Below are 144179 nucleotides of genomic sequence, written 5' to 3' on the forward strand. Positions count from 1 at the left end.
CCCTTAATACGGGTTGTCAGGGTGTACCACCCCTGGATGCACCTCCAAGTATAGAAGGTCATCAGACGGTCCACATAGGGCTCAATACCCAGAATCCGGCACACCCACTCGAAGTGCCGGATCTTGGCAATCGCCATCGGATGCAACTCGGTTAGGTGTACACCGTGCCTCTCCAGGACACGGTACACAAACTTTGTCAATGGGAACCTAAGGTTCCCATAAACAAAGAATGCAGCATATACCCCGATCTTGCCACTGGGGGCATCGTACACAGTCTGGTGGGGTTCAGGAAACTCAGGCTCAAGAGACTCAAGCATGAATTTCCTGACGACATACTGGTACTGATCGACAGGTAGAGCACACTGGCACTCGCCAGCAGTACTCCTATAGTCGGCTACAGCTTCAGCATCATGGGAAGACATATTGCAGAGGAAGAAGAAAACGATTTCGGGAAAATGCTTGCCTGAAAAGGGGAGTATTTGCCGGAAATCGCTAAGAAGAAGAAGAGAAGGGTGAAAGTGTGGATTGCAAAGAACCCTCCCCCCCTTTATATAGTAATCGCAATTAATGCGGTGAATTTAATGCGGAGGAGAGAGAAATCAAAGGTGCAATGAAACTATGACACGTGGCAAAAGCAAGCTGGAAACAGCTGTTGAAAGGACGTGTGCCAGTAATTTCGCGGCCACGCGCCCGAAAATCGCGCCCACGCGCCTGAAAAGCGTCTGGAATGACCATGTACTGTCACGTCACCATAACTTCCTGCACGTCCTGACACAGTCAGAAGAAACCGTCGCACGACGTTTCAGAGATTTGGACTGTTCCTATCTTTCCACCAACCTTTCGAATTTCAAAATTCAAATTTTGAAAATGTTAAAAAGTAAGCGGGAAAATACCCCTTACCTTGGCAAACAAGTAACCGTAAGACGGATGCGGGTACAGTGTAAAGGCAAAACCCTTCACATACCTAGCACCCGCAGGGAATTGAAGCCAAGTAAAACCTTGGCAAACAAGTAACCGTAAGACGGATGCGGGTACAGTGCAAAGGCAAAACCCTTCACATACCTAGAACCCGCAGGGAATTGAAGCCAAGTAAATTTTGGCGAACAAGTAACCGTAACACGGATGCGGGTACAGTGTAAAGGCAAAACCCTTCACATACCTAGCACCCGCAGGGAATTGAAGCCAAATATTCCTCGGCAACCAAGTAACTATAAGACGGGTGCGGGTACAGTGTAAAGGCAAAACCCTTCACATACCTAGCACCCGCAGGGAATTGACGCCAGGAATACCTTGGAAGTAAAGTAACCGTAAGACGAGCGCTGGTACAGTGTTAAGGCAAAACCCTTCACATACCTAGCGCTCCGCTGGGAATTGAAACTAAGAAGGATCTTCTGGGCAATGCTTGCGGAAACGGAAATAACATCCCCGTATAGCGGGAACGTCGAGAACTACGTTGTTTGAAGCTCCAGGATGGAATTGGTGGTTTTAACATAATTGATCACTATGTTCAAAACTACCAAAACCTCATGGAGAGTCCACACAAGTGGGACTCAACGCTCCTGACTTGCGAGGAGGTTACAGACCTACCCGCATCATACCCAAAGACCAAGCAGGAAACTCGGGAATTTCTGCAAGTGACAAGGACTTCCGCGGGAAGAATCCCCATGGAAAACCTTAAAAAACCCTTTCCAAAACCCTTTGCTTAAGTCCAAAAGTTCACCTCACTTTATTAAACACGCATGAGAAGAACATTGGACTGGGGGGACTTGAAGAGGTAGGTCCCAGCAGAGCCCAGTTGGACCCGCAAGACTCACCTCAAACAGGGACGTCTGCGCAGAAACCAACTGGATCCGCAGGACCAACCATGCTCAGAGACGTGACGTCCTTACGCGCAGTACGCAAGCTGGTCCCGCAGGAAATGCCTCCCAATGGCGAAGGACTCCGCCTGTCCCCGCAGCCTCGGATACAAGCCATTAGGGAAAGCCACCCGCGCAGCAAGGCTACACGCACAAGGCACTTAGCTCTCAATCGTTCAGTGTCACCTGAAGGAATGAGCGAAGCCGGGAACAATCCCGCACAAGGGCGGGCGGGGGAATACTCCCGCCCAAATAAGCCAGTCCGTACGATACGGGAAGATCTTCTGTACTGTACCTGACGAGGTATGGGAAAAAGATCTGACTAAAGATACGACAGCTTATAGACAACAGTATGGCGAGCAGCATGCTCCTACACTGTATGTCACTATTAGCCGCTGCCTACTCACCAACTCTTGTCATACCACGTGCGTAGCTGACAGTTGGTGGAAAAGGAATAGTATACAGCAGGCCTGGTCGCTATCAGCCGCTACCTACCCACCAACTACCAGCAGGGCACGTGCGTAGGCTACTGTTGGTGGAACAGGAACACTGTTGCAGCCGGCCATACCTCCTTGGAAACCTACCTTCGGCTATAAATACCACAAATGGTATGACCATCTCATCTTATCATATCTTATCACATTATTATCATATTATACCTGATATCTGCTCTAGCAATCTCTTGATATACTTTTATATTTAAAGAGCAATCTAGTCTGATTCTCACGCCGGAGGGTGGTCACAAGGAGGAACCCCCCCCCCCTTCTCAGTGACGAGCTCACGGTGTCTGTTTTGCAGGTTATCAGAAGAACCATCTTCAAAGGGTCTAACCCCTCGTGGGAAACATCTATCTAACCCCCAGGTTACCAGTAATCTGTCCGGGGTCCGGTTAGTGTTTCTTCACTGGGGTACCTAACTACCTAAGCATCAAAGCCAAATGATGGCTTGCTTCACATGTACGGGTGAAAACCATTGATGTAATTCCAAATTTTTTAATGAAAACATAGATAACAATTTTGTATATACATTAATTAATAATATTCAATTAGCTTTTTATGTAATGATCCACAATACAAGCTTATCAGATATTAGGGGTGTTCACGATCCGGTTTTCACGGCTTTATGTTAAACCGTGAACCAAATCATTAGTAACGTTTTTTGGTTTTTGCAAACTGAACAGTAGAATTCTTAAACCGAACCAAACAAAATCGTTAGTAACAATTTGGTTTCGCGGTTTAACTCGTCAGGACTTCGTGCAAGATGTCCAATATAAGATATGTATATATAATATTGTCAAAAAATTGCAAAATTTAACACAAAGTCCAAAACAAACCAAAAAAGTAACAATGCTTTGCATTATTTATCATAACACAAACGGCCCAAATCTGCAGAAAAGTAGCTCGAGTGTTAGGATTAAAAGTATATTTAGTTTTTAATTGGATAATAATGGTCTGATTAAAATTCCCATTTCTTTCTTCATGTAGGAATATATTCTAGTTACAGGTTATACAATTGTAAATTAATTTGCAGAAAAATATTTTTAAAAATCAAATATAATAAGTTTTGCGGTTTAGTCCGGTCTTATACGGTTGGTTTTCAGTAAAATCGAAAACCAAACCGTTTGCTACGGTTTAAAACTTTTGAAACCAACCGACCAAATGATAAGAGAAAAAACCAACCGTGAAACCAAACCAATGACCGGTTTTCACGGTTTTGAACCGAACCATGAACACCCCTATTAGGTATCATTCTAAGCAAGATGCACGATATAACTACCTAGATGCACAACACTGTTAGAGAGAGAGGGTAAAATAACCAGAAAATAACATAAATTCATAGTTCTCACCTGAGACTACCCCTTTACAACTTTCCTACTTCCAATCTCATGATGCCGGAGCCTATTATCATCTCAACGTTTTAGCAGTGGCAATAGTAATAGAGAAGCCTTTAAATGCATGCCATGCGTGTCTTTATTCTTATAATATTGAACCCATGAGTCTAACATCGCTTGAAGTTACCTTAAACATGACTTAATACGGCCTTAATATTTCATAAAGGTTAATGTTCATGCGTACGTACCGGAACAAGTTTATTATGCAAAACATCATGACAAGCAAATGTTTGTACTTGTGAACAAAAGCCCTCATATTCAGTTTCTTCAAGGTCGTCTTCCTATCGATTGCTAATGTTGAGTTTTTTTTAATAAAACTAACAAAATATGTATCTGTTGCAGATCTTAGATGCCACATTCATTTGATGCCTTGTAGTTCCACAGAAGCCTTCAAGAAAAATTGACAGATTTTTTGTAAGCAATTGAATATTTTAATTCTACACTTTTTATAATGAAAAACAAGTTAGTTTACATGAAAAAAAAATCATCAGTTATAGATAAACTTATGACATAATTATAGGAATTGCCCTTTATGTTTACCCCAAATTTCACTGGTGGTCCTTTATCTTTCAAATTGATGTTTATTATCCTTTACGTTTTAAAAAGTAACACCTTTTGTCCTTTAGGCCTAACCCAATTAAAAAATCTCGTTAAGTCAGGTCATGTGACTTGCACGTGAGGGTACATTGGTAATTTCACCAACTTATTTAAAAGAAATTTTTATAATTAAAAACAATCTAATTTATATATATTTATAATATATATTAATTTATGTTAAAACATGTAGTTCTACGTCTTCCTCAACTACTAAAATACCACCACTGTCACAAACCTCCATCTCCAGCGAGCCCACCACCATCGTCTTCTTCGACGACGGAAACCACCACCGCTACCTACCGGAAAACCACCAACACCACAGTTGGTTCACCCCATCTACAAACTCGTCGTTCAACAGTCCCATGTGCGAATCATCCACCTGCGAATCCTCCTGCGAATCCACTAAAACTTAGGTTTCCATGTCGACGTCGTTTCGGGATACAAAGAAGCTCGCTTTACTTACCTTGGTGTGTTACATTTCCACAAGATTTACACTAAGATAGTTTTGACAATCGATATTGGTGGCTAATCGACCGGATTCGTCGTCGGATTTCAAGGTGACTTCAAATTGGGGGTTTCGTTAAAACTAGGGCACGTAACTAAAATTGAGGGTTTCATTAAATTATGATTTGAGAACACAGTCTGCGTTTAATGTTACTGCCGTGATTTTACTTGAGGAAATATTTGGGTTGCTTGGTGCCGAAGAGGAAGGATTTCCAGCAAGAGGTTTAGGGTTTTCAGGGATTTGAAGATGGGGTTGTTCGACATTTTTGTAGATGGGAGTAAGTTAATTGTTGTGGCGAGCTAGATGTGGTGGTGACTTTCGGTTGCAGTGGTGGTGGCTCACCGGAGAAGAAGGTGGTGGCGGCTGCCGGAGATGAACGTGCGGTGGCAGTGGAGGCACAAGAACAACGGGTGTGGGGAGGTGGGGTTTAGATAAATAATATTTATATATAATTTAATTAAATTGTTTTTATTGGGGAAATCATAACCGGACTTGAAATGACGGAAATACCCCCACGTGAGAAGCACATGACCTGACTTAACGAAATTTTTTAACTGGGTTAGGCCTAAAGGACAAAAGGTGTTACTTTTTAAAACGTAAAGGATAATAAACATCAATTTGAAAGATAAAGGACCACCAGTGAATTTGGGGAAAGGACAATTTCTGTAATTCTGTCTAAACTCATTAAAGCGTAACTGATTAAAAAAGTACCTGAGTCATAGTCATCATTGGTACATAAATATCTTTGATCAATAACAACTTAAATCTGGAAACTCTAAACCTATAATCAGCCCCATAAAATTACACACCTGGGTAATGTGAATGGCGAATTCGAATGAGGTTCCTGACGGTGGGGCTGCGGTGGTTTTAATCTGATTAGGGTTTGAGAAACGCAGACAGGGGGTAATTGATGATTGAAAGTAAGTGTTTGTTTATAATCAGAATCTTGTAGCCAAAGGATCACTAATGAATGAATGTTAATGTGGGAGTGCGTTGTGAAGGGAGAGGGACGTTTGCAATGCTAGTTGCCGGAAAGTTCAACGGCGGAGACAGTAAATGAAGAAACACGGATCCGATCTCCTGGTATGGGTCATGGATCCAATGAGTCCACAGGGTAAAATACGGTAACTACTAACACAGTATGAGCACAACTTCCCAACTGCGCTGCTTTTCTCTTTTTCGAATTTCCCACGTGACGTGGCGATTTGTGATTAGGTAATGTGTTTCTCTCTCCACTGTTCATATCCCATTGCATTAATTGCGATGGGTATAAAAGGAGGAGAAAGCTTCTAGTCGAAGTTTTATCGCCTTTATTTTCTAATTACCTTCTCTGCTTTCTTTCCGATAGAACATTGAACTTTCTCATATATCCAAATTCTTCTGCGATGTCGAACGTTCAAACTAAAGTTGATGAGATAGAAATCTCATGGGACTATTCAGAATACGAGAGATTGATAGAGACATATGGCATTCCACCGGAGTGGGAGCCGGAGTTTCCCTCTCCGGGCTCTATAGCCAGTTTATCTCCTCCTGGTAAAATGGCTGTTTATGATGATTATTTCACCCGTGGGAATTTTCGTCTTCCTTTGACAAAATTCTTTATGAAGGTATTAACTGCCTACGGGATCCATTTATCCCAGCTACACCCATGTACTGTAATGCGAATTCATCATTACGAATTCGTATGTATAGCACGTGATCTAGTGCCACACTTTGACCAATTTCCTGTCTTTTACCGACTTACCAACCGTGATGGTTGGTATACATGTCAAGGTTTCTCCGACCAAAGTATTGGGTACGAGGTTGAGAAGGTGTCCGCCGACTGGCGTTGTAAATTCTTTTAGATTTCTGAGGAAGTGGTACCTGTTGCTATGGTCCGTCGTCCGGTTAATTCTCGTCTTCCGGACGTTGTTACGGCTGCCCATGAAGGACGTGATTGGTTCCGCACTCTAATGGCGGAACCAATGCCGATGCGGGCACTACCTGAGGAAGCCCTGGTGTGGGCAGCATGAGCCGTTTATGGGCCTCAGAGTTTATGGAGCCCATCTTTGTTGACTTGTATGAACGTAAGTTACCCCTATTGTTCTTTCTTCTTCTTTGAAGTTTTTTATGATTAAATTCTTATCTTTTCAGGTCGAGGTTCTATGCTCAATGCCCTTTTTGAGGATAGAGGTTGCGTCCGACATAGCATTCGGGATGCCGGGGACCAACCTATTCTTGAGAAAACCAAGTCTCGTTTCCTTTTTCCAAAGAAGGTGCGAGCTGAGCCTATTGTCTCGGACGCCACCTTTGAGACAGGTGCGTATGTTCTAAACCCTCATCCGCTTATTGCTATTACTTCTGATGGGACGATCACCACTTTATTATCGAGCGATGATGATGGCGATGGTTCTGATTTTTCCACCTCTCAAGAGGAGAGGGGGTCTGATGACGATACACCTGAATCTTCTTCTGTCTCCATTTATTGGCAGAATTAGAGAAAAAGATGGCTTTTTTGGCTTTCCAAGCAGGTCAAGCGGGCACCAAGACTGCGGATGCTGAGGCGGGACCTTCAAAGAAGAAACGAAAAACCCATCGTCCTAAGAAGCCATTGTACAGTCTTGCTGATCGCATTGACACGGTAGAAGGTATGTATTACCTTTGGGGTTTTTTATTGTTTCGGGTTGTTAGCTAAGTGTAGCTTTTGTGCAGATCCACTGATCTTACCAAAAGACGTGTCTGAGAGGTTATCTACTCCAACTCCTCAAATGGAAAGGCAACCTTCTCCTCTTCCGAAAAGGGAAGTAGAAGATCAACCTTCTACTCTGCCAGGTAATATTAATGTGGAAGATCAACCGACCTCTTCTCCAACTGAGACTATTATAGAAGAGAGGGTGCCGACTCCTCCAGTTGATACTTCAGCGGAAGACCCCAACAACCAGTCTGGGAATGATAATTGTTTTGACTATCTTTTCCAAGCTAGGGGTGGTACATGTTTTCAGAGGGATGACCCGCCTGTGGTTGCGGGAGGTTTTAGGAGTAATGAGACTCCTCCTCGTCCTCCTCGTCCTCCTCCACAACAATCATCGTCTTTCCCAGTTCACCTAGAACCTTCAGGTTCCCGCTATTATGGGGACGCGAACTTGGGTGATAGGCATGATTTGTTATCATCTGGTTAATGCCTCTCCTGCCACGACCTTCATACGAATGTAGCTTATCATCTGGTTAATGCCTTAGCCGGTAGCCATGAGGTTATATGTGAGTGGCGTACTCTAGGCGGGAAGGTGGGAGAAGCTCGTCGAGCCGCTGAGGCTGCAAAGAAGGAGGCTGAGGAGCACCGCGTTGCGGCCCATACTGCTAAATGGAAGCAGGTCGACGCGGAGAACGCCCTCAAGAGTGAGCAGGATCGCAATGCTGCAGCTGCTCGCCGATGAAAGGAAGCTTGTGAAAAGCAAAATTCCCTTCTTGAGGCTGCTTGGGCCAAGGCTCAACAGGAAAGGGATGATTTGGTCCGGGCACAAGGAGCAAACTCGGCCTTGGAAAATCAAGTGTCCCATCAAGACACTCGAATCCAAGAGCTTGAGGCGGAGCTGAAGCTGCAGAGGGAGCAAACTGAGCTTAAAGACAAAAGTGCCATTGAGGTTCAAGCTGCTTATGACTCCCTCCTGCAAGCTCATGAAGAAACGGCCACGGGATCCCGGGCGCTTCAAGTGCAAGACGAACGCGCGGAACAGGACCGCCAGTGGTTCCTCACCCGAGGGGTTGATGCTGTAAGCTTTTTCCTCTTTGAGTGTTCATTGCTTACTTCTTATTTTTGATACTGAAAATTTATATTTTTACTTTGACAGGTTGTCCGCCATGTCAAGGGAAGTAAGGAGCTTACTGACAGCTTTGCCAATGTAATGACTGCCTCCTCTTCGCTTGGTCGTGTGATAGGCTTTCATGAAGGAATGAATTAGGCTCAAAGTAACCGTTCATTCAAAGATCATCCTCTTCACGGTCTTGACGTTAAACAGGAGCGGAGGATATGGGTTGAGGAGCACGATGGTCTACGCTTCCCGCTTCAAGACATGCTTCCGGAGTTTGCATCCGCCGAAGATGGCATGCAGCAACTGAGGAGTTACTTAGGCGATGACTCTGAAGATGATTCTTCTGAAGATACATTGCCGAAGGCTCCGGAAGGCGAAACGACCTCAAACCCTTAGGATAGGTTTAGGTGTTTCCTGACTTGTAATTTTTCTTTCCATGTTTGTAATATTTCCTTTTGAATATTTAATGAGAAAGAGCTTTTTGTCTTTTGTAAATATCCAACTGTTTTAAAGAAAATATCTTTAGGAGATATTTTTGAATTTTGAAAGTCGGATAACTTGTATGGCGTGGCGGAGAGAGAAATTTCTGGGGACAACTGACAAGACGTGTATGGCGCCTTTGACAACCTGTCTACAGTTTCTTGGGTCTCCCGCCTGACGTGTCAATCATCTGGCGGTCCGCGGTTTCTCTCTCCTCTGGCACGCCATCAATCGCATTAATTGCGATGAGTATATATATACCACCTGAAACTCCATACAACTCTTATTGCTTTCAAACTCTTCTTCTTTCAAACACTCAAAGCATAAGAGCTTTTCTGATATTTCCTTCTTCTTCTTATTATTAAATGGCTGGAGAAAAGAAAGGTACTCCTACTATTCACGAGGTCGTTGTAAATATTAAAGACAAAGATTTTAACGATGTCGTTAACGTGTACGGTCTGGCTCCAGAATGGGAGCCAGAGCGTCCGGCAGAGGATTCCGTTGCCACCACTCCACCACCGAAGAAGATAGCTTTGTACATAGATCATTTTATGACTGGAAACTTTTGAATTCCGGTGACGAACTTCGTCCAGTCGATTTTGACAACCTATGGGATTCATATCTCCCAGGTCCATCCTTTTGGGATGTTACGAATTCGACACTTCGAATTTTGTTGCCAAGTTCGGAATTTCGAACCATCTTTCGGCATGTTCGTCGTATTCTACAAAATGACCTTCCGCGATGGATGGTACAGTTTTGCTTCTACCGGGAAGAACGTTGTAGGCACGGAATGAATCCGCAGCCTTCATGGCTGGAAGCCTAAGTTTTTCTGGATTCGGGAAGAAGTTATTCCGTTCCCGATGAACCGTCGGAAGGCGGAAGAGGCCATGCCAGTGGTTCCGGCTTCTGCCCATGAGGGGCTTGCCTGGTTTACAGCCCTAACTACCACTCCAACTCCCATGCGCCCGATCCATGAGGGGGTCATGGTGAGTGCGAAGATGAGCCGTCTATGGCCATTTCCTTCATTGGAACCTTACTACGAGCAGACTGACAAGAGTAAGTTTGGGAATTCTTTTTCTCTTATTTTAATATACCTCAGATTTCTAACTATTATCATTACTTGTGTAGGTGAGGGTTCCGCCTTCAGCACTTTGTTAGACCATGAGGGAGGGATTATGGTACGCCGCCCCATCGATGAAAGGGATGTGCCTTTTCTTGAGCGCACCCGTCTAACTTTGTGTTTCCCACCGCGTTTCGTCCGGATACCATAGTTTCTGAGGCGATGTACGCCAATGGTGAGGCAGACGTTAAAGATTGCATCCAGAAAGGTGAGGGCATTCTAAAACCCCGACATGTGACTGCTATTACTTCCAGCGGAGTGGTTGTACTCTTTTCCTCCAGCGAAGAGTCATCACTCTGTGAAGGAAGTTTTCCGGTGATGCTAACAAAGTTGTGGACTCAACTACAGGTTTTACCAGCCAAAGAACCACTACTAGCCAAGCAGCGGGTCAGGATGATGTTGACACTGCTGCGGGAGGAGACCATCCCCAACCCGAAGATGTCACTACTGAAGGTGAACGTCCGGTTGCTGATGCAGACGTTTCGAAGGTGGCTGGCAAGCGCAAGGTTAATCCTGCCAAAGCCGCCCCAAGAAGAGTGTAAGAAGGCTAAGCCCTCTGCTTTGGAAACGCGTTTGGACCAACTCGACGCGGACGATCCTTCGTTAGGTAAGCAAAATCTTTTTATTTGCTAACTACTGTGAATTAGAATATTTCTAACTCATTGTTAATATTTTTCAGTGAACCTGGATAACCTTTCTGAAGGTGTTACAGGTTTGAAGGGTTCAACTTTTCTTCCGCCACCACCACTTAATAGTGCTAAGGAGCCCATTGAGGTGGCGGATGATTCTCCTTTGAAAGACAAGGAGGTTTACCATACTTATCATGTCAGTATGTCACCTTTTTATAATGTCCATCATTTTAGAGATCAAGGAGGTGTGAGCATGTTCCCTCATGCTCCTCAAACCTCTCCAGCTCCTCAGGAGGAAGATCCTACCCCACACCAACCGCGTTGGTCCTTACGTCGGGATTCAACATTCCGTGACGTGGACCTATGTTTTGAATACTTGCGGGTGAGTCTTACTCCTGGTGAGAGGGAGTGACGTCGCCGTAGTATTCGTCAAGAATTATTGAACACCAATTCTTATTATATGGCGAATACTATTTCTACTACCCAGGAAATAACCAGGGACTGGTTGGCGATGAATGAGCAATGGGACGAGCTGGCGGCCTCTGCAACCGAGGCCAAGGAGGAAGGTCTTAAAGCTATAAACGAGGCCCGAGAGGCCCGCCAGGCTCTGGAGGAGGAGAAGGTTGCTCGATCTGCTGCCGAGGATGCCAGGATTGCTCTCCAGAAACAGTTGGATGAGCAAGCCAAATCAATGGATGAGCAGGCCAAACTGGTGGAGGCTCTGCGAGCTGAATCAGCGGCCAAGGACAGGCGTTTGGCTGACCTCAATGCCAAGAACCAAGAACAGGCCTTAGAGTGTGCCAGCCACAAGATGGATTTCGTCCGGGCCAAGGCGGACCAAAAATGTCTACTATCGAAAGCTATCCCCAATGTATGTACCTTGTTTTTATTATAAATAATCTAAGTGTTTAGAGTTATTTATACATGATTGTTCCAACAGGTCATTGCCGATGTTCGGGCAAGTGATGAGCTTGGGAACTGTGTTGCTGTTCTCCTAAAGGCATCCAAGCTGGCCGTAAACTGGGTTTCGAGGAGGGTAACCCGTTTGGTTCAACTTTCAGACTTCCCGAGGAGTATATTTTGTCTGGCCAGGATACTACTGCCGTCCTTAAACAGAAGTCAAAGGATTTTGATTCTTTGAAATTTTCTTTGACGGAGCAGATATCCGAGCTTGCGGATAAGGAGGACAGCATCCAGTAGCTAAAATCTCTTCTTGAACTTGACGAAGAAGATGAAGAAGATGCTGAAGATGCGGGAGGCGAGGGTGCGGGACATAATGATGTCGCACCATAGATATATTTTTTTTTCTTTGTAATTAACCTTTCTATATCTTTGTAATCCCTTTTTTATGAATAAAGAAGGTTTATTTTTATGTCCGGTACACTTTGTTTATTTTTCATAATATAAGTGTTTGAAGGATCTTCTTTGTAGGCCAATAAAGGATTACATAACAATACAAGTCTTAAACGACTGAAATGAAAATTCCTATAAATGAGGCATAAGCCGAATTACAAGAGGTGAAATTACATAAGTTGTGAATGTCTAATTGGGCACGTAGGACAAAAGAAAAAACAAACTATATATAATATTTCTTTAGTTGGGCCCCATTCCAAGTTCTAGGGATCTCCGTCCCATCCAATTTTTCTAACTTGTATGCACCTTTAGATAAAACTTTCTGAATTTTATAGGGTCCTTCCCAAGTCAGGGCCAACTTGCCCGGAGGCTTCATTATTGCGTAAGATAAAGTCTCCCGCATCAAACTCGCATCTTTTGACCTGCGAGTTATAATACTTTTGCAACTGGCGTTTGTAATTGTGCTCGCGGATCGATGCTAGTTCTCTCCTCTCTTCGAGGAGGTCAAGGTTCATCCAGAGTTCATGATCGTTGTCCTCAACCAGTAAAACTCAGGCGGATGGAATTCCAATCTCGGCTGGAATCATGGCCTATGTGCCATAGGTTAGACAAAAGGGGGTTTCAGAATTACTGGAATTCTTTTGGGTGCGAAAGGCCCATAGTACATGGGGCAATTCATCGACCCAGCCCGTTCATTTAGTCCCTAATCTTGCTTTGATTCCTTCTTTGATCGTCCGGTTGGTTCTCTCAACCTGACCATTCGCTTGCGGGTGAGCTACAGAGGTGAAGATTTGAGAAATGTGTAACTCTTTTAACCATTCTTGTAGCCCACTGTCCACGAACTGAGTTCCGTTATCGCTAACGAGTTCCAGAGGAAGACCAAACCAGCATATTATGAATTCCCACAGGAATTTCTTAATACTTGCTGCTGTTATAGAAGCAACAGGTTTAGCTTCCACCCCCTTTGTGAAGTAGTCAATGGCTACTATCAAGAATTTGACACGTCCAGGGGCTTCGGGGAAAGGTCCCATTATGTCAATAGCCCATTTCTGGAACGGCCAAGCTGAAGTGACTGGAACTAACTCATTCTTTGGTCGTAGCGTGTTCAGAGCATGACGCTGGCATGAATCACACTTTCTGATTTCGTGCACAACATCCACATGCATTCCTGGCCAATAATATCCAGCATTCATTAACTTTGCTACGACCATACGCGGGCCAGCGTGAAGACCACATATGCCTTCATGAACTTCTCTAATTAGATAGTTCGCGTCCTCAGTGTCCACACATCGGAGTAGAGGTCCTAGGAAAGAACGTCAGTATAGAATACCGTCATGTAACTGATAGTTCAAGGCTTTGTGTTTTATCTTCCGAGCCGTTGCTTTTCCCTCTGGGAGGGCTCCGAATGACAAGTATGCTATAATGGGTGTCATCCAGGATTCCACTCCCGTTTGGATCACTAATACTTGGTGTTGCGGAACAGATGGGCGGTCCAATATTTCGATGCGGATGTCTTTGGCAAAATGTTCGAAATTCGTTGAAGCCAATTTACTAAGAGGATCTGCTGACTTGTTCTCGCTTCTCTTTATGTGAATTACCTTGCACGAGGAGAACTGAAGCATTAAGTCTTTCGCCTGTGATACACATGAAGCCATGATGTCATTCTTTGCTTCATATGTTCCGTTGATCTGTCCCGCAACTAACATTGAATCCACGCGGGCTTCCAAATATCTAACCCCAAGCTTTTTGGCTATCAGTAAGCCTGACAAGAAAGCTTCATACTCCGCCTCGTTGTTAGTACTCTTGAAATCTAACTTTATAGCGTATGTAAACTCATGGCCTTCGGGATTGACTAGCCTGAGGCCTGCACCAGATCCCTCACTGCTTGAAGCCCCGTCCGTGAACAGAGACCAAACTTGTCCTTGTTCCAGAGGTGCTTGGGGTTGCTGCTCAATCGAACATTCTTTTTCTTTATGATGCGGGACTTCCGTGACGAAGTCCGCCAATACCTGCCCTTTGATTGTTGGTCTAGGTTTATACTCTATGGTGTGTTCACCTAGTACGATGGCCCATTTGGCTAATCTCCCAGACAATTCTTGTTTGCTGAGGACGTTTTTAAGCTTATATCCGCTTAAAACGTTGATGGGATGCCCTTGAAAGTATCTGCGGAGGCGTCGTGCTGCATAGACCAATGCTAGGACAAGTTTTTCCAGCATGGAATATCTCGTCTCCGGGTCTGACAGTGTTCTACTGACATAATAGATCGGTGTTTGAACGGTTTTTCTATCAGTCAGAAGGACAGCCCCGATAGCAATGTCTGATGTTGACAAGTACATCGTTAGAGGTTCTCCCGCATAAGGTGGTGTCAACGTAGGCAATTCCATCAAACATTTTTTAACCTCCAAGAAATCTTGTTCCGCTTCTGCGGTCCATCTGATTTGTGCTTTCTTGAGGCAATTTCTTAGTGTTGTTATAAAAGGATAACACTTGGCTGCATGATTCTCCAAGAAACGATTCAAAGCAACCAATCAACCATTGAGTGTCTAAACTTCCTTGAGGGAGGAAGGAGAAGGCATGCGGGATACAGCTTGGACTTTATCCGGATTAGCTTTGAAGCCCGCACCGTGAAAATTACTCTGAGGAATTTTCCTTCCTCCATCCCGAACGAACATTTAGCTGGATTCAGCTTCATGTTGATGCTCCTCAAGGTTTCGAATGTTTCTTCGATATCCCTCAACATCTGATCTTTCTCAACACTTTTGATCACCAGGTCATCCGTATAAACTTTTAAATTTTGACCAATTTGTCCTTTAAACACTATGTCCATCAACCGTTGATATGTGGCACCCGCATTTTTTAATCCGAAAGGCATCATTTTGTAGCAAAAAGTGCCTTGATCGGTGCGAAATGCTATTTTGTCTTCATCGCCCGTAGCCATGCGGATCTGATGATAGCCTTTGTAGGCGTCTAGGAAGCATTTGAATTTGAATGGTGCCACAGCATCAACTTTGAGGTCTATTTCGGGCAAAGGATAGCAATCCTTGGGACACGCCTTGTTAAGATCCTTGAAATCTATGCACATCTGCCACGTCCTGTTGCTTTTGGGAACGATAACCGGATTGGCGACCCAGGTTTGATACTGAATTAGACGGATGATTCCAGCCTGTAAGAGGTCCTGAACTTGCTAATTCATTGCTTTTGTTTGTTCTAGACCCATCTTACACTGTTTTTGGACAATTGGTGTAAACATAGGGTTTACCCTCAATTTGTGTTCCGCAATGCTCCGCGGGACACCAGACATGTCCGCGGGTTGCCATGCGAAGACATCTATATTTTTTGATAACAACTGTTTCAGAAAAGTCCTTACTATCTCGGAGATAGCGGGTCCAATCGTTACAGTTTGATCAGGAAACTTCTTGTTCAAAACCCACTTTTCAGGCTCAGTTCTTTGAGCTTGTTTTGGAATTTTGCTGGGCTTTGAACTTTCAGTTGCAAAGCAATGTCGATTGACATGGATTATTGCTACACCGGTGGAAGTTGGAACTCCTACCGCACCGTGAGCAGTTGATGGATGAGCGTTGAAGTCACCAATGGCTTCTCGTCCGAGGATGATGTCATGTTTCGACATTGTAGGTAGAACTAGGAATTCGACTTCCTCAGTCCTTGAATGAGTTCCATCGCTTAGGGTGACTGGGAAAGAGATCACCCCCCGCGGATGCATTATTTCTCCTCCAAACCCCGAAACGGAAGCATGGATGGGTTTTAATCTTTCTTTGTCCTCATCATCAAGTTGTTCGAAGCACTGTTCGTACATGATATCCGATGTACTCCCAGTGTCAAAGAACACATATTGAGAACGGTAATGACCAAAGAGGGCGGTGATGATCAGGGGGTTCTTGTTATTGGGTCCGCCCTTCACTCGTGGAAAAATTACTGATTCATTTTTCCACTCCTCTTCATCACATTCTCTTCTCTTCCCTCCCATCTTTCGTCCGCCTTGGATCATATGGACGTTCAAGTCCTTGACTTGTTTTTTACATGGGCCCTGGTTATCCCGCGCGGGAGCTTTACCAGTCCCAAACTTTCCATCTTTCACCAAGTGGCTTAACTTACCGGACTTCACAGCCGCTTCAATTTCGCTTCTTAAAGCGTTGCACTCGTTCGTACTATGGCCAATGTCATTATGGAACGAACAATGCTTTTTGTTGTCAAGGAACGATCTCCTTGTGAGCGGTTGTGGCTTTCGAAAATTTACATTCTCAGTGGTGAGGATCTCAGCGGGAGTTTTTGAAAGAGAAGTCCATTCGTTAGGACCTCGACTTGCTGGTCCTGCCTTATTCTTGTTGCCGATGAGAGATCTTGCATCAAATGGCTTTGATGCCTCTGTATTTGGCTGAAGTCTTGACCGTTTATTGGGTCGTGGAGTTTGAAACTCAACTTTGAATTTTTGTCTTGAACTGTTGTTCCCCAATGTTTTTTCAGTATTGGCAAATAACTTCACTGCAGTCATAAGATCATCCCATTCCTTCGGCATTCCATCTCGGCCAGTGAGTGTGCGTATCAATTCATCACACTTGATGTTTTTGCAAAAAGCACTGCGTAGCATGTTACTTATCCCGCCAATGTTCAAGCTTTCGTCATTGAACCTAGTGATGAAATCTTCTATGGACTCATTATCCCGGCGAGTAACGTCCAGAATTTCTGATTGGTCACGCGTGTGCTTCTTCTGTTGGTTGAATTGTTGTGAAAATTTCTTCACCAAATCATCCCAACTAGAAATTTGACCGTTAAGAAGTTTTTCGAACCATTCCTCGCTGCCCCTGTTAGTGTTAATGCGAACATATGACACCAATAGGGGAGCGTCCATCCGCTCACACCGCCTACCGCCACGAAGTTCTGCAGATGATCGCTAGGATCAGTCATGCCATTGTATCTACCCACCGTTGTAGGTATCTTAGCATTGACAGGAAAGGGTGCTGTCGCAATGCTAGCTATAAATTTCGATTTTTCGGCAAAGGCTGCCGGATGGTATAGCTTAGTGAAATCTTCCTCATCATCGCTGTGATATTTGGGAATGCGGACGACATCATGCGGACGACTGATTCTTTTCCTCGAACTCATCCTGCTATTACCCGTATAAAAGCTTTCATTCGGGCGATAGGTTGAGTCATAACTGTCATATTCGTCCAAATAGGAAGGCATCCGCATGTCTATACGAGGACGAGGGCGTAGCCTTCGTGGCTCAATGAATTCTTGGTCAGTTTGTTGGCTATAATGAATTTGACTTCCTCTCACCGTTGGAGGAGGAGAAAGAGATCTCTGAGGAGACTCTTCGTAAGTCAAAGTACGGGCATGATAACGTTCGTTACGTACCCTGCGTTCGTATTCAGCCGCCAAACTTTCTTGTTGCACGCGAAACCATTTATCCGGAGATAACATTCCTCTAGATCTGGATTCATGACGATGAGGTCTCGCTAGTTCAGAGTCTCCGGAATCACCTTCCAGATCCATAATTGATCTAGTATGGCGAGTCTCTCTCGTAATTCGTCCTTGACTTGCCAAATTAGAACTCTCTGGAGCTGTAACACGTCCCAAATCGGTGACAGTTGGTCCGGCTGGTGCAACAATACGCTCAAGGGTACGACCTTCTGGCGTTACACCGGTGGCACGTGAACCCGAAGCCAAGCCACGTGAAAAATACTGGAAGAAAAACCCTCAGGTGCTTCAGTATTATCGACACGTGGTGTTTGTACAGGAGTTCTCGTCGGCCCTTCAGGAAGTTTACTCATACTTTAAACGAACAGAAAAAACCAACGAAGAAAAAATTATGCCGTTCTAACACCAAAACGGATGGCCCCAATGAAGAAACACGGATCCGATCCCCTGGTATGGGTCCTGGATCCAATGAGTCCACAGGGTAAAATACGGTAACTACTAACACAGTATGAGCACAACTTCCCAAAGTCCAATGACCAGAACCTGCAAAACAGACACCGTGAGTCTCGTTACAGGAAGGACAAGGTGGGGGGTCTTCCTGTAACCACCCTCCGGCGTGAGAATCAGTAACGTTCGTAGTGAAGAAAGTACTGAAGTAAAGTAGACTAAGTGTAGTCAGAATACCAAGGAGTGAATGTGAATGAATACCTCATGAAGGTTGACAATGTATTTATAGCCGAAGGAGGTAGGAAGGTGATTGGGCCAGCTGTCCTCTTCTAGAAGATCTTGATAACTGCCTGGACGTGTTTCTTCTTATGATAGGTTGAGTTATACGTCCCATGTGCATGGGTATAACAACCTGGACACGCGTCACCTAATGATAGGACGAATTGCACCCTGTCCATGTGCATGGTTATAACAAATTGGCCAGGTGTCCTTCTTTCATTAGTGAGCAAGTCACGTACTCTTCAAGTAACAATCGTGGACGTTCTTCTGGAGTATAGTTAGTTATTGACAGCTGTCCCGTTGGCATTGCCTTCTGATCATTCTGGCGGACAGATGCCCTGTCCTGCGGGTGACTTCTGAGGGTGCCAGGATGCTTCCGCATGTGGTACGAGGATGTTCTTCCTCACCCATGATATGTGGGTGATCCGAATGTCCCGCGGGTGATATATGAGAGGTTCCTCAATGACCTGCGGGTAGTACTTAAGGGTATTTGGGTCTTTTTGGTACCCTACCTCTATAACAACATTAAATTTAACGGCGTCTCTCTGTGATTCGATTGATGCTTCTTTTGGTTTACCATGGGATGTAAAGAAGGTGAAATTGCCTGAGTTCTCTGGTTTTGATCCTCGAGACTGGATCCAGAAGGCTAACCTGTTTTTCGATCTCAATCACACTTCTGATGCTTCTCGGTTGCATCTTGCTCAACTAAGTATGATCGTTGTTACCCAACACTGGTTTACAATCATCCTTCAGGTTCGCTTGACTTGGATCAAATTTCAATCTGAAATGTTACAACGCTTCAATCATCTCGCAATTTATAATACTATGAATCGTTAGTTACTATTTAGCAATAGGATTCCATCTTTGATTATATATATGATTTCTAGTATTTGTTGTCCTTAGTCCCTCGTTTACTGTAGTCCCAAGCTCTCGGTTATTTTATCGTTAGATTAAAGGATGATGTCAAACCGAGGGTTCGCTTACATCGTCCAACATCTTGCATTGATGTGATGTATTTGGCCAAGGATGTCGAGTTGATGCTTCATCCATTGGATTCTAGTGCGTTGTTGTCTCGTTTTCGTTACTCTCCACATGCAGGCATCATTCGTTAGGAAATACGGTGTCCAAACATGTTGGGAATTACGGACCTGTCGGTGGGTAAGCATACTATTGTGATCGAGTTGTTCGTTCCTTATCTCGCACTGAGTGGGAGGAACGCATGAAGTAAGGACTCTGGTACAAGTGTGGACAACTCTATAGTCTAGTTCATAAGTGTCCGGAGGGTAAACTTCGTGTGTTGTTGCTCGGGGATGATGAATCAGTTGGACTATGGGGTCTTCTATCAAGCCTTGAGGACAAGTCTTGTGTTATGGAGGGCGTACTAACAGATATCTAATTCTAGTTTGTTACTTAATAGTCTTTTGTAATTGTGGGAGAGTGTAAGTGTAATTTCAATTTCTATAAATAAGGATCAATAGTCATTTTGGTATGGGGGATATTGAATAGTTTGCTAGGCTCATTGTATTAGCATCAAAATGTCATAACTCTAGGACCACTTCAGTTGTTAGTTATTCATTGTAGATACTTGAGATTATCTTCTTCAATTCATATAGTTTGCATATTTGATTTTATCATTTCTGTATTACCTAATTCAGTATCTCATGGTCTCACGAATATTTTTCCATTATCCTATTTTTTTCTTCAATTTCTCTCATGCGAAAAACTAGTTATAGCTCTATACTAATGTGAATTATAAACAATCCGATCTTATCTAACTTATTGGCCATGGATTTAATTGGTCTTAGGATTATGCAAACATGCAAGAAAACGAGTCTGTCTTTGATTTAGTTGATGAATGGAGTTGTTTGTAAGATCTGATGCTGAACGAAGATTGTAGTCAAATTTTTTTTATCTATTAGCATTAAATCTGATTTTAGGATACAATTATATTAATTTCTTTTTTAATTAAATTTTGATATATGTTAATTTAGTGTCAAATGGCATAATTAGTTGAAAACACGATTAGCACTTCCTCATATAACTCAAACAAGTTTCATGTGAGATGTTATATAAGGTGATATCTTGACGAAATATCTTTTAATAATTATTTTTTTATAAAATAGAAGAATTCTTTTTCAATGACAAGTAATACAAAATTTATTAATCAACAATATACACTAATACGATTAGAAAAGTTACAAATAAAATATAATCTAATCATGCATATTAACCAATTACAAATAACATCGCAATAAGTTTTCACCAATATATTTGAAGTTAGATTCTTGTTTTCTATCATCACGAAAGTTTAAAGTGTTTTATGTTTGTTACGACAAGTCATATCACCAAGAAAGTTTCAAGGAACTATAACTTAGTTCTTCGTATGATCGAGCTTGCCATTTAAAAGAGGATAACGACACAACTTTAAATGAATATATTAAAAATTATAAATGAGCAAAACTTCAAATTTTGATTAAAATAATTTACAATTTTGTTGTGGTTGGATAAAAGATAATAATATATACTATATATAATGTATGAATGATGGACAATTTAAGACGCTTTAGTTTTAAGTAATTTACAACATAATAAACACATGGTACAACTACAAAGCATAATAAAGAAGAGTATAATGGACATTAAGCATAAATTGCACACGTGAATTTCAATTCATTTAATATATTTATAATTTTTTACCCTCAACTTTTATTAAACGAAAGAATTCTTACAACTTCCCTTCATCATCTTTAATCATTTAATACTAATTATTTTAATTTTAAACTAACTTTTCCCCACGATTTTTAAATCGACATAACTTTTTCGTACGTTAATATTTTTTAGAACAAGTTGCACCATAAAAACGAGCATTTTATTCTCTTTAATTTGAGTATCATATTGTTTGAGTTTTTTTCAATTGAAAAAATCAACATGTTACGTATGAGCGTTTAAGGCCGGTTTTGATGGTTTAAGTTAAACATGCGAGCCAAACTATTAGTAACGATTATTTCTCATCGAAAATAGTAACTAAACTGTAGAAAATTGAAACCGAAAGTTAAAATAAACAATCGTTAACCTAACCGATGACCGATTTAAACGGTTGTAAGGTTTCAAACCGAACTATGAACTCCCATAATTGTTGCGTGATTACCAAAGTCTATGATCAAATACCCGCTGCATCCCGCGGGCACCCTTCTAGTAAAAACAATACGAGGTGGCAAAGTGGAGGCTAAAAGGAGTTCCGTGCATAATCCAACATTCACTTGTACTGGATCTTTTCCTCAAATCCATCAATCATAACACACACACACATTTGGGGTTTACATCATTCGTACTTCTCTCACTACCCACTTCCAACATTACCAAACTGGTCAGTACTCATCTTCTTTCTTAACTTTTTTTTTTAATTATTATTCAATTTTCAATCGCATAATTCTACTATTGATTTTCTTTAATTCTATCCCCTTTTTTGTTTCCATGATTTTGAATTTGATATATGGGTATACAAATATAAAGATTATTGATGGCTGCTTCAGCAAGTAGTATGGTTGTGAGTAATAAGTTGAGTGTGAATTCAAGTAATACTGCTGATTCTTATTATAAGGTCTGGGAAGATCCATCTTTTATTAAATGGAGAAAGAGGGACTCTCATGTTTCTCTCCATTGTCATGATTCTCTTGAAGGTAGGGTTTTTTATACTTATTTTAATTTTTATATGACAGGAAGACGTTGACTTTTATGTTTGGTTTTTTTATAACTTTTCTGATACTTTAAGGTGGTTTGTGATTATTTCATGACATTAGATCTGGTTACTACTTAGCTTTGTACCTTTGTCTGGTTAGTCAAAGGTCAGCTTACAAAAGAATATTGTTACATTTACTTTCTTGAATTTAGGGTGTGTTTGGCTAAGGGCTTTTAGGGGCTTTAAGCTACAAGCTTTTAGAAAAAGCTCCTATCTAATAAAAAATATTGATTGGTAAGAGGAGCTTAATGCTTTTAGAGGATGAGAAAAAGCTCTAAATTGAAACGCTACCTATAGTAGCGTTTGAGAAAAAGCTCTACAAGCTTTTACATTTGAATTTACAAGTTTGGTACTTGAACTTATATCAATTTTTGTTAATTTATACATTCAACCTTTATTCAAAACTAACTACCCCCATGACTTTTTTAGGAGCCATAACTTTTTCACACGTTAATAACTTTTTAAACAAATTACATCATAAAAACGAGCATTTTATTCTCTTTAATTTGAGTATGATATTGCTATACTTCTTTAACTTTAAAAAATTAACATACTACGTGATTATCGGTTAGGATCGGTAAAAAGTCGAGTCAGATGAGCTCGAGTCATGTGTAAGACCAAATTAGGAGTCGAGTCAGATGAACTTGAGTCACGTGTAAGACCAAATTAGGGTCAGAACGAGTCGATACAAAAATGGTTAAATTAGTTCGATTCGTGTCGGTACGCTTTTGAGTCGAAAGGGGTCAGGTCAGAACATATTTCAGATTAAAACAGTGCATGTTCAGAAAGGGATTCATATCAAAATATGTTGGTTTAAAAAAATTATCTATTTGAAAATTATTATATATTTCAGCTTTGTTTCTTGATTTTCGACATCATTTACAAGCTTACTGCTTTTCCATGAATTACACGTCTACATTTAGGTTATGTATGCACTGTCATCAGGTGAATCATGTACCGACACTGATTATGCGGTTGATGTTAGGTTGTGCGCCCATTCCGCCGCACCACGCAGGCACCCAGCTAGTTTTATTAAAAGCTTCTGCTACTCTGCCAAACACCTAAATATTTAAAAGCTACCAGCTTCTAGCTTTCAGCTTCCAGCTTACAGCTAACAGCTACCAGCTAGTTTTGCCAAACATACCCTTAACCGTTGTTTATCAACCGCTTAAGTGGCTCTAAGTCGCCTGGATCTTTAGAGGATTGGCATTGATGTAACATAACAAAATTCATAAATTTTGTGTTTTATCTATTTCATTTTTGTTTATGCTGAGTAAAACGGCATCTTGATATGATGGTTGACTTTAAATCCTTGTGATCTTAATTTAAAGAACTCCTATGGTTGTCCCCAAAAGTTAAAACATGATCAATCTTCTTCTTTTTACCACTTTGGATGGGCTAATGACTTTGAAAATGATAACTTATTAATATTTGGTACTTGGTAGTAGTGACAAATGTTCATATCAGTTATATATTATAAAACTACCCATTTGAGCTAGCTCAAAAGGGTTGAGACTTGTTCAAGATGATATAAAGGTTCTAACTTTTAAATCAAGTTTCACTTGTGCATGCTAACAAGTGCATTATGCGATTCTCATTGTGCTCTACTTAAAAATGGTTTTGTAATGAACGTGTCACTGTATATGTAATGCCGCCTCTTAATTTTTTATATGCTTGATTATGCGGTTGGAGATTACAACTTTTACAATTTTCCCTTCTCTCCAAGACGGGGTCCACAAAATGTATGCATACAAGATGTGACAATGCACTCTAGTATTATATATTTATATGTTTATTGTTTATATTATTTTACACAACATATTGTTTATATAGATCTTTACATCTTGGAAAGTCTTATAGTCAAATGTGTATAATATGTTTATTTCTTGATTGGACATGTTTTAAACCTGTTCCATTTGTAGTTTCTCTAAAATATTGGCATGAGCGAAACAAAGTTGACGTTCTTGTTGCAAAATCAGCGGTCTGGGATGATGATGCTGTTTCTGCTTCACTTGAATGTGCCAAAAATTGGGTGAAAGATTTGCCTTTTGTAAAATCATTATCTGGTAACTGGAAATTCTTCTTTGCTCAAAGTCCTACCGCTGCTCCTTCAGATTTCCAAGATGCAGCATTTCAAGACTCTACATGGGAAACAATACCAGGTAGCTTCTAGTTTACTATTCCATTATTAAAGAATCCATATTAAAATTTATAATGTCAATCGACTTTCTTGTAAATAAAAAGAATTCTACAAAACTTCAGTTGTATGACAAATATTGATAGCATTAAGCAGATTATTTGATAAAAAAAAATATTGGTAGTATGTAATTTGAGATATGTATGACTTCTTTTTTTCTTTCTGTTTCTTATGATTACTCTACTACAACTTTTAAATGTCCCTCATTTATTTATTTTCATTTTTGGACAGTACCATCGAATTGGCAGATGCACGGGTTTGATCGACCCATATATACGAATGTCATATATCCGTTTCCACTTGATCCACCACATGTTCCCGATGATAATCCTACCGGCTGCTACAGGACATATTTTCAACTTCCTAAAGATTGGGAGGGTAAGTTCCTGATTTAATACTCATCACCTTTTTTTTTGTTTTCTACATATATTATTTAATAAATTTAAAATTCATTCCCCGTCCTAAGAAATTTTCAATAGTTTGCATTTTGGAATGTCTCGTGAAAATTGCAAAATTTTCCTTTTATTTTTTCAAGTTTCTTGAGTTACCTATTTTCTTGATGTTAGTTTCTTTTCACGAGATTCCACTCTATTTTCATGACTGAATGGCATTTTTAATATTTTATTAATAGTCAACAGATGTGCGTACATTTGACAGTATTGAACATGCCATAAGCTCTTGATTGATATTTATCAGGTCGACGGATGTTACTACACTTTGAAGCTGTTGATTCTGCGTTCCATGTCTGGATCAACGGGTCTCTTGTTGGATACAGGTTTTGGTTTTATCATGCATGCTTTTTAGGTAACCTTTAATGAATTATTCTGCTATAAACATGTCATTCTCCACCAATTTACTTATGAAAGGGTCTATAAAATGGCCCAAATATGTTAAAACGGGTTGAAAGTTGTCAGTCTATATTTAAGTTTTTAACACGTATAACTTGCTATATCATCTAATTTTAGTATTCTAATCGATACTAACACATTCGTTATTTGTAAGTTCTAACAAAAATGATTTATATTGCAACACATTTATCTTGACATGCTTAATTGTTTTTGATGTTTTGTCAGTCAAGACAGTAGACTACCAGCTGAATTTGAAATCACTGATTTCTGTCACGAGTGTGGATCCGACAAGAAGAATGTTATAGCTGTGCAAGTATATAGATGGAGTGACGGTTCTTATCTTGAAGATCAAGATCATTGGTGGTTGTCGGGTATTCATCGAGACGTGCTTCTTTTATCCAAACCAAAGGTTTCTAATTTTCCAATATGAACTTAAATTAAGCCAATCATTGTTTAAAAATGAAATTTTTTAATACATTATGCACGCGTTCAGGTGTTCACTGCAGACTATTTTTTCACTTCAAATCTAGCGGAAAATTATGCTTATGCAGATCTAGAGGTAAAATAATCGGGTCTAGTTTCTGGCATTTAACTTTAATATGATGGTTGAGTTGCTATACATTATGCTTTAGGTTGAAGTGATACTTGACAAGTCAAAAGAGGTCAATGTTAACACAGAAGTCAAAATTGAAGTCACACTGTTTGATATTAGTGGCCATGAGTGTACTGATCTGCTGTCAGCTGATGTGGCACATTTAGAGCTTCATCCCCCTCCTAAATATCCTTTAGGGTTTCGCGGGTATCGACTAACCGGGAAACTGCAAAATCCCAAGCTTTGGTCTGCAGAGAAAGTGAGTTTTCCAGTTCACCTAATATTTTTTTTCTAAAACTTAAATATGGAAAAATGGACGGGTTGAGTAACTGGTCAAAATGAATCAACCCGTTCACAAGTAAGTTAGACCATACTTTAATTATTCATTCTAACAACACTGGATTTTGTGACAGCCGAATCTCTATACTTTAGTAGTCGCCCTTAAAGACGCATCAGGTAATATCATCGATTGTGAATCATGCCAAGTGGGCATCCGAAAGATTTCAAAAGCCCCAAAACAGTTACTTGTTAACGGGCATCCCGTTGTTATCAGAGGTGTAAACAGGCATGAACACCATCCTCGTATAGGAAAGACAAACATTGAATCTTGCATGGTTAAGGTAACACTTTTGGTTTTTTTTTTCTTGTTTATTCATTTTCTTGCAACACATTTGATACATAATTGTTATCGTTTTTGTGATATAGGATTTGGTTTTAATGAAAGAATATAATATCAATGCTGTTAGAAACAGTCATTATCCTCAACATCCAAGATGGTACGAGTTATGCGATTTGTTTGGAATGTACATGATCGACGAGGCCAATATCGAGACACACGGTTTTGATCTTTCTCACAATGTCAAGCATCCAACTCAAGAACCGGTTTGGGCCGCATCTATGTTGGACCGTGTTATTGGCATGGTGGAAAGGGACAAAAACCACGCATGCATTATTTCTTGGTCTTTAGGAAATGAAGCAAGCTATGGACCAAATCATGCTGCTCTTGCTGGTATTGACTATATTTCAAATTTTAATGGGTGGGCCCGAAACACGTGTGAATATTTTTTCTGTAACTGATTTGTCAAACATGTCTGGTTCTTTTGAATATAATGATTTAGAAGGTTTTATGTGTTAACAGTTGCTTTATGCGACTTTCGACTCGTTTGATGGTTTTCACTTTTCAGGGTGGATACGTGGAAAGGACCCGTCACGAGTTGTACACTACGAAGGTGGCGGATCACGGACCTCATCAACAGACATTATATGTCCTATGTACATGCGTATTTGGGACTGTGTTAAGATAGCGAAAGATTTAACTGAAACGAGACCACTAATATTGTGCGAGTAAGTACACCTTCTAATCATTTTAAGATAGTGAAGCAATATATTCTTCACTTTAATATTTTTATCGGTTTCCATTGTGACTTTATATAACTTTTATTTTTTGAAGATATTCGCATGCGATGGGTAATAGTAACGGGAACATACATGAATATTGGGAAGCAATTGATAGCACATTTGGTCTCCAAGGAGGATTTATTTGGGATTGGGTTGACCAGGGTCTACTCAAAGAAGGTAGTGATGGTAGCAAGTTTTGGGCTTATGGAGGTGACTTTGGAGATACCCCAAATGATTTAAATTTCTGCATGAATGGTCTCGTATGGCCCGATCGGACCCCTCATCCTGCACTACATGGTGATTACTATATTTTTTGCTTAGTATTTTGTATGAGTGGTGAAATGGGCTGGTGAGATGGGTTGGGTAAAGTTTATTTCGGGTTGATATTGATGAGGTTGAGCTGAGATGACCCACACCCACTTAACACCTTTTAATTAAGCAATATAGGAAACCCTTTTCGTGAAAGTAGGGGTGTAAACGAGGGCTCGGCTCGTCAAGCTTAACAAATGCTTGAACTTAGCTTGGCTAGTTTCGAGATCTATATCCAAAGCTCAAGCTCGGCTCGCTTATTATATCTTAGTTATTCAATTATCTTAACTATCTACATGTATAATTACTTTTGTATTATAATTTACATATATAACATTGTATATACTATTTAGTTATTTTTATCCTGATTATATATATAATTATATTTTATTTATGTAATATATATATGTGGTACATAGGTTTTATTATATCCATAAAAATAATAGGCTCTAACTAAGCTCAATGTGTGAAGCTCGGGCTTGTTTATTAGACTGGCTTAATTATAGGCTTAGCTCGGATTCGAGATTGTTTAAACTTGACATGGTTCGAGTTTTTAATGAGCCAATCTAGAGTAACTAATAAGCGCCTCGACTCGTATACACCCCTGCACAGCAGTCAAATATCATGTCACTCCATAATGAATATTTTTGCACCTGTTGGTCCAAATAAAATGCTCTTTTGATTATTTGTTTTCAGAGGTCAAATATTGCTATCAATCAATTAAAGTGTCCTTCACCGATGGCTTATTTAAGGTACCATTTCTGTTCTTAATTCTATTTGTGATTCTAATCATTTTATGAAGCACATGTTACTAACTGGATCACACATTTTTTTATTAATAGATCACAAACACCAATTTCTTTCAAACAACAGAAGGGATAGAGTTTAGTTGGGTGATTGAAGGTGATGGACGTAAACTTGAATCGGGAAGTCTCAATGTACAAACACTAGATCCACAAAGTAGTTATGATATCAAATGGGAATCCAGCCCGTGGTATTCGTCATGGGCCTCATCCGCTGCTACTGAAACCTTTGTGACCATTACTGCAACTCTTACAAAGCCCACACGATGGCTTCCGTCTGGTCATGTCGTGTCATCTCAACAACTCGAGTTACCTTTGAACAAAGACTTCATCTCCCCTGTAAGTAGTTTTTATAGAACTTACAAAACAGGCCCGTCCAAACGGGTAAATTATTGTACGGCTCGGTTCGCCACTTTTTAACCAAAAATGAAACTTTTAGTTGACATTTTATGGAATAAAAGTACAATTTGGACACCTTTTGGCCTGTTAGTGATTAAGCATGACCCGTGTCGGTCCTTTCGTAAGTAAACGGGTCGAAATCACCACCACTATATTTTCCATCGAGCTTCTTAAATTTTACTTTAATAGTAATATTAATGGCATGCTTGCTCTTGTAATCTTATTAATTCTCTGATTGGACTTGCAGGCCCCGAAGGTTAAAAAAGTCGCATTAAATTATGAAATCACAGACCATAAACTTACCATCCACCAGAACACTTCAGAGATAACCTTCAACAACGAGTCGGGTGCAATTGAGAGTTGGACGGTAATTACTTCCTTTATGTTGCATTACATGTCACTTTAATCACTTTAGTAACTAATATCCAAAAACTCCATAAAACTCGTTTTATATTTTGTTTTGTAAAAGAGACCAGGAAATAATATATCTGAAAACTGTGATTATAATGGAAGAGAAGACAATAATAAATAGCAGTTAATTATAATTAACATCTTTGATGGTGATAAACGTTAGGTTGAAGGAGTTCCCGTGATGGTTAAAGGCATAACACCATGCTTCTGGCGTGCACCAACTGACAATGACAAAGGAGGAGAAGACAATAGTTATCTTTCAAAATGGAAAGCCGCGAATCTCGATAATGTTTTCTTTGTTAAAGAAAGCTCAAATGTTAAAAAGGTCACGGACCAGCTTCTAGAAGTAACCGTCGTGTATAACGGTTTTTCAAAGGCCAATGAAACCGAAAGCCTTTTCAAAGTTGACATGAAATACTCGTTCTGCGGTTCGGGAGACGTGATTTTGGTTACCCATGTAAAACCAAGATCCGATCTCCCCCCTTTGCCACGTGTCGGGATCGAATTCCATTTAGAGAAATCGGTTAATAATGTTAAGTGGTATGGGCGAGGCCCGTTTGAATGTTACCCGGATCGAAAAGCGTCGGCTCATGTGGGACTGTATGAGAAAAAGGTGGATGAGTTGCATGTGCCTTACATTGTTCCGGGAGAGTGTGCGGGCCGGGCTGATGTTAGATGGGTCACATTCCAAAATGATAAATGTTCGGGCATCTATGCATCCGTTTATAACGACTCTCCACCGATGCAAATGAATGCAAGTTATTATAGCACAAGTGAGCTTGATCGCGCGACACGTAAGGAAGAACTTGTGAAAGGAGATGACATTGAGGTAGCTTTTTTTTTCCATTTTCTATTATTGTACTCTTATTGACCCGCATTGGTTGACTCGCAGGTGCATCTTGACCACAAGCATATGGGTATAGGCGGTGATGATAGTTGGTCCCCTGCGGTTCATGACAAATACTTGATTCCTCCTTCACCATGCACTTTCTCCATTAGATTCTTTCCAATAACTGCTGCTACATCTCCCCATGATGTTTATAGTGGTCGGTCTTGAGACCGTTGTTAATAACGGCTGGCATGGTCAACAAGTTGATGATGTTAGCCCTCGTGATCGGCGAGTCAATAATAATGGTTGGAATAAACAATAAGTTAATAATCTGGTATCTGTGTTAGTTTGGCTTGCTGGTTGAACAAGATATGACAGTTTAGTATTTGGTTTGTTTTTTGATGTTGCAAAACTTGATTTGATGTGTAGAATGATTTATTTTTTAACATTAAGTTTAAATAATGATTAAAATCATCTTTTATTAGGGATTACAATCGAAAATAGAATGAAGGTGTATTGAAAATAATGTTGCAATGCCAAGAAGCTGAAATTTCCAAATGGGCCTGAAAGATGAACCAACCTCTTATTTCCCCAAAAGCATATTAAAAACGAGTCAAGCTGCTCGTGAGCTACTTGAGTTTGGCTTGTTAAAAGCTCAATCGAGTCAAACTTAAACGAGCTCAAGTGTACAAATAAGCTCGGTAAATTAATGAGCACGAGGTTTAAACAGAGAATTTGAAACTAGCCGAGCTTGAGCTCAAACTCTCGTGTGTTAAGCGAGCCGAGCTCAAGCTTGGGCTAGACTCAACTCATTTACATTCCTAGCATATTCATGTTATTCAAGTAATATGAAAATGGACAGCCTTCAGTCCATTCATCTGGTGTGGAGCACTTTGATTATCCAAACCTAATCATAAGTTCAGCTAAAACCGACTCCAAATATGAAATACTCAACTACACTTCTAACAATTCGATAACTTTAATAACCAATAAATATTAACTTCTGTAGGAACTACAAACTATCAAATCATCAAGGCAGCTTTGAATCAACATCCAAAACACCTAATATAAAATACCTACTCTGATCATCAATTTCATGAGCAATAAAACAAATATTTTTAAGTTACCATCTTAAAGATATACCAAATGCCGCAAACTACCATCACATCCTTTACTATATCAATCAAAATCGGATACTTGGTAGCATTATTTCCCGCCATTGTAACACACATAAGTCATTTCTTCTCAGGGGTGAGTCCCGCCTCTTTTGCATGTTTTCTCTTAATATGGCGCCACAAATGATTAGTTCCAACAGCAGATCCAGAAACATATCTTTTATGACAAAAGTTACATTTCGCAACACTTTCGTTTTGTTTCTTGAGGTTTTTGTAATAATTCCAAACCTTGGATCTTTGCTTTCTCGAGGAACCGGATTTGACTTTCTCAGAAGCGGGCTTGACTTTCTCGTATTCTGTCACTGACTTGTCATCCGCAGTTGACTCATCCGTAGTTGACTCGATATCATTGTAACTGCATCCTTCGGGATAAACGAGTTCTGCATGTTCTCCTCTAAGATGGTGCCTCAAATTACTAGTTCTAGCATCTCCCGCAACAAAATTTGAACTACAATAAATACAAACTGCAACAACGCTTTTGTTTGGTTTCTTGATTTTTTTGAAATGATTCCAAACCATAGAGGTGGATTTAGGTTTCTTTGGTTCTGAAGTTGAAAAACTCTCCTTGTAACTACAGTCTGCATAATTGAGATCAAAAGACAATAAGTAAAATCAAGTGATTCTAAAAATAAAAATTAGTTTAACTACAATAACTGGATTTTAAAATATATCTGTAGAAAATAATATTCTATCTTGGTTTAAAAAAGCGTGAGGCGCTCAGAGGCGTTTAGGTCCCAAAAGGCGAGGCGCACACATCCCGTACGCGAGGCCAAATAAGCTGACTTACAACCAGAAGTTGCTTCTATAATCTGTTTTATATATCAACCTATTTATCAAGCGAATCTTCATAATTTCTTCGTCCCTTTGATTGTTTTTACACGTCAGTCTCCTACAAACCCTAATTTTGACCAATCTGACCCAGAAGTTCAAACGAGTGAATTCTGAGAAGAAAAAATAGTTAACTCTTATTTCTTAATGATCAAAACGTATAATTAAATAGACCTTGAAAGCAAATTTCAAAACCTATCTCATTCTTTGTCTAAGTTTTCTAAAACTAATAGTTTAATCATAAACTGTTAAGTAAATTATCTAAGAACTTCAAATACTTTGAAAGTACAAGATGAATATAACTTTTAAATCAAAAAGATTTACCTGATACTATTGCTTTCTGTGTATCCTTCAAATCCTGCAGTTCCAACAGCTTCTTTGATCGCTTTCGTTTTCTTTTTTTCAAGTCGGGCCCACCTGTGTACTCAATCTCCACCACTGCATCGCATATTCATAAACACAAAACAATATTAATCTCAAACCCATAAAATCCAACGTAATCATTTCTTTTCTACACGTTAAAATCTTGATGTACATCATGAGCATATATTGTTACCTTCAGTTTCACTCGAGTCATTTGAAAGCGAGGATCCAGAACTATTGCTTCTAGAAGCTTCTCAGGAACATCGGGGAAAGGGTAGGCTGGCAAGTAGCATAATTCTTCCTGAGAGATATCCGAGTCACTAAAAGTCGAGTTCTTCTCAACTGTAACAATATCAACTTCATCGTCTTCATCTACACATGATCCTTTCCCCTATAATAATAAATAGATTACAAAAAAACTAGATTATAATTGACATAATATACTATTTGGCAATCCACTTTACCTTCTCAAGATCAGGAATCAAATCAAACTCATCTTCTTGTTCCACATACTCTTCATTTTCATCAAGTTCCTTAAAATCGGGAGCAAACGCACTCCAATTCTCGGTATAATCCTTAACCCAAATATAAACCAACCCCATTAACGACACAGAAACAACAATCGGTTGAGTCGGGTGCCAGGCCAAATCCACCAATGCTTCCTTTGGACCTTCTAGAAGCTTCACAAGAAGCCCGTCCCGACCCCATATATATATCTTATGCTCTCCTTTACTAGCAGAACCCCCAACAACCCACTCACTATCACCACTAAAGCACGGTGCTTTCCAATGCACTTTCGTTATTAAATCTTGAAACTCACGAACAACAAGTGATTCGAATCTATGGTCAGGATTTGTCTTCTACAACAGCAAATAAGAGCTCTAAGCTTTTGTTTACATCCTCCAAAACCGAAAAACAAGCCCGCTACTATCAACCAGTAAGTCAAAATAATCAGATGATAAGTTTCAAAATGCAATAATGTAATATAATTATGACTTTTTGGCTGCAGGAGGAGTGTGAACTGGTGAAAATTGATGTTCATCACCGTGTTCAAGGAGACGTGGTTCTTGAATGTGTACATTTGGACCATGTTAGGGAGGAAATGGTATTTAGAGTAATGTTTCACACAACATTTGTGCGAAGCAAGGTACTTTTTTTGGATCGCGATGAAGTTGATGTTATTTGGGATGCAAGAGACCAGTTGCCAGATAACTTTAGAGCAGAGGTAGCCTTTATTATTCACACTGAGTATGCCGTTATTTTGGAAACACTAGAGGTTAAATGCATACTTATACTGTATCAGGTATGGTTTTCGGATGCTAAGGCTCTAGCATCTTTAATCACTACTGAAGAAGAATGTGACAATGATATATATGTGGTACATAGGTTTTATTATATCCATAAAAATAATAGGCTCTAACTAAGCTCAATGTGTGAAGCTCGGGCTTGTTTATTAGACTGGCTTAATTATAGGCTTAGCTCGGATTCGAGATTGTTTAAACTTGACATGGTTCGAGTTTTTAATGAGCCAATCTAGAGTAACTAATAAGCGCCTCGACTCGTATACACCCCTGCACAGCAGTCAAATATCATGTCACTCCATAATGAATATTTTTGCACCTGTTGGTCCAAATAAAATGCTCTTTTGATTATTTGTTTTCAGAGGTCAAATATTGCTATCAATCAATTAAAGTGTCCTTCACCGATGGCTTATTTAAGGTACCATTTCTGTTCTTAATTCTATTTGTGATTCTAATCATTTTATGAAGCACATGTTACTAACTGGATCACACATTTTTTTATTAATAGATCACAAACACCAATTTCTTTCAAACAACAGAAGGGATAGAGTTTAGTTGGGTGATTGAAGGTGATGGACGTAAACTTGAATCGGGAAGTCTCAATGTACCAACACTAGATCCACAAAGTAGTTATGATATCAAATGGGAATCCAGCCCGTGGTATTCGTCATGGGCCTCATTCGCTGCTACTGAAACCTTTGTGACCATTACTGCAACTCTTACAAAGCCCACACGATGGCTTCCGTCTGGTCATGTCGTGTCATCTCAACAACTCGAGTTACCTTTGAACAAAGACTTCATCTCCCCTGTAAGTAGTTTTTATAGAACTTACAAAACAGGCCCGTCCAAACGGGTAAATTATTGTACGGCTCGGTTCGCCACTTTTTAACCAAAAATGAAACTTTTAGTTGACATTTTATGGAATAAAAGTACAATTTGGACACCTTTTGGCCTGTTAGTGATTAAGCATGACCCGTGTCGGTCCTTTCGTAAGTAAACGGGTCGAAATCACCACCACTATATTTTCCATCGAGCTTCTTAAATTTTACTTTAATAGTAATATTAATGGCATGCTTGCTCTTGTAATCTTATTAATTCTCTGATTGGACTTGCAGGCCCCGAAGGTTAAAAAAGTCGCATTAAATTATGAAATCACAGACCATAAACTTACCATCCACCAGAACACTTCAGAGATAACCTTCAACAACGAGTCGGGTGCAATTGAGAGTTGGACGGTAATTACTTCCTTTATGTTGCATTACATGTCACTTTAATCACTTTAGTAACTAATATCCAAAAACTCCATAAAACTCGTTTTATATTTTGTTTTGTAAAAGAGACCAGGAAATAATATATCTGAAAACTGTGATTATAATGGAAGAGAAGACAATAATAAATAGCAGTTAATTATAATTAACATCTTTGATGGTGATAAACGTTAGGTTGAAGGAGTTCCCGTGATGGTTAAAGGCATAACACCATGCTTCTGGCGTGCACCAACTGACAATGACAAAGGAGGAGAAGACAATAGTTATCTTTCAAAATGGAAAGCCGCGAATCTCGATAATGTTTTCTTTGTTAAAGAAAGCTCAAATGTTAAAAAGGTCACGGACCAGCTTCTAGAAGTAACCGTCGTGTATAACGGTTTTTCAAAGGCCAATGAAACCGAAAGCCTTTTCAAAGTTGACATGAAATACTCGTTCTGCGGTTCGGGAGACGTGATTTTGGTTACCCATGTAAAACCAAGATCCGATCTCCCCCCTTTGCCACGTGTCGGGATCGAATTCCATTTAGAGAAATCGGTTAATAATGTTAAGTGGTATGGGCGAGGCCCGTTTGAATGTTACCCGGATCGAAAAGCGTCGGCTCATGTGGGACTGTATGAGAAAAAGGTGGATGAGTTGCATGTGCCTTACATTGTTCCGGGAGAGTGTGCGGGCCGGGCTGATGTTAGATGGGTCACATTCCAAAATGATAAATGTTCGGGCATCTATGCATCCGTTTATAACGACTCTCCACCGATGCAAATGAATGCAAGTTATTATAGCACAAGTGAGCTTGATCGCGCGACACGTAAGGAAGAACTTGTGAAAGGAGATGACATTGAGGTAGCTTTTTTTTTCCATTTTCTATTATTGTACTCTTATTGGTCGTTGGTTGACCCGCATTGGTTGACTCGCAGGTGCATCTTGACCACAAGCATATGGGTATAGGCGGTGATGATAGTTGGTCCCCTGCGGTTCATGACAAATACTTGATTCCTCCTTCACCATGCACTTTCTCCATTAGATTCTTTCCAATAACTGCTGCTACATCTCCCCATGATGTTTATAGTGGTCGGTCTTGAGACCGTTGTTAATAACGGCTGGCATGGTCAACAAGTTGATGATGTTAGCCCTCGTGATCGGCGAGTCAATAATAATGGTTGGAATAAACAATAAGTTAATAATCTGGTATCTGTGTTAGTTTGGCTTGCTGGTTGAACAAGATATGACAGTTTAGTATTTGGTTTGTTTTTTGATGTTGCAAAACTTGATTTGATGTGTAGAATGATTTATTTTTTAACATTAAGTTTAAATAATGATTAAAATCATCTTTTATTAGGGATTACAATCGAAAATAGAATGAAGGTGTATTGAAAATAATGTTGCAATGCCAAGAAGCTGAAATTTCCAAATGGGCCTGAAAGATGAACCAACCTCTTATTTCCCCAAAAGCATATTAAAAACGAGTCAAGCTGCTCGTGAGCTACTTGAGTTTGGCTTGTTAAAAGCTCAATCGAGTCAAACTTAAACGAGCTCAAGTGTACAAATAAGCTCGGTAAATTAATGAGCACGAGGTTTAAACAGAGAATTTGAAACTAGCCGAGCTTGAGCTCAAACTCTCGTGTGTTAAGCGAGCCGAGCTCAAGCTTGGGCTAGACTCAACTCATTTACATTCCTAGCATATTCATGTTATTCAAGTAATATGAAAATGGACAGCCTTCAGTCCATTCATCTGGTGTGGAGCACTTTGATTATCCAAACCTAATCATAAGTTCAGCTAAAACCGACTCCAAATATGAAATACTCAACTACACTTCTAACAATTCGATAACTTTAATAACCAATAAATATTAACTTCTGTAGGAACTACAAACTATCAAATCATCAAGGCAGCTTTGAATCAACATCCAAAAACACCTAATATAAAATACCTACTCTGATCATCAATTTCATGAGCAATAAAACAAATATTTTTAAGTTACCATCTTAAAGATATACCAAATGCCGCAAACTACCATCACATCCTTTACTATATCAATCAAAATCGGATACTTGGTAGCATTATTTCCCGCCATTGTAACACACATAAGTCATTTCTTCTCAGGGGTGAGTCCCGCCTCTTTTGCATGTTTTCTCTTAATATGGCGCCACAAATGATTAGTTCCAACAGCAGATCCAGAAACATATCTTTTATGACAAAAGTTACATTTCGCAACACTTTCGTTTTGTTTCTTGAGGTTTTTGTAATAATTCCAAACCTTGGATCTTTGCTTTCTCGAGGAACCGGATTTGACTTTCTCAGAAGCGGGCTTGACTTTCTCGTATTCTGTCACTGACTTGTCATCCGCAGTTGACTCATCCGTAGTTGACTCGATATCATTGTAACTGCATCCTTCGGGATAAACGAGTTCTGCATGTTCTCCTCTAAGATGGTGCCTCAAATTACTAGTTCTAGCATCTCCCGCAACAAAATTTGAACTACAATAAATACAAACTGCAACAACGCTTTTGTTTGGTTTCTTGATTTTTTTGAAATGATTCCAAACCATAGAGGTGGATTTAGGTTTCTTTGGTTCTGAAGTTGAAAAACTCTCCTTGTAACTACAGTCTGCATAATTGAGATCAAAAGACAATAAGTAAAATCAAGTGATTCTAAAAATAAAAATTAGTTTAACTACAATAACTGGATTTTAAAATATATCTGTAGAAAATAATATTCTATCTTGGTTTAAAAAAGCGTGAGGCGCTCAGAGGCGTTTAGGTCCCAAAAGGCGAGGCGCACACATCCCGTACGCGAGGCCAAATAAGCTGACTTACAACCAGAAGTTGCTTCTATAATCTGTTTTATATATCAACCTATTTATCAAGCGAATCTTCATAATTTCTTCGTCCCTTTGATTGTTTTTACACGTCAGTCTCCTACAAACCCTAATTTTGACCAATCTGACCCAGAAGTTCAAACGAGTGAATTCTGAGAAGAAAAAATAGTTAACTCTTATTTCTTAATGATCAAAACGTATAATTAAATAGACCTTGAAAGCAAATTTCAAAACCTATCTCATTCTTTGTCTAAGTTTTCTAAAACTAATAGTTTAATCATAAACTGTTAAGTAAATTATCTAAGAACTTCAAATACTTTGAAAGTACAAGATGAATATAACTTTTAAATCAAAAAGATTTACCTGATACTATTGCTTTCTGTGTATCCTTCAAATCCTGCAGTTCCAACAGCTTCTTTGATCGCTTTCGTTTTCTTTTTTTCAAGTCGGGCCCACCTGTGTACTCAATCTCCACCACTGCATCGCATATTCATAAACACAAAACAATATTAATCTCAAACCCATAAAATCCAACGTAATCATTTCTTTTCTACACGTTAAAATCTTGATGTACATCATGAGCATATATTGTTACCTTCAGTTTCACTCGAGTCATTTGAAAGCGAGGATCCAGAACTATTGCTTCTAGAAGCTTCTCAGGAACATCGGGGAAAGGGTAGGCTGGCAAGTAGCATAATTCTTCCTGAGAGATATCCGAGTCACTAAAAGTCGAGTTCTTCTCAACTGTAACAATATCAACTTCATCGTCTTCATCTACACATGATCCTTTCCCCTATAATAATAAATAGATTACAAAAAAACTAGATTATAATTGACATAATATACTATTTGGCAATCCACTTTACCTTCTCAAGATCAGGAATCAAATCAAACTCATCTTCTTGTTCCACATACTCTTCATTTTCATCAAGTTCCTTAAAATCGGGAGCAAACGCACTCCAATTCTCGGTATAATCCTTAACCCAAATATAAACCAACCCCATTAACGACACAGAAACAACAATCGGTTGAGTCGGGTGCCAGGCCAAATCCACCAATGCTTCCTTTGGACCTTCTAGAAGCTTCACAAGAAGCCCGTCCCGACCCCATATATATATCTTATGCTCTCCTTTACTAGCAGAACCCCCAACAACCCACTCACTATCACCACTAAAGCACGGTGCTTTCCAATGCACTTTCGTTATTAAATCTTGAAACTCACGAACAAGCGATAACACTTTAATCCAGCCGATTTTAAGTTCTCCGTTTCATTTACTTCAAAGAATTTAAGTGAATCTTTCAAGGGCATAAGATTTTCATAAACCCTAATTATACGGTCACTGGAATTTGTAAGGAGACGCTGCCCGTTCCTACGGAATACTATATCCTTTACCCCTGCACCGCCCTGAATTTGAATAACACCACAAATTTTATTACTTTTATAATCGATTATCAGAATTTCACCAATAGAATTTCCTAAGTAAACCAGATCCCCGGACTTGTTAAAGCAAGCTTCAATAGGGGTGTAATGGTCAAACCCGTTTGAAAAATCTTGTATGCCATTATTATCTGGTGATGATATTGGAAGCACGGTTGTGATTTGGGTATGAAAATCAAGTATAATAGGAGCGGAAGATGAAGAAGTAACTAGGCAAAGAGATGGCGGTGAGGAACCGGAGCCGCCAGGATGCAGGCGGGCTTGTAGATTGGCTAGTTGGAGTGTTGTTTGAAAGACCTTTTCGCCCTTTGAGACGTTCCAAAGTGTTAAAGAATTGTCAGCAGCTGAAACGAGTATGTGATGACCGTTTTTTGACCAGCAAATGCTAGTTATGGCAGCAACACAATCTTTATTATTAAGTTCTTTAGCGATTCCTTTCGTTTGGAAATCCCATATGACACACCTGCCATCAGAGCACCCAGCTGAAAAAGAAAATAAGGAGCATAAACACAAATATGATAGTGTACCAATGGAACCGAAAAACTAAAATCGTAAAGCTAACCTAAACCATTACAACTAATCCCTAAAGCTAAAGACTAAATGCTAACCCTAACAGTTAAGATGGAAGAGTTCGACGAGCCAGTTCCACTCGGTAGGAATGAATTCAATCAGAGTTCGTTCAAGCCAGTTAACGATAAAATAAAAACCTTTTAAAGCTACCTAGGCAAAATAGACTTTGGACTTGATCCTCACCCGCGGGACTTATATATAATATACGCATAGTCGGTGTTAGATCAAATAAATATTTTTATGGGTTGTAAACATGATTTAGGGAAAGTTTTTATAGAAGCATAAACAAGAGAATGAAAGTAGAATAGTTAAATAAACAATGTGCAATATCTTATGTTATTAACAAGTGTTAATTTGCATGTACAAGAATTGATAATTACCGGCGAGAAGAGTGCCACGGCGATTGAAGGCAATGCATTGCATAATAACATTACCATTACCATTACCATTACCATTACCATATTTCAAATACGTTTCTATCACTTCTGGGAAATCACCCTGCAACGGATCTTTTTACAAAGCCAATAAAACATTAAGCAGCAGAGTAAATGAATTGTAGGAAAATGAGTAATCGGAAGAATGCAATATATATGAATACCTATAGTCGGCACATCCATGGTAATTAGCTACAAGTTGACTGAGTCTGCATTTGTATGTAGGTTTCCGACTAATAGGGATATTATGTTATTGCCGCCGATAAGGTGTCCCCGGAGAACAACAGGGGTTTGTAGAGTTAAAAGAGGTTTTAGGCCAAAATTGGCAACACGAGGGAGGAGGAGGAGGAGCCACGTGAGTCAGCCGCCATAACTTAAGTAAATCATACTCCACTATACTATTAATTGAGGAGGTTTCGGGATTGTTTCGGTTCGGTTACTCGGTATTTATCGAACTTTTTGTCTACAATATTGGTCCAGAGGTGAGTATTTCCTGTATCGGTGCCATTACAATGCTTTTAACAGGGATGTAAAAGGGCCGGGCTATTTGAGATCGGCTCGTGAAAAAAACCCGGGTTTAAAAGTGAGCTCGTTTAACAAATGAGTCCGAGACCGAGCTTTACTTATCAAGCTCAAGCGGCTCCGAGCCTAAACGAGTCTGTCATTAACATAACTTTTATAATATATATATATATATATATGATATTTTGAGAACTTGACGAGTTGTAAGAGCTTTAAGAACTCAATTTTAGACCACACATTTAATTAAACGAGTTAGAATATGTGGCTGAGATTAAATTTGATTAAAAAATGAATCAGGAGAGAGAATAAAGATTTTTGTTAATTACACAAGTTTAAACTTTAGTTACACATGTGTAAAAAGTCGATTCGATGTGTAAAAAATTACGGTAATTTTTTGTATGTTACTTACACTTACCTATTACACATGTGTAAAAAAAAATTCAAAAAAAAAAAGTTGTTACGTTGAGTTCTTTCGAGTTCTTAAAACTCAAACCGGTTCTCAAAAGAAATCAATACTATATATATATATATATATATATATATGATGAGTATCATTACAGAACTCATAAATTATTTAAGAACTTGAAGGAACCCTTGAAAACAAATGTTTTTTATAAATTTTTTTGTATGTTAGTGTTATTTGAGTGTAGTTTTATCATTTATTTATATTTATATTTACTATTACAATTTTGAAAAATAGTTTTTAAAGATATCTATGTTTTTTTACACATATGTAAATTTGTTAGTATATAAATTTTACACATATGTAAACTTGTGATTAATATATGTAATAAATTCTTTTTATATAAAATATGATAAAACGATTCTTAAACACTGTTAATATATAAAAAAATTTTAAAAAATGTTTGGTTGTTAAGGGTTCCTAAGAGTTTTTAACTTTTTTAGAGTTCTTAAATGATACCAACCCTAATATATATATATATATATATATAGGGTTGGTATCATTTAAGAACTCTAAAAAAGTTAAGAACTATATACATATATATTAGTTATTAATTAATCTATTTAATATTAAAGAGTAAAGTGTCATTTTCGTCATTGTGGTTTGGCAAATAATGCGAATTTAGTCCAAAAATTTTATTTTTTGCATATGGACCCTCCACGTTTCCCAGTTCTTGCCAATTACATCCAAATCACTAACCCCGTTAAATTTAATCGTTAAGTCAGTGGTAGACATGTCTTTTAACTATTTCTTTATTATAATACTTATTTTAGTGAACTACGGTTTTCGTCCCTCTAGTTTGTCCAAATATGCAATTTTAGTCCAGTAGTTTCAAATTTGCAATTTTCTTCCCTATAGTTTCATTTCACCTGCAATTAAACCCGAATTCCTTAATATCGTTAAGTCTGGTTGTTAAACCCATCAGTGTGCCCTTCACGTGAGAGGCAGTTTTGTTTCTTGTTTTTTTTCCTTTTTCCCTAAATACACCCCAACCCCTCACGTGAGGGGGCTTGCGAGTTAGGACTAAAGTTTATTTAGGGAGAGAAACGACAAAACTGGTCGTCACGTGAGGGGCACACAAATGGATTAACGACCAAAATTAACGAGGTTAATAAATTCGGGTTTGATTGCAAGTGAAATGAAACAAGTACGAAAATTGCAAACTTGAAACTATTGGACTAAACCACGGATTTGGACAAACCACAAGGACGAAAACCGCAGACCGCAGTTCACTAAAATAAGTATTATAATAAAGAAATAGTGAAAAGACATGTCTACCCCTGAATTAACGATTAAATTTAACAGAGTTAGTGATTTGGATGTAATTGGCAAGAACTGGGAAACGTGGAGGGTCCATATGTAAAAAATAAACTTTTTAGACTAAATTCGCATTATTTGTCAAACCACAAGGACGAAAATGACACTTTACTCAATATTAAAAAAATAACTAAATTAAATATAATATATTATATTATATAAAAAATATTTCATATAAAAATAAATTAAGAAATAGTAAATGAGTCGTGCCTAAGCTGAGCTCGAGCTTGAAAAACTACTCACGAATCGAGCTCGAGCTTTAGAAATAGAGATTCAAATGAGCTTAGCGTAGCTCATTTGCACCACTAGTTTTTAAGAAAATGGGAGTCCAAAAATTGAATACCAAAATCGGGTTTGGAAAATTTAATACCAAATTTAAGCACTTATAAGGTGTATATTGAGACCCAAGTTAAAAAGCCAAGTTATTCAACACAAATAAATAATTATGATATTTAACACATTTGGCACGCCATATTCTCCTGTCATCAACATATGCACATCCTCATGTTCCATGGCAACGTCTAAACTACTAGCATTGCTTTCTCTTTCGGCTAAAGAATGCTCATTGTAATGTTAATCCCAACATATAATGACCATCCAATACCTTGACGTTTTCGTAGACTTTCGGATTAGCCACAACATATTTGTGGCTTTGACACACCATTCAATTTTCTCCAGCAACAACGTCGACTTGGTCATCAAACACAGTCATTATCACTCCATAGGTTTGGTTCATTACTTTTTCCCACAATCTTTCGCTCTAGTATACTGCAACAAGTTTTCACCCACTATCATTTTCGTGGACCACTCACACATTCACAAAAGCAAGCGGTACAACACACACGAATGTAATTGTTTAGTTAGTTTTGTTCTTTGTGGCTTCATGTCACCTTAATACTCTCGAGAATAATATCGGTTATGCTTTCTATCTTCCTGTCGTCTTTGAACACGATCATCTTGCATTATGACTAAGTTGAACAGTAGTGTGTAAGAAGAAAGAGAAATGTACACTAGAAATCTTGTTTAACAAAATCAGTAAATGTGGATCACCCAGAACCAAACAATAACAAAGAATTTTTATTTTTTTCTAAAGTTTTGTTCTAATTTATGTTGATGGTTGTTATTGATTGTTTTAGTTAAGTCTACAACATCAATTATTCTATCGAATTTAATACTTTGGTCGCATATGCAATTTTGTTGAAGGTTATACTTAACGTGTCGACTTTTGCTATATATATATTGTTAAAAACATATATAGCCTTTTCTTTTCCGATTTTGTGTGTTACTTGCAATTTGCACATCATTAAGTACCAGAAACTGGATCAAAAGATCAAATAGAAGCAATGTTTAGTTCATAACCTAACATAATATTCATAAAAGTTGAATAAGATTTAAGTCGAAATTTTAAGTCCAACTACATTCTCGTAGCTAGGTGGGGGAAGGTCTTTATAGCAAACATAGAAACACTCGCATACAATAATATCCTGATCACTACATTTTCCCCATCCGTCTCTGTGCAACTGTGCGCACATCTGATCGCACGGGACTGGCAAACATGAGGATGGCGCCTTATGTTCATCCTTACATATCAAGACCAACTTGCAATTCCCACCTGTTTGATCATATAAAATGTATGTAAAACCCATTATGAGTTGAATTTAAAGGTCAAAGTCATAAGTTTAAGTCACAAGAATTCACACAATCCTTTGGGTTTTTTTTATAATTTTCTTGAAATATACATCCAATTATTCCAAACGTATGATAAGTTATACAATATATAAAAAGCTATAATTTTGAATAAAATAATATACGTCACAATTAATTATGTAATTATGTGTTTTGACTTAAAAGGAGTCAACCTGTAGTAGCTATGAATATGATGCATACAAAATTACACACCCTTTAGCACAAAGTTGACTTTGAAGGTCAAACATAGAAAATATGGTCACCAAATCACTAGTTTGCAAACTTTTTTTTAAACATATATAAATATATATATCAAAACATAGTAAATAATCCAACATACAGAAGGTTTCATAAAAGCAGTATCAAAATCCAATTAAATGTATATAGATCAAAACGAAAGGCGGTCGAAAGCATACCGTTAAATGGGACAAATAGCAAGAAGATTGCCAAAGTTACTAGAGAGAACTGCATAGATGATGGCTTTAGATGTGGCGGTTTGTAATTCTAAAGAGAAGATGATTGGGTTCATGGCTTTGTTATTGAGAAGAAACTTGAAACGTTATTATTTAATGAACCATTAAATTCTTAATTATCTCATGGTTTTGGATGCACCTCAATACTGATGATGTAGTTTTGTTTTAGACTAAATTACACTTATGGTCCATATGGTTGAGGCTAATTATTTATTTAATTTTTAATTTTTTATTTTACGAGTTTGTTCTATGTGAAAACGGGTTCTTTCAAAACAATCCATGTATCGGGTGATAATATTATTTTACATTTTTAAAGCTTACACCCTTTTTAACAGTGTTTGGAACTATCCCAATACCCGAGTGAGCACTCATGAACCGTGCATACTTATTTTGACGATACATGCTTAACTCACCCAAAAACTTACACTTTATTCCCTTCCCTATTTTCTTCTTTAAAAAAATAATTTAACTTAGATGTTTATATAATAATAATTATTATTATTATGCTATGTTATGTATTATACCACTTTATGGTATGTTATTCTATGTCATGTCATCTCATTTCGTGTTATTCTATGCTATGTTTTGTTACGATATAATGTTATACTATTGTTATAATGTTATACTACTATTGTTGTTATTACATTACTATTATTATTAATGCATAGGTAGTCCACATAACATTAAATTATAATTAATTATTGCATTTTCATATTACTTGTGTATATGTAGCCACAATACCCTTATAAAATAGGGGTTCCGACGCGACTAACAATTGGACTTACACAAAAACAAAGTCTTATTAAAGAACACAAGACGTCTAAGGTTTAAAGGCAGTAAATTACATAGGCCATGTCTAATGTCTTTAAATTATATAAGTATCTAATAATCAATATTGATCTTAATTGGTGATCACAATATATGTTCGGTTCATGTTAACCTATATATATCTAGCCTTTTACGCTTCATATTTGCATGATATTTGCAATTTGCAATTCGGTGATGAGTCACTAGGCTCTAGAAATGGGAACAAAAGATCATACACAACCAATGTTTAGTTCATACCATAACTAATGTTCATGAAAGTTGAATACAATTTAAGTCGATTTTTTAAGCCCCAAAACATTCTCATGGCTATGGTCCGGAATTTGAATGTCTTTGTAGCAAACAAAGAAACACTCGCAAACAAACATATTGTGATCATGGCATTTTCCCCATCCGCCTTTGTGCAAATTTGCACACATCTCGTCGCATAGTTTTGGCAAACACGAAGATGGGTCCTTATGCACATCCTTACATATCACGGTCATCTTGCAACTCCCACCTGTTTGAACATAATAGGTATTTAAACACCATTATGAGTTGACTTTAATTTTCAAAGTTACAAATTTTAAGAGCCAAATTCTCACAATCCTTTGAATGTTTTATAACTTCTTGAAAGATACATCCGAACATATGATAAATTCTTCAGCAGATAAAAAGCTGTGATTTTTTGTCAAAGTTGAATTTGAAATTATGTGTTTGACATTAAAAAGTCTGCTGGGATAATAGTGACAGCCCATAAAGACACTTGATTGTATATTAAACAGTTTCAAATCTGATCAGTTTGTAAAGTGAGACAGTTGACTTTAAAAAGTCAATCTGTAGTGGCTATGATGTATACAAAATAATAAACCATTTAGCCCATAAGTTGACTTTGAAGGTCAACATAGATATTATGGTTACCAAATAACTAATTTGCAAACTTTTAATACGAATATCAAACCACATACTAAAAGTTCTACGTACCCAAGAATCCAAATTCAAATTTAAAAAGAACTTGTTTGACCTCAGATAGAACAACTATATATTGGATAAAACAGCTATATATTGGATAAAACAGCTATATATTGATCTAACAAAATTAGGAGGTTCAAACGTACCTTCAATTGTGGCAAACAGCAAGAGAATTGCCAAAGTTACTACAAAGAACCTCATAGATTATGGCTTTAGATGCTGAGGTTTGTAAAGCCAAATAGATGGTAATTTGGTTCAAGTGTTTTGGTTCATGGCTTTATTATGGATGAGAAGCTGAAACTGAAACTGAATTATTTAATGAACTATTAAATTCTCGGATATATCACGGTTTTGTTTACACATCAATGCTAATTGATGATGCTGTTTTGTTTAATGGTTTCAATGTGTGTCCAATAAAGAACCAATTATAAGTAATGAATTAATGAGAACCACATAAACATTTGCAACATTTACACATAGTATTAACTGGATACAAGGTGAGAGAAAGTAAGATAGTTGTGTTGTCACATAAACGCCTTATGTACCATAGTTAAGTCATATGTATAACTGTTTGTGTGGTAAGTAGAGTTCTTTTTTTGAATCTAAACAGTAAAGATTCAGTTAAGATGATCACCTAGGTATTAGAGATATTTTTTATTTTATCACCCTCAATCAAACATAGCTAATTATTTTTTTTTAATAAAATATATAACTTTGACATAAAAACACAAACCGAGCTACATCTGAATAATGGGTAAATGAGACATATTAATTGTATATTTTGAATATGTATCATCTCGGTTCAAAAGTCTTTGTCACATGTTATTAGCATTAACTATAGGCATGTTATGTTTCTTCTCTATCGTATATATATTGTATCAGTTATGTATACAAATTAAATGTGGTTGATCTTTTCCTATAAAAAGGACAGAGGAAAGCTTGCAACACACGTAATATATAAGTATACAAATTTTAAACCCCTTTCAAAATTTTCTATTTCGGCAAATTTTATAGTTTCGCTAGGTCGATTCAAGTTTTTAGAATACTAGAAGTTTGTTTGCATGTTCATTATATTACACTTCAAACTTCTTTCTCCTAAAGCTTTACAACCTATTACACGTTTTTCTAATAAACTACTAATTTGTTTACAAGAATACATTATTTACAACCTCCAAACATGTTTCTTATTGAAAATTTTAAAGTGTGAAATGAAGAAATCGCTCGATGTTTGACCAAAAATGCTTGATTTGATTTTGGCACAGTTCGAATTTCATCCGTTCGGTTTGGTTCAAATGTAAACAAGCCAAACAATAAGCAAACCTTCGTTCAACTCGTTATTCAAAACCCACAAAATAGACCATTCAAGTCTAGTATAGTAGTAAAAGGGCCAAAATCGTCAATCACGTAAAGTGAAGAACGGGACACTCACACAGCCACGTATATTATTATTTATATTTACACCGTGACAACAACAAAAACACACATACCAACATTCACATAAAAATTATAACAATGATCGAACACGGCGGAGTTGACCGCCACAAATTCCTCCCAAAGCGAATAATAATAATCCGCCACGGCGAAAGCGAAGGCAACCGCGACGGCACCACCTACTCCACCGTCCCAGACCACCAGATCGCACTCACCCACCAAGGCATCCAACAGGCCCGCCTCGCCGGAACCCAGATCCGAAAAGTAATATCCGGATCCGACAGCGCACCCGACGACTGGAAAGTGTACTTCTACGTGTCGCCGTACACTCGCACACGGTCGAGCCTCCGGGAGATCGCGAAGTCGTTCCCGAGGAAGTGTGTGATTGGGGTTCGAGAGGAATGTAGGATTAGAGAACAGGATTTTGGTAATTTTCAGGTGAGTGAAGAGATGAAGGTGATTAAGGATGTTAGACAGAGGTTTGGAAGGTTCTTTTATCGGTTTCCCGAAGGTGAATCTGCTGCTGATGTTTATGATCGTGTTTCCAGTAAGTAATTGATATGTGGATTATGATGGTAGTGATGATAGTTACAGGTTAAAATGTTTCTTGATAATCATTGTATTCCGATAAACGACCTGACTAGGCTCAAGCTTGGCTCATTTTACTTACAAACAGCTCGAGCTTGAGTTTGGCTTGTTTCGAGTTTTTTTTTTCTAAAGCTCGGCTCGTAATAGTTATTTAAGCTCAAGTTTGGCTCAGACTCGACTTGTTTATTATTTGTTATTTAGCTTGTATATGCTTTTAATTATTTTTAGAGTAAAGTGTCAAAATAGTCAATGGGGTTTGGTCAATAACGCGACTTTTGTTCAAACCTAGGGACGATTTTGGTGTTTTACTTTTATTTTTATGCATATTTTTTTATTATAGTATTATATATAATATAATATGTATTATTTAGTTCGTTTCATCATTATAGTATGCATAATTATAATTATTAAATAAACATGCATTAAACATATTAAATAAAAATATACAAATAAAAGGCTCGTTTAGGTTCACAAGCCTGATCAGGCTCGATAAGTGAAGCTCAGGCTTGGGCTCATTTGTTAAATAATTAGGCTCGAGCTCGTTTAAGGTCGGCTCGATTTGAGCTTTTTGAGAGCCGATATCAAGTAACTCACGAGCGGCCTGGCTCGTTTACACCCCTGATTACGAGTATGGATTATTATGATCAGTTATCAAAATCCAATTTGGTTATTCGAATTCCTAATTTGAAAAGTATTTTGTTTGACCTCAAAAGTCAACCTTGTTTAGGGAAGTTTATGCCTTTATGGTGTATCTGCATTCCAATTTGTCACATTTATAATATTTTTACAAATGTGTAGGTTTTCTTGAATCTTTATGGAGAGACATAGACATGAACCGGCTTAATCATGACACATCATTGGACCTAAACCTTATCATAGTCTCACATGGGCTAGCTTCGCGGGTGTTCTTGATGAAATGGTTCAAGTGGACCGTTGAGCAATTCGAGTACTTGCACAATTTTGAAAACTGTGAGTTTCGGGTCATGCAATTAGGTTTGGGTGGTGAGTATAGTCTAGCGGTTCACCACTCGGATGAAGAGATGCAACAATGGGGACTATCGCCTGAAATGATAGCGGGCCAGAAATGGCGGGCCCATGCTCCACGCGATGCAAATATGGAAAAGTTGCCATGGTACCTTGACGGTTTCTTAGATCATGTAAGTGATGACGATGTTGATAAAAAAGTTGAAAATAATGTTTCTTCATGTTAAAGATGAAGTTCTTGCAGAAAGAAATTTATTCGTTGGTAGTATGCACATTACCTCTAGTATTGATCATAGGTGTTATGTCTGTTTTTTATATATATTTTCTTTTTCTTTTGATTTATGAAAATTGTAGCAAGTGGTACAATAGTTGTAATAAAAATGTTATTTTTTGTTAGTTAAATACTAAAAATGTTTTTTAATCGTGACAAATATGACCAAAGGATATGGGCTTGACTTTAAGCATGATAGTTTGTGTTTTTTGTTCTTTTATATGATTGTTTAATTTGTAAGTATATGTCACACAAAATTATCAATGCTAAATGAATACATAGAGATTTTATATCTTAAAATATACTCAAAACATTTATTAAAATTATGACAACACTTAAAGAAGAGTTTCACCAGTGGCAACAAAACTGAACTATGATTTGTTCTTGAATTGACCATGAACCCAGTTCTTGCAAAGCACAACTTACGGTTAAGGAACGCGACTGGGTCATGTTGAGGATTGCCGACTATGAACCTTGTGACCAGACGGTACGTTTTGGAAGTTGATATTCCAAGATTCTGTTTTCCATTCAGTTAGTCCAAGTTTAACACTATTAAAAACTTATAATAATTAATTTAAACAAATCAAGTTACTCTAAAAGGTGGAAATCTGCTCAAAACCCAAAATTCACACCATCATAGTTTTTCATGTCTTCCACATTGTCTTACACTTGTGAGGTTCAAATCTTTAATAATCAAACTAGTGAGAATCAAGGTGCTCAATTAACATCTTGTGAGGATTATAGTCTGCAAGGTACTCTTAAGTGAGTATCATACTTGCTAGAAGGATCGAGTTACCTGTGATTCCATTGTAATCATTTTGGAGTTTTTAAAAGACTATATAATTTATAAAGTTTGATACTTTGATTCACAAGATACATGTACACGTTACTTGGCCCAATCTGTGCATACACTTCTGGTTCTGCCAGTTTGAAGTGGCACACGCTTCCCATTGAAAACTAAAAAGTAAAAGCTTATGAATTAAAATGGTCCTCGTGTATTCTTTGGTTCAGTTACTAGAGCGTTCAGAAAAGATATGCCAGTTACATAATAAACTCAACTCTTGGTAGATAAGCTCGTGTAACACCGGTATCTGTTGATTACTATTTTGTTATTAGATGACAAGCAAATAACTTACTTAAAACAATATTTGCTCTCAAGATACATGTCACAGTCGAACATATCTTGAACACCTATGTCTCAAAATCCCCATGCGTGTGCTTCGTAGAGTACAAATGCAAAAAAAAATAAAAAAAAATGGCCCTACGATTAATTTCATCGCTTAGACCACCACCTCACAGATGACTGAGTTGCAAGCAGTAGTGTATCATACTATCATGCAAGACAAACATGTACACAATCCTAGATACCTTCTAGTATTCATGAATAAGACCCAAACAGAAATTTTCTTCCCTGTATGTATTCAAAACTTATCCTTCAAATTACAAATAATCATTTAGTTATATAGCGCACCTATGGCAAACACTTTCAGTTGGAAGCTAAAAAGAAAAGAAAAACGAGTTAAATGGTTTCACGTATACTTTTGTTAGGTTAATAAAGCAGCGAGAAAAGATTTGTCAGTCGTACATTAGTTACATAAAAATTCTCAGCTCTTGATAGATAAGCTCCTGGAACACCATATTTGTTGATTGCCATTTGATTTACAGATGTAATGTAAATGGCAAAGCTGTCATTTAACTCCAATATAAACAAAACAAATATTTAGTAACTTTGGCAGATCGATCTTCAGGAAAAAAAGCTACAAACGAGTATATAAATTATAATTGCAAAGATGTTATATAACTCCAATATTTAGTTGCATTAAAATTTATTTTAATATTTTACCTTAAAATGCCATTCATAATATAAGTGAAAATAGTAAAAGTGATTTACCAAGCAACAGTTTACCGGTTAGATGGTCAAAATCTAGCGTAAATCCACACTTTATAGTTGTAAAACGGTTTTAATCATTTTTTTATTTTTCAGCCAGCTCCCACATCGCCCACTGGAGAATATCTCTACCTCTTTATAAAAACAGTTTGCAAAAGTATTTATTAGGTTTGATATAGGTTGTATTTGGAATTTGTTTGGATAATATATAAACCAAATACATCATATACTTAAACTTTTTAGTTTAGTGTACTCTAAATATATTTTTTCTTTCCAGAGCTTGTGATACTTTATCATAAATATAAAGAGAAACCTTGGTTTATTCCAAGCAACTTACTTCTTTTTAATTTAAATATAAATCCAAATTTGAGTGAAAATCAAAATATAAAGGGAAGGCAAGAGGAGGGTGAGGATTTTTTAAATTTTAGCCCATCCAATTCAAAAAAATATTTTGAATTAAAGAATCAAAACAATATTGAAGAATCTTTTTTAGAATCAATTGAAAAACTAAACATATTATTTAAAGGAGATTTTCCTTTGCAATTAAGATGGACTGGACGTTTGAATCAATTGAATCAAAAAATGATGAATAATATAAAGGGAAGGCAAGAGGAGGGTGAGGATTTTTTAAATTTTAGCCCATCCAATTCAAAACAATATTTTGAATTAAAGAATCAAAACAATATTGAAGAATCTTTTTTAGAATCAATTGAAAAACTAAACATATTATTTAAAGGAGATTTTCCTTTGCAATTAAGATGGACTGGACGTTTGAATCAATTGAATCAAAAAATGATGAATAATATCCAGATATACGGTCTACTGGTTAGCCTCATAAATATAAGAAATATTATTATATCCTATATTCAAAGGAAAGAAATGAATCTGGATATAATAAGGAGACGTTTAAATCTTACACAATTAACTAAAAAGGGAATTTTGATTATGGAACCTGCCCGTCTATCTGTAAAAAATAATGGACAGTTTTTTATGTATCAAATCATAGGTATTTCATTGGTTCATAAAAGTAAGCACTAAAGTAATCAAAGATACCGAAACCCCGAAAATGTTGCTAAGAGCCTTAGTTTACTCTAAATATATAATTTTAATTTAATCAACTTGCAAAACGCATATCCAAACACAAATATTAATTTGTAGGATTCAGCTTTTGATTGTTGGTAATGTAATGTAATCCTTAACTCATCAACACACATAATGTTACAAGTATCCGGAAGACACTGGCTGAAATCGATGCACAAGGAAAGATTCTTCAGATGGAACTCTTCAAGTGTACGTTTTATTATTATTATTATTATTATTATTATTATTATTATTATTATTATTATTATTATTATTATTGTAATAAAATTTCCAACTTAATGACAGCTGAATGTTGAAATATTTCAGGGATGACGAAACCGTTGCAGTGATATATTTTAGAGCTGGATACGCACCCATCGATTATCCTCTCAGTAGAAATCTTGAAAGTTTTCTTAAAAGATTTTTTTAGTATGCTTTGATGAAATTTACAAGAGAAACAAATGTTCATGTGTGTTGTAGGAGTGGAAAGCTAGGATATTGATGGAGGAGTCATCAGCTATTAAATGCCCTTCAATATCTTATCATCTAACTGGCACCAAGAAGGTTCAACAAGAGCTTGCAAAACCGAATGTGCTTGAGAGGTACAATGCTGAATCTCGGGGAGTCTAGCGGTTTACCACTCTGATGAAGAGTCACAGCGATGGGAATATTAACCGAGATAATGGGCCCATGCTCCACGGGAGGGTGCAAATATGGAGAAGTTGCCATGGTACCTTGACGGTTTCCTTGACCATGCAAGTGATGATGATAAAAATAAGTGATGTTTCTTCTTGTTAAAGATGATGTAAATCCATTGAGATGTTCTTGCAGAAAGAAATCCAGTTAATGGTAGTATGCACATTGCCTTAGTAGTGAAGTGATTATATACTGTCCCACAATAGTTGTGATGTTGATCTTTTATAAATTTTCTTTGGTTTCACTAAAATTGTAACTACTGATACTATTAGTTGTAATAAAAGTGTTCTGCTGTTAGTTTAATACTTACAATGCTTTTTAACAGGACAAAATACGACCAAATGGTCTTTTTGAACGTATGTGTACACACGAGTTAACCAACCAAGCATAGTTGCATAAGATTAAAGAATCGGGCAATTTAATCACATTTAACTTTAAAATAGATATTATTGGAGTATACCCATTCAAGAAAGCTCTATGCACTCACTTAAAACAATATTTGCTCTCAAGATACATGTCATTGTCGAATATATCTTGAACACCTATGTCCATACTCAAAATCCCCATACGTGTGCTTCGTAGAGTACAAATGCAAAAAAAAAAAGAAATGGCTTTACGATTAATTTCATCACTTACTGCCACCTCACAGATGACTGAGTTGCAAGCAGTAGCGTATCATACTATCATGCAAATCAAACATGTACACAATCCTAGATACCTTCTAGTAATCATGTATAAGACAAAAACAGAAATTTTATTTCCTATATGTATTCAAAACTTATCGTTCAAATTACATATAACCATTTAGTTATAAAATATAGCGCACCTATGGCTAACACTTTCAGTACTTTGGAAGGTAAAAAGAAAAAGAAAACGAGTTAACTGGTTTCACGTATACCTTTGTTAGGTTAATAAAGCAGCGAGAAAAGATTTGTCAGTCGTACATAAAAATTCTCAGCTCTTGATAGATAGATAAGCTCCTGTAACACCATTATTTGTTGATTGCCATTTGGTTTACAGATGTAAAGTAAATGGCAAAGCTGTCATTTAACTCCAATATAAACAAAACAAATATTTAATAACTTTGGCAGGTCGATCTTCAAGAAACAAAGCTACAAATGAGTATATAAATTATAATTGCAAAGATGTATAACTCCAATATTTAGTTTCATTACAATTTAATTTGTTATTTTACCTTAAAATCCCATTCATAATATAACTGAAAATAACAAAAGTGATTTACCAGGTAGTTTATCAGTTAAATGGTCAAATCTAGCGTAAAATGGTTTTAATCATTTTATTTATTTCTCAGCCAACTCCCACATCGCCCACGGGAGAATATCTCTACCTCTTTATAAAAACAGGTTGCCAAAATGCTAATTGGGTTTGGTATAGGCAGTATTTGGAATTTGTTTGGATAATGTATGAACCAAATATGTCATATATTTAACTTAGAGTTTGTGGTTTTTTACTATAAAATTTTTCTAAAACCTTTTGGTTTCAGATTTTGGTTATTGGGTTTGGTATAGGCAGTATTTGGAATTTGTTTGGATAATGTATGAACCAAATATGTCATATATTTAACTTCTTAGAGAGTTTGTGGTTTTTTACTATAAAATTTTTCTAAAACCTTTTGGTTTCAGATTTTGGTTATTGGGTTCGTTTGGTTTTGTATTCAGTTTTTCGGGTTTTGCTAATCGAGCTAAAACTTTTTGAAAAAAAAAACTTCACCCAAGATATTGAAATTGGGCATGCTATTTTTTTTCCTTTAAACTAATGATTAATAGTATATTGAATATTTAGACTTCAAATATAAAAACTACATTTAAAATCAAAATTCAAAATAAAAACCCATTATTATTAGTTATTAACCATATGTAGAAGCCAAATATATTTGTTATTAACTAGCGTAGGAGCCCGCGCTTTGCGGCGGGATCGTATTAAATCGTACCATAAATTTCTACATAGTAAAACTAAATATTATTACCCATGCATTGCGATGAATCACGTCAAATGCATTACATGATCGTGACTTTTTATCGTGTTAAATTAAAAAGAAAACGTGTCAAATCATGTTGAGAGGCATCTATGAACCATATGAAAAATAACCATATGAGGGACTAATACATGTTTTTAAAATATATGTTCTAACCCGAACACGTTTTCATTTGGGTGGTGTTTTAACCCTGATAATACAATAGTATAATTGTATTTAAAAGATGTAAACTCGAAAAGAATAGATGTTCAAAATATGTGACCAAATAAAATAAACTGGCCAATAATACATAATAAACTGGCCAATAATACATAAAAGAGAAAGAAAATGATAGTTAAGCCATTCAAAAAGCACAAGATAAGAAATTTGCTAATATTTTTTGTTACTCCATAAAAGTACATTACATCTGGATTCTGGAAAATGAATATTATTATTATTATTATTATTATTATTGTTATTAATACCATCATCATGAAGTTAAAAGAAAAGATGAATAATAAGATAAACATTACATTTTTATTGGCTTAAGTATAAATATAGTGAACAAATATTACTCTCCATCGAGCTTTGTTGTATGAAAAGTTGATTGCGCCCAGCCACATCCAGCACAAACATGTACCTCACATAATTTTTCTCCATCCTTTCAAAATGCTTTGTTCACATAATCCATCTTCACCACTTCTATCATTGTCTTCAAACCATTCTCCACCCAAAAGTCAAGTATCTCCTGTGTCTCTGGTATGCTTCCGATGAAACTTCCACTTATCGACATGCTGTAAATTATTTCAACAAACTTCAAACCAAATTCATTTTGTTTATCCAATAATTCAAAAGAACTAAAAAATTATATTGGTAAATATTTTTTTTTCAAACATGTTGAATAATGAAAAGAAAATCTCTTGCATAAAGAAAATACCAAGCAACCAACTAACGACAATTACAAAACATCACTGACTATCATGTATTAAAACTACAGATTCATTAAAGACAAACAAACATACTTAATGATAAACAATAATCAAATAATAATAGAAGAAATCACCAAAAAGACATTTTGACTCTTTTTTCAAATCAAAATAGTCATTAACTTTTAGCCTTTAAAAATTAGGCATATTCAAGCCAACTATTTATGCAACGCCAAATAACATAGCTGGCTAAACGGCTAGTTTTCAACCAACAAAAATGTTGAAAGGTACTACGTTTCCGCAAAAATAACAAATTGTCACGTGTAAAAGCCGGCTAAATTTTAGTTGGCGGCTAAATATCAAATTATTTTTACCTTTTCACGTGTATTGATTTGATTGGCTTTTTACGTAGGCCTTTAGTAAATTTGAAAGTATTTTGTACCCGCGACGGAGCTTATTTGGCTTCTTTTGACTGACTGGTTATGTTTGTCTATTTTTGAAAAGTAAAATCCAAGTGCTAATCTTTGAGTCAAAAACTCAAAATGTCTACTTTCGTTATTTTCCCGTAACAATAACTATGATGCATAATAAACTCCGTTAACAATTACCAACAACTGAATGAGCTACTTGTATGTGAAATGAGGGCGCATACCTAAAATCAAACCCGACGCACCGAACTACAGTGGCTCACGAATGGCACCAATGAGAAATATCTCCCCTTCAACATCAAGAAGAGAAAGGTAATCTTGTAACTTATGGTTAACTGGCACAATGTCTGGTATATAATCAAGACTATTTCTTTATCTATTCATTTCAGCTGAATCCGAGCTCACTAAATAACAATTTGCACCCAAATGAGTGAGTGCATCTTCTTTCTGTTTATTAGAGGAAGTTACCACTATCACGTGAAGACCAATTGCTTTTGCTATTAAAACACCCAGATGACCAACTCCACCCAACCCCAAGATTCGTGCTTTTATGGGCTTTTTAGATCCGATGAACTGTTTTAACGGTCTACAGCCGTTACTCCTGCGCAGAGTGACGGTGTTGCTTGCTTCAGGGCTTGGTTTTCTGGTTTGTTAACTACATAGCTGCATATTTTAATTTTGTATAATTAGATAGTTGCGTTGACCCAAAATATTGACTAAATAGTCTTAACATCATTTGTAAAATAAAAATAATTAATACAAAAATGTTATTTGTAAAATGAAATAAAAAATAATATAGAAAGCACTATGTGCAATAAGATAGTTAAGATATACATTTTTTTTGGAGCAATAGATTTGATATGAGAATGGTGGCTGGCATATGGCATGTTATAAATAGTCAAGCTATTTTCATAAAGGAAAAAGTCAAAACAGCTAATTGTAAAAAGTCAAATTCAATTAGTCAATTTATTTAGTCAGAAACTTTCCCATAAATGAAATAAATGTAGGTTTAGAGATATTGTTATTGCTTACTTCTGACGGACTACCATGGCAGAAGAGAAGTCTCCTTGTGTAAAACTTCCATCTTTAAAGATGCCATTGTAAGACAATGTAAGTGAACATGTTGCTACAATATAGTTCTCTGTTGCTTTTACAAACTACAATGCGCACATTCGCCACAAGATCCCACTATTATGTCACATGTGACCGAATATTTTTCACCTCTGGGCTCACCTCAATAACCTTTCCCACCACTTCATGCCTGCAAGGCACACAATTATTAACACAAGAATGTTAACGCTAAGGGATGGTACAGTGATAAAAATATTAGTTGTAAAATTAGGAACCATAGCTAGGAACCAAAGGGTGGGTAGTTGAGTGGATTTCATTTCTTTTAGTATGAAGATCAATGTGGTCTACACCACAATACAAAACTTTGAACACGGCAATACGGCATCTTCTGGACCTGTTTTCCTGCACAATTTTGGACCCAACATGTCATTAAAATTCCCATATGATCCTTATGATGATGAAGAAATATGGATGGTGACGTTCCGTTTTCAATATAGATAACAAAGAGATTGTAGGGAAAGGAGGGCACGCCAAATCAATTTAATTTTGTGTAGATATACTATATCTTAAACTTAAATAAACAAACATTAATGAAGAGCATGAATGCAAAATTGTCTAGGGAAATTATTCAGTAAATTAACCCTAGCTAGAAGATACAGCACCATAATACAAAGGCAGAATCAAACTCAATGGCAAAATTTGAGATGTTAACAGGAACTGCATAAATTACTTCATAGTAACAAGATAAATCAATGACACAGACAGAGTTATTTGTGGATTCGAGATTAAATCGATAAAAACATTACATACCACTGCCACCGAATAACATGAGCTTTGATGAGGTAATTGGTCTAGCTGGTGGAGCAGCCATATCCATCGATTATATTTAATCATACTGGATCAGAAGAAACCCTAGGGGAGCTTGCAGCTGGTAATCTTGTTCCCCTGAGTATCAAAATTGGAGGAAAATTAAACACAAATTTGTTGCCAAGGGGCATCGATATTTGATATAACATTCCACTATTTGCTTTGCATCCGAACAAACGTTCAATTTGAAACTTGATATCACATTAATAAAAATAGAAATTAGGTCAAGTCGATCAAACCAAAATATTGCAATTGCGGGGACTGAACCAATTGGAATCAACTGTTGGTCATGCTTATACCACTGAAGATGACCTACGATCATTGATTACAAGGGTTTCAATGGTTGATTGCAATTCTTTGTTACAAGGTTTGATTGGGGAGTAATCACAGCGGTTTCAATGGTTAATCACTAGTTTTGTCACTTTTACCCAAAACCCGACCCAAGAAACCCAAATCTAAGAAAAGGCGAACCCGAACCGAAGTAATTCGGGCCGGTTATTGGGTTTGAATTCTATGATTCAGGTCAACCCGAATAAACTTTTAGTTTTAAAACCATATATATTTTTAGGTGTTATAGGCTGACTTAGCCGTTGACGTTATTATAATTTAGTCTAAATCAACTGTTATCATTCTGTCTATTATGAATCGATTGTTTATTAATGTTTCAACTTATGACTAAAAACAACTATAATTCAACACCCTAATCATGGCATACTGAAGATGATTACGTCGGTCTTGTTTATTATGGTTGAACTTTGTTAAAATTTACTCTTTTTAAAATGTTTTATCTGTTTATTTTTGTATTGTTGTTGGTTTATTTACATTACGAGTAAAAAAAATATGTTACATTTAAATTTAACAATGTAGTTTTTTTTTTCTGTGATACCTGAAACCCGATTGAACCAACCCAAAAAAATCCCGAACTTGAAGAAACTGTGAGAGGTTTTTTTTTATCTTTAATTTTCTGAATGACGAGTAATTTACGAAATAACTTACGCGAATTTCGACAATAATTATCGACAGAATTGGTATGAAAGTCATGTACAATGATTCCATCTTTAATGACGGCCAGCTCACCACCAATCACCAATGCTTTTGACTCAAAAGTCAAAATGGGTGCTTCATCTTCTTCACTCTCTCTTTCCTTTACTTTACCCAATCACCATTCATCCACTCTCAATCTCAATCACCCCAAACCCGCATCAAATCTCATCACCAATCACAAATCTTTACCCCCCAAATCCAGTATTCACGCAATCAAACACAACCCCATGTCAAATCCTCACGCAATCGACTCAGAACTGCTTCAAAAACTGGTTCTTGATGCTCTTGTCTGGACCTCTCTTCATGGGCTTGTTGTAGGAGACAGAAATCTTGAGGTGGGTTTTCTGTTTCTTGGTTTTTTGTGGCTTAAAGTTTTGATTTTTATTGGTTTTGTAGAGGTCTGGATTGGTTCCTGGAGTGGGAATGGTTCATGCTCCTATTGCTTTGTTGCCTAATTCGTTTCCAGAGGGTCAGTGGAATCAAGCTTGTGAATTGGCACCCATTTTTAACGAGTTGGTTGATCGGGTTAGCTTGGATGGCAAGTTTCTACAGGACACTCTTTCGAGGTAGTCCAGTCGATGCTTGATTATTTCAGTATAGTTGTTTGAATATGTTATTGGAACAAGTATGAAAGGGCGTTTTTTTTATATAATCTGTCTGAGTTTGTTGAATTTTTATAAAGAACATATTTTTCAAGCTCTCTTTTTTAATCTCGAATTACAGAACGAAGAAAGTGGACGCCTTTACCTCGAGACTGTTAGATATACATTCCCGGATGCTACAGATAGGCAAGAAAGAGGTATCTTGATAATACTGTCATAATCACATTAATCTGTTATTTTTTTCATCTTTTATTAATAAGTGTTCTTGTTAATAAAAAATATGTCTTTTTCTACATGTACATGGACTATTAGACATTAAAGTAGGTATATTATGTTTTTATGTATTAGTTAATTCAAACATTTGTAATATAATATGGCATCTTATTGAGTTTACTAAACTTTTTAAAATTTTTCTTAGGATATCCGCTTGGGATTACATCGCTCGGATTATATGCTTGATGAGAATACAAATTTACTTCTCCAAATAGAACTGAACACCATTTCATGTTCATTTTCTGGATTAAGTTGTCTTGTCAGTGACCTTCACAGGTGACATACATACATATTCCATATTTTATTTATATTGTATGTTGTTGTTCTGGGATTGCTTCAAGTTATTCATTTTTCAAATTACTTTCTGTATTTCATCCTGTAGGAGCTTACTTTCTCATTACAAAAAACCCCTCGGGCTTGATTCACAAAGGGTGCCAATAAACACGTCCGCAAGTAAGTTTGCTGAGGTGTTGGCGAAGGCATGGACCGAGTATAACAATACAAGGTTTGAATTTTTTTTTCATGCCGATGATATTATTTATTTTTAAATATAATGTGCTGTTAAAACAACTTAATGGTTATGTAATGCAGTGCAGTAGTTTTGGTTGTGGTTCAACCGGGAGAAAGAAACATGTATGACCAGCATTGGCTTACTGCAACCCTCAAGGAAAGATATCCTTTTTTGCACAACTGATATACTAGATAACAAGAGTAGTTTGGTCTTTTCATAAAACTTAACAGAAAATATTGATGGAGTTACTGGGCTGGAGTTAATTGCGCCGAAACTGAAACCACGATGACTAAAAATGTCAAATTAGAACCATTTGACTAAAATGGTTATTTTGACCAAACCACAGGGACTAGGACCTTTGTTCACTCTTATCTATACTTTTAATTTAATCAACTTGCAAAACGCGTATCCAAACACAAATATAAATATATAGGATTAAGCATTTGATTTTTGGAAATGTAGTCCTTAGCTTATCAACACACATAACGTTACAAGTATCCGGAAGACACTGGCTGAAATCGATGCACAAGGAAAGATTTTTTCAGATGGATCTCTACAAGTGTACGTTTTATTATTATTTAATTTATTTTAATAAAAATTCTAACTGAATAAAAGCTAAATGTTGAAATATTTCAGGGATGGTGAAACCATTGCAGTCATATATTTTAGAGCTGGATACGCACCCATAGATTATCCTTCTGAATCAGTCAGTAGAAATCTTGAAAATTTTCTTTAAATGATTTTTTTAGCATGCTTTAATATTTTTAATTTACGATTCATGTGTGTTGTAGGAGTGGAAAGCTAGGATATTGATGGAGGAGTCATCAGCTATTAAATGCCCTTCAATATCTTATCATCTAACTGGCACCAAGAAGGTTCAACAAGAGCTTGCAAAACCGAATGTGCTTGAGAGGTAATGATAAAAGATTTATCACTCGAACAAGTATAAGAATATCTAAACGAAGCCAAAAAAGGGTGTGCATGGGTCGGTTTTTGGCTCAAATCGAACATTCGGTTTTTGAGTTTTTGAAAACCGTTGGTTTTGGTTTACCATTTGTGCTTAAAAATTTAGTGCCGAAAACAAGTTGGCCCAAAATAATGAATTTGTGCCTGAATCTTTCTTTAGTTAATGATTAATTGATTATTATACATTTGAGCTAAACTATTTGGGTTATACTATTTATTAAATTCTTATAAATTAATTACTTGTGATTTGAAAGAAAATAAATGAAAATCCATAAATTCGGTTTCTTTTTTTCTTTTTGGTTTAATTACATGCAAAATCATAACCAAATTGAAAGTTCAGTTTTTACGAAAACCTAAAATCAAATCGTTAGTTTTTGTTTCGGTTGGGTTATTTTGGTTTTTTCAGTTGGGATCGGTTATTTCGGGTTTTATGCACACTAGCAGAGGTCTCGGATTCAATTCTAGTAATCACTGTTGCCCGCCTTAAGTCACTAGAAGGCTAAGTTGCGTTTTACCTGTTGTCACTGGTCAGTTAGGTATTGTTGGGTCCCGTGAGTTCTCTCGGTTACCAGAAAAAGTGAATGGGTATTTTGGAAATTGGTTATTTATCAGTTCTTATTGTGGGATCAGGTTTCTTGAAAACAAAGAACACATTGCCAAACTTAGGAAATGCTTTGCTGGATTATGGAGTTTGGATGATAAAGATGCTGTCAAGAATGCTATTCAGCAGCCAGAGGCATACGTCATGAAGCCACAACGAGAAGGCGGAGGTCAAAATAATAATAATTATTATTTTCAAACCTGAAACAACGTTCGTGTATGCTTATATATATTATATTGTTTCACCTCAGGTAACAATATTTATGGAGACGATGTTAAGGAAACACTTTTAAGATTGCAGAAAGAAGGGTCTGAAGAAGAAGCGGCTTATATTCTAATGCAAAGAATATTCCCGTCTGTTTTCCCGACAGTTCTTGTTCGTGATGGTATTTGTTATAAAGAACACGCAGTATCTGAACTCGGGATATTCAGTGCTTATTTAAGGTATATTATACTTTCTGCAACATTATTTTGATTATTTATTTTTTTGGTGTGATATATCTGAGCATATAATTGATGTGCAGAAACAAGGAGACAGTAATTAGTAATGAGCAATGTGGTTATTTGATGCGCACCAAAGTTTCTTCATCAAATGAAGGAGGGGTTGCTGCTGGTTTTGCAGTTTTAGATAGTTTATATTTAACTTAAATTGTGATCAATGATCATTTTCCCAATAAGTTTCTGGCTCGATTGAGAGCTAATTGGTTTCTGTCAGATACCAAAAGTTGCAGCATGTGTAATGAACTTGTATTTTATTATTACGGAAACATTTGTAATAATAAAGTAATAATTTATGGATATAAGGGCTTCTATTTGAATTCTTGAATATTGAAACAAGCTTTAATACCTGTCTTTTAATAAAATACAAGTAAAGAGTAGATATATGAATCTAATGACTCAGTTTCTCAGCAATTTCCACTTGTTCTTTCAAAGTGGGATAAAGGGTCTCAACAAGATTTAGTAGGAACCCATCAGAACCATATTTTGCCATCAAAGAAACCGACACGGGTAGACCTTCATATTTCCCTAGTGGAATCGACACCTGTGGATCAAAACCAAGGTTAAATGCCCAAAAATTGTAGTTATTTTAGGAATATTTAGTTGAAAGTTTTATACTGGAAGACTTTCAACCAATTTGTCACAACTAGAAGGATGTTGAGGAGGTTCTGACCTGGCAAAATCCAGATACTCCAGCTATTGATAACAAGCTGAATGCTCGTGCACGAAATGTTTCCAATGAAGCCGTCTCCGTTTGCAGCTTAGGTGGAGGCCCAGGAACAGTTGGGATCACAATTACACCATTTTCCTAAACACAACAGGAAATTTTCATGGTTTAATGCAGGTGCATATATTTTAATGTGTGTGTTCGGTACTATGTTCTAACTTCGGACCAACTTTAGCTAATTGAAAAGTTATATGTTGGAAAACCAAATAAAAAAGTAACATGAGTTAGTTACCCCTAAAAGAGCAGTGAGGGCTTCCCGTAGTTGGTTCTTCACAGACTCGCACGCATCAACGTGTTCTCCAGATGTGTTGATTGCATCAAGTATCCTTTCTGCTAAACTGGGACCAAAGTTAGGTTTCACCGTGCTCACCCACTCACCATGGTTCTTCTTGAATTCAAACCTGTACGGTTTGGCAAATCGGCATTATAGTTAACTAGAAACTAAAATAGAAAAGAAATAAATTCAAAAAGCACACCTTTGAAGCAACCGCATGGCAGCAGAGAGAGCCGTCAAAGATTTTATACTAAATTCTTCACTTTTAGTATCATTCTCCATGAATTGCTTCAAACTAGGAACTTTGCTTTCAACATAGTCTCCAAGATTAACAGGCTGTAAAATTTGACCTGCATTAAATGTTACTTTGATATTTACATGCTAGCTTTCCACATAAATGGTCCTAAAATGTAAAAGAAAATATACAACTTGAAAAATATTACTTCCAAATAACTTCTCTATTGATGCAGAAATGATGTTGGTCACTCGAGTGGTTGGGATACTAGAAAGCTTAAAACAATCTTCCGCGATTAAAACTTGACTAGGTTGCACTAGTTTTTGACCTGGCAACTGTAATAATATCTTCCCAACACGATTAAGAGTCACGGGATCCCTTGAAAACCACCCTGCATATATATTATGCATGATTTTAACTTTTAGGGTTATTAGCATGCTTCTAATTGTAACAATCATAACTTACCAACAGTATCAAAACTTTGTGCCATGGGAATAACTCCTTCGGTTGATACAACTCCGTGTGACGGACGGAACCCGAAAATTCCACAATATGATGCAGGAACTCTTACACTTCCTCCGGTGTCGGTTCCTGTGCATAAAGAACTATTAAAACTGCTGAATGACTCAGTTTCTGGAAACATCTAGACGGCTTAAAAATTAAAATCACAATTCAACGGTGCATCAAATGTAACTCACCTAAAGAGAAGTCAACAAGTTCAGCACCAACTGCAACAGCAGAGCCACTTGATGATCCTCCAGGGACCCGATCCGCTGCACAGGGGTTAACCGGTGTCCCGTAGTGTATATTTTCTCCATTTATGCTGTGCATAAAGTATTATATCAGTGTAAAACCATTGTTTTAGTTTTTTCATATTATGTAAATGGAATCTGTATACAAACCCCCAAAAGTGTACATCAGCTTTTCTGTCACATCATAGGGGTGGTATGACCTTTTTCGCCGGATCATACGAGCCGTATGATGTCGTACACACCATGTGATAGGGTGTATAAAAGGTCATATAGCGTGTATGGTTTTGTTAGTGGTTACATCACAAATCGTACAAGTTGTATGACCTTTTTTTACCCTATCATACGACATGTTTGACCACTTTCGCCCTACCATATGACCTGCATTTAGGCTTGTAAACGGACCGAATAAACATGGGCAGAGCATGTTTATGTTTGTTTATTTAGCTTTAATCGAACAAACAATCGAGCACGAGCAGTTATACGAATAGTGTTTTCTTGTTCATGTCCGTTTGTTAAGGAAATATGTCTGTTCGTTAATAGTATTAATAAACGGTTCACGAACAAATATAATTAAACATAGATGAATTCACATGACTTGGCTAAAACCAATTAAAAGCAAATGTTAACAGCAATCTGTTGGGCCTAATTACTGGACCAAAAGGTTTTAATGAATATATTAGCGAACATAAATTAATGAACTTAAATAGACGTAAACTAACGGACATAAATGAACGGACATCAACATAAATGTACCAACAAGACATCTGTTGATGTCCGTTCATTTAACTAAACAAACAAAAAAAAACTTTTGTCCATGTTTGTTTGTTTACTTACTAAATAAACGACCTTTCTACCAAACTGTTCACTGAAGGCTCGCTTTGTTTACAGGCCTGCCCATATGAGTATATATATTCAGGCCATATGACACGGTGTCTAGATAGGGAAGCTGACCTGTAAGCCATTTCATCCATGACAGTTCTGCCGAGACACGTGGCGCCCGCCTTCAAGACGGCCGAAACAGCTGGAGCTGTGGAAGTAGCAGCGGAATGAGTCCGTAACCAATCTGGATTCCCGAATCCAGAGACATAACCTTCCATGTCAAATCTGCAACACATCATATATATGTTTAAAAAACAATCATAATTAATTAAAACAAATGTAGTTGAACGAAACTCACATGTCTTTGACGGCAAAAGTGAGATGATTCAAGGGAAGATCTGCAGCAGCAGGTGGTGGGAGGATGAATTTGTCCATGAAAGCTCCATAATCAGTGTTCCCTGCCATCGTCCTGGAGAATTTGAATTTGAAGTTGAAGTTGAAGTTGAAGAAGATAATACAGTAGTGCTGGAATTTGGGGTTCCAGTGAACTCTAAGGATAATATTAATTGATGAAATATTGTATTTGTATGTATGTATGTATGTAGGTCCAAAATACTATTAATTAATTAACATTTTACAGTTATTATTATTCTACTGATCAGATGTTGACAAATTTACGTCATCAATCTATCTCCAATAATATCACACCCTGTTCGAGTCAAAAGTCAGACTAAGGTCAACGTGCTTGTTTGAACAGGTAGGTTTTTGAGGCAAATCAATCGATTTTTTTGTGCAAGCTGCTTCAGCATTTGGTTGTTGGCTTGCTACACCAGTCAATGGTAACGGTAACTCTTTCGGAAACATGTTCCCTAAGACGGTTATCTCGCCCTTTACTTGTAGTAATGTGGTTTCAAAGACTTCGCCACAAGGTGTACAAAATAATCCAATATAAACCAACTAGTCATACTTAATTGTGGAGTGTCACATCATGTTGTAAGTATTAAACTTTTAGAAAGGTGAAATCAAGAACACAAACATGAGATTTGATCAACACATGATCGACTCTTTTATTAAGAAAACGACAAACGAAAAAACTTAATAATTAACTAACACATTGAACCTAGGGTATATATAAACCCACGGTTCCAATCCTGCACTAACTCAAATACAGAATTTGAGTCAAAACAAATATTATTAAATAAAATAAGACTAACTTATCTTATAATAATAAACTAATTATTATATTAAATATTCTCCGAGATATTAGGAGCCTTCAATCTGATTTGTTGTTGTACACGTTTAACACTCCATCTCAACACCAAACTTTTTCTAACCGTGACACACACGAAGCAGCTCGACTCAAAATAACCTGCGACTCAACACAACATGTCACGTCTTCCGACATCAGCTCAAATGTTGAATTCCAACACTCCCTCTAGATTCATACTTGTTCCTTTAAGGTCTTTCACGGCACGCAACACTTGTATCTCTTTGGACTTGATTCTTGAACTCGTCACACGCCTTCACACGAGTTGTGTCTCGGTCGTTTACTTTCTAATCCACATACGATTAAGGACATATTCAACTCACCTCCAAACATTCTTATCACATGCCTAGGTCATCTTCGGTGGTCTCTTAAGAACCCACTGTTCGTACAAACCAGCCCACTGTCTTCTATTTTAACAGCCCCAAAACCATAACTATTTGACCATTTTAGCCACCGGTTCTAGCTCTGTAACTCATCCCTCGTTGTTGTCAACAACCTGAACTGTTGTTGCCATGTACGTTACAATTTGGTCCCAAAACCTGACTCAAACATCTGATGTTGTCTCGTTTAGACAACCCGATGACCCCACCACTCGGACTGTTGGGTCATCGATCCAAACCACTAAACTACCCCGACACACAGAAATATTATCATCACGACACACGGAGATTTAACCATACCGACGCACGATCATGGCACAACATCATTGCTCGACACACGGATATTTAACAATCCCGACACACGGTGATGGCACATCATCACTGAAACCTTCAACGTGACGAACACCAAAACAAAGTTGACACACAACCTCGTTGCACTCCGTTATATCGGTGGACCCGAACCACCTTTTAACCACTATTAACACCCATAGACAACATTCACCGGTTCGCCACTGAACCGCTATGAAACGGCTAACGTCATGCGGAAAACAACTTCAAACTGAACCAGTTGCTTCTTCTATATTCGAAGTAGAAGGAAACACTTTGTTCACTTAGGCGTGCAGCGATTCATGCAGCCCATGTTCACTTGAAGCCAATTCACCAAATAGTTGAATAGTTTATCCCCATCATATATATGCATTCAATTGGAACAAACGTCACCATAAATCGATCAATAAAAAAAATCTCATCATCAAACTTTTCGACCATGATTACGTCCTATGTTTTCTTTCCCGGTCAAAGGCTGTTACTATTCTTGGTTCACTTCAACAAGTTCTCGGCATAACATTTAATCGAATTGATACTGCGATTGGAACACATACACCTTCAATCAGAGACGTATTGCACTCTAATCCTGGACACACCTTCCCTCTATCGGTTTCTCTGTTTTAAACGTACTAAAATAGCCTATCCTTGTTTCCTTCGACTTCGATCGATCCAACCACTAACCCGACAAACAGGTAGCAACTCATTCACGATCGGAACCCCGGACACACCTTCAATGGGAAACTTACTCACCTCAAACCAGGACACACCTTTGTTTGATCATAAACTTTCCACGATCGGTTCCATTACCAAAAAAATAAGAGAACACAAAGTTGCAATTATTCTCTTTTTCTTTCAATCGGACAGAAAGAAAATCAAATAAAACTTTGTGCCTGCAAGCTACCTTTTTTTATTATTAAACCAAAATAATAAACCAACACATGCATGAATCCTCTTATGTACTCATCTATCTATTGGCCTATTGCTTCATGATATACTTCTTGATATGATCCATTAGCCAACCAAGATTAACTACCTCTGTATTTCTTCGTTAACAGCCACGAACGTACGAACACTCCTGTAGTCCAAAACGTAACTCTCGCATGACATGACAACGGTCGAACGAAACACCACACCGGTCTCGTCTACTGCTGTTAAGCTTATGGCTGCGACAGAAGCCAATCTTTCACGCATGCCCTCCACCGACGGACACACCCGCCGGTGGAGGCTGCCCCAATCTTCAAACCGCTTCCCTGTACGATCCTAGGCTCTGATACCACTTGTTAAACTTTTAGGCAGGTGAATCAAGAACATGAACACGAGATTTGATCAACACACGATCGACTCTTTTATTAAGAAAACGGCAAACGAAAAAACTTAATAATTAACTAACACGTTGAACCTAGGGTATATATAAACTCATGGTTCCAATCCTACACTAACTCAAATACAGAATTTGAGTCAAAAACAAATATTATTAAATAAAATAAGACTAACTTATCTTATAATAATAAACTAATTATTATATTAAATATTATCCGAGATATTAGAAGCCTTCAATCTGATTTGGTGTTGTGCACGTTTAACAGTAAGTGACCTGAATGCTTTGTCTCTTTGTCAGGGCCGGCCTAGACCCAATACTGGGCTCGGCGACCGTTTAGGGCACGGTTTCCGGCAGTGGGCACAAATTTTTTAATTCTTTTTAATATATATCAGTTAGTTTAAACATTAACTAGTGTAATTTGGGCCAATGGCTTATGAAATAATGAGAAAATGAGAAGGAAAAAAGGACACAACAAAGAAAACTAAATGCCGGAAAGTTTTCCGGTGGGCATGGTTGCATAGGGTAGCCAGTATGGTTTGAAGAGGATGATAAAAAAAAATCAATATTTTATTACATGTATTTTTGTACTTTTCACTTTTTCTCAGTCTCTCTTGTTTCCATGTTGGCTTTTCATTTTTCTTTTTTTTTCTTTCATTTACATAAATATAATACAGAAAGTATGTAATGTAGAGCATGGTAATTGAAATAGGTTTATCGTTAGATCCAGAAGCAATTTAGCAATCAACCAGTTTATAAATGTATTTTGTTTGTCATCCATGGATATTCACTTACGGAAGGTGTCTTGATTGGTTTAACTTTGTTTTGTTTCACTAATCCTTTTTTATTTGTGTACGTAATTGCTACGATAACTTTGTTTTGTTTTTCTTTATACGATTATTATCAATCTTTTGAAAAAAATATATATATAGGGCCCATAATTTATTTGCGTCTTGGGCACTTGAAATCTCAAAGACGTCCCTGCTCTTCATGCATGTAAGATGGTTCATCACTTACCAAGTTACCATTATTCATATTGGTTCTCTCATTATCCATCCACGAACCATGCCACTAATATCAAAACATGTTTTTTTATGTTCCCATCATTTCTAAAATATTGTTTCCATCTCCTGTTTATGTTGTGATAAAAAATTTCAAATCAAATTTTTTTTTGTCATCAAGGATTAAAGTTCCAAACTTTCCTTTTTAAAGGGACGTCAAGCAACGGGACATATGAAATCCGCTCATTATCTTCTTTTATTTCTTACGTTTCAAATTAAAATAATAGTTGTAACTTTTGTATATACACGAGAGCCATAAGTTACCATTTTATCAATCAGTTCTGTCTTCTAAAGCTCCTATTGACTTCATATTCTCCGATGAATGGTCTTCATCAATTGACTCTTGATTGATTCGAATATTACATCACGTCAGCCTTTACATTAAATACATAAGGTTGTGCCCATTTAAAAATAAATCTGACTCTCTCACTGCTTTTATCCTTTGTTAAAATCTAGTTGAAAATTATTTTCAGACCACCATTGAACAACTCTTTTTTAATAATGGAGAAAAATATATAAAACTAGCATCTCATCTTCAATCTCGAGACGTGTCACCCGTTACCTCCCCACCTCATCGTCAACTCTCTCTCCATTTTTGCCTAATACAAAGGTCCTTCACATTTACGAAATGTCCTTTTCATCATCCTTTGACTTTGACATTATAACCAGTTCTGTTAGCCTATGCGTAGTGGATGCGCTACAAATGGGGCGAATTGTGACACGTGGCTTCCAGTCAGTAAAGGGTGAGAATTTTTGTTTTTTTGGGGGAGTAATGGTGTATGGACTACAAATTGGGCCCACAGTATCTTTTTTTATTATTTTCTTTTTATAATTAAACTAAACAGATAAAACCCAATTTATTTAAATAATTAAATAAAAATACATTAAAATTAAAAAGAAATACAAAAAAATACATAAAACTAAAAAAAACACACCAATAATAAAAATAAATTATAATAAAAAAAACACACCACAACAAAATACATATAAAAATACAAATAAAAAAACTAATCTATTCGTCTTCGTCCTTGTCCTCGTCTTCGTCTCATCTTCGTCCTCGTCCTCCTCCTCGTCTTCGTCCTCCTCTTCGTATTCAACCTCATCTTCGACCTCAACGGGATGATTATCCCACACGTGTTGAACCAAATCCGCCTTCAGTTGGTTATGTATATCACTTGATGTGAGCTGGTGAATGTTATACGTTCGTTGGTCTTGGGTTGGTGCAGAGAACTGTTCTGGAACGCTTCCTGGTATATAGTGTTGACATATTGCTTTTCTCTCGTCTTCTAAAATCATATTATGCAATATGATACACGTATACATGGCATCGCTCATTTTTGCCATCGTCCATACGTGACATGGGTTTTTCACATAATGCCAACGTTTTTTCAGAAACCCGAAACACCTCTTAATATCCTTTCGCGCGGACTCTTGCTTCTTCTTAAAGTATTCTCTTTTTTCTTCGATCGGGTCTTGAAACGTTTTGACGATGATCGAGTACTCTGGATATGTCTCATCTCCAAATAGTATCAGTGACGATAGAAGGTATCATTGGCATAAAATGGTAAGACCGGTATGTTACGGCTGATGTAATACTCTAGCACGGGTGACTCGTTGAGAACGTTTATGTCGTTGTTGGACCCGACTGAGCCGAAGTAGGTTGACCAAATCCGAGGTCGTGTATTTATGTAACAAAAGAAAAGAAATGGCTTGAAGACTAACCGTTGGCACTCCATGGTCACCACGAGTGTATTGACCTCGCCATGCGGTTGGACAGTTGGCCCACTCCCAGTGCATGCAATCTATACTCAAGATAATGCCTGGAAAAGAATGTTTGCTTTCGTGTACATCGTATATGTGAGGCAGGTCGTTTGAAGTTGGTATCCTCAGATAACGACGAGAGTATAATTGTATTATTCATATACAAATAAATTATTAAAAAATATTTATATTAAAAACAATAATTAATACAAACAATTTAAATTTTACCGATGCAAAAATTCTCCAACGCATCTCTCGTCGTTTTTTCAGCCATCTTTAAATACTCGTCGTTGATGTTGGTCGTGTTGCCGTATGCGAGGATGCGTAGAGCCGAAGTACACTTTTCGATGGCGGAGAATCCTAAATATTCTCTTGCGTCGGGTTTCTGTTGAGAATACTCATACTCCCGCTCCATATCTCCAACGATGCGCAAAAATAAACGCTTAGAGATCCGAAAACGACGTCGAAACATAGCGTGGTTATATGTAGGTGTGTCGTTGAAGTAGTCCTTCATCAAACGATCATTCGCTTGCTTACAATCCCGAAGGATATATGACCGTCTACGTGGTGTCGAATAGCTAGTAGAGCCGGACACTATGTTATTGGCGACGACCCGAACCGCGTTCGTGACCTCTAAATGCTCTTCCGCCACTCGTCGATGAATCTGATGAATTCTTTGACTCTCCTGGATTACTTGATCCCAAATCTCGGAAGAATTCGTGGAATCCGGGGAACCCATTTTGTTTGAAGAAGTATGAAATGATGAAAATGATTGGTATTTTTATGTTTGAGTTTGTGTATGATATGGTGAAAATGATTTAATTGTTTGATATTTATATTAAGTTTTTATTTTTTTTAATCTAACCGTTATCCAGCGTGATTGGACAAATACACAAGACACTATTTAAAGTGACAATATTTAATCAACTCATTTATTTCATAAATCAATAATCAACACCTCTCGTTCACACAAACAAATTTAATACAAGTAACATTTATATTGTTCGTTTTACTAATACCCTAATAGTCTTGGTAACGTTTCTCATCAAGTCCTCGAGTCAACAAAAGTCAAACCTGTAACATTTCATAAAATAAAGTTTGTCAACACAAAGGTTGGTGAGCAATTCATAAGATTTAGCATATAAATATATAGTAATAAAAAGTCACAAAACTTGTATACAAAACAATAAATAAAAGCTATAAACTTGGATAAATTGACAATCGCTAATAAAATTACGTTAGCGCCACCTAGCTACAAGGGGTTGCCAAGTAGTCTAGGATTTAATAGATTATCGTTAATTGAATTACGTTAACGACACCTTGCTATAAGGGGATGCCAAGTAGTCTAGGATTTATAGATTCAACCAACCGAAAGCGATAAACACATAGGCATATAAGCATAGAACACCAAATCAAGCAAGTAATTAAGTAAAGTATACAATCACGTTTGTGGGTTTAAGATTCAAGTAAATAAAGCATTTAGTTTGATAAGTATGAAATGTCACCCCAAAACGAAAGATGGAAAAAGGGGTATGAAGATACTCACCTCGATTGATGAATTTGAGAACTAATTAATGATGGACATATAGAAAGCTTGTGAACAAAACGAACGAATCCGACTTGAAACGATAAACACCTTAGCTAAAAATAAATAATGTAATATATTAATGAACTTGAAACCATGATGGAACTATATTGGAAAACATTAAACGAGAAGGTTCGGTTGTTAGTCGGGTTACCGGTTAATTTGTTAACGATTAACGACTCGTACTTAATTGATAATTAAAATAAAATAATATTATCTTTTTGTGCTTTTAAATAGCTAAACCAATATTAAAAGAGACAAGACGAGTTTTAAATCAAGGGTTCGGTTTTATTAAAGTAAAGCTTTTAATGATATTATTAATGATAACAGGTAGTAATGATAATAATAATTCTAAAAAGATAGGTTATATATATAAAATAAAGATGATAATAATAATAACAATAATTATTATTAATAATACTAATATAGTATAATACTAATAATAATAGTTATAGAATAAAGATCTTAGTATTAATTAAAATGTTGTTGCTAAAAAATAATAATAATAATAAATAATATTGATAGTAAATAATGATACCATCCTCGATGTCGGTTTGAGTTCTATACGAGTTCACAAATAAATATAATAATATTATTGTTAATAAATAAATGATAGGAATATGATTTTTAATAGATAGTAATAATATGATCTTTAATAATATTAATACCAACTTTAATATTTATAATAATAATGATAAAAATAATAATATTATCAATTAATAAATATACTAGTAAGTTATATGTAATAATACTAATAATATTTTTTATGTATTGATGTTAATACTAGTAATATTAATAAATTTGTTAAGTATAAAAAGAAACAAAAACCAAAACCGATCGGATGAGATGCAAACCCGTGACCTCTAGTTCAACAACTTATGTACAAACCGACTGAACCAAAATAACAAAATGTTATTTTAAACCCATAAAAAAATAACATATCCATTTCCCGGGTGTTAATCATTTCCCAATTCAAAACAACTTCATACCCAATCCAAACCGTTTCAGATTATATAACCAATTATTAACGGTTTAAATCCGACAATCTCTATACGAAAACTAACAATACCAAAACCTAAATTATATTTACCTATTATAGGTTCGCGAGTCGAAACTGTCATAGAGAGAGAGAGAGGCGGCTGAGAGAGTGCCATAGAGAGAGAGTGAGAGAGACGAAAGAGATAGCGAGATAGAGAGAGAGAGAGAGAGAGAAGAGAGATAGACTGAGCCGAGAGAGAGAGTAGAGACGGAGAGAGCTGAGGCAGTGCGTGGCGGTACACCGGTGGCCGGTTTTCCGGTCACCGGAAAAGCGGATAGAGAGGGGAGGACAGGGGGTTTTTGGGTGCCGGGTTACCGGAGAACGAGGAGAGGATAAATAGGAGTTTGGTGATGGTGTGCTCGCCGGAAAAACGAGGGATGTGGGCTGCTCGCCGGAATCACCGTCGCCGGCCTCTCTCCAGAAAGTCGCGGCTGCCGGAAACGGTAAGGGGCGAGTGGAGGGGCGGCTGTGTTGTGTGTGTGTGTTGGAGATGGTAGCCGGAGATGGTGGCAGCGGCGGCGGCCGGAAATCGGCGCCGGAATAGGGAGGAAACAAGGGGGCGGCTGGTGGTTTGAATAATATGTATTAGGGTTAGGTTTTGTTTGGGTTTATATGTAAGCATATTTTCATAATAGCCCCTCAAGTTTCAATCAATGTTTAAAACGAGTTTAAATGTTGTAAAACCAATAGTAACTTTACGAAAATCAGTTTGGACCCCTTCTGTTCTTCTTAACGACACTATATTATGGCAAACACCGATTTATTTAGGATCGAGGTACATAACTATATTATATGATAATCAAATAAGGTTCTGAGAAATGTTGAGTCGGTTTTACAAAAATAAAAGTTTACAAAACTAATACAACTCAAGACTCAAATTCGACGAATGTCACACAACGGTCATAAAGAATATTATATTATTATTATTTTCTTTAATCCGGCGACAATAACACCACGCCTCCGCCCCTTTTCTCCCCAATATCGCCAGGGGGGGTGTTCCTGCATTTCCTCGCCCCTTCTCGCCCAATTCATCGTCCCACTACAGCTTGCCTTAGACTATATGTAGTGGAGGGGCTACGAATTGGGCGAATTGCGACACGTGTCGCCCAATCAGCAAATAGTAGAAATTTATTTTTGGGGTGTTATGGTGTTATAGCCCCTCCAGTGTCACGTCGACATTTTTTATTAAATAAAAACCCATTAAATTAAATAATTAAATAAAAACACATTAAAATTAAAAAAGAAACATTAAACAAAAAACTAATATCTATAATATTCGCGCATATTTTTAATTCGTCGTCGTTGTAATAATGCGGCCTCTTCGTGTAACCTGGTCGCTTTGAGGGATTCGTATTCTTTACTCATTTACCGCAATTTCAACATAGCGGCAATCTTTTCGTGTTGTTTGTTGGTTTCTCTCATGGTAGCGGTGAGTTCCACGGCATGGGTTTCGAAAGAAGGGATATGTGTTTCGGTTGGTCGGGTTGTTTTGTAGGATTCATTTTGTTGTATTTTTGAAGAATTTGGTTATGTGTATGTATGAAATGGATATCGGTTTGAAGAAGAAGGGTGTATGTATTGTTTAAATATATATATTGTTTAAATTAAATTGTTTTTTTTAAATTTGATCATTATTAATTTATTATTATTTTTCTCAATCAAACGGCGACAAAAGGCCCCCCTATCGCCCCACATTTGGGGGGGGGGGGGGGGGGGGGGTTCTCGCCCTAATCACCCACTACGGCTGGTTAACTACCTTTTTAGTTTATACAACCAAAATCACTAGCAATTTCATTCTTTCATTTGACTTGAATCATTTTTATCGAGGTTAAATCTCAAAAATAGTGAGCCATTTTCTAAGTAAAATGACTTTTTCAAGTATTAATTGATTTTCAAATAATAATTATTTAAACAATTTTATTTAACTAACTTTATAAACATTTCCCATATTCATAAAACTACCTTTCTTCACTTTAAAAATTATCATCATTGAATTGGACTTATAATTACATCATCTTAAACCTTTGATGTTGATTCTTCATTTAACACTTGGTTGTTTTAATTATAGTTTAGTGACTAAAGATGATTAGTTATGGGTTTAAGGATAACATGTAGCATCATTCATGAACTAGAAATATTTCTAGTCACATTAATTTAATTGGTCATTTTCAAAACCATTAATTTTGGTTAAAGTTTAAATCATTGTTTGCCTAACGATATATATAAAAGAAAACTTTTAAAGTTTCACATCTTAACTTTTTAGCTACTTAACTTTAGTTTAACATCTTTAGTTTTTGGTCCCTCAAAGGTTTGCACTTAAGCCGATAAGCGACCTGTTTTTGTCACACATTTGTGTTAATAGACATGTAACTAATGGATATCAAATATATTTTTATGAGATACTCAAACTTTTGCGTGTAATAGAAATCTGTATTTGCTTGTTGTAGGGGTATGGTACTAAACCCGGCTTACGACCTTAATTTATTATGTCTGGCTTATTTTATTATATGGACTAATACAATATTATTGGGCTGAGGGGGTTTTGTGGAGGTAACCCTAACTGGGCTAGGCCCATTAGGGTACCATGATGGTGGCCATGAGGCTCCCTATATAAGGAGGTCTCCACCTCCTTATTAAGGGTTGTTGTTGTTGTTCTCAATAAGAGCCACCACCATAACCATTTTTGTGTCTGTAAACAAGAGATCCTCGAGATTTCTTAGCAGTCACCTCCACACCCCCAAAAGCCATTGCAGATCTCAAGCTGACCAGAGAAGAAGATCGAGACGTGGTTCGTTCATCTCGAAGACAGGGGAACATCGTCATGGATCAGGTCAGATTCATTTCATGTTTCTACATTGGCGCCATCTGTGGGACTGCAACGAGCTACCCTTCGATTTTCGTCTCGGTTCTCAGATCTGTTCATCCATTATTCCAAATCTGTGATTTTCTTTCTCCCAAGAAAAATCCAGATCTGGAAGTTTACAGGAAGATGCTTCAAAATTTGTTCTATTAAAGCTCAAAAAGATCCATAGATCTAAAAGATGCTTCCAGCTCTGTGCAAAAATGAAGCTGAAAAAGATCTAGATCTAGGTTATAGATCTGGATTTTAGGTTTAAAATCACAGATCTAACTTTCTCTCATCCTCAAAATGGAAGAGACATCATGTACTGCGCCATCGCCATCACGGAAAAATGTGATGGCCGCGCGTGCGCCATCGCAGATCAGTACTCCGTCATCACGTGCGCTCCAGCGAACAACACTCCCGACACCGTGCATGCACGCCCACGAATCACCGCTTCGCCGCCATGCAAGGGCGCTGCGGAGGATCAAGATTCTGCTATCACGCATGCGCGTCACCGGAGGTCAAGTTTCCGCTTCCATGCATGCGTCCCCGCAGATGAAGACTCTCCGCCATGCATGCGCGCTCAACTCTCCACCACAGCGGGTTGCATGCGTGCTCCCAGCGATTACTCTCTGCCACAGCGGGTTGCATGCGCGCTCCCGGCGATTACTCTCCGCCACAGCGAGCCGCATGCGCGTTCCGGCGATTCACGCCATAGCGGGCCGCTGCGCGCTAAGCGATAAATGGCGGATCACTTGAGGTCCGCAAATTCGTGACTAGCCGCATGCGCGTTCCGGCGATTCACGCCATAGCGGGCCGCTGCGCGCTAAGCGATAAATGGTGGACCGGTTGAGTTCCGCAAATCCATGACTAGCCGCATGCGCGTTCCGGCGATTCACGCCATAGCGGGCCGCATGCGCGCTAAGTGATAAATGGCAGATCACTTGAGTTCTCCCGCAAATCCATGACTAACCGCACCAAACTAATATGCGTTTCTATTACCTTTTGCATACATGTTTCACACTTCCCTTTATTAATTTTGAGCAATATGACAACATTGTATTGACATCAAACTAAAAATAAAACGAAGTAAAACATACATGCGCGAGCTTCAAGCTCAGACGCGTTGACGAGTTTTAACTCTAAAACGTCAGGGCCTTAGCTCAATAATATGAGCCTTAGCTCAAATTACTCAGCATCCATCCTACGTATTGCGCAGCTGGACCATAAAAATACCTAAGCACAACTAAGGCAAAGCACATGCCAAAGCATAGTTGTTAAGGTCTCAGGTCGGGGCCTCGCATGAGATTATAATGGATATAGGCAGAGTAACACATACTGACACGTAAAGGCTAAAAAACTCATTCATAATTCCCTATAATAAATGCACGATAACGTCGCGCAAAATAGGAATAATGAAATGCCAAGGCACGTGTCGGCATATTCAGAATATCGCAAAATAACTTGAAATATGACAACTGTTAAGGATTAAGTAAAAATAATTTCCTTACAACTTTGTTCAAGTTTCAATGGCGTCAGGAGTAGGTCCTTTGGCCACGCCAGATCCGCTGGCAGAGGTAGCGTTGCCCGCGCCATCATCATTGCAACCAGTCCCTTCACATTCATCAAGTAATTTCTTTAAAGCGCCAAGATCGGGCTGGTCAGCAAGCGCGGCTATCTGCGCGCTCAAATCTTCGCCATGCATGCGCACTCAACTCTCCGCCATGCATGCGCGCTCAACTTTCAGCCGCCATGCATACGTGACCGCGGATCAACATCCCGCCGTCATGCAGGCGCACTCGCGGATCACGATTCCGCCACCACGCATGCGCCCGCGGATCAACCGCCATGCATCCGCACTGCTGAGGATCAAGACTTTGCAGTCATGCATGTGCACCGCCGAGGATCAAGATTCCCCTGCCATGCGGCGCACTGCTGAGGGTCAAGCTTGTAGCACCTCGAGCACACGAAAGGTCTGACACATAACGTCTCCATCTCTGATGCATGTTAACGCCAACTAACCACGTGCATTGACGATTCGTTTTAACCAAAGGGATGGAATTTCGTGCAACGCGCGTACAAGAAAAGAAAAAGAAAAAACAAGCCCTATTGAAAAAGCAAACTATTAAGTCTAATATCTATCTTACCTCGCCCGCGCGAGACAAGACACATTAGACTGGGGGGTCTTGAAGGGGTATGCACCCGCCTTAACATCGAGCGGGGCGGGTCAACCCACAAGATATAGACAAGAGGCTTGAAATTAAGATGTCATGAAGACACAAAGCCAAAACCTATGCGCAAGCGCATGAAACATCTGCGCGTGGCGCATATCACATATGCTCACGCATATCACCACATCTGCGCGTGGCGCATATCACATATGCTCACGCATATCACATATGCTCACGCATCACATATGCTCACGCATATCACATATGCTCACGCATCACATGTGCTCACGTCACATATGCTCACGCATATCACCACATCTGCGCGTGGCGCATATCACATATGCTCATGCATCACATATGCTCACGCATATCACATATGCTCACGCATCACATATGCTCACGCATATCACATATGCTCACGCATCACATATGCTCACGCATATCACATCTGCGCATGAAACATCTGCGCGTGGCGCATATCACATACGCACACAACCAACCCCGTCCTTATCCAAATCAGGATAAGGACAACCATGATTGTACTCATCTGACAACCTTCCAGAAGGTATCTTTTAAGGAATAAAGAATGTGCTGATGTTGACAGCTGCCATTGAAGGGTGGACAACTCAGCAAAGCCCATGTGCCACCACGTGATGGCACATGGGTCAGGTGAAATACCTTGGTAAGAGAATAATCAATGAAAAAGCACCAGGTGTCCTAAGTACACGTGGCGCGAAGCAGTAGGAGGAGGCCAAAAAGGCCCTAATTGGGTCTGAGCCCAATCTTTGGAAACCCTAATACTATAAATACTAGGCCGCCTCCACAGTCGAAGGCAAGCAAGAAAATACAACTCTCCGCCATGCATGCGGGCTCAACTCCCCGCCATGCATGCGCGCTCAACTCTCCGCCATGCATGCACGCTCAACTCCCGACATGCATGCGCACCCAACTTTCTGCCGCTGTGCATGCGCACCCACGGATCACCACTCCGCCGCCATGCATATGCGACCTCGGATCATCTTTTCGCCGCCATGCACGCGCGCCCGCGGATCCTCACTCTGCAGCCTCACTCCGCCGCCATGCATGAGCGCCCGCGGAAACCACCATGTGGGTCGTGCCTTTGGTTTTGTGTAGAAGACTTCGCCGCCGTGCATGCGCGCCCGCAAGTCACCACTCCGCCGCCATGGAAGGGCGTTGCGGAGGATCAAGATTATGCTACCATGCATGCGCGCCACCGGAGATCAAGTCTCCGCTTCCATGTATGCGCGCCACCGGATATCAAGTCTCCGCTTCCATGCATGCGCAGTGCCGAAGATCAAGACTTCGCCACCATGCATGTGCGCCCACGAGTCACCACTCCGCCGCTATGCATGCGCACTACCAAGGATCAAGATTCCGCTACCATGCATGCGCGCCATCGGAGATCAAGTCTCCGCTTCCATGCATGCACACCGTTAAGGATCACCCACCACCTCCGCCGAGGAGCCGCGCCTCTAACTTGTTAGATCCACGGAGTCCGCTTGTCTACACCGCGCTTGATAAAAAGCAAATTTTACAAAGTATAAAATGTCCAAGAGTTTATACACGCGCGAAGGAAAAACTCGCTTATAACCGCGATCCGCGTATCAACACCTGCAGGTTGACAATGCCATCAACACCTGCGGGAAGAGAAGTTAACCTCGGACTCCGGCAGGTTAAGTTATTGATGGCGTGTTACTCATAGCGGGACCCTCTCGTTTCGCATGCAAGCTCTGATAGATCAACAATATTCACCAACAATCACGGTAATCCAAAGCATCTGGTGGACCGCCTCGGGCTCCCTCGAGCTACGTGCAAAACTTCCGGCGAATGAATTCTACCACTATGGCTTCCGCAGACCACATGAAAGCTCCGAGTAAAACTAGGGCGGGTCGATTCCGCCTCCCGCAGGCATTATGCGTGCTCCATACTCCCTCTAGTAGACCAACTCCACCAGCCACATGTGAGTAGACGTGCTAAAAGCCGTCCGTGGCAGGTCATATACGCGGACTGCAAGACGTGACAGCCGCTCCCGCGGGTGACATAAGCGCTCAGATATTCCAGCCCCGACACTGCCACCATGAAACACTAACGGCGTGTCATCTGGGCACTCACGAGGATCAACTAGCAACCATAAAAAGCCGCATGCACACTCCCACAAGTTAACTTCAGCCATCATGGATGTATCGCGGGTCATTTCTGGCTCCCGCAGATCAAGAGAGTTCCATAGCGGGTTGATTCGCGCCATTCCGCGTCCGTAAACAACTTTTGCGGGTTACTACCGGGGCTCGTCACGCTTCCGCATGGATGAAATTCACTACCATCGGGGACTGAAGAAGCAATCTGGATGTCTTTCGTATGATGAATGAAGGTGTTTTCTTGATGTATGAGTATATAGGATTTGCATGAAATGACACAAAAAGTGCTTATATTAATGCAAAATATATGGCTACGCGCCAAACTTAAAGGTTGGGAATCCTCATAAACCCATAGGCCACGCGCCAAACTTAAAGGTTGGGAATCCTCATAAACCCATAGGCCACACGCCAAACTTAAAGGTTGGGAATCCTCATAAACCCATAGGCCACGCGCCAAACTTAAAGGTTGGGAATCCTCATAAACCCATAGGACACGCGCCAAACTTAAAGGTTGGGAATCCTCATAAACCCATAGGCCACGCGCCAAACTTAAAGGTTGGGAATCCTCATAAACCCATAGGCCACGCGCCAGACTTAAAGGTCGGGAGCCTAATAATATCCCAAACGGCCACGCGCCAAACATAAGGGTCGGGAGCCTAATAATATCCCAAACGGCCACGCGCCAACGTAGGTTGGGCACACCTCATAATTTGCCCGATGATGGGAACCTTGTAATACATCCACTTTTAGTTGATATGTTTTGCAGGTTCGGCTACGAGTCGCACAAGCACCTATGACATTATTATTATTATCTGGCTGTTTGTGCCTCCATTATTATTTTGAAAACAAGTTGGGATAGTCATCCTGCGTAGAAGAGGCCCTTGTGGGCCAGTCGTTATCATATTATAGCTCATAAGCCGCAACTCGCGCATGCTTCATTATTTTATAGCTCGTAAGCTGCCTCGCGCTCAAGTTGCATTACATTATTATCGAGATGCGCACTCTATCTTTTATCAGGCCCCGCACCACTATTGTTATGATGCGTGCTATATCTTATTCATGCCAGTGCACCATTATTATCATAATGATCACAACATGTCACCATCATGGAGAAAACCTCTCAAAACTCAAAGAAAATAAAGACAAGGCCGAAGAAAGGGGAAAAAACCGCCTCATATCCTAACACACCTTATGAAGTCCAGCGCTCCACCTAAACGCTTGCACGCCTAGGAGCAACACTGGACTTGGGGGGCTTGTAGGGGTATGGTACTAAACCCGGCTTACGACCTTAATTTATTATGTCTGGCTTATTTTATTATATGGACTAATACAATATTATTGGGCTGAGGGGGTTTTGTGGAGGTAACCCTAACTGGGCTAGGCCCATTAGGGTACCATGATGGTGGCCATGAGGCTCCCTATATAAGGAGGTCTCCACCTTTTTATTAAGGGTTGTTGTTGTTCTCAATAAGAGCCACCACCATAACCATTTTTGTGTCTGTAAACAAGAGATCCTCGAGATTTCTTAGCAGTCACCTCCACACCCCCAAAAGCCATTGCAGATCTCAAGCTAACCGGAGAAGAAGATCGAGACGTGGTTCGTTCATCTCGAAGACCGGGGAACATCGTCATGGATCAGGTCAGATTCATTTCATGTTTCTACACTTGTATAAAAGCATCCTAATAATGGCATAGAATCCATTAAAACATGTATAAAGAGAGACTGTTTATAATATAAGGTTAGTTAGGGAGGCCACTTAATTAACATTGGAAAAGGGAGTAATTTCATAGTTTTTTCTGATCATAAAATCAAATCAATGTATGAAGATTATATTTCTCAGTTATGAAATATCACCATGTTAAAAGACGGGTTGCACTAGCGGTCTTCAGTTTGGGTTGATGAGAAGAAGATTGAGTTGATATGATCACTAAAACTAGTCTAATAAATCAAGAGAGTTTTGTAAATTGGAACAGTAGTTCACAAGATAACATATTTTATCTCTCTCTCCTTCATATAGACTCTCTCTCTCCTCCAAGTAGGACATAATATGGTTAAACACTTTCTCATTAAAGATTCCAGTAAGGTATTAATGTCTACAGATCTCAGCATACACGCATTTGTATACAAGTATATAACTCAGCTTTTGGCCACATGACATCACCAACGTAAAAAAATAACAGTGATGATACTTCCCAAAGAAATGGTACATGTTTTCTAGGTACTACTTCTCAGTTAAAACGGTTGAGAAAATCAGAAAAATGATTGGAAAACTTAAAACAAAGAGTTCTATAACATTTTTCAAGTTGTCTTCACACACTAATTAAACAATATTCTTCCCTTATTTGAGTTAAGTTGTCTTCACACACTATTTAAACAATATTCTTCTCGTATTTGAGTTTAATTCTTACACAATTCAAACCGCTTGTATTTTAAAGTCATCTTAATAATTCGACCACCCGTAATGGAGCTTTTTGCGCGGCGTTTTGGGCGCCGGAGGCATACCGCTCCTACAGCGTTTTGAGTATTTTTTTTTCGGCGTTTTCTACAAAACGCTTGAATGGCACGAATTTCAAACAACTGGTGAGTATTGAACAAAATCCAGATCCGCCCATCGCATAGTCGATTACATGCCAGATTCTTCGAACAAGCTCCAGATCTTCCGTCGTCGCCATCAAACATGTCTTCTCCGATGCCGAAGGAGGATAATAAGGACGTGGGTTCGAAGGGCTGCTCATGTTTAGAGGATGTGGATTTTATACCTACTAAGCGTTTGGTTAAATGCCAACTATTTTTTTTTTCTTTTTCTTTCTTGCTTTATATGAAATTGGTAAAAAAATAAAAAAAAATGCAAAAAATCATGTTTTTGTAAAAAAACCATAAGTCTGACTAGACGCCACGTGACGCTTTACGACTAAACATGGTCTTATAAACTTGACCTTTGGCAGTTTCTCAAATGTAAAATCCTGTAAACATTAAATGCAGAGCAAAAATATAGATTAAACAAAAACTCAATCATGCTGGCTTATGACGCATATAACAGAAGATAAAACAAATCCAAGAAAACCAAATAAAAAGTTCATACAAATTATAATTAAATGGAAATAATAATAAAAAAGATATCTCTCAGACAAATGCCTCGATTGGTCTTCATGACTAATTGAATAGAATGGATTAATCAGACTCGTCATCTGTGAAATCATCACCGAGATACCATAACTTTGAATGTTATTTGTGTTTTAGAAAACATATTATTATTATTATTATTATTATTATTATTATTATTATTATAAACTAACAAATGAACTTCAGACATCCAAGGAAGGAGCAAAAAGCAGCATAAGCTCTCAAGCCTGGCGAAGGCGAAAGCTCTTAGTCGGCCACTGCGAATGTTTCTGAGAAACAAGCCTTAAAAAGATATCATCATCAGCTAATATATATATATATAAATCAAATATTCCACCCATTAATGATCAGCAACTTAGCAAAAAAAGCTAATGAAGTTGCTGACAAAGTGATAGGGTGAATCGAATTAAATCTCAGGGGATATAAACAATAATTCCATCCCTGAAGCAATTAACATTTTGCAAAAGGGCCACACGATCCCCAATTCAAAATAAAAAAAAATTGATTTTTAAAAAAAATTATAAAAGTAGGTAGATCTGATCTCAGATATCCAAGGAAGGAAGGAAGGAAAGAGCAACATGAGCTCTCAAGCCCGGCGAAAGCTCAATCAAGCGCCCACTGCGATTGTTCATGAGAAACAAGCCTTAAAAAACATCAATATCGAATAAATTAGATTAGATTACTACCCCCATAGTACACAAATTAAAACCATTTAATCGAAGATAATTTCTTCTAAGGCTTGATTCTCATGGTAAAGAAAGCTGCTACTCGTAAACGAAGAATTGTTAGGGTTTGTATGAGGATGATATGAGAATCGTTAAGAAGTCATGGTGTTATATAGACGGGGTTTTGGGAATTAGGGTTTCGTAGCTTCATGCTGGCGCCGTTTAGTTTTTCTTTTTTCTTTTTTTAACAACCAACTAAGAGGGTGTTTGGCTAAACTTATTATTTTTTGCTTTTTGTTTTATGGAGGGGCAAAATGTTTAAAACGCCCCTTCAAAGACACCTAAAAGCATCAAATTGAAGTTTTTTTGTTTTTTTGTTTTTTTGGACATTTTGCCCCTCCAAAAAGCAAAAATATAAGCTCAGCCAAACACCTCATAAGTAACACCGGGCACTTCGTACGCGGCCCCCATTGGCTAAAGGTAGCCCGAGCCGGCCACTAGTCTGGACGGACGGAGCCTCTAGCGTTCCACTTATTGAGGGATTCACCGGATAAAACCCGACCCCCACGCCCGCCAAATGGCACGACAACGAGAAACCGATAAAACCGGGTGAGATCATGACTCGAACCCTGGCAAGCCAGGGTCATCCATTATATCTATAAATTAGTTTTTATTTTTCATTTTTACACTACACTGTAAATTAAAAAAATAAAAGAAAAAAACAAAAACAAAATAGTTAATTATATGGGATAATAATCAAAATTGGCTTTTTTATTTTACCACAAAATTCCTTGATCAAGCTTTCCAAATAAAAAGTATCTAAAATGGCTACTTTCTAATTGTCGGATCAACAAATTAGAACCGGTATCCAACAAATCTATCTTACACCATTTCGCTTTGAACCAATCACATCTAAACACGTATAATTAAACGGTCGGTCATGGATCTATTCCGTCGGGCTCCATATCTATTCTGTCAAGCCTTCATATATATTATGTCGGGCTTCAATTTCGTATGTAATATTATTCTATTGCGCTCGACATAATAGATATGATGTCCGACATAACAGATATGAAGCCCGACGGAATAGATCAATAGCCGATCGTTTAAGTGTATACATGTTTAGATGTGGTTAATTAAAAAACGGAAGGCTGCCAGATAGATCAGTCAAATGTCAGTTCTAATACGTAGTAATATGTAGGATCCAACAGTTTAGAAAGTGCCATTTTGGTATTTTTGGTTTATGGGTTAGTAAGGGAATGTTGTTTGTAAAAAAGGTCATTTTGGTCATTAGTCCTAATTATATTTTTTTAACCATCAACAAAGCATGGGTTATACCAAGTTTATTAAGTTTTTTGGGATGTGTTAAGCAACGACTTCTTTGAGTACGTAAAGGATTTTTGAGAATATCGATTACTTGGATAAAGGTTGTAACTCGACATTCATCTCTCTTATACCATAAAAGAAAGACTCCATAAGGTTTAGTGACTACAACTTGACTAAGGGGCTGTTTGGCAAGTGCTGAGTCATTAAGTACTGAACCAGTGACAGGTCTGAATGATTAAAAGACTCTGAACCAGTAAGTGCTGAACCAGGAAGTGTTGTTTGGTTAGACCTCTGAATGATTGTACAGAATGACTATTCTACCCCTCTAACCCATTTTGAGCTGAATGAAATAAATGTGTTTAGTCAGAGCTCTTGACAACTATTATGAATGACCAAACATTCATTATAACCAATCAAAATGCATCATAAAATGAACTTTCATTATAACCAAGCAAAATACATTTTAAAAATAGTTTACTAAGTCACAGATACATACAACTTAACAATAGTTCACTGAGTCGTCCGTTACAAATTTATTTAAAATCAACGTACAAAGGCAAAAAAATATATCGTCTCAAGTATATTTCCAAAGTAACATTTTCAAATGCCCATTGAAGTTCATGTGCTGATGTGTTGTAATGTTCCCACTACTTTCTTTCAAATCTAATAGTTAACTAGGTTTCAGAACCCATGCTTGCGCGTATTGTATAACGTACATGAATCAATGCCGACAGTTGTTACCTACACCTGCGAACCACCACCAATCGACCCCTTTCGCAGGCGATCTGAACCCTAACACCGCATTGCATATCAATTAGTTTTATACAAAATATGTCATATATTGACACTAAAACAATTTACCATCATTAATTAATAGAAACTGCCATTCTAAAACAATAACTACAAAAAAACACTTACTTTTGCAAATGCAAGCTGCAATATTGACCCATTAATGTATAATATGCAATAATGCTACCTGTAAGTGTGACCTGCAATATGACCAAAAATCTAAATAAGAATCTGACAGTTAACAAAATAATGGGTGTTAGAAGTACTTTATAAGGAAAGTATTAAATATGATCCTGTTGAGCATAGTAGTCTTTAATAAGGCTCGGAATTTTCATTGTGGCTGGAATAGGACCCCGTTTCCAAAATAATAACAAACATATTTACCCAAAATCAAAGCAGAGATCGACTACAATGGAAGTGACGTGACCTCCAGTTCAGACAATAGCTAATTGAACAAAACAAATGGACCGAGCGCCGGACAATCGGGCAGCAACTAAAGAAGGCCTAAAACAGTCGCCAGCAATGACGGTTTACCATTGCCTGCGTCTACGTCCAAAGCCCCAAAATGGTCCAAGTTACCCTCGAGTTTAAATGAAGCTGAGACAACATCCAAAATGGTCCAAGTTACCCTCGAGTTTAAACTGATTGGTTGCATGTCTAAGGTAATTTCTAAGCTGCTTGCTATTGGGTTGAAAAATGGCATATGTGTAATTTTGAGGGATGAGCAATCGGTCTATATAAAAGGTAGGAATAGTTTAAATGGAATTACTTGTCAAAGAAGTTATTTCTTGAGTAAATAGTTACAAGAAAAAATGTTTGTTGTTGAAGGTGGACTTGATAAAACCTTTGACTCGGTTAATTGGTCGTATCAGGACGCAGTGTTGAGGAGTATGGGTTTTGGATCCAAATGGAGATTTTGGATACAGTCGAGTCTCATTTTGATGTGTAATAATTGAGTACTAAGAGAATAAGGACTAGTTTGGTATTAGCCAATAGTTAGAGGGTCAGTTATGTACTTGTCTTGTTTGGTTGTTATATTTCGTTCAGTCTGTAATTCACGTTTTATTCAATTGAATAGAAAATTCCTTCTTCTCCCCTAGCTTATTCTCTTCTACTCGTTTGGATTGTATCAGTGGTATCAAAGCTATCGGTTCTCGGAGCTTGTTCCGTTGATTATGTCGACTCGGAATTAGGAAGTTGATTCCACACTTAAGGCTCATGACAAGGCAATTGTAGATCTATGATGGAAGCGATGATGAAGTAGCAAGTGGAATTGACTGTTGCGATTACAACAATGACCTCGCAACAGACTAATCTGAACAACGCCTCATCGAGCAGAGTTAATCAATCGTTCGACACGGAACGGACGAATTTCAGATCTATGAGGCTCGGTAAGATCGATTTCCCTAGTTTCAGTGGTACCGATGTTGAAGGATGGATCTATCGTTGCGAACACTTTTTCGCAATTGATGAAACACCTGAGAATCTAAAACTTCGTTATGCGGTAAAGATCCAAAGGGATCAATCTTGTTGGGAGGTACTGCCCAAGGAAAGGAAAAGGTGACTTCCGGATCAGGGATAATAAATAAAATAGAAACAAGATAAAATCGTATATCAAAACGACTTCTGGCATCACCGAAAGGATCGAAACCACATTCGTAGGCCGACAATTTTTCTGGATAGGTCGAACTATTGGAAGCAAATGGAAAAGGAACACCGAGTGGGATCAAAGAAACTAGCGGACTGATCACTAAATAGATACAAATAGGTGCAAATTCTGACATTACTTAGTGGTTTACACAATTAAGACCCGCTTATTTTCTGCTTTTACCGGACCAGACCACCCCAACTTGACTTAAACCTCAAAATTAGCAGAATTAAAACTTTGTTGCTCAATATTTATGAATAGTTAAGACGATCAAGGGTATTGTTTATCTACCTAAGCTTAAGCATCAAAGTCTACCAAGCAGCCATTAGATACGATTAAGGTTCATTTAATTTATAGCTAGTGTTCCCCACAACATGACATACTCCCGTTATCAAGCAATACCCCAAATCCATCACCATAGGTGAGTATGCAAAATTTCATCTGTAGGGCTTACATGTAGCGTGTCCCTTGTGGTCCGTTTCTTAATGGTAATGAGACGCGAGCAAGGGGACCCCACATGGCTAACAGCGTGGATGATCAAGTCTGTAGTGTATTTGTACTTTTGTACTTTTTGTGATCATGTTTATAGACTTATAAGGGTTTGCTCTTTGGCTTTATTTTAAATATCCACAACCTCACTTAGAAATTGTGAATACCCAGATAAATAGATTGCATATAGACCCATGGTCTCCGGACCTGAAGCATCCCATCAATACAGGATTTAAGGTTATAAAACCATACGCCAATGAGGTGTAAAACACTAAACTAGCAGTTTAAGATTTATATCACAGGCTACACGGCATACTCTAACGTTAAACCTACCCAAGCATCATATGATAACGTATTCAAATTTTTTAAAACTCATGATATTTCCCCTTTTTCATACCAAAATTTGAGGCTTGAGTATGGCCCTACCTTTCATTGCTTATTTTCCACGGACAAAACGCTTTACCCACAAAAGATTTCCGTTTAACCGTTTTATCAAATTTGCCCTTTCATTTTCAAGGCTGAGCCTACCGACACATCCCAAGTTAAGTGTGTTTTCTTTTATTTATCTCATATTATTAGTAGTTTGAAAAACCGATTTCCGATAAATATCATCATCTCCAACTTTAATGCAAAAGAAGCTAAAAACAAGGGACATTTTTTTTAACTTAAACAACATACGAAAACGAAAAAACAAGTGAAAACTTTTTATTTTTAAATTTTTTTTCTACAACTAAGTAAAATAAATTCCCATCCCCACACTTAGAACGAAATTGTCCTCGATGAAAACAAGGAAAAGAAATAAAATAAAAATAAAACGTAAAGCATAAAATTAAAACTTGAAAGAACAGAAATAAAAATAGAGAACGGGTTACTCCCCTGGTTTAGATGCAGATTCTTCATCGGCTGTGTATGACTCGAACGAACGACCGTATAGCATTTCATTCGCGGCCGCAACCTCGGGTGAACCAGTTCCAAAACGCCATCAGAGCTACCATGCGCATAATAATACCTGTAAAAACTCAAACTCGCTCGCATGTAGCGGCGTACGAAACAGAAAACAAAAACATAAGAAATAAACATATTTTTGTGTTTTTGAATTTTTTTAAATTTTTTTTTGATTTTTATTAAATATTTTTTTTTTGTATTTTTATGTTTTTATAAATATAAATAAAACAAATAAAAACAGATAATAAAGAGAATCATAATACAAACTCTACAACTCGGGCTGTCTCCCGAGTGATGCATCCATCACGCCTATTCCTCGGTTAATGAGTCAAGGTAAAACACCTCGACTGTCTGATCAGTTATCGGCTCTCCTATGTAGTGCTTCAATCTATGGCCGTTCACCTTAAACCTCCCGCTTCGATCTTGTATCTCAATCGTGCCATACGGGAAAACCTCAGTGACCGTGAACGGTCCCGACCATCGGGATTTCAACTTTCCCGGGAATAACCTCAACCGTGAGTTATACAGTAAAACCTTATCCCCCCACTTGAACTGCTTATTACCCTTCAATTTCCTGTCATGCAGTTCCTTCGTATGCTCCTTATACCGAAATGATTGTGCATATGCGTGATCCTGGAGCTCCTCTAATTCGTGTAATTGATGGAAACGATTACCCTCTGCGACGGGTAAATCAAGATTAACCCTTTGAAGGGCCCATGAAGCGCGGTGTTCCAATTCAACAGGAAGATGACAAGCCTTCCCATAAATCATCCGAAATGGTGTGGAACCAGTTGGAGTCTTGTAGGCTGTACAGAAGGCCCACAGAGCGTCCTCTAATTTGTCGGACCAATCTCGACGATTTGAACTAACCGTTTTCTCGAGAATACGTTTGATTCCCCGATTACTCACTTCTACTTGCCCACTAGTCTGTGGGTGGTAGGCGGTCGCAAGCCGATGGGTGACCCCATAACGCTTCAACGCCTTATCCATCTGCGAGTTGCAAAAGTGAGTACCTCGATCATTGATCAAGGCTTTCGGGACTCCAAAACGAGCAAATAGACTTTTCAGAAAACGGACTACCACTCGGGCATCATTGGTGGGTAGAGCTTTGGCCTCAACCCACTTAGTCACGTAATCGACGGCCACGAGTATGTATTTGTTTCCACGCGAAGATGGAAACGGTCCCATGAAATCAATACCCCAAATATCAAAAACCTCACAAACTTGAATGACATTCTGGGGCATTTCGTTTCGCGAAGAAATGTTGCCGACACGCTGGCAACGATCACAACTCTTAACGAACAAATGAGCATCCTTAAAGATAGACGGCCAGTAAAAACCAGAATCAAAGACTTTCTTTGCCGTAGAACTCACACCGTGGTGACCTCCAGTAAGTCCCACATGACATTGGCTCAAAATTTGCCATCCTTCATTGACATCTACACACCTTCTAATAAGCTGATCAGCACCAATGCGGAAAAGATATGGATCGTCCCAAAGGTAAAATTTGATGTCAGCAAAGAATTTCTTCTTTTGCTGGTAAGACATCTTTGGGAGGTATCCGTCAGCAAGATAGTTCGCGAAATCAGCAAACCATGGAAAACCTTCCTCTTGTGCAGTAGCAAACATCAGACTCTCCGTCGGAAAACGATCGTCGATCCTAACTCCCGAATCTCCTAAATCAACTCCCTCTACACGTGAAAGGTGATCAGCCGCCACATTCTCGGCTCCCTTTTTATCACGGATCTCTATATCGAACTCTTGAAGCAACAGGATTCATCGGATAAGACGAGGCTTAGCATCCTGCTTGCTGAAAAGATATCTAATAGCGGCATGATCCGTATAAACAATCGTTTTGGACAAAACTAGATAGGACCTAAATTTGTTGAAATCGAACACCACAGCTAAAAGCTCTTTTTCGGTGGTGGTATAGCTTTCCTGTGCGCCATTTAAGGTCCGGTTCGCATAGTAGATCGGATGGAAATGCTTATCCTTCCGTTGTCCAAGAACCGCTCCGACTGCGAAGTCGCTCGCGTCACACATCAACTCGAATGGTAACGACCAGTCGGGAGCAACCATGATTGGGGCGTTAACGAGTTTGTCTTTTAGAAGATCAAACGCCTCGATACACTGCTCAGAAAAAACAAATGGAGCATCCTTCTCCTAAAGTTTGGTCATGGGTCTCGCGATTTTAGAAAAATCTTTAATGAACCGGCGGTAGAACCCGGCATGACCTAGAAAGCTACGAATTGATCTCACAGAAGTAGGTGGAGGAAGATTAGAAATGGTCTCGACCTTTGCCCGGTCAACCTCTATCCCCGCACTTAAGATTCGATGACCTAGAACAATGCCCTCGCGAACCATGAAATGACATTTTTCCCAATTAAGGACTAGGTTGGTGTCAACGTAGCGGGACATCATCCTCTCGAGATTTGATAAACAATGATCGAGGGAACTCCCAAATACGGAAAAATCGTCCATGAACACCTCCATGGAGTCCTCGATCATATCATGTAAAATGGCCACCATACACCTCTGGAATGTGGCCGGAGCGTTACAAAGTCCGAATGGCATACGTTTGTAAGCAAACGTTCCGTAAGGACAGGTGAAAATGGTTTTCTCCTGGTCGTCGGGAGCTATTGGAACCTGGAAGTACCCGGAGAACCCATCTAGGAAGCAGTAGTACTGCTGACCTGCTAAACGCTCTAACATATGATCAATGAATGGGAGAGGAAAGTGGTCTTTCCTGGTGGCATCATTCAGTCGGCGATAGTCGTTGCAGACTCGCCATCCCGTCACAGTCCTCGTGGGAATAAGCTCGTTCCTCTCGTTGGTGACGACAGTCATGCCACCCTTTTTAGGAACCACTTGGACTGGACTCACCCAAGCACTATCAGAAATGGGGAAAATGATCCCCGCATCAAGGAGTTTAATGATCTCCTTCTTTACGACCTCTTGCATTTTCGTATTAAGCCGCCGTTGCGGCTGGACGACAGTTTTGAAATTTTCCTCCATGAGGATTTTATGAGTGCAAAACGAAGGGTTGATACCCTTGATGTCGATAATCTTCCAAGCAATAGCCTCCTTGTGCTCTCGTAGCACCCTCAACAACTTCTCCTTCTCGACCTCGCTCAACGCAGATGCAATGATAACCGGAAGCTTCCTCTCTTCATCTAAAAAAGCATACTCAAGGTGGGAAGGTAAATCCTTAAGCTCTACGGAAAGAGGATGAATCTCGACTGAAGGTCGGTCCATCAGATTGTCTCGTACGATCTCAGCAGACACGCCGGATTCAGGGGTATGCGACTCGGTGTCGTCATTTAAGGACTGATTGGTTACGGCAACCATTTCAATCTCCGGAATCTCCCTATCGAGAATCTGGGTGTCGGAGGCAGATCCTCCACAAATTTCACTGAGAAACTCCCCGACATGCTCCATGATGGTATCAATGAAGTATAAGGAGTCATCAGCAGACTTGGGGTGTTTCAGTGACTGTCGAACGTCAAAGGTGACGTTCTCATCCCCAACTCTTAAGATTAATTTACCCTCACAGACATCGATCAATGCCTGTGCAGTGGCAAGGAATGGTCGGTTCAAGATGAGTGGGACACTATTGTCATCGTTCATGTCCAGGATGACGAAGTCCACCGAGAAGATGAACTTGTCGACACGAACAAGCATGTTCTCGACCACCCCTCGGGGGTATTTCACAGAACGATCAGCATGCTGGATACTCATACGGGTAGGCCTCGGTTCGCCTAGTCCCAACTTGCGATACACGGTATACGGCATGAGATTAATACTGGCACCAAGATCTGCCAGTGCATGGACGACCGTATTATCACTCAAGATGCAGGGAATTGTGAAACTCCCAGGATCGGACATCTTTTCTGGTAACTTTCTCTGCAAGACTGTAGAGCAACCAGCACTCAGAGGAATGGAAGAGACTTCGGCTAACTTCTCTTTGTTCGAAAGAATATCCTTAAGAAACTTTGCGTATTTGGGCATTTGCGTACGTGCCTCAAGGAAAGGAATATTAAGATGAAGTTGCTTCAGAAAATCAAGAAATTTGGAGTTCTGCTCCTCGTCTCTATCCCTATGGACTCTCCCGGGATATGGGAGTCTAGGTTTGTAGACTCTCGGTGGTGTGCTGGGTAATGGTTGGTTCTCGGCCTGTGCTGAACTTCCGGGGCTGTGCCTCTGATGCACCTTGGCCGGTGGAGACTCCAACTGAATCTCCTCGTCTACCTGCTCCTCTACATCTACCGCAGGCTCGTTAACGACTCCTCTCGTCGCCTCTTGAATCACGGGCTCGCTACGTGCCCCCGCACCGCTCCTTGTCGTCACAGCCTCGCAAACGCCTTCGGATTTTGTTTAGTGTTACTTGGAAGTGTACCTGGCGACCTCTCATTTAGATGACTTGCTATCTCTCCCATCTGACGCTCAAGATTTTAAATTGACGCTCCTTGATTTCTCATGAATGACTCCTGCTCCCGGAATTTCTCTTGAGTTTCTTTGTGACGGGAGTCCTCTCGAGTCATGAGTTGCGATAGCATCTGTGTCTGCTGTGCCATCATCTCCTCTAACGTGGGCTTCTTCTCCCCACTACTCGGTCCCTCACCGGAATCCTGGAATAGGCTCTGACGTTGCTGGAAGCCGGACTGATTTCCGTTCCTCCGGTTGGAATTTTGGTTACCTCTCCACCCGAATTATAAGAATTGAAAGAATGTTGATTTTGGTTTGGATTATTAACGAAGTCGACTACCTCCTCCTGGAAACCTACCGGGCACTGAACAGTATCATGTCCCCCTCTACAGATCTCGCATAACTTACTTTTCACCTGCAAGTCCTTCACGATCTTTGCTAACGCTTCAACTTGTGCCGCAAGTTCGGTACTCGTGTCGACTGAATGCATGCCGCGTGATAGGGAATCGACGGTTTTGGTACTCTTAACTGGTGGTCGCTGGTATCCACTCATGGCTAAACCGTTAAAAAAGGCAATGCACTCATCCGTATCTTTCGTTGTCAGTAGGTTACCTCCTGCAGCTGTGTCGAGCATACTCTGAGTTGCGTACGTCACTCCGTTGTAGAACTTCTCAACAACCGCCCAGTCTTGTAGGCCGTGGTTTGGACATAACGCAAGTAGATTTTTGAACCTTTCCCACGCCTCGTAGAAGCTCTCGGTGTCCTCCATCTGGAAAGAATGAATTTGGTTACGCAAACGAGCGGCCTTAGCCGGAGGATCGTATTTTTCAAGAAATTGGGTCTGCATGGCAGCCCAAGTAGCAATGGATCCCTTTGGGTGGGACTCAAGTCACAGACTCGCATGATCAACGAGTGAGAATGGAAAGATTCGGAGTTTGATGGCGTATTCGGATATGCCGGCAAGATGAAACGTGTCGCAAATTCGTGTGATGCGAGTGATATGAGCATGTGGGTTCTCATGGAGTAACCCGTGAAATTGAGCAGAATGAGCAATCATGTTCAGAACATTAGTTGGAATCTGCCAAGTCGTTTGAACTCCTATAGCTGGTGGAGCAATGCTGGATCTCGCGCCAGCATCGACCGGACGGGCCCGGTCTGCAACTGTCCTCCTCGGTGGTGGATTCGCGTCGCCCATAATCCTATCCCTAATGATGAGTTCAGAAAAAGTAGGAGAATAGAACGTATTACCGACGGATGTAGATGAACTGGAAGACGGTTTTGTACGACGTCTCTCAAAAAGCTCTCTCTCTGGTTCGGGAAATCCTTCAACTTCTGGTGGTCCTAGAGATCGAGTACGTCGCATACAACTATTAAAATAAATAAAAGAAACTATAATTAGCTAAACTATTTTAAACTAACAAACAAAACAAATAAGAAATACAAGTAGTAAACAAGGCAATTCCTAACTCGAGTCGTTCTTAATACGCCTCAAACCGTGTCCCCGGCAACGGCGCCAAAAACTTGATGTGCGAAAATATATATATAAATAAAACACAAGTCGCAACTAAGCTTTAAAAACCAAACAATCTATCATAGTTCACACAAACGGCAAGTGTACCGGTCGCGTATATCACAGATGAGGAAAGTCCGGATATCTAACTCGAAGACACGTGAAAACGTTTATAATCACTAAACTCTAACCAAGACTCACCAAAATATTTAATTGATTTTTTTAGAATTGATTCAACTACTTAATTTAACTAAATGAAAACTTTTAACAAAACTTCAGAAACTTTGACTGCAGTGATAAAAACGTCTACCTAGGTAAGAATCATATTGAAGGAGATAACAAGACAATGAATTGAAAACTCTCACGACACCGGTTCTAAAGGATGACACAACTAAGGTTCGCTCAAGAAGGTCAGATCACCTCTCGGTCTCACTAACAAACTCTAACTTATTTTAGTTGATTTTAAGAACAAACCGGGAAAACAAATTATTAACGTGTTCTAATACTGACTCACCTCTCGGTCTCACCGACACACTAGCCTAATGGAAACGAATACTACGCAACCAAGGATAGAGGAACAATTCAAATTAACTTAAACTAGACCAACTAATCGCTCAAACAACCAAACCCGACAAGAACAAAACCCGCTCTCGCGCGATCTTAATTCTAACAAGTAAAAGTAATGAGACGAGTTTACTTCTTATCACCTCTCGGTCTCTAAGAAGGTGTTTCACAACTGATTTTATTTAATTAATTTACCCACTTATCCCTACGGTTGTACACCCCGCAAACAAACCCTAAACACAAAGTAAAGAGCCTTAAACATGCAACAACTAATCAAAACCGATTCAATTAATTAAAGCACGAGGTTATTAGGTATAATCAAACAAAACACAGCCACTAAACACAATCTAATTTATTGTTAAATCAAACTTTACAATAACAATTTAAGCCATGATCATTAACAATCCATATTACTAGTCAAAACCTAACAATATTCATCAAACCTAGGTAGAACAAACAAGATTAGCTACTCATTAAGTTTGGACAGCCATTAACATTCAAGTAAAACATCATAAACATCAAAATAAACATAATCAAACTCATTCAAGGTCCAAGAATAACTAAATCAAAGTCAAACAATCAATTACTTGCAAAACAATCCAAAGAAAAAGATCAATTTAACTAGTTAGGGTTCTTGAACAATAAACAAAGTTTAAAGATGATTACTTAGGGTTATATGGCTGAGTTTATGGATGTATTTGATGCCTAGCAGCTGCACAAGAGTCTCCTTGGTGTTCTTCTTCCTCTCCAGCCGTCACAGCCACCACAGCCGCCGACTTTTCTTCTTTTTCCTTCCTTCTTTGCTGCTGCCGATCGGAACTCTTGAATAGGAGTTAGGGTTTTTTTATTTTCGGTTTTTAGGGCTGGATAATGGCTGAGAATTAAATTAATTAACTTAATATAATATCATGCAAGGCTTCTAACTTGTGGGCTTGGGTTGGGCCTTGAGTTGTAGCTTTAAAACTTGACCAAAAAGGCCTCTAGAATCTTTTAAATTAACTCTTTTTTCACCATCTTTCATAAACCTACAATTAACATTTAAACTTTGTAAATTATTGCACTTAACCCCCAATACTTTCATAAAATAAACAATTAAGCACAAAAACCATGATAAAATCATAAGGAAAGTAAGTGTGTTTTACTACACATCAGTATAGCACGTCGTTGTCTGTCTCTGATAAATTAACCAACCACATAGGGTCGATTATCTTGATGAGCTCGGTCTGCAGTCCTCGACCACAAACAATAACGGCCTCGCCAGTACGATTGTCATTGTACCAACGGTTGAAAGACAGATAAATATCTTGAGGCATTGTCTTCACAGGAACCTTTTTCATTGTCTTTGGCGGCTTTACTTTCAAGACAAGTTTCTTCCAGCCGGTCCTTGGATCAATCTCATCAGTGCGCTTACGTCTTGGGACCTGGTGCTTGAAGAATTTGAAGCCATGATTGACCTCGAACTGTAAGTGTTGATGAAACCACTCAGCCGTTCGGTGACCCCCACGATTGATAAATGGACGTCTCGCGAGGGTACGTACATCCCAACGCGGTAGAGTTAAAACATCCATTATCCTCTCGTAATACTGGACACCCTTTTCCCACTTGACTATACATACCTTAAGGTCTGAATCATAGAGCCAGGAGACAATATCACCATGCACCTTAGAAACAGTCTTGAAGGTAGTCACCTGATTCGCCTCAATCCAAGCAGCAGCAGTATCTTTTCTTTCTTGATCTACATACCGATAAGCACTTATAATCTTACCCACTTTCTGACGTTTGAACCATCTTTCAATGTCATCATCAGTTACTTCTTTGAGTGAGGGAACTGTTCGCTGCACAATCTTCTCCAGTTCATCCTCAGTCTCTTTAATTACGTCTTCATGAAATACTGGAGCACCTTGATCAACATTTTCGTGTTGATACAAGTCCGGGTACTCTTCAGCTGTCACATCCTCCATCTCAATCTCCTCGTTCTCATAAATAAAATTCGTATCCATAAATAACGGATCAACTTCCATTTCATCCTCATTAATCACTTCGACATCGGGCTCAGTCTCTAAAGCAGTCAACTGATCGTCATTCAGCCCTAGCAGAATCGAAATCTGCTCCCGTGTCAAAGATCTAACCACAAACTTACCGACCTCTATCTCATCTCTGTTCACCACACTTCTAACCACCCCTGATCCATCAATAAATATCATCGTGTTAGCCTCAATCATTTCAATTGGCTTGGCAGCTGTTGGATCTTGATAAATAATTATCTGCTTGTTCGAATCATCACCGCCACTAACACCTGCACCAGAGGATGAACCATGCGATTGTTTAGGCTCACCTCCTGCATCAGATTCTTCAGGATCATCATCGTCGTTTTTGAGTTTCTTGAGGGCATCTTCTTTACAAGTTAATTGTAAAATCAACTCTTCTTGTTCTTTTAATTTCACCCCCTAAGACTCAACAATCGTACGCAACGATTTAGTCTCCTTCTAACAGAAAGAAATATAGCTCATCATTTTTCGTTGATTCTCCATGAGTCGTTCTTGAGTTTGGCGATCAGCTGCCATTTGATTTTCATATAAATGTAGCAGATTTAGCAACATTTCAGTTTGACGACCTGGTGGCAAGTTGTATACGGATGGATGAACAGGTTGAACAGGTCCTTGAGGTCGAGTAATCCTCATAAAAGATACATCACTAGGCGGAGGTGGAGGAAGAGTAGTTGTTGGCAGAGGAGGAGGTCTCATTGATGTGGTGGTAGATATTGTAGAGAACACAGCAGGAGGCCTCGGTATCTCGGTCAACGCCATTTGAGGAATAAGACCGAGCCTCTCATGTGACACATCGTCGTTGTTAAGGTGAGCATCGGAGTGCTAGTAGTTAGCGGCACCGCCGAGCTTTGAGTAGTTGATTGACGTGGTGGTGGGGTTCAAATAATTACCCCAGCCCCAACAGACACACGGGGCTTCTTTGGTGGTTCACCAGTAGCTACAGCTTTCCCTTTTCGTTTTCTTTCTAGTTGAGCTTTCATGGTGGCAGCTAGAGCAGCATCGACTGCATCTTGTTGTTCTTTAAGAGCTCGTTCAGCAGCTCCACCATTACCATCATTATCATCATTGTCACCATCATCGTTCCCACCTTCTCCCCCTTCACGCTCGGAATCCGAATCATCATGGATCCAACGCTCATTAGGAGGACATACATAATCCGGATTGATTATATGACCAATCATCCGTTTATCCTGTGGCTTGTCTTTTCTATAGATTAACATACGATGCACTGTTTCAGCTTTCATATGTTCCATATCAAGAACATCGTTCACCAACGATTGATCAATCACCAAAGTCGGTATCAGATCCTGAATAATTAGCTGTAAAAAGCATGGATACATTAAGAACTTCTTTGACGGTAGAGTTTGCTGAACTTGCTCTTTCAGATGATCAAAGATGAGTTCTGAATAGTTGAAGGGCTTGTTCAGGATTAGAGCAAAAAATGCCGATTGCAAACTTAGTCTACACTCATCAAAACCACCGCGACGTCCACTCATACAGTGAAGTAAAACATGCAGCAGATACTTGTATGGTGGACACAACCCATTCTTGTTCAACATAGATCTGCGAATATCACCTCCATAATTTAAGCGTGTGAATAACCCCCTAACCAATGTCCTGTCAAATTCACTCGGGTAATCATCATTATCGTTAAATTGAAGTACCCGACGAATGACCTCAACATCAATCGTGATAAGAATCTTATTAATTGTAGCTCGAACCCAATTATTTTCCTCAACAAATTCTGCCGTGTTCCAGAACTGCCTGATTATACTAAGATACACTTTAGGGTTATCAGTGATTGCATAATGTATCTTCGAACGTCGTAAGAAAGTCAACATAGCTCCAAACGTTCTCAAGTCAGTCACATCTTGCTCAACATAAGCACAGATGTTGTGCTTCTTATCGAACGGTAATAAAATCATTTCAGCTTGTTGATCTTGTTGTTGTGGTTGTCCTTGTGGAGGTTGTTCCTGTTGTTCTTGATCAGCCATGTTTTACTGTATAAATAAAAACCGAATATGAGAATAGATATCACAATCTATAATTCAAAAGATATGTGTAATTAAACTAGTTACGCGTATTGAACTATTTAAATCCTTTAATTAAATTAAATGAATATTAAAATTAAAGTAAAAGATAATAATTTTTTTTTAAATGTCATTCGTTAAGAATCACACTGATTCGTTACAATGAGATAACGAATCAAGCGATTCGCTATCAAGTAAATATCTTAACGAACTTAACATAGCGAATCACTAATTAATTTTAACGAACTAAACTTTAGTTCGTTATATTTTAAGCGAATCGAAATCTGATTCGTGTAACATCTTATTCGCTTAGCGAGTTCGTGTAAAATCTTAACGAATTGGACACGAAACAGTTCTAATTCGCTAAGACTAACGAATGGTCATAAATAAGACTTATTCTTTGACTACCCAAAGTCAAAGTCAAAATTAGAATGAACAACAATAGTCAACATGGTAAACCCAGACACAATTGGACCATAACTATCGTTGAAACATCAGGATAATCAGCTCGTTGAGCTCGGAATCACACTAGTAAGCTTAGGTGGATGAGATTGAGACTCAATACCTAGATGTACTAAGGATTAAATGAACCAACAGTAAACACCAATTACATGAAACAATAATTAACCCGGCAAACAACAATCAAATTAAGATTTAAGTCCACCAAGGGTATCGGAAAGTGATTCCGATCATAATAACATCAAAATCATACAATTATGAACATAAATTATACACAAATTAGTTTCAAAAGTTCAAAACCCTTAAACCCCTAAAATTTCATAATTCAGCAGTCAACACATGGTATTTTTTGACGAAAATGATATCGCCAAGAACAGTTATACCTTAGAAACTCAAATAGATCTTTGAAGTATCAAACGAAAAGGTCGAAATTTCAGAGAGAATTTGAATCGGTTTCTTAAAGATGAAGAAAGAAGGCGAACAGTGGAATACTATTCGTTTTCTTGTCTTATATATCAGTGCACAAAACCCTAGGTACACTTGTACGAATCAGACGATTCGTGTAATTTAAAGTTAACGAATTAGCCCATTCGCTAACTCATTCGTTACCTTATGTTGGCGAATCGCTACGTGATTCGTTAGATTAAAGGTGGCGAATCAAGACATGAATCGTGTCATGATTCGTTAAATATGTATAACGAAGGGATGATTCGTTACAGAGTGCGGAAGCGAATTAGGTTAGCGAACTAGAAGCTAGTTCGCTATGAATCGCCTAGTTCGTTATCCGTACACAACGAATGGGATTTTAGCGAATTAAACTCTTTTATTTAATTTTAAATTAAATAATAAATTGAATAACTTAATTAATTAAATAAAGAAATAAATAAATAAATAAATTAAATTATCGAGAAATCCTTTTATCCCGACAACCAGATACGTTAAAAAAATGTTTCAGATTTCCGAAACATATCTTAAAAATTTATTTAAGTATTTTGTATAAAGAAGACGAAAATATTTTGGTATTTTGTAAAAATTTAAAGAATTAAAGAATGTATTTACAGAAGAATACCCAATCCTTTAAAATAGATCATCTTTTTGTGTTTTTCAATGATTTTATCAAAAACAGTATATATTTTTGTATTTTTGTTGAGTTTGAGCAGAGAATCATATTGGCCAAATTTCCCTTCCATCACAGTTTTATATTTCAGCGATATTATGACTGGCGATAAGTCGGTCATTGGTATTGTTGTCCACATAAATCTAATAACACACATTCAAATATTTTTGTGATATGATTAAATAGTTCAATTAAAGCACAGAATATCAGAAACTATCAGCCTCTAATCACGGTTCAAGCTTAATTTGATTTTTGCCAAATCACCCCAACTTGACTTAAACCATTATATTGTTGATAAAAATTTTGATACCAATTGTAGAAATTTTGAGCAATGCATCAAGTTTCCTTTACTGTGAGTGAGTATGCACGAGTCCATCTGTCGGCTTACATACATTGTATCCCATGGGGTCCGTTTCTTAATGGTATTAAGACGCACGCAAGGGAGGAACAAATTGTATGACTAACAGCGAATTTTGATCATGTCAGTAATTTAAATTGTAAGAAGTACAGCGGTGATCAAGTTTAATGAATTTGGGTTTGCGAAGGCGAGTGAAATATTCATGCTTATGAATACCAGATGGTTAAGCCGCATAAAGACTCACAGTGTCCAGAATCTTAACGCTTGTTATTTGCTTTATTTTGTTTTTGGGTGATCAACAAATATAAGGCTTGAGTATGACTTGTTATTACATTTCTGCCATCATCACCAAGACTTTTGCTAGAGACTAACACCCATTTCAATTTGGCATTTCTTTATGTTTATATCACATACTTTACTCTACTGGGTTGTTTTAAGACCTACCAATGCACCAATGCAATTAAGCACACAGTCTTTTAAGCTTACTTTTTGCTGAATTTGGGGTCAAGATAATCAATGTACTATCATGTTCTCTTTTTGCTTCAAAAACTCAAAATTTTGAGGAGCATAAAATAAAGAAAAGATAAATTTAATCGCCCCAGTTAACTTAAGTTAATAAATAAATGGCTAACCATCAATTCACGAGTGAATTATAGGACCAAGACATGCAAGCATGCTTCATAAACTTAAATAACCGACGTAATTTTCAGCGAGAAAATAATCTAAAAACGTCTGCAAAAATCTTTTTGGTTTTTCTCTGTACAAACTTTAAAAACACAATATTTTTGTCTTTTTCAATTTTCTTATAAACAAAATAAACTTCACAATCTTTTTGAATTTTCGGATTTTTCTGTACAAAACATAAATCACATTCTTTTTGGTTTTTCAAAATTTTAAAATGTTTTTGGATTTTCTAAATATTTAAAGGAAAAAAAACATTAAAGAACAGAAATCACACTATTTTTGAATTTTGAAAATTTTTTAATGTTTTTGGATTTTTTCTATACAAACGAAAACATACTCTTTTTGTATTTTCTAGATTTTCACCCCCTAAAACCAAAATAAATTTTAAAAGAAAGAAATGACAGAAGATAGTCATCCTTGTTTAAGGATATCGGCAAGGGTCTTCAATCCATTTAAACCAAGCAAAAAATTAAAACGTGTTCTATCAAACGCTTTGGTAAATAGATCGGCTTTTTGAAAATCAGTATGTACTTTCTCAAGATCGATTAATTTCTTTTCATAGCAATCCCGTATAAAATGATATCGAATTTCGATATGTTTTGTTTTAGAATGTTTTACGGGATTCTTGGTGATACTAATAGCAGCAGAATTATCAATCAAGATGGGAGTAGTAAGAAACTTCAAACCGTAGTCGCGAAGATGTTGTTGTATCCACAAAACCTGGGAACAGCAACTCGAGGCTGCAACATATTCAGCTTCGGCGGTTGAAGTGGAGACCGTTGTCTGCTTCTTACACTGCCAGTAAACAAGCCGGTTTCCTAAAAATTGACATCCTGCAGTCGTTGATTTGAAATTGATCTTGCATCCTCCATAGTCTGAGTCTGAGTAGGCGGTAAGATCGAAAGTATTATCTTTGGGGTACCACATCCCGATGTCTGGATTTCCCCTCAAATACTGAAGAATTCTCTTGACTGCAGCTAGGTGAGTCACTCGTGGACTTGCTTGATACCTAGCACAAAGACAAACAGCAAACATAATATCAGGGCGAGAAGCCGTTAAGTACATTAATGAACCAATCATGGCACGATAAAGGGTCGGATCAACGGTATCCTCCAATTCATCCGGTGATAAATTGTGACCCACTGGAAGAGGAGTAGAAGGGATTTTTCCGGCAGAAATCTTGAATCGGCTCAAGACGTCGTTCACATATTTGGTTTGGTGAATAAAGATTCCATGAGCAGACTGGTGAACCTGCAACCCTAAAAAGAAATTCATCTCTCCCATCGAGCTCATCTCGAACTTTGTTTGCATGGACTTCTCGAACTCCTTACACAATGTGTCGTTTGTAGACCCAAAAATAATATCGTCAACATAAATCTGGACTAGAAGAAGATCATCACCAACAGTTTTATGAAATAAAGTGCAGTCAACAGTTCCTCGTTTGAAGCCATTATCAGTCAGATGGTCGGCGAGCTGCCATACCAAGATCTCGGGGCTTGATGTAGACCATACAGGGCCTTGTTTAATCGGTAAACACGGTCTGGATAATCAGGATCTTCAAAACCAGGTGGTTGTTGGACAAACACTTCCTCGTGTAATTCACCATTGAGAAAAACACTTTTAACATCCATTTGATAGACCTTGATATTCTTATGAGCTGCATAATCCAGGAAGATTCGAATCGACTCTAATCTTGCAACTGGAGCATATACCTCTGTGTAATCAATACCCTCTTGCTGATGAAACCCTAGCACTACTAGACGTGCTTTGTTTCTGACAATCACCCCTCGATCGTCCTTCTTACACTTAAATACCCACTTAGTCGGAATGGCTTTCTTAACTCTAGCAGGTTTGTCTATTAAATCCCAAACACCCAATCTTGCAAACTGCTGTAATTCCTCTTGCATAGCTTCTACCTAAGAAGGATCTTCAAGTGCCTTACGAGCTGTCGTTGGCTCAACTTGAGATAGAAAGCAATTGAATTTAGCAAAATTCACAATTCCCGAAGAATGTAAGTTAGTGTAAGCACACAATATGTTATTATCACTTGACGAAGCAACTTGATGACGTGTACGAACGCCCACATCAAGTTATCCAATGATATTTTCCTGTGGATGATATCCATGAATCCGAAGAGTGGGATTCTCAGGAATAATAACATTATCAAATAAGTTAGTGTAATGTTCACCCAACTCGGGAGATGAAACATTATCACTGTCAAGATCAATGACTTGAATTTCAGCTTGATCATCATCAGAAGAAGTAGAAACATTATCAATAGCAACTGGAGAAACAACTTGAGATTCTTCAGTTGGAGCATCTGGTTGAGCTTCAACTTCATTAGAACTTGAAAATCTTGGAATTGCCAAATGATCTTCAAAGTATGCTCGAACCAGATCTTCATCGATGTGTTCAGTCGAAGGAGTAAAAGAATTAAATAAACTATCGTAGTCAAACATCCAGTCTGGACCTTTCCCTTGAGGAGGAGTTGTGTACTTTTGACATTCCACATGGTACCATTCTTCAACACAACCAGATGTGAAATTAAAAACCCTCTTCTTTGGAGATGCATATCCCAAGAAATACCATTCGATAGCTTTTTCTTCAAATTTACCCGAATTCTTCTTCAACATTGTACACGGACACCCAAATGGTTTCAGGTACTTTAAATTAGGTTTTCTATTATTTAAGATCTCATAGGTTGTCTTCTTGAGTCGTTTCACTGTTAGAACTCGATTAAGCGTATAACAAGCTGTATTCACTGCCTCATTCCAAAATTGAACAGGAAGCTTTGAATCAGCGAGCATTGTACGTGCAGCTTTAATCAGAGTTCTATTTTTCCTTTCAGCAACACCATTTTGTTGAGGTACATAAGGTGCACTATATTCTCGGTGAATTCCCTTTTGAATACAAAAGAAATCCAATATAGTGTTTTTGAATTCAGTACCATTATCACTTCGGATTCTCCTCACCTTTTGTTTGTACAGTGATTCGATCTTAGTAATAAGGTTTTGTACCAAAACCGGTGTTTGATCTTTTGAACTCATAAATAACACCCATGAATATCTTGAATAATCATCTGTCACTACAAGACAATACCAGTCTCCAGAAATACTCGCACGATTCACTGGACCAAACAAATCCATATGAAGTCGTTCAAGAGGAGTATCAATGGAATTCAATAACTTAGAGGGATGTGTCTTCTTCTTCTGCTTGCCCTTTTTGCATGCAACGCAGTGATCAGATAACTTAAAGTTCTTTAACGAGACACCCTCAACTAAGTCATTTGCCATTAAATAATTCATCTTTCTGACATGTATGTGACCCATTCTACGATGCCATAGAATTGAGTCTCTCTCGGTTGCTTTCGAGACAAAACATGTTTCGATCGATGTTGATATCTTAGAACTCATATTTAAGACAAAAATATCATTTGATCGTGGTGATCGCATGACAACCATGTCCTCGGGAATAACGTAACCTGGTTTCAAGATAAGACACTCTTTGTCAGTAAATATCGTAGTGTACTTTTTATCACAAATCTGCGATACACTCAATAAATTATGATCAACCTTGTTACAATAATTTTCTCAATCGTAATGTGACCATTTGAAACTTCACCTTCTTGTGTGATCATGCCCCCAGAATTCCCAGCAAACGCTACATAACCTCCTTGAATATTTCTGACATTGGTTAATAGGTCGAGATTCCCAGTGATATGACGAGAACATCTGCTATCCATGATCCAGTTTTCACCAGAAATGGTCTTGGATGAACCCTACACACAAACAAAAGTGATTAGTTTAAAAGGGCAGCCCAGGCCTCAGTCTTGGGCACCTTTTGGTTTTCTCTTTGATCATTAGCTTTAACAGATTTCAATTGTTGTTCAGCCACTTGTGAATAAGTTACCGGCTTCCTAGACTTTCGTCTTAAGTAAGCTGCCTGAACAATGTTTGAATTCTTGTTTTGACATATAGGTTCAGTTGGAATGAATTTTGGTTTCACTTGACCGTGTGTCTCATTGATATGAAGAACCTTCCGAGGATTCACATCAGAGAACAAAATATGAGTATCATCAGTATACGACACAGGTCGTTTCAGAATCTCCTTGACCACTGGAATTGGCTTAGATTTGTCCTTGATAAAAGGATGAAGATTCTGATAATTCTGCTGACTACAATGCTTCACAACATGACCTTGTTGACCGCATAAAAAACAAGTTCGCATGTCTACATGATGATGTTTAGAAGTAATTGGAATAAATGATGCAGATGGTTGATGATGACTCACATTTTTAGTCATGCTCTTAGCAGACTCATCAGATAATTCAGATTTCTTCTTTAAATAAAAATCTAAATTAGAACTGTTCGAAAAGCTTTTTAGTGTATCTGTTCCAGTTGACTTCACAAAATTGATCTTCTTAGCTTGTTTTAAAAATTGTTTTGCCTTAGTCAATGGATCAGATTGAACTTAAGTTTTTGTTTGAGCATACACACGTTCAAGTTCTTGAATTTTTGAAGTTTCATTGACAAAAACACTCTCAATTAGTTCAGGTTTAATGATACTGATTGGAATGTCTTTTTCAGTGAACATTGTGTCCATTCCCTTTAACTTAAAAACTCTAGCCGAAGAAGACTTAGAACTTGGAGGATTAATGAAAGGCATTAAGTCCTCGTCAGAAATCTTTGGTTTAACTGACTTCTTTGTCCTCACTGGTTTAGTTTTCACAGTTTCTTCCTTGTTCATTTGAGACTTGAATGAACCATACACAGCTTCCTCAAACTCTTGAGGTTCGCAAAGAATATGATTAGAACTAGGAATGTTCTTATTCTTGTGTATTATCTCAGGTTCAAACACATCTTCAATAATTACTTTATCAACATTTTCAACAAAGACCTTTTTACTTTCCACATGAGGTTTCTGAGGAGCAACTTGGGGTTTGACAGTTTCAGGTTTAACCATTTTAGGTTTTTCAGAAATCACAGATTCCTTTTGAATCATATCTTCTTATTTTCTTGCAAAAGGATTAATTTTATAATCATTATGAAAAGGTGGTGGAATTTCAACAAAACCAATACCTTTCTTAGAATCTTTTTGTTTTCCAGATACTTCAATAATTTCATTCAACAGAAAAGATGAATTTCTAAATTTCCCCAATTTGTTTTTCAATTCAAGAACCTCATTCTCAAGCTCAGTTAACTTAGAACGATGTTTCAAAATTTCCTGAAACTTTTGTTCATTAATGGTCATTTTCACAGATAACTCGGCTTTGAGATCGTGGTTACTTGTCGACAATGCTTCAATCTTTTCTCGAGATCTCCTTTGAGATTCAAGAGATTGTCGATAAGTATCCTTAAGAGAAGCAATTTCTCTTATAAGATTATCATTTTGATTTTTCAATGCTTCTAACTTAGATTTGTTAGATTCACATTCAACACATGATACTTTAACACATGAAGTAGTAGAAATAGAATTACTAACCTCATTGATCTTGGCCATGCAAGCAAACATTGATTCAGAAGGCTTGTCACAAGAGTCGTCAGAATCAGATCCAGAATCATTATCGGAAGACATCTCACTACCAGTAGCATCTTGACAATCGTTATGTAACATAGCCAAATTTGCTTGAACATCATTGCATAGTAACCGTTGTGACCAATCAGTTCCGTCTGCTAACATTGCTTGTGTTGTAGAAGAAGATGGTTTCTTTTCAGCATCACTTCCTCGTGGTGAAGAAGCATTTTGACTTTGACCACGAGGTCCAGTGTATTCTTTCCTTGGCTTGTCACATTCCTTCGCGAAATGCCCAAATTCTTGACAATTGTAACACTTTACTTTTAATTTGTCAAAACCCAACTTCTTGTTTAAAGCAGGAAGATCTTTTCCAGTTCTCTGCATGAATCTTTTAACTTTACGAACGATCATCGCCATGTTCCATTTCAAATCCATGATTTCTAGATCATCTAGATCTATCTGATCATAGTCCTCATCTGTTAAATCACTTGTGGCAATTTTACTACTCACTAAGTTTTCATATGAAGACATAAAAGCCGTCAGAAAAGCAAAGTTTTGCTCAGCTTCCTTCATATTAACACTAGGTGGTGTAGCAAATGGATTTGTATTAGTTGAACTTCAGAACCACCCGAATTATCAGCAGAGTATAAACAAACTTTTGGATCATTAAACATTGTTGATTCTTTTTCACTTGCCGCATGAGTAAGAAAAGCAGTGATTGGAGAGATTGTTGAACTGAGAGGCATACTTTCACCATAGAAAGCTGGATCTTGATTTTCTTTGGAGGATTTTTGACACTTAAGATCATATTCTCTAGCTTCGATCTTTTGTTGAAATTCAAGTGCCGTCAAGTCTTCATTCAGAAAATAATCATTCTCTTTCAAAACCATTAGAAATGTTGAGTAGGAACTTGGAAGCACACTTTTAATAGTGTCAATTTTATCTCTTTCAGAAATTTCCATTTTCATCTTGTCCATTTCAGCAATTAAATGACTAAATCTTGTAGTCATCTCTTCAACTGTTTCTCCTTTCAATAAATTAAAGTTTCGAAACTGAAACTTGAGCATCACTTTCTTACTTTCAGCAGTGTTTCCCATGCTTCTCATACGCAGATGTTGAAATAAAGACGCACATCTCTTGATACTACCAACTTGATGAAATATATTTTCTGGTAATGCCATAGTCAAAGTAGAATATGCTTTTATCTCGATTTCTAAAGCTTTCTTCTCTTCTTGTGAGTATTGAGAAACAGCTTTAGGAGTATATCCAATAGTATCATCACCAATCATTGGTGCAACATAAACTTCATCAAGACAATATGAGCAATCAGGATGAACAGATCCCAAATGTGCACAAAACCGAGGTTCCCACTTGGCAAAGTCACTGAACTTCATCAATCTTGGACATTTAGAATGTGAACCTATCTCGGTATCAAGTTGCAACATCTGTTGCATCAACATGTTTTGAGACGCTAATGCATACATACCAGCCATCTTTGAAATCGAATCAAATAATGAAATATCTTAACGAATTAGTGAACAGTTGTAGCGAACTGTGAACAGTTGTAGCGAATCAATCCTTAATAAAATTAAGACTGATCAGTAACGAAGTATCTTAACGAATTAGATGAGTGTTTTAACGAATCAAAAGTCAACTTAACGAGTCAACTTAACGAATCACAAATAAGGTTAACGAATCACCCAAATGGCGAAACAGATAACGAATGTGATGAAGGTTTAACGAATCACAAGTCAACTTAACGAATTATCCAAATGAATTGACCAAGTCAACTTAACGAATTGACCAAACGAATTGACCAAGTCAACTTAACGAATTGATCAAACGAATTGACCAAGTCAACTTAACGAATTATCCAAACGAATTGCACAGAATTAGTTTAGCGAATCAGATGATAATTAATAACGAATCGCCAACATAAACTTAGCGAATCACTAAGGAATGCTTAACGAATGAGCTACAGTGGATTAACAAATCACACTATAGCGAATCAGGTTGTTACAACCGTTTGTAACAAACTCTGACACCCTATGCCACGTGGCAAAGGTTGTTATGACACAAATCTCAAGAAGAACACGTGTCACACGAATCGGTTAATCTAGTTAACGAACTAGATAACACGAATCAATAACTCACACGAATTGGCTAACGAATAAGATAACAAATTAGCACTGTTGATAACGAATCACAGTGAAACATATAGCGAATCACCATGAAGAAGATAACGAATCACATTCATCTTCAAATCTTCAAACTCATTTCCAGAAATTATGAAGATTAAACCCAGAAATCCAACAATACCAAATTCGTAATACTACTTCGTTTCTCAACCAAATTGCACAAATAAACTACCAAAATACTTGTAAACCAAATCCGAATCCAATACACATTACTTCATAACCGATTAACACCAATAACCAAACCAATTTGATCAAAAACAAATCCCTGTTTTCGGACTTAAACCAAAACCAAAACTAAAACACACAAATCCAATCCAAATCTCAATTCGTCCAATCCAAACCTCGACAATACCTTAACCAACACGAATTCAATCCAATTCGTCTATAATTCAATCAATTCCAACACCAAGTGATTCAAAATCAAACTGAAAAACGTAATAATAATAACAATTAAAACACCAAATCAAGTGTAACGAGCACCAACAGCTCTGATACCACTTGTTGAATCCCGTATCAATAACAATCAACAGATCTTAGATCCGAATCTATACTATCAATACGTTTATAGATCTAGCTCATAATTAACCTTGATTTAATGTTATGTATGTGTAATAACGTTAATGTGAAGCTTGAGAGAGAGAGAGAGTAAATACTTTAAAACTTTTCTGAATAATGTTATATCTCTCTCTTAAAAACTCTGTTACAAGTGAACAGTTGTTCACTATATATAGAAGGTGACCTGGTTCGCTAACATCCCCTAGCGAACCAGCTTCCCCTTCGTTACATAATTTAACATAACGAACCGCCCCCTGATTCGTTAACATCCCCTAACGAATCAGGAGGGAATACATAATAATGTCTTAGTTCGCTAACATTCCTTAGCGAACTAGACTTAACTTAACGAACTAGTCTTAGTTCGCTAACATCCCTAGCGAACTAGACTTAAACTTAACGAACTAGTTCAAAATAAACATTAAATATTACATTAATCATCAAATAAACAATAACGATAAATACAAAGACTCTAGACACAAAACCGTGCACTAACAAGTTTTCAATTCAATTTTTTTTTTTAAAAAAAACCGAAAACTACAAAAACCAAAGATTACATAAAAACAATAATAAAAACTTATCTACCAAATTAAAATAAAAATAAAAATTACCCTACCCCCCATGAAAAACCCGAGTTGTCCTCAACACGGTATAAAAATCGCAAGGACTTCCCCACCCATGATTTGGACAACTCCAAAGCGAAGAAGGTAATTTTTAAAACGAATTTTAACAAAAACTAAATTAAAATAAACTAAAATATACAACATACCTTGGCCTTTTTAATTCGTTTCCTCATCCGGTGAGCGTAACAAATAACTCACCCGGTCCACATCGAGCATATTGATGTCCTTTCCTTCCAAGTAAGGTTTAAGTCTTTGACCGTTCACCACTTGTTTTGTTTGCTCTTGAACATCTTCTATCTCCACATCACCAAACTGACCCACTTTTGTGATGACATATGGGCCCATCCACTTGCTCTTTAACTTACCAGAAATAACTTTAGCCTTGAATTATACAACTACACCTTTTGACCCACTTCAAAAGTCCGTTTTATCAACTTTGCATCATGGACTTTCTTTAGTTTGTCTTTGTACGCGGAAGCACATTCATACGCTTCATCCCGGATTTCCTCGATCTCATTCAATTTCAACTTTCTCAATTCACCCGCTTTTTTATAATCCGAGTTTACATTCTTGATCGCCCAAAGCGCCTTATGTGCCAACTCCATTGGTAAATGACACCCTTTCCCATAAACTAACCGATAAGGAGTTGTGCCAATAGGAGTTTTGTAGGCGGTCCGATACGCCCACAATGCATCATTTAACTTAGAAGACCAATCCTTCCTATCGACCCGCACCGTCTTCATCAAGATTTCTTTAATTTAACGATTGGACACTTCAACTTGTCCACTTGTTTGTGGATGATAAGGAGTAGTGGTGAGACCGAGAGATGATCTAGCGAACTTTAATGAGCCTTAGTTGATTAATTTAAGATCCCGGTGTCGTGTGATTAGTTAATTCCATTAACCGTTGAACTATCAATAGGATTCTTGCCTAGGTAGTCGTTTCTCCATATTCGTTAAGAGCTCCTTTAGTTTCGTTAAGTTTTCAAGTTAGTTCCGTTAAGTTAAGTAAGTTAGTTTTAAATTAATTAAAATAAATCAATTAAATATTATTAGGTAGGACTTGGATTAGGGTTTATAATCTGAGCCGTTCTCACGTGTCTTTGAGTTCGATATCCGGACTTTACTCATCTTTGCTATACGCGACCGGTACACTTTCCGTATGTGTGAACTAGGATAGACTATTTGGTTTTTAAAGCTTAGTTGCGATTCGTGTTTATTAATTATATATATTTTCGCACATCAAGTTTTTGGCGCCGTTGCCGGGGACACGGTTTGAGGCGATTAGAAGAACGACCCAAGTTTGGGGACTTGCCTTTTGTAGTTATATATATTAATATAGTTTTGCTTAGTTTTCTTTTAAATAGTTTTGTTTTAGTTTAATTTTATTTCTAATTTATTTACTACTATCTGGTGCCCGTGATCCGTTTCCGTTTAAGTGTGCAGTAATGGAGACTTACGGGAACGGAGTCAAAGAACAAAAGCGTTACACCATTTGGCAGATGGAGATACAGAGGATTTTGGATTGCAAAGCTAAAAATCGAGTGAAACCCGGTTACGTTTGATGTTTGATTTAAGGGGGAATCTTCTTTGTTATGAAAACTCATCCGGTGAATTCATTGAACAAATACCAGATCCGGATGAGGTAATGTTTGATTGGTTGCGCATCATCCATGATACAAATCCAAATTCCCCATTCCTGACCCAACAAGCTTTAGATGGAATTCGGCTTGGTTTAATGAGTCAATCACAACTTAGTGAGCTGATTATCGAATTTGAAGATGCGGGGATGGAAAAGCAGTCAAAGGAGCATGTTCCCTCGTGGGAAGATGAGTTTAGGGGTGAGTTTAGTGATGAGTTGGTGGATTTTACAGTGATGGATGAAGGAGAGTTTGACCCACTTGGCGATTTAAAGTTGCTTGAGGATCTATTGTATAACGAGCCAAGTGCGGGGTTCAAGAAGGAGCCTTGTGAGGAGAGCCATGAGGTAGTTGGTGATTCAGTCTTCCCACCATTGCACTTGGATTTTGAAAAACCAAAATTTGAACCGTACTCAATCTCCATTCGGGACGTGTCGAGTTTTAAAAAGTTGGTTAAAAGAATAAGGAGGATATCTAGGCTAAGAGATCATGGTGGGCAGAAGAGTTCGTCACTCCTGTTTCACTTCAAGAAATCATTTTTGGGCGAGTCTACGAATTGGTGGGCCAAGTTCACGTTGTATGTTTGGGCCCATGAGAGCGGTGCAGTTGGTTTCTTCCCGACCAGTTGTAAGAGGATAGTGTTGAGGAGTATTAATGGGAAGCGGATAAAGAAGAAGCCTCTGATTGAGGTTTCAGGAGCGAGTCCGGCTGAAGACTATTCAATAAACTTAGCGCTTCCCGGGAGGCAACCCGGTAATATCTTTACTTATTATTTTATTTTCATTTTTATTTTTATTTCCGAGTTTTGCCGGGTGTTTCTTCTCTTACTTGCAGGTTATTCCTTGGTTGGTTGATGACGGTTAATGAGCTAGAGTTTTAAACAAGTGTGAGGATGCAATTTGCTTAAGGATTGTCGCTTCCGTTCGTGAGTGATAGCTTGATGGAGAACACTGGAGTTTTAAGCGTGCGTTCGAATAGGAGGGCGAGGAACATGATTCACTGCACACTTTCATGATCACATATACCAGGGGAGTCTGTTCCACTTTATTTTTCTTTATGTTAGTGTTGTCTTTTTCTTATCTCACATTGAGGACAATGTGAAATTTAAGTGTGGGGATGGGGAACTGACGTTTTCATTTTTAAGAAAAATAAAAGAATATTGAAAATCTTGGGAGTTAATATTTAAAAAAAAAGTTTTAAAGAAAAATGTCCCTTGAAAATTGTTTTTCTTCTACGTTAAGCATGAAATGATATTATTACAGTTGTGTTAACGAACTCTCGGAACTTTTGAAATATATAATATAATAATAAAAGAAGAGATGGTTTGCATATCTGATTTGGGATGTGTCGGTAGGCCCAACTAGCTTTGATAGTCCTCTGTAGCAGATTTTTTATATATATAATAATTTGAAAAACGGTGAAACCGAATTTCGATGCTTAGGGAGGATTACCATAATCTAAAAACTTTGAGATGGTAAGACTTAGATGCACTCAAACCAGCACACCAGTATATGTCCATCTTTTTACGAGCTTAGAAATAGTTATATACTTTAGGGTGATATAAAAAAAAGAAAAATAATGAAAAAAAAAGAGAAAAAAAAAGAAGAAGTATGTTTTGAAAGTTATGTGTATTATCCAAAGTTGTTCAATAAAAACAAAATGCTTTTGAAGAAAGTTATGTATTATAAAATACCAAAGAAGCATAGTTTAAAGTTAGAAAAAGAGGCCAAAGATGCACATACTAGACGGGACTTAGAGTTTACGTGTTACCTTGGGGATAGTGACTCTGAGGATACACTATTGGGGCTCGAAGGTTCTTAGTCAATAAATATCAAATTAGGAATTTATAGGGCAAAGTCCAATAATATTTAGGAATAGCTCGTATGACCTCCACATGACCATTCATCCATCAAAATTTCACCGAGTGCATATAATTAGTACCATCAACGAGTCATTGGCTTATGGTGATTTGTCGAACCAGTTTGCGTCGACTCTAGTCTTCTAGCTCTCTTTGTCTGAGATGGGGTAGGTGTAGCCTTAATTTTTGGACTTAAAATGTTTAATGCAAAAGGGGGGCTTGATTGGTTGGTTGCTGGGTTTAAGTGGACAACAATATCGGCAATCACGGTCAATATGTCGAGCTGTTTCTTGTGCTTTAATAATGATAAATAATCTGGGAGTTTGTTGTTTTTCACTTGGTTATGATCTTGTGTAGATTTCTTTTTCAGGGACGAAAAAGTCTTAAGTGTGGGGATGTTTGATGTGTTGTAAAACACACTTAGTTTCCATACCTTTTTATCATCTTTTTATTACGAATATATATAATAAATCATGTTTTTAACTCGTTTTAACTTGATCTTACAAAGTTTATTATTTTGTGTAGGTGACGAGTTTTAAAGGAGAAAAGGTTCGGGTTTTTTTGGCTAAATTGTTACACTTTAAAAATAAATCATGTACTAGCAAAAACTTGATGTGCGAAAATATATATAATTAATAAACACGAATCGCAACTAAGATTTAAAAACCAAACAGTCTATCCTAGTTCACACAAACGACAAGTGTACCGGTCGCGTATAGAAAAGATGAGGAAAGTCCGGATATCGAACTCGAAGACACGTGAGAACGGCTCAGATTATAAACCCTAATCCAAGTCCTACCTAATAATATTTAATTGATTTTATTTTAATTAATTTAAAACTAACTTACTTAACTTAACGGAACTAACTTGAAAATTTAACGAAACTAAAGGAGCTCTTAACGAATATGGAGAAACGACTACCTAGGCAAGAATCCTATTGACAGTTCAACGGTTAATGGAATTAACTAATCACATGACACCAGGATCTTAAATTAATCAACTAAGGCTCATTAAAGTTCGCTAGATCATCTCTCGGTCTCACCAACTAACCCTCACAATCTAATAAGATTGAATAAATGCACCGGGAAAAAGATTATTAAGGTACCCTAATGACGCATCTCATCTCGGACTCACCGACACAAAACCCGCTTAAAATTGGTACTAGCAATTATAGGGATAAAGGGGTAACAATATTTAACTTGATCTAAGACACATATTTGCACGCAAAACTAAACCGGATAAGACCAAAAATTGCTCTCGCGCAATTCTAACCTAACCGAATAAAGACGCGAGACAAACCGACTCCCTATTACCTCTCGGTCGCAAGGAAGGTGAAACTATTGAATTTTAATAATTAATCACACTCAAGATTCCTATGGTCGCGCTAACCACAAACAGATCAAAAACACCAAGTCTATGACCTAACCGAATAACCCTAACCAGACGATACAATATCAATCCATCAAGGCAATAAGGAGAATCACATGCAAAAATTATATTAAAACAATAACTAACACATCCAAGATCAAAATAGATCAAGCTTTTCAATAGTAATACGTCGTGTAATTAATAAAAACCACATAAACCATCAAACAACGTCAATATTCATCTCAACCTGGGTAGTGCAAATAGTTTAGCAACTCATAATAATAATAGATAGTACAAAGTTAATAAGTTTAAAAACTAAATTCATAATTAAAGAAAACAGAAAATCAAACCAATAAACTTTGATGAATAGCCTTCTATTTCCCTTGGTCACAAACCTTCAAAAACAATTTCTCTTGATTTAGTTGTTGTCCCGATTGGAAACTGCCAAGGGTTGTTTTGAGGTTGTATATTAAAATTGTTGTTGATTTGTGTTTGTTGCTCCACGTGAGATTAATCCCAACCACACACACAAATATTAAGTAAATGTCTCCTAAAAACCAAACAAACTACTAGCCGACCAACAAACTGATTTTCTTATTTCTACCTGAATGAGATTTCCGATCGGCTCCTTGTGGGCCGGTTCTAGCTAGGTTTTTTTTGTGTTTTAATATATAATATCCATGTAAAGATTTCCTCTAGCGGGCTTGGATCGGGCCTAGAGCTTGTTATTTTTAACTTGATCATACAAGCCTCCAATATCTTCAAAAACCCGAACCTTTTCTCCTTTAAAACTCGTCACCTACACAAATTAATAAACTATGTAAGATCAAGTTAAAACGAGTTAAAAACATGGTTTATTATATAGATTCGTAATAAAAAGATGATAAACAGGTATGGAAAATAAGTGTGTTTTACAACACATCAAGTAGCAATTCGGTGATTAACATTGTACCTTTTTAAACGTTTCTCAAAGTTGAAATTCTTGAAATGTGACCCACCATCACTTATAATAACCCGCGGGATACCAAACCGAGCAAAGATGTTGGATTGAACGAATTTGCAAACTACCGAATGGTCATTGGTTCTTGTTGTTACCGCTTCTACCCACTTGGACACATAATCAACCGTAACCAAGATATATAAAAATCCATTCGAGTTTGGAAACGGACCCATAAAGTCAATTCCCCATACATCGAAAATCTCTAACACCAAAATCGGTTGCAATGGAATTTCATCCCGTTTCGAGATACTACCCAACTTTTGGCAATTCAAACAATGTCGGGCATATTCACTTGCATCTTTAAAAATCGTGGGCCAATAAAAACCACATTGGAGCACCCGGTAACCCGTTTTTTGACCGCTAAAATGACCTCCACACGCTGATGCATGTGCATGAGTCAAAATTTCCCACACATCGGAATCGGGAATACACCTCCTTATCATTTGATCCGAACCAATCTTGAACAAATTCGGTTCATCCCAAATATATTGTTTCACTTGGGCCATGAACCTTTGTCTTCTTTTCTTCACCTAATGACTTGGAATAGACCCCGTTGCTAAATAATTCACAAAGTGGGCATACCACGGTGTGGTCGACACGGCAAACAATTGTTCATCGGGAAACCGTTCGTTTATCTCCATCGGGTCATCAACACCCTCTAACGGAATTCGGGATAGGTGATCTGCCACGACATTTTCACACCCCTTTTTATCCCGAAGTTCTAAATCAAACTCTTGCAAAAGCAATACCCATCTAATTAAACGTGCTTTTGCATCCTTCTTCTCCATCAAATATCGGACCGCGCTATGGTCCGAATAAACAATCACCTTACTCCCCCAAATATACGAGCGAAACTTATCCAAAGCATACACCACCGCAAGCAATTATTTTTCGGTGGTTGTATAATTAAGTTGCGCTTCGGATAAAGTTTTACTCGCATAATAAATTACCACCGGTTTTTTATCAATTCGTTGACCCAAAACCGCTCCGATAGTAGTATCACTAGCATCGCACATAATCTCAAACGGCTTTGACCAATCCGGTGGTTGTAGAATGGGAGCTTCCACCAATTTTTCCTTCAAAACATTAAACGCTTGCAAACACTCATTAGTAAAATCAAATGGAACATCTTTTAACAATAAATTACATAAAGGTTTTGTGATTACACTAAAGCCTTTAATAAATCTTCTATAAAAACCCGCATGCCCCAAAAATGACCTTACCTCTTTAATGTTTTTAGGTGGTGGTAAAGATGATATTACCCGGACTTTTGCCTTATCCACTTCCATTCCCCTTTCCGAAATCACGTGACCCAACACGATACCCTCTTGCACCATGAAGTGACTTTTCTCCCAACTTAAAACTAAATTTGTCTCACACACCTATTTAAAACTTTTTCTAATTCATTGAGACAAGTTTCATAAGTTGGACCAAAAATGGAAAAGTCATCCATAAATACCTCAAGTGACTCCCCGACCATATCCGAAAAAATACTCATCATACAACGTTGGAATGTGGCCGGGGAATTACACAATCCGAATGGCATTCGCCGAAAAGCAAAAGTGCCATACGGACAGGTGAAAGTGGTCTTGTGTTGGTCATCCAGGTGAATAGCAATTTGGTTATAACCCGAGTACCCATCCAAAAAATAGTAATACTTTTGATTCAATAATTTTTCAATAATTTGGTCAATAAAAGGTAATGAAAATGGTCTTTAGATGTAGCGGCGTTTAATTTACGATAGTCAATGCGAACTTGCCACCCAGTGACCGGTCGGGTGGCGATTTGTTCACCGCTTTCGTCTTTAATTACCTGTATACCTGCTTTTTTTGGTACCACCCGTGTAGGACTAACCCATGCGCTATCCGAGATGGGATAGATGATTCCCGCATCCAACCACTTTATTACCTCTTTCTCCACAACTTCTCTCAAATTGGGGTTCAACCTTCTTTGAGTCTCTCGAGTTGGTTTTGCCTCCTCGTCGGTGATGATTTTGTGCATAACTATAGATGGACTAATGCCTTTTAAATCGGCAATTGTCCAACCTATGGCAGCCTTATACGCCTTCAACACCTTCAACAATTCTTGTTCTTGGGCCTCTTCCAAATTAGATGCAATAATGACCGGTAATGTGTCATTATCCCCCAAAAACGCATACTTCAAGTGGCTTGGTAAATCCTTCAATTCCAAATTTGGTGGACTTTCCAATGACGGTTTTGTACCCGAATCAATCACAGCTGGCAGACTTTCAATTTGATGAGTCCACGGTGGTCGTCCTTCTTTAACCGCCAACACGTCTTGATTTTTCTCTTCCATCCTCAATGCACAAAGATGTACCTGTTCAGAAAAATCACAAACACATTCTTCCAAAGCATCGTCCTCATAATCGTGCGGTTCACACGTGTCAACAATATCTGCCATGAAACACTCATCACCACATAAAGCATTAGATCCGTTAGTGAACACATTTAATCTCATTTTTCTATTTACAAAAGCCATATCAACTGTGCCCGAGCGATAGTCAATAATAGCATGAGCGGTGTTTAAAAACGGTCGACCCAATATAACATTTTGTTGTTGGGTCGAATCGACCGATGAGTAGTCTAAATTCTTCAACTTTTACTATCACATCCCGCACAATTCCTCGGGGAAGTTTATGGGACAAATCGGCTAACACAACCGTTGTCTCAACTCGTTTTAAAGGACCGAAATCATATTGGCCGTATAAACCCCCCGGAAGAATACTTACTCCGGCCCCAAGATCTAGTAACGCCTTAGACATTTGAAAATCGCCTACTTGAATGTTAATTAAGGGCGTCCCCGGATCTTGAAGCTTAGGAGGAAGATCTCCTTTTAAAACAACACTCACCTGCTCAGTTAAATCCACTCGTAGAGGCACTTTTTGTTGCCTCTTTTGAGTGCACAATTCTTTAAAAAATTTTGCATATGTGGGTACTTGCTTAATTGCCTCAAGTAGAGGTGAATTAACCTTTACTTGTTTAAAAACTTCCCACATCTCTTCTTTTTGAGGACCTCTTCTGGAAATTATATTTTTCTTACCCGGGTCAAGTAACGCCGAAGGAAATGGAACCACCTTTGGTTCTACTTCCTTATTTTCATCGTTTACATTTGAAGTTTAACCCGGATTTTTTAACAGTTTTTCAAAAGTGACATGTTTAGTGAGTTTATTTGTTACTATTTCATCATCACTTTCGTTACCCGTAATATCCTCAATTTCCCCATCAACCACACCCGGTGATAAATCTTTTTTATATTCTTTACCACTTCTTAAAACACTAACGTGATTAATAGGAACATTACGAGAAGAGTTATGAGAAGGATTTACCTTTGTGTCGCTTGGCAATTGACCTTTATTCTTTTTCAACTCGGACACTTCAGTTGCGAGTTGACCCATTTGTGTAGTCAAATATTGGATGGCCTTATCTCTTAATTCATCCTTTTGCATTCACGCCTCATCAAGTTGATTTCTTCGTTGCATGTCTTGTTGCATCAACTTCAACATGTCCATAACCTCATTATCACTCGATGAACTTTGACCCGTTGACCCACCTTGACCGCCACCCCTTTGACCTTGAAATCCTTGATTATTCCCGCCATGATAAATACCTTGGTTATTATATTGTTGGCGAGGAACATAATTGCTTTGATTTTCTTGAAAATTCGGGTTAGATTGAGTGGCCGGATTTCCATAATGAAAATTCGGGTGATTCCTTAACCCGGGGTAGTAGGTGTTGGAGTTCATGTTGTAATTTCTACCACCTCCCCACTTGGAGTGCATTCACCTCTTCTACCGGCGCTTGACCTACCTTACATACCTCCGTTACATGACCCAATTCGTTACAATTTGTACAAACATTGACGACTTGATTAGTGGTTTGTACATTTCCTTCTTCCACGGCTTGCACTTACGGTCTACCAATCGCCGGTCTCGCTCTTCTACCGGTTTGAGCCTTTCTCTTTGAAGTAACCGCCATTTGTTCCAAATACGCCCAATCGTCTTGTTCATAATTGGTACCAAATGTACCATTAGTGATCGACCGCAAATCCCGTTCATCCTCCATACTCAAACCCCCATGAAACGTATGCAACAACTCCCATAAAGCAATACCGTGATGAGGACAATTCTTTATCATCATATTGAACCTCTCAAATGCTTCATGAAACATTTCCCCCGATTGTTGTTGGAAGGTTCTCAAACTTCTTCTTGCATCATTGGTCTTTTGGGCCGTGTAAAATTCTTCTAAAAATCTTTGTTGCATTTCGGCCCAAGTATAAACAGACGCGGAAGGCAAAGTATAAAACCATCTGTTTGCTTTGTCTTCCAATGAGAACTGAAATAGAACCAACTTCACATCATCCGATGTAAAACCTTGACCCCCAATTTTGTTGCAAATGGAGTCATATGCCTCCAAGTGAAAGTAAGGTTCCTCCGTTGCTAGTCCTTTATACTTCGGAAGACTTTGAAGGGAATTGGTTCTTACTTCAAATGTCCTCCCTTGATTATTGAGAGGGATAACCACCGGAGACGGATTATTAGTAATTATGGGTCGGAAATGGGCTTCAATACCCCTTACCATCTCTCTTGCATGCCTTCTTGGTACACCCATGGGTACCCTTGGTTGACCCATTTGCCTATAAATGGTCCTTGGCTACTCAAACTGTTGTTGAAACTGTGGTTGGAGCATTCGCGGTTGGAATTGTTGTTCTTGAGGCTGCCCTTGTGGTTGTTGAACAATTGGTGGCGGTTGAACTTGATTAACAACAACCGGAGGTTGTTGTTGAGCTTGTTGTTGAATTGGTGGTTGCACATTTTGTTGGACAACCACCGTTGTTGTTGAGGTTTTTGTTGAACAACCGGTGATGGTTATCTATTAAACCCTTGCACCGATTCCGAATGTTGCCATTGACTATAGGCCAAATTTCCCGGATTTACCCTTTGGCTTCCATCACCTCCCGTGTAGTAACCTTTCACTTCATACCCTTCAAATTCATTGTCAAACCCATACCCGTATCCGTCACCTTGTGTTCTTGAATGTTGCATAAACGGTTGGGGTTGGTATTGGTAGTTTGATTGTGATTGTTGAAAGGGTGGTGGTGGTTGATATTGTTGAGATGATGATGACGCACCAAAGGTAGGAAAAAGGTTGGTAATAGGTGGCAATGTGGATGATGTTGCATAGGTGAATTGAGCATTGATGGGTTCAGTTGTGGGTGGTGGTTGGAGTTCACTGGATGCTGTTGGTATATTCGTAATAATCAGTGGAGGTGGATTTGGTGGAGGTGTAGTCGGGATTGGTTGACCTGAAGTGGGAACTGGTGAATCAATGTTGCTGTTTGATGTAGTTGGAGAACCAAGAAACTTGTTCTCCCTGAGTAAGACTCGGTTTCTTCGAAGCGTTCTGTCAATCTCAGGATCAATAACTAGCGGTGATGACCTGTTAGATCTTCTAGTATGCATACACCTGTAGGTACCTGCACACTAACACAACCAGCGTAAACCCGAAAATAACATACAAAAACTACTAAAGCTAACACACGTTGCGCACTACTTCCCGGCAACGGCACCAAAATTTGACGTGTGGTCGAAGACTCACTCAAAAATAAACCAAATACAACTAAATAGATAGCGGTAAATGGGTATCGAACACACGGAGTTTGTGGAAAATGTATTACTAAGTAGATTTTGATTAAACTATATTAAATTAAATGCAAAAAGTAAATTCAAAGATTTGGTTGTTTGATTTTGATAACAAAAAGGAAATAAAGCAATAAACGAGTTTTAATCAATATGCGAAAATATGCCTTCCCTCGGTTTCAGGTTTCTATGAATGTTACGGTTAATGTTTAACTGAGATGAACGATAGGTAAAGTTCGTGTTTATGTAAACGAATGCGATAAATGAAGATCAAGTACTTGGATTATACAACTCAAAGTGATCAATGAAAAACCAATTAGTTTATCCAACCCTAAATTCCTCCCGATTAATCTCGATTACTTACAGAACCAAGAACTGATAGTTTAGAACACAAAGTCGATTAACTAATAATCTATCAATCAATACATAAACATCATAATAATGAAATCAATAAGATTAAATATTATCTCAGAAATTGATAAAACATTCAACCAAACAAGCATAATAAACCTTACAATCCGAGGGAAACATAAAGGAGTTTAGCCGAGCATGATTCGGTTCATCATTCCTTCGATTATAATTTGCATATGAATCAAAAACAAGTCTTTAACGATTACCACACTCAAAATAATATTCTTGTCTCCCAAAATCGCATCCAGGTGTTTCTTAGATGATAAGATGTGATAAAAAAATATCAAAAGCTGTCCACAAATACATGTTATATGGCAGTTACAACTTTCAGCGAGGTGTCCACCGTAAGCTACGGTAGCCACCGTAGCTTACGGTGGCTTTAAAAGTCCTACGGTGGTCACAAACTGCCTTACGGCAGCTATATTTCTCCAGCCCCCACCGTAGCTTACGGTGGGTACCATAAGCTACGGTGGTCTTCACCACCAATTTCATTTTATTGTTTTTGCCATAACTTCCTCGTTTTAAGTCTGTTTTCTTCACCGTTTTCGCCAACTCTCTCGTAATTCCATCTTATATCTTCTCATACCTGCCATTATACGAGTAAACGTATTTATCTAATTCAACAAAATAAACAGATTAAACTCGTGAATATTAACGAACTTAAACCACTTAAGGGTTGTCACATGGACCACCCGTCATTAACGACAGGACTTAACGAGGTTAATAAATTCGGGTTTTATTGCAAGTGAAATGAAACTAAAATGACGAAAATTGCAAACTTGAAACTATTAAACTAAAACCGCAGATTTGGACAAACCACAAGGACGAAAACCGTAGTTCACTGAAATAAGTATTATAATAAATAATAGTGAAAAGACATGTATACCCCTGACTTAACGATTAAATTTAACGGGCTAATGATTAAATAAGAAATGGGAAACGTGGAGTGTCCATATGCAAAAAATAATCTTTTTGGACTAAATTCGCAGTATTTGCCAAACCACATGGACAAAAATGGCATTTTACTCTTTTAAAATTGTTCTAATTAGTTCCCTTAAACCATCCTCATTCACAAACCAACCCAAACCAATCTTTTATTATAAAACCAGTTTCTCTGTTTTCCATCTACCCAACCAAACCAAACTTTCCTCACTCATTAACAACACAAACCACACTATTTATTATTAAATAAATATAATTAATAATTGATATTATTTATTTAAAGTGACTATAAATATAAAAAAATAATAACTTTATTTAAAAGTTAACAATATATTAAATTTAAATAAATTTAAAAAAATAAAAAAAAATATTTGTACTCATCAAACAAACTTCATATTTATTTTATGTTGAAAAATATTTTTTTACTAGCTTTGTTTTTAATAAAAGTATCGATCCGTGGACACAAATATTTCTAATAATAAATCGATGTTTTACTTTAATCAGAGGTTTTAATCATTTTGGGGTTAATTTTTCGAACTTTTTATAAAATATAAATACTTATATATAATATATAGGTGACCAAGATGAGAGATTCTAAAAGAGTTGTTCAATTATGCGAAGGTTACCATCTAAGATCAAGAATACACTTCATTTTGGCATTAATAATTAATATTCAAGCATGTGGTAAACTTGGCATAGCAATATATGATAGATAGCTCAATAAACCTTAAGTGAGCATCTTTGGCACTAAGGAGGTAACATGCGCATTTTAAAGTCCATCATTTCCTAATGTCATACCACCTCAATGATGTCAATTTAAGTTGGCAAGTAGTTTCGTAAAGTAGAAAGATAAGGATTGACTTCGATTTCTCAAATACCAATTCTAACAACTTCGGGTGGTTGTAGTTAACTCACACAACCTCCCCTTGGTTGATTTATGTAGGTTATAATTACACATTCCATTAACATATGATTTCTTTAACTAGCATGATATCTTAAGCAAAGCCATTTTCAGATTACCAAGACTTAGAGAAATACATCATAACTTATATCTCATCATTTTTAAGTACAATATAAGGATCCATGTTTCGATAATGTATTAAAGTATTTCTATCTTTCAAGAACATGAATCGATTATGAACGATTTCCAATAGAATTAACAACCACCAACTTTGAATTAGTGATTTAAGATGGTGAAACATTTCTCATCAAAAGATAATTGTAATATAACCATGTACTTTACTAGACTACACCACATGTTTTGTATAATTATCAAGTAAAACAAAGCTTCTTCATAGATTTTAGATGGTAAAAGGAGTTTAGCTCATAATGAGCATGATGATAAACATTAAGATAAATGATGATAACAAATACATGATTAAACTTGGAACAATCTAACCAAATGTAGATGAATCTTCCTTTTTAATGATGATGATGATGATGGATGATGATGATGGTTGATGGTGATGACCTTCAAGCCTTCAAACTCTTCACTAAATCTTCTATGTGAGGGTTAGTGTGTGTTTTTATAAAAGAAAACCGGATAGAAGTCTTTTCAAGGCACACCTCTCAAGTGACACAAGAGCCTCTATTTATAGGCTGTCTGGATATAGAAGCACGGCCCCGTGCTTTATTAAGCACGGCCTCGTGTCTACGTGTCCCAGTTGCATGTTGTCAGATCGTACATGATAACTCACCACGGCCCCGTGCTTCCTGAGGCACGGCCCCATGCTTTTTAGTGACATGTGCTAATTCTTTTTGTCGTTTCTGAAAGATGACCACGGCCCCGTGTCCATTGAAGCACGGCCCCGTGCTTTTTAGTGACATTTGCTAATTCTTTTTGTCGTTTCTTAAAGGTGACCACGGCCCCGTGTCCATTTAAGCACTACCCCGTGTCTAGTTGTCCACTATTTTGTCTTTTCTTGTAGATTTTTGTCTTTTCTGATAGGTAAGCACGGCCCCGTGTTTCCAGAAGCACAACCCCATGTTTTGTTGTTTTCCTTGGTTTTTCTTCGGTTTTTCAGTCGTTTCTTCGTTTGAGGCTTGGATTCACCTGAGAATACATTTTAACATGATAAGTAGTTATTTTAACTATGTTATACGATAGAAGTTGCAGTTTTTAGAGATTATTTGATGCTAAAAAGATGTATATTTTTATATACATCAAACATCCCCACACTTGAACCTTGCTTGTCCTCAAGCAACCTACTTATAAATATTCTCTAAAAATAGCAAGTTAGGACCATAGCTTAAACATCCCCAAAAGAGTTCCAAAATAATGGGAACAAAATATCCAACCTTAAATCATAGGAATATATGTAGTGATATATAAAAAGGTGATTTGTTTTTTTGAGCTTCTGTTTATGCAAAACGTCACGATGTTCACTCACACTTGGTTTTATATCTGATCATACATGTGATGTATGTATGTGAACACTCTTAGCCAAAATGTGACATGTGATAAATAAGCTTGTAACAAGTTCAAATCTCCACCTTTGTGAAGGGTTGCATAGATCATAAGGTAATATGGGTTGGTTTTGTGTGAGTAGGGATTTGCTATTTTGTGGTTATTCAAGGGTTTAGGTTAATGAGGATGAGAACGGTAAATACAACTTCTGCTGATTGTCGGGAGTCTTAAGATGCCTTCAACGATTTGCTCTTTTCTGTCACACCCGGACCAAAGGCGGAACATGTCGGGGCATAACGTATTGATTGGACAGTAGCTCAAAAGACACTAATTAAAGTGACAATAATTATTTAATTTCATTAACATTAACAAGTACACAAATTCAATAATAAACAACAATTACATCATGTTTTGTATTTTGAATAATATCCTAAGGTAAAACTAATTTCTTCGATCTTGAACATTGTAAATTACTTGTACCTGTAGCATGTATAAAAATAAAGTTTTCAACACGAATGTTGGTGAGAGTACATAAGTTTTAGTTGATATATATATATATATAGAGAGAGAGAGAGAGAGAGATAAATCACAATTCATATGTAAATGATGAGTATTACAATTCTTATGAAAATGTAAACAACTAAATAGATGTGGACCCGTTCTTATTGATACGAAATCAAAGTACTTGGGTAAATGTATGATCATACTAGATGAGGATAGATGAAGATGAGATACTAACCACCAAGCATAAAGTAAACAATTAAGCACATAGAACATTATCATAAAGCATGCAATAATCACACATAAACATATATTGAATTGTGTTTTTGAATAAATGTGAAAATAAAAATGAGTAATTTAAATAGGGTATACATGCCACCCCCAAAATATAAAAGATGGGAAAAAAGGAGGTATGTAAACTCACCTTAGAGAATAAGCAAATGAATAAATACGTTAAGATTTGTGGGAGAATAAGCGTCACGCTCGAGAGGTAGCAAGGTCAAATCCTAACAAGTGTAATAACGGGACAATACTACAAATTAACAATTGGACTAAGAGAAAAACGAGATATGAACGGGTACATAGAGTATAGCGTTTTTATTTAAAGTTTATGATTAATAAAGATTACTATTGTATAAAATATAATTGTTTATAAAATATTCGTACTTATATTATTAAAGCGATAACCATATATATAAAAAGTCATTCGTTTATAAATTACTTAGCCAAAATAATATTATATACCTTAATTTCTGTATTCTAACTAAACAAAAATCTTTTTAAGTATACATTACAAAAACCCTTATAAACTTTTAATAACTATTATACATATGTATATATATTTATATATACATAGATATATGTATATATATCTAGTTTTAACCGAGATTTGGAAAACAACGAGTTCATATCATGGTTTTAATAAAATATAAATTATTTATCATTTATTTAGGTTTTAAATCATTGAAAATAATTTGTTTAACAAAATACAAAAAAATAAAATAAAGGCAAAACGGGGTGGCAGAGGTCGAACCCGCGATATCTGCCCCCAAACGTTCATGAATTACCCAGCTAGCCCAATGGCGATGTGCAACATGTGTCCAGTTCGTATATCTAAAAACCCACACACAGATCATATCAGGTTCATAACCAACCCTAACAACATCAATCGGTTAATCCAATTGATGTTGTGTTAATAGATGTTAGGGCTTATGATAAGCATCAAATCGCGATTCTATACATGTGTTTAATTACCTCAAACACAGATCAGAAGAGGGTGAACGGAATCAAGCAGGGCCAGCTCAAGGTGGTTAAAAAAACCAAGATCAAGATGTTAATATTGTATAATTAAGCATCGGGGTTTAGGTCGTGATAGTTTGAGTGAGCTGTGGACGAGTTTAATTGGATTAATATTGTGTATTTATAGTGTTTTGGTGTCGGTTTGGTCCGCGTTTTGTTATTGTGAGAATGGCTGTCATATGGTTGTCAAATAACACAATTAAGGTATGATTTGGACGCGTTTTTGATCAATTAACGTTTGTACAAAGTCAAATCCGTTGATTATGCCGAGTTTTGCGAAACAAGAAAGGAAAAGGGGGGGGGGCTGTTCGACGGGATTAAGGAGAAAGGAAGAAGGTGGGAAAATGAGTTTTTAGGAAATTTTGCAATTTAGTCCCTGCACTATAAGTGTGGATCCGAAAGTGGTAATAAGTTAGTTAGAGGGTATTATAGCATATTGTTCATAGTTATTATTAATAAATAATTAAACGAAATATATATATCCTTAAACGAGGGCGGGAATTTATTTATTAACGGTCGCTCGAGTAATAAATGAGGCAAAAGAAAATAAACGGGTCGGGTTTCGGATTTGAAAAGTAACGAATGTTACACTTTCTCCCAATTGCTAATTTTTATTTTTAAACCTAGTGACTCTTTTAAGGTCAGATCGTCAAGACCAGTTTTGTCGAGGATGTGGATAAGTTCTTCCTCAATTCTGCTCTAAACATAACTCCCAACTCTAATGGATCGTTCGGCTTTGAGCCTAATAGCCCCCACCCTCATTAGTTCGGTATATTCATGTGAGACTGAGTTCGAATTTTTTTACATCTTCCTTCGTGGGAACAATTTCCGTATCCTAAGCATCGTTCATATCTTTTTGCTCTTCTTTTCATTGCGCTTTTGGGAACTCCATAAAATGGTGGCCTTTGTTCGTCTTGGCGCCACATTTTTCTTCACCTCATTGCTAAAGAGAAAGATTCTCTCCCTAAGTTCTGGACGCAACCTAGGTTTTGTTAAATATATGCAGCAAAGGAAATTGAAATAGAAAGAACGCATTTCCAGTTCTTTAGGGTCTGCTGGTAAAAGACCAGTGTTGTATTTTACCGGTGAGAGGGATAAAGTGGTAAGGTTTTTGGTTTAGGATTTGTAGTTTGGAGAATGGTTTGAGGGGATTGTAACAATATTACCTTGTTCCTTATACAACGCTTCGTGTGGTCTTGAAATGAATAATTGCGACAAGTTCTAAATCACACGAAACATATGACTCACTCAATGCTTCTGAAAAAATATTTATATGGCATGAGGTTTATCTCACAGTAACGGAGGGATTGGGTATAAACGACATACTTTGCATAAATTTGTTCTCATTATTACAAAACTTCTTTTTACTTTTTCACTTTTTTGGTTATAGTAGATTTCTAGTTGGTTATTTGCAAAAAAAAAAAAAATTCTCTTCGATTTTCTTTTGGTTTTGTTATAAAAATAGTCTTTATTGCTACAAAAATTTTGTTATTAGAGAATCTTATAATTAGTTGAGCAAGTAATTGGTCAAGTAATTCCCCTCCCACACTTGAATCTCACATTGTCCTCAATGTGAAAAGATTCATAAAAAGATTAATAATAAGATTCGTATGAAGTATGGAGGGTAAAATGGAAAGAAACTTCCCTACGGGCCAACGAAATTTTGACAGAGCATCCCCTGTTTTTCGTTCGTTTTCCTGTAGTGTACCTAAATCATAAAAAAAACTACACACAACCAACTAACATCCAAAGCATAATAATACTGAAAATTATTATTATTATTAGTATTATTGTTATAATAATAATAATTATTATTATTTTATTTATTTATTATATATTTTTATTTTAATCTATTTTTAATGTCTAGTTTAATCAGGGTCTTGGTCGGACCCTACTTCCAACATGTTCATTGATCTAGATAGAGGATTAGTACCTCCGAGACGGTCTTGAATGTTCCATCGATGTATGGTTTTAATTGATGTCCATTAACTTTGAACTTCTGGCCTTCAGAGTTTGAGATCTCGACTGTCCCATAGTCAAAAACTGATTCAACTATGTGTGGACTTGTCCAACGAGATTTTAATTTTCCTGGGAAAAGACGTAAACGTGTGTTATATAACAGTACACGACTGCCAGCTTGAAATTTCTTGTTTCCTTTTAAATGGACGTCATGTAAACATTTAGTCTTTTCTTTGTAAGACCAGGAATTTTCATATGCCAGTGCTCTTAGTTCTTCTAGTTCGTGAATCTAATCTTTCCGGTTTTTACCGACGGACATTAGATCAAAGTTCACTGCTCTGAGAGCCCAGTAAGCTTTGTGTTTTAGTTCTACTGGAAGATGACATGCTTTCCCATAAACAAGTTTGAAGGGTGTTGTTCCTATGGGGGGTTTTGTAGGTTGTCCTAAGGGCCCACAACACGTCCTCTAACTTTTCTGCCCAATTTTTGCGATTCATTCCTATAGTTCTTTCTAAAACCCTTTTAATTCCTCGATTCGAGACCTCTACTTGCCCACTGGTCTGAGGGTGATATGGTGTTGCCAATCGGTGGTGAACTCCATATCGTGCTAAGACTTTGTCCATCAGAGCGTTACAGAAGTGGGTACCTGTGTCGCTTATTAGGGCTTTCGGAGTACCGAATCGTGAAAATAATTTTTTCAGAAATCTTACTACAACCCGAGTATCATTAGTGGGAAGAGCTTGAGCTTCTACCCATTTAGACACGTAGGATGTACTTATTTCTGAATGAGTTAGGAAAAGGGCCCATGAAATCTATTCCCCATACATCAAAGACCTCACAAAATTGAATGCCTTTTTGAGCCATCTCATTTTTGGCTGAGATGTTCCCGGCTCTTTGACAAGCATCGCATGCTTGGATCAAAGCATGTGTATCTTTGTATATGGTGGAGAAGAGTCCTGCATCAAACACTTTTCTGACCGTAGTGGCAGTACCGTGGTGTCCCCCAGTAGGTCCTTCATGGCAGTGTTTGAGAATATCTAAGGTTTCCTTTCCTGCTACACACCTACGAATAACCTGATCGGCACCTATTCTAAACAAGTACTGATATTCCAGAAGTAGAATTTAAGGTCAGAAAAGAATTTCCTCCGTTGTTGATGAGTAAGTCCTTTTCTTAGGATTCCGCAAGCAGATAGTTTGCGAAGTCGGAAAAACCAAGGACTTTAGTCTTTCTCCTGTATGATTTCTTGGATATGCATGAGAACTTCATGTGGAAAATTATCATTGATGATTTCCTCGTGATGTTCCTCTGAAGCTAGGCATTCTAAGCGTGAGAGGTGGTCTGCGACTACATTCTCTGCTCCTCTCTTGTCCTTGACTTCTATATCGAATTCTTGAAGTAGTTGGATCCATCGGATAAGTATAGGTTTGGAATCTTGCTTGTTGAAGAGGTAACGTATGGCGGCATGGTCAGTGTAAACTATGGTTTTGGAAAGAAAAGGTACGATCTAAATTTTTCAAAGGCAAAGACTACTGCTAGTAACTCTTTTTTTGTTGTGGTATAATTTTCTTGTGCATCGTTGAGAGTTTTACTAGCATAGTAAATTGGGTGAAAGTGTTTTTCCTTGCGTTGCCCGAGTACGGCTCCAACTGCAAAGTCACTTACATCACACATGATTTCGAATGGAAGGGTCCAATCGGGTGTAGTCATGATTGGTGCGTTGGCAAGTTTGTCTTTCAATATGTTGAACGATTCAACACATTCTTCAGAGAAGACGAAGTGTGCGTCTTTTTCCGAAAGTTTGGTCATAGGTCTAGAAATTTTGGAAAAGTCTTTTATGAAACGACGGTAGAATCCTGCGTGACCTAGAAAACTTCTAATGGCTCTGACTGAAGTTGGTGGTGGAAGTTTGGATATGGTTTCTATTTTATCCCTATCAACTTCTAATCCTGCTTGGGATATCTTGTGACCTAGAACGATGCCTTATTTGACCATAAAGTGGCATTTTTCCCAGTTGAGTACTAAATTCACTTCTTCACACCTAGTCAACATTTTGTCTAGGTTTTTCAGACAATGATCGAAGGAGTCTCCAAAGATAGAGAAGTCGTCCATGAAAACTTCTATAGAGTGATCGATCATTTCATGAAAGATGGCCACCATGCATCGCTGGAAGGTGGCTGGAGCATTACATAGTCCAAATGGCATTCTTCAGTAGGCGAAGGTTCCATACGGACATGTAAAGGTAGTTTTCTCCTGATCTTCAGGAGCAATGGGAATTTGAAAATATCCGGAGAATCCGTAAAGAAAACAGTAGAACATTTTTCCAGATAATCGCTCAAGCATTTGATCGATGAAAGGAAGTGGAAAATGATCTTTTCTTGTGGCGTCATTAAGCTTCTGGTAGTCAATGCAAACTCGCCAGCCTGTGATGGTCCTCATTGGTATTAGCTCATCCTTCTCGTTCATTACAACTGTCATTCCTCCCTTCTTGGGTACTACTTGAACGGGACTAACCCAAGGTGAATCTGAGATTTGGTAGATTAATCCGGCATCAAGGAGTTTGATTACTTCTTTCTTCACCACATCTTGCATGTTGGGATTGAGACGTTTTTGATGTTGGACCACGAGTTTGTATTCTTCTTCCATGAGGATTTTGTGAGTACAAAAAGAAGGACTGATGCTCTTAATATCCATGATCTTCCATACGATAGCCTTCTTATGGTTTTTGAGAACCTTAAGAAGTCCGTCTTTCTCTTATTTAGAAAGGTGAGATGAAATAATTACTGGGAGTTGAGAGTCTTTTTCCCAAAAGGCGTATTCGAGATGATTTGGTAGTTCTTTTAATTCTAAGGCTGGTGGTTCTTCGATTGATGGTTTTGACTTTTCATTGCATTCAGTGATCTCATATACTACTTCTGATGCTTCCTGATAGTTATTCACAGTATTGAGATTATCGTTTTCTAAAATGGGTTTGTTAATAGTGTCAGTTAAGATTTGTGTTTCTAATAAGGTATTAAGGGAAGATTTCCGCACATTGCAACTCACGATAGAATCGATGATGTCAACACAGTATAATGTGTCATCGTGATGTTGCGGATATTGCATAGATTTTCCTATGTCAAAAGTGATAGCCTAGTAATTGACCCTGAGAGTGAGTTTGCCAGTGCAAACATCAATAATAGCCTTTGCGGCGGCTAAAAAGGGTATTCCTAAAATTAGAGGTACACTTTTGTCTTCCTCCATGTCTAGAATTACAAAATCTACTGGAAAACAAACTTGTCAATTTTGACAAGCATGTTTTCAACAATGCCCCGAGGATATTTAACGGATCGGTCAGCTAACTGAATGCTTATGCGGGTGGGCTTTGGTTCTCCTATCCCTAGTTTTGCGAAAACCGCATAAGACATTAAATTAATACTAGCTCCTAGGCCAGCCAGGGCATTGCTAACAGACAAATTTCCTATGAGACAAGGGATAGTAAAACTCCCTGGATCGGTCATTTTCGGTGGCATCTTGCTTTGGAGGACAACTGAGCATTCTTTACTCAAGGTGACGTGCGAGAGTTCCTCCAGCTTCCTTTTATTGGTCAGCACTTCTTTAAGAAACTTTGCATATTTCGGCATTTAATCAATGGCTTCGACGAGAGGGATGTTGATGTGGAGTTGTTTAAAGAGTTCTAAAAACTTCCCGTACTGAGCTTCCAATCTCTCCTGTTTCAATCGTCCAGGGTATGGAATAGGTGGAACATAAGTTCGGACTGGTTCCTTAGGTTGTACGGTGCCTATTGGGATCAGTCTTTTCTGCGTTTTATCAGGGGATTCCTTCTCCATAACTGGTTCTGAAATTGGTGAGGCAACAATGGTTGTGCCACTTCTTTATGTAACAGTGTTGGTTGCTGCATTTGGGTCTGTTATAGTGTTGATTGGAAGAGCGCCAGGTGGTCTTTCGGATAATTGTCGGGCAATTTGTCCGATTTGAGTTTCTAGATTCTGAAGTGATGCTTGTTGACTTTTGAGATCGGCTTCATGTTTTAACAACACTCCGCTGATATCAACAGCTCTTGAGTCGGCCTTCTTTTCTGCTTCATTTGTTTTGGTCATGAGTTGGATTAACATTTCTTCGATCTTTGAGTAGCTCGGATTTTGATGGCTACTAGAACTTTGATCTTGAAATTGAGGTTTAGGCTGGAAGGATTGATTCCTCGGTCTCTTTTCGAATCCGGGTAGAGTTTGAGTGTTACTTCCCTCTTTCCAGCTAAAATTCGGGTGGTTTCTCCACCCTGGATTGTAGTTGTTGCTGAAAGCATTGTTCTGACGGGCGATGAAATCGACTTCTTCCATGGCGATAATGACTTGTTTACAGTCACTTGCTTTATGACTTCCTCCACAAGTGTCACAGATGAGTCCGATTTTTGATAGCTCGGCTTGAAGTTGTTCGAATTTTTTAGAAAGGGTTTCAAGATGTGCTGTGACAAGAGTATTGGAACCGACGTGGTGTATTCCTTTATGGGTAGGTGTAGATCTTGGTGGGTTATAAGCGAAACTCTTCTTTGTGGCTTTCTCCATGACTTCAAATGCTTCGTTAGGTGATTTGGATCCCATGTCTCCACCAGCGATTTGGTCGATGGTCTGTTTGTTTTGACTGGATTGTGCGTCAAAGAAAGTTTGTACTTGTAACCATACGCTCAGTCCATGATGTGGGCATCTTCTCAGAAGACTTTTGTATCTCTCCCATACTGCGTGTAACGATTCATCATCATCGGTCCGGAATCCGGTAATGCTGGCTCGGTATTTGGCAGTTTTATCAGGTGAAAAATATTTGAGGAGAAACTGTTCAACCATCTGGTCCCAAGTAGTGATGGAACCAGAGGAAAGAGATTCTATCCTTTCTAAGGCTTGACCCTTTAGAGAGAAAGGAAAGAGTTTGAGTTTGATCTGATATTCTGAACAGTTTTGAATTTTAAAGGTTTCGCAGATGCGTAAGAATCGAGATATATGAGAAAGAGGGTCTTCGTCGAGGAGACATGAAATTGAACTAAATTTTCACCATATGAATGGTGCTTGATTTGATTTCGAAATGTTCGGTGATATTGGGTGGAGCCACTCCATTGCCGTAGCCTTCGAGAGTTGGCTTGGCATATTGGCTCGTGTTCGACTCATTGTTCTGGGCCACCATCATTTCTTCGGTTTGACTTTCTCCTGATGTGGTGGCATCTACTTATTCGTCTTTGATTGCTTCGTCGGTTTCTACTGTCCATTTACATGCTCGTCGATGAAAGAGTCGTTCCGGTTTAGAAATTGGAGAAACAAGCTCAGGCTCAAAAGTAGAGGACATACATGGGACTAAATCAAAATTAAAACTAAAGCAAAAGTTAGCTAAGACTAGTCTAAGTTAAACTACGAGTTAGGATAAGCTACTTTTAACTAAATTAAGGTCTAAATTAATTAAGCTAAAGTAAAGTAAGGTAATTAAAAGTAAAGAGTAGGCTAGCCGTAAAATTATATAGTTTAATAGTTATTAAAAAATGAAATAAAATAAAAGTTAAGAAAAACTTGTACAATTATAGTCAATGATTAAATTAAAACTTGGATCGTTCTTAGAAACGTACCGTGTCCCCGGCAACGGCGCCAAAAAATTAATGGTGGTGTGTAGTGTTGCGTAAAATATAAAAGATGGAATGATTTGTTTTTGCACAAGATCGTGTTTTAAATTTATAAAAGTGATTTCTATAAAGACTAAACACACAAAATAGGCAACTGTACATATCGTATATGTAGAATAGTATTGGTAAGAACCAAGTATCGATCCGTGGACACAAATGTTTCTAATAATAAATCGTTGTTTTACTTTAATCGGAGGTTTTAATCATTTTGGGGTTAATTTTTCGAACTTTTTATAAAATATAAATACTTATATATAATATATAGGTGACCAAGATGAGAGATTTTAAACGAGTTGTTCAATTATGCGAAGGTTACCATCTAAGATCAAGAATCCACTCTATTTTAGCATTGATAATTAATATTCAAACATGTGGTAAACTTGCCATAGCAATATATGATAGATAGCTCCTTAAACCTTAAGTGAGCATCTTTGGCACTAAGGAGGTAACATGCACATTTTAAAGTCCACCCTTTCCTAATGTCATGCCACCTCAATGATGTCAATTTAAGTTGGCAAGTAGTTTCGTAAAGTAGAAAGATTAGGATTGACTTCGATTTCTCAAATACCAATTCTAACAACTTCGGGTGGTTGTAGTTAACTACACAACCTCCCCTTGGTTGATTTATGTAGGCTATAATTACACATTCCATTAACATATAATTTCTTTAACTAGCATGATATCCTAAGCAAAGCCATTTTCGGATTACCAAGACTTAGAGAAATACATCATAACTTATATCTCATCATTTCTAAGTACAATATAAGGATCCATGTTTCGATAATGTATCAAAGTATTTCTATCTTTCAAGAACATGAATCGATCATGAACGATTGCCAATAGAATTGACAACCACCAACTTTGAATTAGTGATTTAAGATGGTGAAACATTTCTCATCAAAAGATAATTGTAATATAACCATGTACTTTACTAGACTACACCACATGTTTTGTATAATTATCAAGTAAAACAAAGCTTCTTCATAGATTTTAGATGGTAAAAGGTGTTTAGCTCATAATGAGCATGATGATAAACATTAAGATGAATGATGATAACAAATACATGATTAAACTTGGAACAATCTAACCAAATGTAGATGAATCTTCCGTCTTAATGATGATGATGATGGATGATGATGATGGTTGATGGTGATGACCTCCAAGCCTTCAACTCTTCACTAAATCTTCTATGTGAGGGTTAGTGTGTGTTTTTATAAGAGAAAACTGGATAGAAGTCTTTTCAAGGCACACCTCTCAAATGACACAAGAGCCTATATTTATAGGCTGTCTGGAGATAGAAGCACGGCCCCGTGCTTTATTAAGCACGGCCTCGTGTCTACGTGTCCAGTTGCATGTTGTCAGATCGTACATGATGACTCACCACGGCCACGTGCTTCCTGAGGCACGGCCCGGTGCTTTTTAGTGACATGTGCTAATTCTTTTTTTCGTTTCTGAAAGGTGACCACGGCCCCGTATCCATTGAAGCACGTGTAGGTTCCCAGCCAGATCTACACAGGAGTATCTCATAACACGAGGGTGCGGAACCCCCTACGTATACGATACGAGTGCTAACACGAGGAACACGTAAATCACACGCAAACACACAAACACAAAGGAATACTTGTTATATTGTGATGTCGATTAACAAAGACACCAAAAACACGTAACACCAAAAGTCGCAAACTCAGCCTTCAAGTCTGCTAAACTGGTAGCCGAAGTTAGATTATAAAGCACGACAACTTCGCCTAACATACTAGGCGAAGTTGTCCCTAACTTCGCTACTCACCAAGTTCGCTTAAACAAAATGCAAACTAACAAGTTCAACACAATAAGAACAATGTAACGATTACAGACACAAATAAACACGAGATAAATGACCTACTGGCATCATGCACCAAAAAACTCCCCCTTGGCAGTAGCTTCATATATCTAACATCTTTCTCGTGTCCCATAATCCAAAAAGTATGTACCCACCGTCTTCAAGCATGAACGCCCTGTCTCACACAGATAGAGACCACCCTTTGGTACTTCTTTGCTTCGTCTTTCCACGCAGGTATATAAAAAATCTTCTTCTCATTGAGTACCTGCAAGTCAGCTTGAGACAAATTAACCAAGTGCATTGGATCATACACTCTCAGGATCTCCTGTTCGTCTTCATCTTCTATCACAGCTTCATCAATTTGACAATCAACATACCACCACTTGAGATCCTTCAACACATCCTGGGGCATAAGCTTCATAGGAACCTATTTCAAACACCGAATTGGCTTGTACTTCATCACCATCCAGGGCTTGCCATCAGCCCGCATACCACGTTCCTTGTCTTCAATAAGCTTCCCCTTTTGAGGCTTCAGAATCTCAAACTTTTTCTCTTTCACACTTTCCTTCCACACGATCTTTTTAGCCCATCTCGCAAAATCATCATCACTTCTATTTATCAATCTCAACCGAGCCAAATCTTTCACTTCACACTCTAGAAAAGTGTTAAGCGATCTCAATGCCTTAGCCAAATATTGAACCCCATCATACTGCTTTATCCCAAACAACTTTAGTTGTTCATCATACAACCAACAAATAATACCTTTCTTCGATTCAGCATAACCCTTGATATTGTAACTTTTCTTGAACATTGCGGGTACTACTGGCTTCTTTGTCTTGACGAACCATTGAGCACAACCTTCTTTCCATCTTGGCTGCTCTTCCCATTCAGAATCATCCAACACCTTTTCATCTTGAACCATATTTTCTTGATCAACGCTTGGAATATCATGCTCAACACAATCATCAACTATCTCACCTTCCTCTAACCCACTATCAATCTCTATCTATTCACCAATTTTCTCTATCTCACCAACAGTCAGCACATCGTCACCCAACTCATCCTCATCATCAACAACCACTGTCTCATCACCTGCACTTCCCGATGGACCAGCAGACTCCCCCTGAGATGTGGAAGCTCCTAGAGTTTGTTCAGTTCTTGGCAGCTCACCACCTGCATCTTTCGATGCATTGGGATCATCATTTCTGTCCTGTCTTTTCTTAGTTCTTAACTCATCACCCTTGCAACTCGACTCCCCCTGAGATGCTAAGAACTGCTTCAACTGATCAAACAACTTACCATGCTCAACAAGAAGTGCAGTCTGAAGTTGATTCTCTGCCACAAGACTATTAATAGCTTGAGTTTGAATAACGTTTATCCTCAACTGTTCAGCAACCACCCTTTCAAGAGCCGCAATCCTCTCAGAATCAGACAAATTTGGATCAAAATCAAAGTTCATATGAGAAGTATCCTGAGCATACGGTGGTGGAATTTCCAAGCTTACAGGAATATCAGAAGTCGGCGGTATAGTAGCAGTGGGTGAAATTGAAAAAGACAACCCGGCAGTAGCTACCAATGTGGACTCAACAAACATGGCTACGACTTCAGTTGGAGTGAGAATAGGAGGTGGCAATGAAACAATCTCCGGTGCTGAAATCTGGACCGTAGATGGAACTATACTAGATGGTGCAGATACAACCTCCATTGGTACACTCGAGGTCACAGGTAACGGATCAGCCAAATAAGAAGGTAAAATAGACATACTCGATAACGATGGAGGGGAAAAATGGACAACCCTTGAACTTTCACCAATCTTTGCCTTCTTTGATCGTCGTACCAACCGATACATCTCTTCATCATAATCTGATTCACTATCATCTGAGTCTTTCTTTCATTTACCTTGGATTATTTCTTGTCTGGCAAGAACTCTATATGCTTCAACAACATCATCAATGGAGGAATCAGATAAAGTCCCCTCAGAATCCTCCACAGAGGCAACAGACGGACCCACATCCACACCAGAAACTGCAGCAATAGAGGCTTGAAGTTCAGCAGGATCTACCGTACCCATATCAAAGAAACCTTGCCCTCCAAAGGCAACTTCAAGATCAACCTGTTCTGCAGGAGCTGCAACTGTATCAACCATAGGTGCTTGTTGTACCACGGGTGGTGGTTGTATCACAGGAGGTGGATGAGGAATATCAACTTGTTGCGGAGCCGGATCATTGAACTCATCCTCTGGCGGAGCAACGTAAGCAGGGTTTACAAGATACCCAAATAAGGCAGTGTGCCTTGGACGAAGTTCAGGCTTGCTACGAGCACTAGATGACCTACACTGTGCAAAAATTCTCTTGTTGATGCTTTCCACAAAGGAGATAGGACGACGTTGTGGCAGATTGGGAGCAACATGATTGAGAATCATCTGTAAGAATCTTGGGTACATCAAGAACCGTTCCCTTGCCACTGCTCGTCGCTGACGATCAATCTCATAAAATACCATCTGACTGAAACTATAAGGCTTATTATAAGTCAATGCAGCAATTGCAGATTGCATCGTCGCACCCATACCATCAGAACCAGCCTTGCGACCAGACATGCACACAATCATCACGTACATCAAGAACTACCACTGATCTAACAAAAACCCCTTTCACCTTTGAGAATCTTCCAACGGACCTGAATACCCCATACGAAGAAACTCTCAATTTCTGAAAGTGGCTGAAAACTCAGTAGGATCCTGAGTGGTTTCAACCCCAAATTGTAAAGCTTCCCTGATCTGATTAGCCGAGAACTGTACCACGTGATTGTTCACAGTAGCACGCATCACTGGAGGTTCAACTCGACAGTCATATTCAACCGTCCTCCAGAAGTCTTCAATGTTCGGTAGAGATATCGGTAGAGTAGTTGTAATGGCATGAAAGATACGTGAGCGAATGAGAAACGAGATGATCTCACGAAAGTCATCAGCTCCACGACCATCCGGATCCAAAGTGACATACATGTTGTGACCCGGAAAAAATTGTCTCTTATCATCTCCGCCTTCATCACCACCCGTACCACCAGCACCTGCCACAGCAGCCATACCTGAACAACACAAACGGGCTAACTTAGATATCTGAGGCAACAGTTCATAACTTCGTTTTTATACCAGTAGCGAAGTTAAGATTTAGTGAAGTTGCTAAATTCGCTGGACACATAACTTCGCTTGGTGTGAAAAGGTCTAACACAGAGTGTAACAGCGATACAAAAGCCAAGCAAAGTTGGAATTATTGGACAAATAGGTTGCAGGGGCTAAGTTCTCAATGTGAGCGAAGTTAGTTTTAACTTCGCCCCTGCCCAACTTCGCTCCATTAACAGATTTATCAAAACACTTTATTGATCAACACTCAGGACGATCAGAGGCTGAACGAAGATAGATAAGGGGGCGATTAAGGTTATAAATAACCTGTTAACACCAAAACAGTCTCACCCCCAAATATAATCAGTGTCGAAGGGTTTCAAGAAAAACAATTTAAAGACCGACATTGTGAACATAGATAACACCCATATGATATTAATTATGACACAAGAGACCGTAAATGACATTAAAAGCAGACGAGAATCAGATTAGAAGGTATTGATTCACATGGTAAGTTCGCCTAGGGTTTAAGATGAAAAAGATTTTACCAAAAGTTTGACCATGGTTGCCATTTATACTGAAACAGAAAACCCAGCGGCAAAGTTAAAATAACTTTGCCCTATCGATAAGTTTGCCATAGGCTTAAGTTCGCTAGAGAGTTAACTTCACGATAGCGAGGTGAATTAAAAAAATCGATAAAAAACGAAAAAACCAAGATTTTTATGAGAAAAACCATAAGACAAACTACATAACAAAGGTTAAATAAAAGAACGGGATCAAATTTCAGTCTTGCAGAAACCTAGCATGCTTTTGGAAAAGATCCGAACAGGAATCATACTGAATAAGAGGCTGTCCCACAGATCCATGTTCAGCATTATTATGACATAGAGAAACAGGTTGTAGGCAGGTATAAAACTTAGTATGGTTTTCATTGCTTCTGTGATATGGATTAAGTTCAATTATGCTCAAAATTTAGATGGACATCACTTGAGAAATGGTGATGCCTTCTATCTATTCTCAAAGCGTACTTGGCTTTCCCCAGATCACCCCGAGTTGACTTCGACCCGCAGTGTCTGATCAATCATTATGCACGAGTCTTGTCTTCGACAATTTCAAATTGCTTTCACAAGACTCAGTTGATGCTATATTAGAGGGGGCAATTCTGACCCAAAGTCATTTAATTGGGTTAGTTTGGGTTAAATTTAAAACCTTTTGGGTTGAAATGGGTTGGGTAATTTAATTGTAAGGGTTGAAATGGGTTAAATATGAAAAATCGTCTAAGAATGACGGGTCAAATTGGGTTGATAGTTTTATTAGAATGGGTTGTTTAGGGTCAGGGAATAGATCTCCAGTGAAAACCATGGGTTCGTGACTTCATCAGTTCATCTCATCTCCGCCTCAGCAGATTCAAGAAACACTCACACTCTCAAATTGGTGATTTAAAACCTTCGTTTCCCCCAATTTTCTCACACTCACACTCTCTCAACAGGTTCGTAATGGATTCAATTCATTGCTTTGAAATAATAAATCGATTCTGCATCGCACGTGCTTTAATTTTGGTTTTGTTGATTATTGCAGGTGAATTGATATATATATACCGAGCGACAGGATGAAGGCTAACGGTGACCTCTGACGGTAATTGTTGAAATTAACTTCATGCTTATAGATCAGTGTCTGCATTTGCTGATTATTGTAGGTGTAAAGTTAAATATCTTCAGTTGATAT

The 144179-nt window shown here is 38.0% G+C and overlaps 6 protein-coding genes, 3 non-coding genes and 2 pseudogenes across 10 annotated transcripts; 4 read left to right on the forward strand and 7 right to left on the reverse strand.

The window, feature by feature from the left end:
- The first annotated feature begins 21636 nt into the window (after positions 1-21636).
- LOC143532677 (uncharacterized) lies at positions 21637-30373 on the forward strand. Its single transcript, XM_077027661.1, has 17 exons — positions 21637-21748; positions 21895-22061; positions 24043-24282; positions 24549-24695; positions 25014-25092; positions 25391-25574; positions 25659-25724; positions 25798-26016; positions 26171-26377; positions 26463-26766; positions 26942-27101; positions 27208-27452; positions 28161-28216; positions 28307-28606; positions 28914-29033; positions 29241-29906; positions 29970-30373. Exons 2-17 carry the CDS (start codon positions 21902-21904, stop codon positions 30132-30134), a joined length of 3318 nt encoding a protein of 1105 aa, XP_076883776.1. The 5' UTR covers positions 21637-21748; positions 21895-21901; the 3' UTR covers positions 30135-30373.
- A 600-nt stretch (positions 30374-30973) lies between these two features.
- On the reverse strand, positions 30974-33362 carry LOC143532657 (protein RBL-like). The gene is made up of 5 exons (XM_077027647.1): positions 33318-33362; positions 32737-33132; positions 32466-32663; positions 32234-32347; positions 30974-31659 (listed from the first exon to the last, which is right to left on the reverse strand). The coding sequence occupies exons 1-4, from the start codon at positions 33360-33362 to the stop codon at positions 32312-32314; spliced, it is 675 nt and encodes a 224-aa protein (XP_076883762.1). The 3' UTR covers positions 30974-31659; positions 32234-32311.
- A 12-nt stretch (positions 33363-33374) lies between these two features.
- LOC143532659 (uncharacterized) lies at positions 33375-36158 on the forward strand. Its single transcript, XM_077027648.1, has 5 exons — positions 33375-33650; positions 34082-34381; positions 34689-34808; positions 35016-35681; positions 35756-36158. Exons 1-5 carry the CDS (start codon positions 33375-33377, stop codon positions 35918-35920), a joined length of 1527 nt encoding a protein of 508 aa, XP_076883763.1. The 3' UTR covers positions 35921-36158.
- A 562-nt stretch (positions 36159-36720) lies between these two features.
- Positions 36721-40439, reverse strand: LOC143532679 (protein RBL-like; annotated as a pseudogene). Its single transcript, XR_013135223.1, has 6 exons — positions 40264-40439; positions 40046-40174; positions 38524-39577; positions 38253-38450; positions 38021-38134; positions 36721-37446 (listed from the first exon to the last, which is right to left on the reverse strand). The product of XR_013135223.1 is annotated as a protein RBL-like (transcript).
- A 7409-nt stretch (positions 40440-47848) lies between these two features.
- Positions 47849-49604, forward strand: LOC143532668 (phosphoglycerate mutase-like protein AT74). Its single transcript, XM_077027652.1, has 2 exons — positions 47849-48314; positions 49154-49604. The coding sequence occupies exons 1-2, from the start codon at positions 47849-47851 to the stop codon at positions 49564-49566; spliced, it is 879 nt and encodes a 292-aa protein (XP_076883767.1). The 3' UTR covers positions 49567-49604.
- Positions 49605-55407: 5803 nt separating this feature from the next.
- On the reverse strand, positions 55408-58551 carry LOC143532660 (putative cinnamyl alcohol dehydrogenase; annotated as a pseudogene).
- A 1073-nt stretch (positions 58552-59624) lies between these two features.
- Positions 59625-63335, forward strand: LOC143532681 (glutathione synthetase, chloroplastic-like). Its single transcript, XM_077027663.1, has 12 exons — positions 59625-59920; positions 59982-60151; positions 60309-60384; positions 60606-60736; positions 60843-60965; positions 61052-61132; positions 61452-61532; positions 61608-61677; positions 61763-61884; positions 62568-62707; positions 62789-62981; positions 63062-63335. Exons 1-12 carry the CDS (start codon positions 59654-59656, stop codon positions 63183-63185), a joined length of 1578 nt encoding a protein of 525 aa, XP_076883778.1. The 5' UTR covers positions 59625-59653; the 3' UTR covers positions 63186-63335.
- On the reverse strand, positions 63314-66307 carry LOC143532680 (amidase 1-like). The gene is made up of 9 exons (XM_077027662.1): positions 66201-66307; positions 65975-66127; positions 64970-65094; positions 64737-64862; positions 64480-64662; positions 64239-64386; positions 63995-64163; positions 63709-63843; positions 63314-63579 (listed from the first exon to the last, which is right to left on the reverse strand). Exons 1-9 carry the CDS (start codon positions 66305-66307, stop codon positions 63427-63429), a joined length of 1299 nt encoding a protein of 432 aa, XP_076883777.1. The 3' UTR covers positions 63314-63426.
- Positions 66308-84868: 18561 nt separating this feature from the next.
- On the reverse strand, positions 84869-84958 carry LOC143532686 (small nucleolar RNA SNOR75). Its single transcript, XR_013135224.1, has one exon. It is a non-coding gene; the product is annotated as a small nucleolar RNA SNOR75 (small nucleolar RNA).
- A 93-nt stretch (positions 84959-85051) lies between these two features.
- LOC143532688 (small nucleolar RNA SNORD14) lies at positions 85052-85179 on the reverse strand. Its single transcript, XR_013135226.1, has one exon. It is a non-coding gene; the product is annotated as a small nucleolar RNA SNORD14 (small nucleolar RNA).
- A 20-nt stretch (positions 85180-85199) lies between these two features.
- On the reverse strand, positions 85200-85323 carry LOC143532690 (small nucleolar RNA snoR99). Its single transcript, XR_013135227.1, has one exon. It is a non-coding gene; the product is annotated as a small nucleolar RNA snoR99 (small nucleolar RNA).
- Between the last annotated feature and the right edge of the window lie 58856 nt (positions 85324-144179).

This window comes from Bidens hawaiensis, unplaced genomic scaffold, assembly GCF_021521415.1.
Source record: "Bidens hawaiensis isolate Kalapana, Puna unplaced genomic scaffold, B.hawaiensis_p1.1 tig00009540_1, whole genome shotgun sequence".
NCBI lineage: Eukaryota > Viridiplantae > Streptophyta > Magnoliopsida > Asterales > Asteraceae > Bidens > Bidens hawaiensis.

Coding starts and splice junctions, on each gene's coding strand:
- LOC143532681 (XM_077027663.1), top strand. CDS start 59,654: ATGGGTGCTTCATCTTCTTCACTCTCTCTTTCCTTTACTTTACCCAAT. Junction 59,921..59,981: donor TAGGAGACAGAAATCTTGAG/GTGGGTTTTCTG, acceptor TTGGTTTTGTAG/AGGTCTGGATTGGTTCCTGG. Junction 62,708..62,788: donor GCCACAACGAGAAGGCGGAG/GTCAAAATAATA, acceptor GTTTCACCTCAG/GTAACAATATTTATGGAGAC.
- LOC143532659 (XM_077027648.1), top strand. CDS start 33,375: ATGGTATTTAGAGTAATGTTTCACACAACATTTGTGCGAAGCAAGGTA. Junction 34,382..34,688: donor ACAAAGACTTCATCTCCCCT/GTAAGTAGTTTT, acceptor TTGGACTTGCAG/GCCCCGAAGGTTAAAAAAGT. Junction 35,682..35,755: donor TGAAAGGAGATGACATTGAG/GTAGCTTTTTTT, acceptor GTTGACTCGCAG/GTGCATCTTGACCACAAGCA.
- LOC143532680 (XM_077027662.1), bottom strand. CDS start 66,307: ATGGCAGGGAACACTGATTATGGAGCTTTCATGGACAAATTCATCCTC. Junction 64,663..64,736: donor ACAAAGTTTTGATACTGTTG/GTAAGTTATGAT, acceptor ATATATATGCAG/GGTGGTTTTCAAGGGATCCC. Junction 64,387..64,479: donor AATAGAGAAGTTATTTGGAA/GTAATATTTTTC, acceptor CATTTAATGCAG/GTCAAATTTTACAGCCTGTT.
- LOC143532668 (XM_077027652.1), top strand. CDS start 47,849: ATGATCGAACACGGCGGAGTTGACCGCCACAAATTCCTCCCAAAGCGA. Junction 48,315..49,153: donor TGTTTATGATCGTGTTTCCA/GTAAGTAATTGA, acceptor ACAAATGTGTAG/GTTTTCTTGAATCTTTATGG.
- LOC143532677 (XM_077027661.1), top strand. CDS start 21,902: ATGGCTGCTTCAGCAAGTAGTATGGTTGTGAGTAATAAGTTGAGTGTG. Junction 25,093..25,390: donor GGGTCTCTTGTTGGATACAG/GTTTTGGTTTTA, acceptor ATGTTTTGTCAG/TCAAGACAGTAGACTACCAG. Junction 29,907..29,969: donor TGAAAGGAGATGACATTGAG/GTAGCTTTTTTT, acceptor GTTGACTCGCAG/GTGCATCTTGACCACAAGCA.
- LOC143532657 (XM_077027647.1), bottom strand. CDS start 33,362: ATGGTCCAAATGTACACATTCAAGAACCACGTCTCCTTGAACACG. Junction 32,664..32,736: donor TGATTCCTGATCTTGAGAAG/GTAAAGTGGATT, acceptor TTATTATTATAG/GGGAAAGGATCATGTGTAGA. Junction 32,348..32,465: donor TGACTCGAGTGAAACTGAAG/GTAACAATATAT, acceptor TATGCGATGCAG/TGGTGGAGATTGAGTACACA.